This window comes from Pseudoliparis swirei, chromosome 24 (assembly GCF_029220125.1).
Source record: "Pseudoliparis swirei isolate HS2019 ecotype Mariana Trench chromosome 24, NWPU_hadal_v1, whole genome shotgun sequence".
Taxonomy (NCBI): domain Eukaryota; kingdom Metazoa; phylum Chordata; class Actinopteri; order Perciformes; family Liparidae; genus Pseudoliparis; species Pseudoliparis swirei.
The window spans coordinates 24,592,011-24,736,189 of NC_079411.1; the positions used below are offsets into that span (position 1 = coordinate 24,592,011).

The following is a 144,179-nucleotide window of genomic DNA, read 5'->3' on the forward strand; positions in this document are numbered from 1 at the left end:
TAAAAGAGGAAATGCGCAGGTCCAAACTGATTGCGTTACATGATGTACCTTGTTAGTTCGAAAGCTACCCGCCAAAAAGACATCTCACAGAATCCCTAGGTGTCATTAAAAGATGAGAAAGTGAAAGCAAAACTGGCAACTTCCCAATCAGGACAGGACCTCTGAGATGTGACATGAAGCCTCGAGGCCTATCTGCTGTTGGTCAGTGAATACATCCAATGCACTCATCGTATTTCCTCATGAGTTAAATACAAAAACAACACTTATGACGATGGTGGAGATGTTAGAGAACTCCTTTGAAGGAACTTGGCGAGCCGTTTCCCCCAGTTTCTACTCTTGGGCAAAATATGTCACAGGGAAACACAAAGAGAAGATACTAACTTTAAACTTCCCATCTATCTCACACACACGCACTTTCTAAAATATTGGTATTTATTTAATAAATTAAGTGCAGCATAGCTGGTTGAGTTTACATACAGCCGCTTCATTGTGTTAAGTGGTCGGGAGCTCACACAAAGACAGAGAGGAACACACACACACACAGATAGACACACACTTACAAGCAATGCGGAGGGGAGGGGTTCAACAGTGTCAATTCCACACTCCGTTGCTCAGCAAACATTACAAAACTGCCATCAAACATAAATATTCATGCGGATGAAACGGCTAATTACCTGCACAATGAAATGATGTGTGTAGGATAGAGGGAATTAAATGGCTGAGAGAGTAAGAAAAAGTAGAAGAAAACCTTGAGGAAAGGACGGCTCCCCCTTCAAACTTGCCTTCACTTCAACTAAAGGTGTCAGGACTGAGGAAACAGTCCTTTCCTCCGACAGCAGGTTGGGGCTATCCGGCAGCTGTCAACGGGGTGTGATTAACAAGATCAATCCTCGCGCCGCTCCTTCATCCGAGTAAACCCCCTACAATGTTTGATTTACATTTGTTCAGACTTGGGATTTGGACAAGCACGCTCTTCTGCATGACAACTATCTCAGGAGCGGCTTTCAGAGTTTCTGATGCCGACCGCCAGGGACAGAAACGACTACTTGCTTGGGAATATGCTTTGAGTTTCTTCAGCTTTAAATTAGGAAACCGGCAACCCAAATACTTTTTAATTATTATGAAAAATGGAGTAGATATCAGCTGAAAGCGGATTTAAATATGGGAAGAGTATTAATGAGATGTTTGTATCATTGAGGATACGTGGGCGATGAAGGGAATGCAGCTGTTACAGGCAGCGTGAACTTTAAAAGCTAACCGTTAGCAACCAAATCTCGCTGGCTACCAACAGCTGCTGCAGTAACGTTGGCCTCTGAAATCAAAACTTCACTGGAACTTAAATATGATATAAAGTTGCCATTGGTTTGCACATGGCATACATGCTGACCGACATGTCCCGTGAGTACATTTTTAAACTATAACTTACAAAAACGAATACAAATACACTACCGTTCAAAAGTTTGGGGTCACTTAGAAATGTCTTTATTTTTCAAAGAAAAGCACTGTTTTTTCAATAAAGATAACATTAATCAAAAAGACACACTATACATTGTTAATGTGGTAAATGACTATTCTAGGTGGAAACGTCTGGTTTCTAATGAAATATCTCCATAGGTGTATAGAGGCCCATTTCCATCAACTATCACTCCAGTGTTCTAATGGTACATTGTGTTTGCTAATCGCCTTAGAAGACTAATGTCTGATTAGAAAACCCTTGTGCAATTATGTTAGCACAGCTGAAAACAGTTATGCTGGTGATATAAGCTATACAACTGGCCTTCCTTTGAGCTTGAAGTTTGAAGAACAAAATTAATACTTCAAATATTAATCATTATTTCTAACCTTGTCAATGTCTTGACTATATGTTCTATGAAATGTTCAATTCATTTGATAAATAAAAGTGTGAGTTTTCATGGAAGACACGAAATTGTCTGGGTGACCCCAAACTTTTGAACGGTAGTGTATATCAATTTTAGAGTATCGAAAGTTCATTTGCATAGTGTGTGATCCCATGTGGTCCCAGCCCAAAGGTTCCCACACTACCTATCAATACACTGCTGTAGAATCTGTTGGCACCCTGGAGGCTTGTTTATTGATGTGAGTGAACTTAAATGCCTCCTGGCCTATCTGCTATGGTTTCACATGCAGGTGTTTGGGAAGGCTCCAACATCGAAGTCTGCTTGGCTCGCCCTCTTTTCAATTTGTGCAGCTGCCACGCCGGAAGCTTCTACAAACACAACGCTCACCAAAACTATAATGCATGTCACAATGCAGCAGCGCGCTAAGCGCGGTTTATGTTGGTGCTTGTTAGATAGTTGAGCTTAACTGGTGCCTGCTAATACGCAGATGAGGAATTGTGCCTGCTTGAAGGTTAGAGAGGCAGGCTTGGGGCTGGCTGGCTTAAATGAATGAGTAATGTTCTCCCATCCCTCAGCAGCTACTATTGAAGTGCCCTTGGAAGAGGCACTGAACCCCCAATTGCTCCAATTGAGCTGCTCAGTGGCCAAAAATGCAAAACAGTGGCTGCACTGGGTGGTTAGCGAATGGGGTTATGTAAAAGAGTACAAACAGGGTGGGAAATTAGCCACCATGCAAATGCTGGCTCATTCTGCATGAGGCTTGTACCGTCAAGCCACTTTGACGGGTAACTAGCTATCAATTGGAGGTTCTGCCCTATTCTGAAAATCAAGTCAGTGGAAGTAGGTGATTAATACGTCTGAACTGGCAGCCACATTGTCAGCCAGCCAGCCATCATTTAGAAGTCTCAATCTAATTCTAGGTCTATCATTTTAGATTGGTGGAAAAAAGGTTGTTAGATGACCGTCAGATTTAGTCAACACAATATGTGGTGTCCTGCTATTACATGATAATAAAGTTAAGTATTTCTTCGGTTTGGCCTTGCCTGGTTTTATCAGGGTTACATTATATTTTGGATCTAGCACTACTATCTAGCACTACTATCTAGCTCTAAGTTGAGAGCCTCAGATCTAGAGGGTAAAATTCAATCTGACTGAATTTATTATAATGCATATAATTCATGGTGCAGCTATTACTAAAGATCAATAGCACTTAAACGGCTCCATTCATCTTGAAACCCACGCTGCTTTACAAGCAGATAGGTCTTTGGACAAATCCAGACACAAACACTCACATACCACTTGTATACCAACGTCCCAATGTTGTCCTTGTTAGCGCTTTATTTCCTGCGATTGCTCTTCAAAGCACACACACTTATCTGGCCATTTATTGGATTGGATTGCTGTGTGTTACTTACAACCTTTGAAAGCCCAGCTGGCCAGCGAACCTGTCGGCACTCTCTCGCACAGCTTTGCCATTCTTGCTCGGAAACTGCATTGATTTAATTTACTCCCAAATAAATAAATAAAAACTATGGTGCTGTGTGTACGATTGGGAAGGATTTATCCTCACAAGTACGAATAAACATGGCTAAACACACATGTGTGTGTGTGTGTGTGTTTGATATGTAACCACCTGAATACTGTCACTTGATGGTTGAAAGGTGACTCTCGGGGCTTACAGCAAGATTTTTTGCACAATAATGTGAAATACTAATGTATTTAATAAAAAAAGTGATTTGGCAATATCCTTTGCTCTACGCCGTTATCAGCAGCTACGTAAGGAAAGCTCAACCGGCTGCGATGATAACGCGCAGAGGGAGTGTGACTTCATTCTCTGTTCGTATCGACATCGCTCTTTACAAAGCAAACAGTCGCCTGCTGCTACATTAATGCCCTGAATATGGAGTTTGGTCCCTTTAACACAGTATGATCTTTCAGTTCCATGGCTTTGTTGGGCAGTTGCGTTCTGAGTTAATAAACAGAAGTGATTTAACATCCTATTAAACTACGATATATATATATATTTTCACATATTCAACCCGCCAAGGTTTTTTATTGCAGTACACGCACATGAATACCTTTTTAAAGATGACAAAAGGGTCTAGATAAAGCCTCACTTTAAAGTAAAGACCTCAAAGACTTTATTTGAGATACATTTCTCGTAGAAACCTATTGCCGACTGAGGTGACCCACTGGTTATTGAGCCAATGCCCACTGAGAGTCCTTGTATGTAAAGTTCTAAGAACCTTTTGTCTCCACCTTGAAATAATCACAGTTTGGATCTCTAAGAAGGACGACAGGAAAGCAGACCTGCTTGTCGCCATAGAGAACGAAACAGAGATCTTCGAGATTGCAACTTGAAGGTCATAAGATATACGTGGGAGATGACTATATGTTGAACTAAATGCAAAATGTGTACGCTTCACTATGCACTCTCTCTCTCTCTCTCTCTCTCTCACACATCTAAAAATGTTACAATTATAATTTCAATCCCCTGAAGCATGACATCCAAAAAAGACCAGACGGCTCAAAAGTCAACAGCTCTGCAAGTCAAACTCATTGGTGAACTGTTACGGCTCCTTTTGAAAGCAGAATGTCAATTTCCATCTTTGGAAACTGCGACCAGCCAGCTGAGTCAAATTCAATTTGGAGCACTGCTTAAGTGCAGTATTCCGGTCTCTTTCTCAGAAATATGATCACATCACGCTATTTGAAATGTCAAACCTCTGGGGAATGTCATCGATTTGCTGATTTAGCCACAGTATTGGCCGTAGAAAACGGGCTGTGCTCCCAATATGTTCTCTCTACATTACAGTCCCTGATTAGAGTGTTACATTCTTATGGCAGATATGTGGCATTTAATGTTAGTAGTGATGGTGACCTGAACTTCCTGGCTTATTACGGTGTCTCTCAAATACTACAATACATGTTTATTACAAAACCCTGAGCTTTAGACATCCATAGTTTTGAAACTGAAAACATTTTTCCTTTATTTAACTCAAAAGTGACAGTAGGCCTATATATATACGACGGCGCATAAACACAAAAATGCAAAGGCCACAAGATTTAATCTACAAGTGCAATTTGAACGATGAATGGCTGTGGAGGAAATTAATAATTCACATACATTTCCAAACTATTTGTCCAGGGGGAATGGTTGTTAAATGCTCCCCTGGTACACCCGCTTCCAAGGATTTTAGAATGCTCATGTCAATCACACACACACACACACACACACGCACGCACACGCACAGACACATGCACACACGCCTTTATACTGCATACCTTTACCTGAACATTATGTATAGATTAAGGTTCAATCAAAGTTACCCGAGTGTCACAAACCTGTGCGCTCAGAGTAACTACTTGCCTATTGCTGTGCTATCCACGTGAAGGTTGTGTGTGTGTGTGTGTGTGTGTGTGTGTGTGTGTGGGGGGGGGGGGGGGGTAGAGAGAGGTGAGCTGCTGTATGAGCAGCGACCCTGATACACACACACTCAGGAATCCGCACACAGGCACCGAGCCGTCGACGAGAAACGAGCGCGCCCAGATCGAATAATGATGTAGCCCATGTCAGTTAGGAACCGACTTTTAAGAAGACATGTCCGTATCTCTTCCTTTGCTCTCTATCTCTTGTCTTCATTTATTATTATTTTTACCCAAACCCCACATGCGCCCCATATCGAGCGTGCCGCCAACGCAAGTTGTGTGTGTGTGTGTGTGTCGGCTCTCTGCAACAACTCTGTGTGCAGGAAAGGCGTATTGAAATGCATCCCACGCTACGGAGCTCTCTCTCTCTCTCTCTCTCTCTCTCTCTCTCTCTCTCTCTCTCTCTCTCTCTCGCATAGAAAGAGTGTGGTTTGTGCAAGAGACAGACCTGGCGGTGAGAGCATCTCGGATAGTGTTGCAACAATCCAGATCTAAGTACTCTGACTGAGGAAACCCCCCATCCGTGTATTGCACCTCGAGCAGTTCTCCATCCAGCTGCCCACCTAGCATCCCTAAGCCAGACAGTCACCCGGTCACACATTAAGCCCCATTCAGCCACCTGCATAGCGGTATAATCAACCCTTCACCACCAGCTACTCTGCTGCGGATCAATCCAGCGTGCCACCCCAGTGATAACACTCATCCTCCCGGCACTTCGAGCCAGCCCATCTCATCCAGACACCCAACAGGCCACCACCCACCCACCCACCCGGCGGGAGCATCGCATAACTCTCTCCCGTGGAACACAAGTGCGAGCGTCTTACCTTGAGCGCCTCTATATCCAAAGATGTCGACCGGTCCATGATGATGGAGAAGTGAAGGAGCACTGCAAAACAGTCAGGAAAATAGAAGTCACGCTGGCGAGGGAGATGAGAGGGAAAGAGATTTAAAAACAGAGACCAACAAAAAGTTGGATTGCTCTCTGGAGTCCCAAACTCTGCTGCAACATCCCCCGGGTTCTCGTTAAGATGAGCTTATTAATATTCCACCACGGCGACGGGTGTTTTCTGTTTCATTCCTCCCGGTGGGTCGATTGGTAAAATCAGGACTGCATGCCGTGGAAATCCCCCCCACCTCCGGTCCCCGGTTTGTCCGTGCAGGGGATGGAGGGAATAGAAAACAAAGATGTAGAATTAGAACCCAATGAGCTGTGAGTAATGTTTAAAGCTGTGGCTTCTGCGCACTTGACGATCCGGTGTGTCTTTTTAGTTGTTGTTGTTGTTACATCTGTGTTAAAAAAAAAGAAGGTTCCCCCCACTGCAGGAATGAAAGCGGGCTTTAGAGTCCCCTGTCAGTCGGTCAGCGGATGAATGCCGTTATTATATCCCGTTGAATCCCAATAAGTGTGAGTGTGATGGTGTGTCTGCTCGCGCGGTGGTCGGCAACTGGAGAGAAGGAGTCCGGATCAGACAGCTGATGTTCTGCCTTGCCTGGGCGACTTCCATGCGGCAAACCGCCAGAGATATCAGCTCTCACCGAAAGAAAAGGGAAAGCAAGAGAGAGGGAGAGGGAGAGAGAGGAGAGAGAGAGAGAGAGAGAGAGAGAGAGAGAGAGAGATGCCGGAGAGCAGAGATGAGGAGAGCTGCGAGAGCTGCGAGAGTTGAGACGAGAGGAGAGAAGGTTTATGCTGTCTATTATTCCAATGATTGACGCACCGGGACTGTGTGTGTGTGTGTGTGTGTGTGTGTATGTGTCTGTGTGTGTGTTAGAGGGAGAGGGAGATGAGGAGAGGGAAAGGCTCAGTCTAATCAAGTAGATGAATCGAAAATGCTGCTTTGCTCCTGAAGACAAGAAGGAGATTTAAATGCAGAGGCTGTTGCAGAAAGTCTGGGGCTGGTGCCTCTCTCTCTGTGTATGTGTGTGTGTGTGTGTGTGTGTGTGTGTGTGTGTGTGTGTGTGTGTGTGTGTGTGTGTGTGTGTGTGTGTAGGTTTGTGTGTGCAAGCAGAACGTAGACGCACAGAACTGATACACAGTATGACTATATGAATATAAGAGACAAATAATCATATTTTGACTGTAGGTAGACCTGCAAAAAATAGATGAAGAGATGGAGCAGAGAGACACATCCTTAATTCATCCTTTCACTCATCCTTCCATCCTTTCTTTTTTCTTTCTTTCCTTCTGACTTTGTGATTTGCAAATTGCCTTCACCCTTCTCATTACATGGTGTCGCCGCCTGCCGACCACCGGGGCTTTTTATTATCGGTAGAGCACAACTTATGAATGAGGAGAGGAGAGGAGAGGAGAGGAGCGGAGCAGAGAGGCGAGATCAGGGTAGAAGGAGAGAAGGTGTTGTGCCTAAAGGAGAGATGATAAATGAAGGAGTGGATATGCGAGAAAAGAAGGAAAAGAAAAGCGTGACTCGGAGAAAAGAGGAAACAAACGGAGGAGAAGAGAGGAGTGGAGATGGGAGAAGGAGGGAGCGAGGCGATCGGGTGCAATAAGCAAAAGGAGGAAATGAGAGGGAAGGAAAAGAGGAGGTATGGTAAATAAAAAAGAGGAGAGAGAGATATAATGTCCATCTATGTCATTCTCTGTTCGTGACATGTTCTGAAGCTCATGTTTTATCATTTCAGTGTTCAGTCTTCAAGATTTCTGCATTTACTGATAAAACGTCCCCAAAAAATAGAATATTGTACAAACAAATATAGATGTTGTAATACCAACTGACATGTACACATCTGCAGACTTCTTCCACCAGTTGCAATCCAATCGGATACATGTTACTGCCGTCCCCCATGGAGCTTTACATATGATGACGACCGGCAAGGCGAGACCTGTCGGAATAATTCTCTTTCAGCCAAGAGGAAAACATTGTGCCATGCAATATATGTAACGAGAGGGGATGATTATCACTTCCCCCAACCCCATCCCGCTGAGGATGTAAACCACAAGAATTATTATACATTTTATAATAAATAATATAATAATTTATATAACAAGTTATCTTTTATTTCCCCAAACAGTGTATGAGATTAGCAAAATATCATGAATACATGCTTCTCAGATGTGTCGGTGAATGGACTATACGGGACGTCCCGGGATGGATGTGTGGCGGATTGAGACGCACACGGGGGTTGGAGCCACGGTGTTTTGTGTCAACTTTATATTTTTCAATTGGGCAACCTTCAATCATCAGCATCCTCTTCATCTCGGCCCCATGATGTTTTCTGCTGCGACTTCAAAGCCTCTATAGTAACGGTGCAAGATACCAGATTATATGGGCGTTTTCATCCGCCTCTCAACTTCTCAAGTCCTCTCCTCTTTACATTGGGGTGAAGTGCAGTTAGCTTGTGTTCAATTTAATTGACTTTGTACGCACACACACACACACACACACACACACAAGAACACACATAGGCCTGTTGAATAGCACACTAAAGAACACAGAGGAACATTTGTTGGGGGAGTCAGTCGGAGATAACGAACATCATGTTAATGAATGCCTCACTCATTCTCTCTGCTCCTCCCTCTCTGTTTTGTCTCTTCATTTGCTGCTTTTCTTTCTTCACTCTCTCACCCCCCACACACACACACACACCTCGCCACCCCCTCTCTTTCTTTTCTATAAACTTTGTGCTGTCGGGCAATTAATCATTTTCCTGAAGACTCGTTATTTGTTTTTTTCGAAGGGAGCGGCTGACATCCGTTTCAGGCACCCGGTCCTGTGCCAGCTGGATATGACATCACCCATCTCCCCCCTCCTCTCTCTCTCTCTCTCTCTCTCCTTTTGCCTCCGATCCTCCCCCTGCATCTCACCTGCATGTTCAAACAGCATAAACAGGTCTTTTCAATACTGTCAATACATTCATATCATTTACATGGCTTTACATATCTGCTGCTTGCCCACAAAAGCAAATGCACAACATCTCACTCACTTTGGACTTTATTGCCACGACTGTCGATCAAAAAACAGATATCACGATAATAACTATAACTAAATGTCATTAGCCTTTAATAAAATGCACATTTATTTATCACATTTGAAACAGCATTTTACATTTGTTATTTTTCAGGCACATTTGGTTTTCACATTTCACAATTGCTCTCTGTGTCTATGCATCTCTCCTTATTCCTTAATGATGGTATAAGTAATAAGTAATAAGTCTAATTGTACATGCCCCACTGAAGAATCATGATGCAGCTGTGCCGAGGCATCAACTGCCTTCAACAGGCTTCTCTTTCTCTCTCTCTCTCCGTCCCCCCGCTGCCTCTCTCTCTTGTGTGTGAGCAGATAGGAGCTTTATTCTTTTGCTTAAATGCAAAGTGCAGCCATTTGCTTCGGGAGCTGCAGAGAGAGAGAGAGAGAGAGAGAGAGAGAGAGAGAGAGAGAGAGAGAGAGAGAGAGAGAGAGCCTGTGGCAGGGTCACATTAGTTTGTGTTGTCATGCAGCACAACGTTTGACAGTTTGAGTTGCAAGTTACTGTTTGGCATTACGGGTGATAACATAGGGGATGCATGTGAAAATGTAGATGCGGAAGTTAGTGGTGTCTCAGCTTGCGATTTACAGAGGATGAGGGGACATTGAGGGAGGCCCTGGTTTCCACACTAAATTCATGAAGCAAGGACAAATAGTGTGTTGGTATTAGTGTCGTAATCACAGGCCTCCCCACTTTCATAGACGCATAAGCACGACATCTTGATACATCTTATTACATAGCCACATACACTTTATCAAGTTGTGGTCTGATAAAGGATATACAACATGTTTATTTTAGTGTCCATCTTTATTTGGTAGAATAGAAACAGTGTGACCGTCTCTACTATTGGTACCTCTACATGACAGCAGAATTTTGAGAGCAGTTATAGTTTTGAACCGATTAAGTTATTATGTCATTTGATTATTTACAGAAAATGTATCTGCAACAATTCCGAAAGACTTCTCTTTTTAGCATCTTATCTTGAATGTGAATATGTTCTTCTTTTCTCAGTCCTCTAAGATAGTAAAGTTAATATCTATGGGGTTTGGAAAAAACAAGCATTTTCCGTTCAGTAAAAAAATAGTGTTGCAATTTTAAATATTTTCACACAAACCAATTAATGAACCAAGAAAACAGTTAATAAATCACTTAAGATAACAGCCTGAACAGCTGTACTAAAACAAACATTTTTACCAGATGCAAACTATGGTAGATCTTATTAACTTCTGTGATCATTACGTTAAAAAGTTGAGCAACCTCAGTTACATAATCAAGACGATTCCCAGGTAAGTTAGGAACACATCTGGGTTGGTTTCTATGATGAAGTTACTTTCAAGGGGATGAATTGTGGATGAGCAAGACTGTAACACGTACTTATTGGTTCACGTTGCATTAGCTTCAATATTCCAACATGCATTTTAATTTCAGCTGTATATATATACACACACACACACACACATATATATATATATATAATTATTACAGTATTACAAACAAAAAAACAAAAAAGAGGAACGCATATACTCATCACTGCTAAGAAAAGTTTTACAAAAGTAATAGCACTGTTTATTTGTTATTTGAGGGATACACACTTCCTTTCATTCGTCACAAAGTGCTAAGGTGTAATTTAATGGGGAGACATGTCATCCCCAAATGAATTCACATCAACAATGTGTCCCCATCAATTAACTCTCACCACTATCTCAGAACATAATCTGAGAGACAAGTTATGCGAGTGTTCTGAGAGTGAAACACATTCCCAATGGATACATAACAAAATGTAGTAAACCTGAAACATAGCAGCATGAGGATGACACAGATCATTTTGTATGATGATTTTGGATTAACATTGATTTGATTTTTTGTCTGATAGCTAATGTGCTTCACAAAGTCACAATATCCTGCTTAATAAACAAGATCAGTCAACCTTATGTTTAAATTATGACATCATATTTTATGGAGCTGATAAACAAGACATTTAAATTCCATTTAACTGTTGATGTGGTGCCTAATTCTACTCTGTCAGTTATTAATTTAGACCTATTTATACGGTACAATCAGTTGGAACTAATCATCAGTGACAAAGTGATTTTCCATAGGTGTCCATAGCCTATTCTTCTTGTTTTTTTCTTCTTCCTGCAAACATGTAAATTAAAGCTACATGCCCTTTCTCCATATAGGCTACACTGTTGAGATCAGGATGCCCTGTTAATTTTTCTTTTTTAAAAGTTTGGCATACAGTTTATTCAAATTATACAGCCTGTTTGTAAGGGTCTGGGTATAATTACAATGGCTTCAAATGTTTCATAATTGATACTTCCTTTAAAGTTTAAATGAAAAGACTGTCCTCTAGTCTAGATAAAGCAGTGTGCTAGTAAACGTCTCTGTGTATAAAAAACTACAAATCCCAGTAGCTTCCGCTCTTCTCTAGTCGTTGATTGGTCGACTCAGCATCCAATGGCTGGGCGGAGACTTGTCTCTGAGTCAGAGCATCCTTCTGTCATGGCGTCTGTTTGGACTCAATCCCTCATCAAACTGCCGGTCCTGTCTGTTTTCTTCCTCTTGCTGCTATGTCTGCCGCCCGGGGGAGGACAAAAGAAGAAGGAGGTAACGCTCCATACCGCTGAAATAAAAAAATCAGCGACCTTTCTTGTGCTGTTCATTGTCACAAGTGTGTCAAGTGGAATGCGCTGTTGTGTGTTAAACTAGCGAGCATTAGTCCCGATACACAGGAGAGGCGTCATAATTACTACTATTTAGGGCGCAGTGAACGCCTCTCCAAATAACGTAACCGTACATGAATGAAGCACTTGTTTTCTCTTTTTACGTTTTGTGGTGGAATATTGTGTTATTGTGTTATTACGCTTCTTTTCTTTGCTTCCTGCATAATACGACACGCCTATGTATGTTTGGCAAAAGGTTACACGCTCATGTAGATATAGCTCATTTAGCTAGTCGACAGTATTCTGTAAAACGTATATTCGGTCGGGGAGCACTGACGTCACTAAACATCGTCCAAAGCCTTTGCTGGGTGGTTGTCAATAATGGTTTTATTTTGAAATTCGTAACAACAGGAAGTGCTTTACTTCACGGGACCTTAACCCCGTCATGTTACGATGCTGGCGAGCATCTCACGGTAACCTCGAAGATAACGGCGTGCTCGTTGAATTAGGATGCTACAGGAAACAGCCTGTAACCAGTGCTGTTTAGTTTAAGAGGCGTGCATGTTTTTATTTTATTGGCTTTATAGTAGGTGTGTTTCAGCTGCAAGGGAAGCGAAACGGAAGCTCTTGTTGGCTCGATCTGTCATTTGTCACTATGCTGAAAGGGCGGTGTGCTAACGTACTGTGTCTGCTCCCCTGCTGTTCAATTTGTTACATTTAGTATAGCCCAAAATGACAATTTACAAAGTTTAATAAGGCTTTACAATCTGTACACATATGACATCCTCTTTCCTGGGACCTCACACTCTTATTTTTGTAATGTATAGCATATATATGTTTTCCTTATAAAAAAGAATGCACATTGTTATTAATGCATTTGCATTACTTAGATTACAACTACTGTGGAGCACTGGCTTGTATGCAACTCAAAAGACCTTGCAGTGTTTGATAAGAATGCAAAGGACTGTGTGAAGAAATGGGAAACTGTCATATTCACGCTTCAGTGAAACGAAAAGAAGAATGACTTCATTATGCAGATGTTCCATTTTTCATTTGAGGTTTTGTCATTGGCGTTAATATTATTAGCAATAGTATTTCGACTAAATACTTGAGTTCCTACTATTAGCTTTCGTAGACTGAGAGATTAGTTTGTCAAACTATATCATTTATGATCCATAGAGAAACATAAATAAATCTAATACAGGCATTATGATGTACGAAAGAACAAACACAAAATGTCCTTTATGTATGCAAGGAGGGCTTATGATTCATGATTATCGTATTTAGGATTCTTTTTTTTTCACCAAAAAAAACAAATTCACAAAAAAATATGACTATTTGTTTCGGAACAAAATGTGAGAGAAAAGGATTTCAGTAAGTTTTAGTGCCATTCAAGAGCTTTTCGTATATGTTGTTAATCATCTTGTTAATATCAGGAATTGCAATACTTTTTGGCCAGGATCATTTTTAAATGATCAATTCGTCCCACTGAATGTATTTGATTGTCCAATGTTGGAAAAGCAGCAAAAGTTGAGCCTAGCTAACCTTTACTTAAGTTTCTGCCCTCTGCGCTGTGCATGCAGGGCTCCAGTCTGCAGCCACATGGCCCCGTACAGGAAGCTGTGTCGGTGTTCGTGGAAGCGTGTTCGCGGTAGCGTTCAGGAGTCGTTCAGATGAAGTTGTGCGCATCACGCTGCTCTGCTCTTCTGTTCCTCTGGTTATTAAAGTCAGCTTTACAGTTGGATCATCTTGAGACAATAGGCCCGCTCCATGGGTTAATCTTTATAGCCCGCCATGCTGTTATCCTGTGTCCACGGATTCTGCTTTTGTTTATGTGATTTCTTGTGTTTGGTGAGACACATTCAAAGATTCTTCTCTCACTGATTCCTATTTGGGAATCAAATCTTTGCAATTTAGTCACATGTTTTTATGAACCCTAGGTCTTTTAAGCAGGTCACACAGCCGTTGTAAATTCAATTACATTCAGTTTATTTTATATAGCCCAACATCACACATTTGCCTCAAAGGGCTTTACAATGTACTGTTGCACAACGTCACCGCCACCTAGTGCAGATGACTTTGCTTATGAATAGGAAATTGATAGAGCGGGCGAGGTGCGGAGCTGATACATGATGGAAAGGCTTGTTCAAATACATGATAAGTGGACAAATATTTGAGTGAATGTATATAGAATTGAACGTGTCCACAAGAGGAAAAAGAAAGAGGTGACTGAGGGGAAGAACACACTGATGAATAAAAGGACAGATTAACCACTGGAAAAAAGTATTTGAATGAGAGAAGGATTGAATGAATAATTGAGACTGGCATATTTGCCCTCCAGTTCACTGTAAACACCTCGTTTCTTTTCTCGCATTAATGTTGATGGCTTGTGTGAAATATTGTAATGAATGTGTCACAACCGTCGGAGGAAAGCTGTGCACGAATGAGCGGATGTTTCTCACTTGGTGGAAAGAACTCTTAAAGTTCATGTTTAGCTTTCGAGGTGACTGCGTGTGATAATAATGAGACAATTCTAGCCATATTGATGTCTCCACTGTTGTATAAGTGAGCTTTAGATGCAGTAAAGCACAATTCATTCATGAATGTGTTTATTTAATTTAAGAAGGGAATTCACAATAATTCACATGAGCACATGAAACCATGAACATATCACTGTTATGTTAACTACAACACGCTCAGTGCAATTGGTGTATGTGTGGTTATAATGGTTAAATACAATTTGAAACTTGATAAGTATTTGTTGTTAACTCTATATTATACTCTATATATCTATATTTCAGCACAAAAGCACTTGTTTGACCTCCATTCTGTCTCTCGCAGCTTTGAGGGGATGAAACAAATGATCATGTTACATCATGAAACAGACGATCATGTTACATCACGAAACAGACGATCCTGTTACATCATGAAACAAACGATCATGTTACATCACGAAACAGACGATCATGTTACATCACGAAACAAACGATCATGTTACATCACGAAACAAACGATCATGTTACATCACGAAACAGACGATCATGTTACATCACGAAACACGATCATGTTACATCATAAAACAGACGATCATGTTACATCACGAAACACGATCATGTTACATCATAAAACAGACGATCATGTTACATCACGAAACAAACGATCATGTTACATCACGAAACAAACGATCATGTTACATCACGAAACAAACGATCATGTTACATCACGAAACAAACGATCATGTTACATCACGAAACAAACGATCATGTTACATCACGAAACAAACGATCATGTTACATCACGAAACAAACGATCATGTTACATCACGAAACAGACAATCATGTTACATCACGAAACAGACGATCATGTTACATCACAAAACACGATCATGTTACATCATAAAACAGACGATCATGTTACATCACGAAACAGACGATCATGTTACATCACGAAACACGATCATGTTACATCATGAAACAGACGATCATGTTACATCACGAAACAAACGATCATGTTACATCACGAAACAGACGATCATGTTACATCACGAAACACGATCATGTTACATCATAAAACAGACGATCATGTTACATCACGAAACACGATCATGTTACATCATAAAACAGACGATCATGTTACATCACGAAACAGACGATCATGTTACACCACGAAACACGATCATGTTACATCATGAAACAGACGATCATGTTACATCACGAAACAGACGATCATGTTACATCATGAAACAGACGATCATGTTACATCACGAAACAAACGATCATGTTACATCACGAAACAAACGATCATGTTACATCACGAAACAAACGATCATGTTACATCACGAAACAAACGATCATGTTACATCACGAAACAGACGATCATGTTACATCACGAAACAGACGATCATGTTACATCACGAAACAGACGATCATGTTACATCACGAAACAGACGATCATGTTACATCACGAAACAAACGATCATGTTACATCACGAAACAGACGATCATGTTACATCACGAAACAGACGATCATGTTACATCACGAAACAAACGATCATGTTACATCACGAAACAGACGCTCATGTTACATCACGAAACAGATGATCATGTTACATCACAAAACAGACGATCATGTTACATCACGAAACAGACGATCATGTTACATCACAAAACACGATCATGTTACATCATAAAACAGACGATCATGTTACATCACGAAACAGACGATCATGTTACATCACAAAACAGACGATCATGTTACATCACGAAACAAACGATCATGTTACATCACGAAACAGACGATCATGTTACATCACGAAACAGACGATCATGTTACATCATGAAACAAACGATCATGTTACATCATGAAACAGACGATCATGTTACATCATAGACAGCTACAGGAAACAATTCAGGGTTAAGTGTCTTGCTCAAGGACACATCGACTAGGGCGGGGATTGAGCCATCAACCCCCTGATTGAAAGATGAACCTGCTAACCACTGACCGACAGTCGCCCTTTTTTCAGCAATTGGGATTTAACAATTAAAACGTCAATAACTTGAACAATCCCCTTTTTCTTTAGACATCGTTACCGAGGGGACGGTCTGGGGAAAGCAGTGCTTATTTCCAGCAATAACTTGATTCACATTGACAAAATGACTCTGGGGAGCCGTCCAATACAGCCTCTGCTGTTCGGCACCGACCGGCTCAAGGACACCTCTGCATCATCTAATTAGTGACCGAGAGCTTTTCTCAATCACTTACCTCGCTGAACTGTATCCAGCTGTTATTAGTTTGCTCCTCTGCCATCGACATTGCCGCTAACTTTAAAAACATTGACTTGAATATTTAACACACACACACACACGCACACTTTCCAATAAGCCACAGGAGTAATATTGAGGGGTTATAATGTGAGAAATGTTCTCTCCCAGTTGCCTGCCCGGGGCCGTGGCGGAGGGAGATCTTATTTAGCTGGAAATGGACAAAATGGTGAAGCAGCATTTTGCATTCACCTCACCAACTTCCCTCACTGCCCTTCGGCTCGCCCCGGCCACGACAGGCTTTAGCTCTAAAATGTCGGGCTGGGCTGAATCCTCCCAACATTCAAATGTTGTGTGTTTGTTGCATCGATGCTGAAATCGTTAGTCGGTGTTCACATTCATTGTTTGTTTGTCGTCTCATGTCCTCTCCTCGGTTCGCTAGTGACTTACTGGTTGTGGTTACAACGACTCGAGCATGTCCTTATTTCACTGGTGCGCTAAATACATTTCCACTCTCTGCCTTTGCAGTATAGAGTAGAGTAGTAGAGTAAAGAGAGGGTGTGGCGGGGAAGTAGCGTAGAGAGAGCGCAGATTAAACTTTGATATGAAAACAATTATGCATAAGCTTCGGGTTCGGTGTAAATGTAATGTAGGATTTGCTGTTTTTTGGTGTTTTGGGTTTCCTTTTGTTATTAATTTTGGACAGTTTTTACCCGTTACCCCCCCCCCCCCCCCCCCCCGATTTGATTGTATTAGTTTGTCATTGTACTCTAATATTCTACTATTTCTCATCTGCAGCTGTAGGAGTACTGACACACACACACACACACACACACACACATACAACTTTAGTGTCGCTGATCATTTAACAGAGAGGAGCTTAACGTTTTTAGTATTTGTTTTCATTTTTATCTCGACTTATTTTGCGCAGAATTAAAAACGTCTACCGAGGAAGCAGTTAGCCCCCGGTGGCTGATTTGTCAAGGCCTGCATGTGCGTCACAGAAAAAGCCATCCATTTGTTCAGGGGTTAGAGTTGCTTTTCTAAAACCCTTTTTTTATTCATGCAATAAAGAACTGATTTCATAATGTTGTTGGGACTATTACTCATCTAGAGATAAGAGGCGTTTCCTAATTCTTCCGGATTAGACAGTGCAAATGATCCTTCGACAGTCTATTCACAGAACTACAGTTTCTACGTCTATGTACAATAAATCACAGACATGGAAAGCATATATATTTATTTATTTGGAACTCATAGAATCGATCGATAGAATCTCTTCATTTGTGAACACAAGGATCTTTTGCACGGCTCCATAGAGTACCGGCTTTTAATTGTGCAAATACGATAGCAGAAAGTAAAGAAAGGGGTCGATAACGGCATCGCGCTCCGTGTGGACACAGCAGCAGCCTGCACGCGTCTGGCGTGTGCTGCTGCTGCTGCTCCTGCCAGCCTTTTTTTCTCATTTCTAATGGCCAGAATGTTTGATTTAATTTCATTGTAAATGTCATTTATCTTTGTGATAGTGGAAGTTATTCATGCCCTTAGTAGCTTAATGTTTAAAAAGTACATTTTAATGTCCCTTCTTTTTCTAACCAGGTTAGTTGCACAGGTGGGTGGATAGATAAAGGGATAAAGAAAACAAAAAAGTTATATCAAATGTTTAGTTGATTAAGATTGTGACCTGGAGGAAGAAATTAATTAATTAAAATACATAACAAAAAGGAATACAGTGGTGTACCCCTGCCCTTTAACATTCTGCTATATACCCCTCAGGGAGAGGAAAAAACTCGTCATGGAGAGAGTAAGGATATTTATATCCCTTCAATACTCCCTCGTTCATCACCCCAGCTCTGCTAGATATTATATCTAGCTTGTGTGTTTCTGTCTTAAGGCTGACGACAGCACAAAGAAAGAACCAATGTAAGCACTTCCTCTACCTAGGCTCATGGAGTCAGGGGAGGTAAGGATAGGAAGAAAAAAAGTCCAGGGCAGCAGGTCTGAGGCAAGGAGAATTATATATCTAGAGAGTTATACGTCTACTGAGAGATAGAGATTTGAAAGTAGTGGGCTTTCTCCCACACCCAGGGAGCAGTCTAATAATTGGATCGGAATAATAAGCCTACCTCTGCACACAGAGGCGCAATAAACCACTGGGTAGGCCCTTCAGGGCAGAGCCCGAGTCACTTGCTGAGGTTAGACTGGGGCTTACAAAGCTAAAATCTGTGGAAGCATTATTGACTCTCGGTCTAACCTGTTCATTGGAGAAAAAGACCCATAGTTCACAGTTTACGTAGACTTGCCCATGGATTTTATAGCCCAGGCAGGTACTGTATGAGAAAAGATGGCTTTTACCCACTTATTGTCGGCGGTGAACAACCAGGCTGTGTAAATACGCGTCTGTTTTCATGCTGGGAGGGTAATGTGGATCCTAATATTTCCCAAGCTGTGTGGATGCTGTTGTCAGAGAGTTTGGAAGAAGGAAGTGGATTTTTGCGCGTGCGTGCATGTATGTGTGTGTGTGTGTGTTAGTTCCGGTCATCCGTCCATCCGTCGGGCTCCGTCCTTACATTTCTTCGTGCCTCCTGCACTCTCGCCATGACCACTGTCAACCGCTTCTGGGGATTCTTTAGCTTCTTGATTTCTGTCTTTTGCAAAAACGCATCTTTTCCCTTATTTTCCCCGCCTCTCTGCATGCATGGATGCACGCCATGGCTTTTCCCTTATGGAAATATATTGTTCCAGAGAGACTGATGGTGTGTCCAACTCCCTTTCCCCTGTGTGTTGCCAATACAGACCCAACTGCAGCTATAACGTTGGCCTATTTTGCGCAGTGAAATGTTTCAATGTTCTCCCAGTAAATTCCGGGGGTGATTTGTTTGGATCTCGCTCATTAGCCGTGGTCATCTGAATTATTGATGCAGAAGTGTCAGGCCTGCTATCCCAATAAATGATGGCTCGTGTTCCCGAGTCATTTTCCTGTGCTGTTATTCCTCCCTCTCCTCCCTTTTTTCCCTCCCCCCTTTCCAACAACTCGAGAACACATTTTCTGAGTGGCTAAAGGTTCTCCATCTCCCGCGTGCGAGCCACTTTCCACTCCCGCGTCGCCTCCCCGTTCATTTTTTCTCCTTCCTTCAAATACCCTTCTGAATGCGTCCCTTTGACATTTCTATAATCATTCATTCAGTCATCATTTAATACAATACATACTCACTTTTTTAAAGTGCTTTATTTTAACCTGGAAGAGTGTCCTGGCCAAGACAGCAGCAGCAGCACATTACACAACGTTTCAGACAATACAACATGAAACAGTGACAGACAATATAAAAAAGAAAGAAAGATACTTTTTTAGATCACAGCATGAATAAACGCAAAACTAAGACTCAAGTCATCATAACCCAGTTCACACAGGTGCACATACCTACGTCAAAGAAAACATCGACAACCAGATGGACCTTTTTCCAACTCTTAATCTATTTTTTAAAAACACCTAAAGAGACCTTTACAAGTCAGACTACACCAGTCTCTAAAATAATAATAAAAAGCTGCATCTGGTCAACACCATATCTGCGTGTTCCCGGCTCAGGACATCAATGTCAAAGGCATCAGCATCAGCACCACGGCTGAATGTCCGCCTGCATGCACGTTCCCACCGCCCCAAGTCGCCCAAGGGCTCGATCACACCAGACGCGACTCTAAAAAACGCAGCCGCACCAAAAACGCCTCGTCAAAAACCTGCCGGGCAAAACAGCGCGGTGCACCTGTGGAGCGGACCTGCGTGCGCAACTAACCGTTGATTTTGGGTTCAAGATATTTAAAAAAAGAAAGGAAAGAGTACGGCGAATGCCACCATCTATTCCGGCAATTGTGTCTCGATGGCGAGGCTTTCAGTTCCACTTCCGCCCGAACAGGAGTCAGTTTGAGTCGTGTTTAGATTCAGGATTATAAAGCTCCTCGTCATTAAATACCGCTAATATGAGGTTCTCCTCGGGAAAACAGGAAGGAAAGCCCGCCTCCTGCTTGATTCGATTGGCTGCATTGGCCGAGTGTGACGTTGATGAGCGGCGCGCCTCCGCGCCTCGTGTCTAAAGTTGAGAATATTGTAACTTTTAACCGCCCCTGAAAAACGCAAAAAACCCGCGCCGCGCGGCGATAAAAGGCGCGTTTGAAAGTCGCGCCGTACCATAGGGAATCAATGGTTTTGCGGGCGACGCGTTTTTGAGAGGCGCTGCTGCCCCACTCCCCTTGAAAGCCCCACACGGTGACAGACATTGCTGTACAGCTGATACGAGGTGGCATATTATAGCACCGTGTGTGTGTGCGTGTGTTTGTGTGTGTGTCCGAGAGTGTGCGTCTGTCTGGCTCCTGGCTGATAACACGTCTCACTCTTATCCTCCCAGGCAGACCTGTGTCGCTGCGACGGTTCACAGGTCACACGCCAACTTTTGGTACGCGCGCACAAGACGCACTCGCAAACACACACGTATGCACGTCAATACACACGCACGCACGCACTTGCACGCGTGTCTTCGCCGCTGCAAGAAGGTAATATATAACGTGATGAACTGAAGCGGTTTAGCATAAAGCCATCAGTCAGGATAAATGCTGAATGCCATTTCCTGTTAGACCTGGTCTCTTTCTCTTTCCCTCTCGATGTCTCACTTTCCCTCCCACTCTTCTTCTCAACGGCGGTTTTGTTCCTACTGTTTTTACTCTTTCGGTAAGTTGCGTGTTGTCTCTGGAGTGACAGTATAGCCACAATGGACGTTGATATTCGTACACCAGGGACACGCCGCATTTGATTTGGGAAGTGGTCAGCAACTATGCATTCTTTTCTTTTTGCCGAGAAATAGAGTAATCGTGTCCGCCCCCTTCCTCAATTCAGCCACCAAGAGCAGCGTTAAGCCCTCTCATGAATATATGTCAGTTCTTTGAGATTGCGAGTCTGAGCCCTGGATGCATCGACAATGCCTTTGAAAAACAGATCAGAGACAGATCAGTGAGTCCACACTCCAAAGATCGCGGGGACTACAGGGCACATACTTGGCTGCTGTGAGCAGGAAATGATGCAACCTTTGATTATTATCTGTCAGGGTTCGTATGGTCATGGAAAACCTGGAAAAGTCATGGCATTTTAAAATGTTCATTTCCAGGCCTGGAAAATTCATGGAAAAAACTTAAATCATAAAAGATTGGGAAAAGTCATGGAAATGTGTTATCACGTTTTAATTTACGCCGAGTTTGAAATAATTAATGTTTTTTAAAGAAAGACGCTCAAAATTTAAACCGGCGTATACGCCAAATTTTCTAAATTGTTCATGTTTATACCGACATTTCAGTTTGGTCATGGAAATTTGGTTTAAAGTCATGGAAAAGTCCTGGAAATCCATTGGTCAAAATGTGTAAGAACCCTGATCTGTTTTTATTAACAAAGATGCCCCCCCCCCCCCTCCAGATGGAAAAAGTCTGGCCTGATTCCACTGTGAACATAAAGGAGAGTTAGAGAAGGTTGACAGATCATGTCTTTTTAAAGAGGAGCTTGATGTGTCATGGTTGTTGCACTCCTTGTTTCCACTGAGCAACGGGTGGTCAGCCCCCTTTCCCAGCTGTTCAGATTATTGACCAGCCAATTAGTCTGACCGGCCGATCTCCGAGCGCGATATGATTAGTGCCACGAGCGCCCCGGTTCCCTCGCGAGGCCGACACCGCTTTGCAGTTGGCGGCGGCGAGACGGCTGTAGCTCGCCCGCGCTGGAAGGAGGTACATCGCTGTCACCACAGAGGCTGCATTCAGGGCACTTGGACACGGAGTAAAGTTTTAATGCATGCAGCCCTTTTCCAGGCAATAAAACAAGAAAGGTTCTGGACAGCAGCGTTTCTCCAGTGGCTTTATGGCGGCCTCTGAAATGAGCTCTTTAGTCACAATGCAGACGCCAGGTCTGAGAGCGTATAGAACCACGGTTGTGATCCAATGTGCAGTGCAAGTGTTGAGTGGTGAGATGTCCCGTTGTGCTGTGTCTTATCCCCACAATATCCCCACGCAACCTTCCCCCAACATCTGAAAATGTGCAATATCCCCATATAACTGTCCCCTTCCCCCTCTTTCTTTACCTATTTATTAACCTCTGCCCTCTCCTTTTTTATGTTGATAACATGTTCCTGTACTTAATACTGTATAGTCTTTTACCACCCTATGTACAGTGTGTTTTTTGTACAGTGTGTTTTTTTATATTTAAAAAATATCTTTTATTATTATAATTATTATTATTATTATTATTATTACCTTCGCATTGAAAATGCCGGAAGGTTATGTTTTGATCGCCGTGTATTTATTTATTTATTTATTTGTATGCGTGTTATTCGCAAAACTCAAAAAGTATTGAACCGAATCGCATGAAATTTGGTGGGATGATTGTTTATTATCCGGGGACCAGTTGATGAGATTTTGGGATCGATCTGGTCAAATGTCAAAGGTCATGAACAGGTCAAAATCTTTCGCAGAACTCAAAAAGTATTGAACCGAATCGCATGAAATTTGGTGGGATGATTGTTTATTATCCGGGGACCAGTTGATTAGATTTTGGGATCGATCGGGTCAAAGGTCAAAGGTCATGAACAGGTCAAAATCTTTCGCAGAACTCAAAAAGTATAGAACCGAATCGCATGAAATTTGGTGGGATGATTGTTTATTATCCGGGGACCAGTTGATTAGATTTTGGGATCGATCGGGTCAAAGGTCAAGGTCAAAGGTCATGAACAGGTCAAAATGTTCTTGAATCGCATGAAATTTGGTGGGATGATTGGTTATTATCCGGGGACCATTTGATTAGATTTTGGGATCAATTGGGTCAAAGGTCAAGGTCAAGGTCATGGAAATGTCAAACTCTTTTTTTACCATAGCACGATACATTTTTGTCCAATTGGCATGCAATTAATGCCAACATGTTCATAATTCAATGCCCAATCTTGTGATATGCGAAGGTATGCGCTCTACCGAGTGCCCATTCTAGTTATTATAGTGTGTTTGTTTTGTACCTCTGTTGACTCGGAGAGCCCTGCAAAAATATTTCCGATGTGTCTGGACTGCTGGTCTAGGCACAGATGGCAAATACAAAACCTTGAACCTTGAAACCTTATGTTTTCGACAGAAATCCCATCAAAAGACCGGAGACATCGTTCACATGTAGAAGTCTCACATCCTCCTCCACCATGTCCAATTTATTACTCGTGGAAAATATAATATCTGCTTGACTGCTCTACTTTTCCCCCACACTGCACACCGCTCCGAATATTCACCTCAGTAAAATGGTATTTAAGGCAACTACATGAGTAATCGGTGTTTCTTTCGCATTTTTTAATTAGTAATACTTTTGCTCTGTGTGGGAGAGGGGAAACGGCGTGTGAGTCACTGAATTAACATAGCACTTTGCAAAAGACCAAACGCTTCAGACAGGGCCACCATCTGAAATAGAACGAATACAACCGTAAGCACAAGTAAGTTCGATTTACGGATGCGTTTAATTTTCCTAAAAAAAGCTTTAGGGAGAAACAAAAAGAAATGAGAGAGACAGGCGGACAGACTGTGTATTGCAAGCCTGGCATAACATCAGTGAGAGAGCGTTCCTGCGTGAGTGTGTAACAGTGCACTGTGTGTGTGTGTGTGTGTGTGTGTGTACTGTTCACCCCGGGCCACGGTCCTGCTGCATTAAGTGATGAAGGTTAGCAGCAGCAACTTAAGGTGGGATGACCTCCTGAGTTTTGCTAAGGATCTTGACATCTATTTTCCCTTGTTGTATATTTTATGTCCCTGTTCGGACATCAAGTGGGTTGTCTCTTCTTGTTGATCAGCAAACAGTGACGAGATGATGATAGAGAAGAAGTTTCGAGCGACTCAGTACTTGATAAGAATACAAAGTTTATTCTACAATATACAAGTCACAACAGACGCCTATAGAACGACTGGAGACTTTCAGGATCCGAATTGAGAAAGTCCAATGATCTAGCATGTTGTTACGGGTTATATAGACTTATGAGAAAAGAGGAGGCGTTCATCTTATGGGCTGGCAATGGTTTTCGAGCGGGCCTCCTCCTAATGTAAACCATCTGGTCCAACTCTAAAAACCTTGTGGGCCTCTGGGCTCAGATCTATAATATGGCTGTATCTTTAAGAGCTGTAATGCAAAATACACTACACCCTTTAAACTGTTAAACAGCTCTAATCACTGTCCATTGTTGACATCCCTTCTGCCAATGATGCTCTGTTTGTATCAGGAAAAAACAACGTTGAACGTTTACTTTTCATTTAACAGTGTTGTGTGTTGGGTTAAATTTGAAAGTGAGGACATTATGATGATAATTCTGAAATGATGATTCAATGTCAATGTTGGCACTAACATTGTATTATGAAGTGTATCATATATATATATATATTTTTTTTTTTATTTTTTAAATTTTTTTATTTTTTTTATTTTTTATTGTCAAGTATCTAAATGTTCTTGTACTGTATGAAAGTGATCCTGGTGCCTCTTTAGTTGTAGGCAGCTTGGGGTGAATTTGTATTTTAAGGTACTGGTCCATGTGGATAGTGTTTCCATTGCACAATGATTCAGGTATACTTGTTTTCTTTAGTTTCTCTCTATAGAAGAGCATTTTCCTTCAAAACAAAACAAAACAAAACAAAAGCTCAACATCGAGCATGAATTCAGAGTGGCCGTATAAAGTCCACCACCCCGTTAAAAAAGATTTGTAGTGGAAAGCAGACTCATTCCAGCCACTAATACTAATACAAATTGACACATATCTGCACTAATTTTTAAGCTATTTCAATAAAAAAGTCAGAATAGACAGAAAAAGTTTGAGAACCACTAGCCTAATAAGCAAGGGATGACAGAGGAGCGTAAACCATGTTGGCGGTCTGCGAGGAGGTGTGGTGTTCCGTTATCAATAAAAGCTCAGGACCGCTGTCCCGGTCTTCCCGGACACACCGATGTATTAGATCCTTCACAATAAAACCCTCACAACGAACTGACTGGTGCAAAGCTTGTGAAGCCTTCTGAGCAATTATCATATTTTTAGTTGACAAAAAACAAATCTCATTTGAGCTCAGAGTGAGAACTGACTTTGCTACTTGGCAGTTGATGGGGATTATTTTGACAGCGCTAACTGATGAGCCCTGTATCAACCCCTCGGTGCGTGCGTCCGATGACCCCAGTATTGAGGTAATGTTCGCCCAAGTATTACCTCACAATTTATACTTCATTACGGGTCACAGGATGTGTCTTTTGCAACAAACTTTCCTCCTCGTCTCCTCCCGCTGTGCACTCTTGGGGCGCCATATGCTAATTATGCCCTTTAATTGCTCAACAATTTTTTTACACACACATCCTTTCATAGCCCCGAACATCCTTGAAGGAAGTCTTTGAGTATATCTTTCTTTCTAATTTAATGTAAGATAGTTTAAAAAGTATGTGGCGATACATCAAGCTGTGCTGCTTTTTTCTCCCCTTTTTGTCTCCTCTTTTTTTCCTCCTCTTTTCTCTTCATGAAAGCATGAGACCAAGCACAGCTGACCCGCACTATCAACATATGTAAGCGAGCACAATATAAGATTTGGAGTCTTTTGGCCTGAATCTGTTGAACACATAATTCTCTCATGTTTGCAGCACTGAACCTCGGTGCGACCGTGGACATGCATCGCCTTGAGCGACGAGCCTTTTCGCAGTAAAGATAATAAAACACGGAAAGGCTCGATGACATCGTGATGAATCACTCATGTATCGGGGAGATGGACGAGCCCACATATCGGCTCTGTGTGTTTTTTGAATTGGCTCTCTGCTGCACCCGACACAGCTCTAGGGCTCCATTCATGTTATTCTTTTTTTTCTCCCTTTTAAACATTCCCACTGGTTTTCAAGCAAGTACGTCTATTTGTCTTTGAGTCTGAAGTTGGTTTTGATTGTTTTCTTTTACCAAGGGCAGAAATGTTCACCGTTGGAAGCCGTCGGTGCAACTAAAGTGTGATTGTTTAATTTCTGACCAGAATTACAAATGTTCCTGTTTAAAGTCCTCTACCTTACCACACAAAGTCATACTACTTCCTCTTTGTTGAACGACAGTTATCCAATAAATGTGTCTCTACTTTCTCAGCCTTGTGGAGCAGAAACATGGCTAAAGTCTCCTGTAGCTTTTTGCCCGCCTGCTGCCTGGCTCGAGGGTCCCATACATAACCTCCCTGCCATGATGGTCCTGCTCGGTCCCTCAGGGAACTTTAATCACCTTCTTTATTTATTTTTTATAAATCATGTAATGACAGTTTCACCTGATGCTGACTGCTGTAAGCTTTAATGAAATGCAACGGATGTAAGACCTCGAGCAAAACAAATTTACACACAGATTAGTTTTGCCTTGCGTGTCGGCAGATTATCACACGCCTCCTTTATCACACGCTCACGGCTACGAAAGAAAACACTACGGAAAGTCAGGAAACCGTTCCGTGTGTTAGCGCTGTGGGGTCATGACAGGAATGTCACCGTGACGCTCGTCCCGGTTGTTGGTGCCGGGCCGGACGTTGGGTGTGTGACTTAAGGCCCTAGCCACAACAGTTATCAGGACTTCTCCATATTTATGCATTAATAAACGTGTTTGAGATACTTCTAGTCATTCTAGTCCTTAACTAGAACGGGCACTCGGTAGAGCGCATACCTTCGCCGCAGCCACATGTTGGCATTAGTTGCATGCCAATTGGATCAAAAAGAAGATGTTGACCTTTTCATGACCTTGACCTTTGACCTGATCGATCCCAAAATCTAATCAAATGGTCCCCGGATAATAACCAATCATCCCACCAAATTTCCTGCGATTCAAAGAAGATTGTGACCTTTTCATGACCTTGACCTTTGACCCGATCGATCCCAAAATCTAATCGAATGGTCCCCGGATAATAACCAATCATCCCACCAAATCAAATGGTCCCCGGATAATAACCAATCATCCCACCAAATTTCATGCGATTCAAAGAAGATTGTGACCTTTTCATGACCTTGACCTTTGACCCGATCGATCCCAAAATCTAATCGAATGGTCCCCGGATAATAACCAATCATCCCACCAAATTTCATGCGATTCGGTTTAATACTTTTTGAGTTATGCGAATAACACACATACAAATAAATAAATAAATACACAGCGATCAAAACATAACCTTCCGCATTCTCAGAATGCGAAGGTAACGAGAGCACAACAGCGTCATTACCCAGGTGGCACCAGGGGAAACTAGCATCAACTCAGTGTTGACGTGATTCGTTTTGACCAATTTGCAGCCATAATCATGTCTAGTTGTGTACGGTATTAAAGGCGTTACATATTTGCATTACAATGCAGGCATATGCAATTGCAGATTGGAAAAAAGAACTCAGAGCTCTGTCATCATATTTTGTTGTTTTAATATATGTCTCTTTTTTCAATTACTTTCTTCTCCTCCGTCCATCCTCCCATCTCTTGGGTTCATTTTGACTATTTTGACTATACTCTACTCAATTTGACTCCCTATTGTTTTTACAGTGCCACTGGCCCCTTGCCCCGTGTGTCCTTCCCTAGTTTTTATTAGGATGCCTTCATAACAAAATCAAACCGCAGTGATGCCCCGTAACCCGATCGGAGCTCTGTGCTTCCCCTGAGCAATGATGCAAAGATGGGGAAAATAAAAATAAAGGGGAAAAGAGAGAAGAGGTCAAGCAGTGTGAATAAACTATCCGCCTTTAAAATGCCCTTCTACTCTGTGATGATAGAAAGTAGAATAGATTACTTATCCTCACTAGTTTGTTGATGGTTTAAATGACTTGGAATAATGCTCTGCGTGTAGTTAGACCAAGTTATACAGTGTCTGTTAAAAAATATCGTCCCATATGTTTCCCTGGGAAAGGTGAATGAGCAATGCTCTTCCCTTCCTCCACAACAGGCCTCGCAGATGGAAATCAGCAATAAAAGTAAAAAAGAAAATCCACTAGCGAGCAGTAAATTTGGAAGTGTAAAAGAACACAAAAAAAGCTAGTTTGTGGCCTTCATTAAATTGTCTTATGTGATGAATATGTGAATTTAACCTGGCCACCCAGGAACAAACCCTATTGTGTTTTAATAGTTCTCACAGGTTTGACATTAGTCTTATTACTCCTGCTAAATGGGCTTTAAACCGTAAAAAAACAAAACCAGAAGTGAACTTGAAGAAACTTGCAGACACCCTAAACCAGACATCCTTCACCATGATTTGTCAATCAGTTTGTCTGTCAACAAAAACAACCAATGAACGGACCCACCACCACACAGGTGAGACTCATTTAGAAACAGCTCCAGTGATTTTTGACCTCACATCGGATCAGGAACAACTCCCAAATAAATTGTATTCAGATATTTCAAACAATTAGAAATTATTGAGCTTATTTGTTTTGAATGTTGAAAGTGATTCCATTGATCTCTTTCCAGTAAATGCAGGTTTAATAAATTACATTTTTAGAACCGATTGTGAGTTTGCCCACCCCTGCCCTAAACCAACAACGACAAAATACTTAACAGGCACCCTAAAGGAAAGAAAATGACAGAAGATTTGAAATGTCATGTGCCTCGGGGGAGCGTGGGGGCGTGAGAGAAGAACTGAGATCTGTAAGAAGGAGAAAAGAAAGAAAAAAAGAATGTTAAGATATTCTATAAGCGTCACGGCGGGTGACACAACCTCTGGTGCTAATAGGGGAAAGTAAAAAAATAAAAAATCACTCAAGGGTGACGGATGGGAAGACGCGTGGACAAAAGCAGGGGGAAAATGCATTTAGTTGAAATAATTGTTTTTGGGTAGATAAGCTGACAAATCCCCACCCTCAACCCTTCCAACGGTCATGAGATTTCTGGAAACCGCAGATTACGGGGCTGACAAATATGGATCTGGCAATATGAAAGCATGCTGGTCTGATTCAGCTGAGGTGAGATAAAAACAATAGCTGACAGGCAAATTGACTCAAACAGTTTCCCCCCTCTCAAAATATGTGATGGTGTGTTAGTTTACGTCACACCATATTAACTGTTCCCTGCCACCCTTTATTAACAGGATTCCCTCACGACAACCACTTGTTGTGTGTGCGTGTGTGTGTGTGTGTGTGTGGCTTACTGGCAAACAAATGCACTGAGGCAAAAAGCGTGTTTGTCACTTCTTCATCGCTGCGCTCTGTCGTCTTCATGTCCACTCCCTCTTTTGCACTCCTTCAGTCTCTCCACGCAGTCCGTGACTAGAATATATACAAAAGATTTTTACAAAAAAATCCGATTTCAAACAGATTTAAAATGCCCTTTCTAATTGCCTCGAATCCCTGTGTGTGTCCAACAACCCTCCTCCGCTCCTGTAACGCTTGATGTTGTGTTTCGTTTTGCCTTCTAATTTAAGACCAATGACCTCCCGGCCTGTTAGATAAATGAAAACAACACATATTGCAATACGCCGTGATACATATTGCGATGTATTGTATCGTGAGTTGCCAATACACAGCACTAGCGTGCACATGTGCAGGTATTTTTGGTTGAGATCGACACGGAAAGTACCGAGGCATCAAAAGGACAAGAAATGAAATACACGTTTTTCTATATTTCTTTGTGTGCGTGTGGCTGAGAGAGAGAAGAGATATGAGTCGTCGTTCCTTGTTATTCCAAGCCAATTTCCGGTAATCCCCATTTCAATAGAGAATTGGAAGAAGTGAAGGAGCATGATGGCCAAAGCCGAGGCCCAGTCACTCTCAATAGACCTCTGTTTAGAGCGCTCGCAGCAGGGGATTGTGGGTAGAAGAAATGCGCGTGGCTTTTTCATGGGGAAGGTTCACAGATCAAACCTCCGGCTGGGGACATCTTGGCCGACCCCATCTAGTAAGTCCAAGAACATACAGGGCATTAACCACGGCAACCGACTATTTCCTACGGTAAGATTCCGCGGAGTCATGTCTACCTGAGGAGATCACGACGTCTCCTCCTCTTCCTCCTCGCTTTATTGACGTGTCGCCGGGGCCCGCACAGCATGTAGCGCGTGTTCACGCCCCACTGATTAGCTCATGTGCCTTTTTTTTTTTTTAAAGGTGGGCTGGAGTGACCCTCCATAGCAGTGGTCAACCGTTTAGTCGACATGGAGGAGCGTGTGCTTCAGCTCTGCACACGTGACACGTGTTTGGGCTGCGTGTCCGCACAGATGTTTTATATGCGTGATCGTGATTCGTGTCTGCTCCTCCGGTGCAGGGCGGCTTTTAAAAGAACTTAGTCGACTAATTACCCGGTTGAGCGACTCGGCTGATTAACAGGCAAACTAACTAATCACCCGAGTGCCTGCTTAATACACGAACGGATTATTTGAGTGACCGACCGACATCAATTTAGCGATTTACCGTTGAGCTGATTTGCTCACTAAATAAATGAACTGACTGACTGGTTACCCGACCGGCTGGGCTGACGGATGGGTCGACGGCTCTGGCCGAGTGTCCGCTTGATTGAATAACTGGCTGCCCGACGAACCGACCGTCTTCTTTCATGCCCTCGATGACCTCTCGCCGTGTGGTCATCAGTGCATGAGTCGGTGTGTCATCTCCCCCGTCTCCTATTTTCACTCTCCTCGTCGTTTTTTGTAACCCTATCAGCGTCTATTTATTTCCTTCCTCCTCCGAGAGCTTTTTTCTCTTCCACTCCTCAGATCTCATCATCTCCTTCTCTCAGTTTGAGGATGTTCCGCATGCAAGGATGTTTTTTTTCTTTCTTTTTTCCCTTTTTCTCTCTCCGTTCCAGTCTTTTATTCTTTATTTAGCGATGATACGCAGTTCTCGGCTTTCCACTGTGACTTGCGAGAAATGTGGAAAGGACCGGGAGTTGCTGAAAAGACCAATAGGAAAATGAAATGAAGGGAGTAAAGAGAAACGGGAGAGTTGACGTCGTGATTATGGACGGGAAGGGAAAACTGAGATCTGGAGAGAAATTAAGACCGCAGTTCAGTGCCACTGATACAGTCGGCTGCATACCCTATGACCTATAGTTTGTGTGTGTGTGTTTCTTTGGGGGGGGGGGTTATAACATACATCCTCCGTCCTGTGCTTTACGGAATCATGGCTAAGTGGATCGATACCAGATTCTGCGCTCCAGCTCGCTGGCTTCCAGCTGTTCCGAGCGGACCGGGTCACGGAGCTCTCCGGAAAAACAAAGGGTGGAGGAATCTGCTTTTACCTCAACAACGGCTGGTGCAACGACGTAACGGTGATTCTACAGCACTGTTCGCCGGACCTGGAATCTTTTATCATTCACTGCAAACCCTTCTACTCCCCACGTGAGTTCGCTTCATTCATCCTGGCCGGAGTTTACATGCCGCAGGGAAACGTGCACGAGGCACAGCAGACCCTCGCTGAACAGATACGGTGTGTGGAGCGGACCTTCCCGGACTCTTTAGTTATTGTACTCGGGGATTTTAACAAAGGAAACCTCAGCCACGAACTCCCTAAATATAGACAGTTAATTAAATGCCCTACCAGAGAGAAGAGCATTCTGGACCACTGCTACACAACAATCAACGAGATGGCGCGGCTGTGTCCAGACGCCGTCGAGGTAGCTCCGCGGAGATTGTGCGCTCTTTTAGTTTTTGTGTTTATTTTTAATGTTTTCTTTGCCACAAACACATCGGCACTAACAGCATACGACCGCAGCACACTTTTGGACATAAACTTTTGCGCAAAACAAGGGTTTTTGTCCACTTTTTCCATCGATCCAGCGTGGCCGGCCGAGATCGTACGAGCGAACCACAACAACAACAGTGGAGCCGCTACTACGGGGGACGCGAAAACATCGAGGGAAAGGGAGCGGAACTCGGAACAGACAGAGAGCTCAAGCCCACGGTCGACCTCTGCCCAGCATCCTTGTTGCTAACGGCCAGTCTCTGGAAAATAAGATGGATGATGTTAGGGCAAGGATCAGATTCCAACGGGACATGAGGGACTGTAACATCTTTTGTCTGACGGAAACATGGCTGACCCGCTGGTGCCCGATCGAGTCATATGCCCAACCGAGTCCCTCCCTGCTTTCCGTGCAGATCGAACGGAAGTGTCTGGTAAATCTAAGTCTGGAGGGTTTGCTTCATGACTAACAACAAGTGGTGCAACCCCAAGAACATTAAGACTCTTTCACGTTCCTGCTCGCCGAACCTGGAACATCTGACGATCTCATGCCGTCCATTCTACCTTCCCGCGAGTTCAGCTCGGTCATCACCACAGCCGTCTACATTCCACCACAAGCGGACACCGACGTAGCACTATCGGACCTACATGATGTGTTATGTCGGCATCAGAACAAGTATCCCGACGCGCTGTGGTGGTGGCTGGGGACTTTAACAGGGCAAACCTAAAAAGTAATGCCGAACTTTCACCAGCACATTACGTGTGCTACCAGAGGAAAGAACGTTGGACCACTGCTATACGCCATTCAAGAGAGGCTACAAGGCTGTCTCTCTCCTCCGTTCGCAAATCAGACCATGCCGCCATTTTTCTGCTTCCGGAGTACCGCAAAAGATCGCGGGAAGCGGTAGTGACGAGGAACGTAGCGGTGGTCTGACCAATCAGAGGCTGAGCTACAGGACGCTCTGCGTGTCGTCGACTGGGACATGATCCAATCCAGTTCCAGTGACGTCAGCGAGTTCTGGAAGTAGCAATGAGCCTCATAGCAACGCTTAGCGGACACCATCGCCCCACGGTAAAAGTTAGGGTCTTTCCTAACCAAAAGCCGTGGGTTGATAGATCCATCCGTGAAGCTGTGAACGCCCGCATTGCTGCCTATAACTCCGGTCTTGTATCCGCAACATGGACGAGTACAAGGCAGCGGTCTATGGACTGAGGAGGGCGGTGAAGGAAGCCAAGAGGAGGTACCGAGACAGAGTGGAATCACAGATGGAGCAGCGCGACACCAGGCGCCTATGGCAGGGGCTACGGACTATCACAGACTACCAGAGCAGACCCCGCGCAATGGTGAGTGCCGACGCATACCTAGCGGACGACCTGAACTCATTTTATGCACGGTTTGAGGCTAGCAACAACAGCGCTAGCTCGCCGGCTAACAACAACACCGTTAGCGTAGCCGAGGTGAGTTCTACCGCTGGGGATGAACACACACTCTCTGTGACCGAGCACAGTGTGAGGAGGGCTCTGTTGAGGGTGAACACCAGGAAAGCTGCAGGTCCAGATGGCATATCTGGGCGAGTATTGAAGACCTGTGCTAACCAGCTAGCTCCAGTGTTCACCACAATATTCAACCTCTCCCTGGCTGAGTCCGTGGTCCCCGCCTGCTTCAAGAGATCCACTATTGTCCCTGTGCCCAAGAATGCTTCTCCAGCATGTATGAATGACTACCGACCGTGGCCCTCACCTCGGTGGTCATGAAATGCTTTGAGAGGCTGATAAAGGACTACATCTGCGCCTTCCTCCCTTCCTCCATGGACCCGCTGCAGTTTGCTTATCGCCCAAACAGATCCACGGATGATGCTGTCTCCCAGGTACTGCACACCACACTCTCTCATCTGGACAGCCAGAGGGGGCTATGTGAGACTGCTGTTCATTGATTATAGTTCAGCTTTCAACACCATAGTCCCTCCAGACTGGCCGGCAAGCTGATTGAGCTGGGACTGAACACCCCTGTGTGCTTGGATCCTGGACTTCCTGACCGCCAGGCCACAGGTGGTCAGGGTGGGCAGACACACCTCCAAATCCCTCACCCTGAACACAGGATCCCCCAGGGTTGCGTCCTCAGCCCCTACTGTACTCCTGTACACACATGACTGTGTGGCCAGGTTCAGCTCAACACCATCATCAAGTTTGCGGATGACACAGTGGTGGTGGGCCTGATCTCCGACAACGACGAGAAGGCCTACCTGGAGGAAGTTGCTGATCTGTCACTCTGGTGCCAGGACAACAGCCTCATCATGAATGTCACCAAAACTAAGGAGCTGATTGTGGACTTTAGGAGGGTACAACAACAGAGGACGTACTCACCACTGGGGATTAACGGGACTACTGTGGAGAGGGTGAGCGGGTATAAATACCTGGGAGTCCACATCACCGAGGATCTGACATGGTCAACGAACACAGACACTCTGGTGAGAAAGGCAAGGCAGCGCCTCTACCACCTCAGGCAGCTGAGGAAATTTAAAGTTTCCCAGAGGATCCTTCAGTCCTTCTACTCTGGAGCTGTAGAGAGCGTCCTGACAGGAAGCATCACAGCCTGGTTTGGCAACTGCTCCGCTCAGGACAGGAAGGCTCTGCAGAGAGTAGTGCGTTGCCTGAACGCACTATTGAACTACACTCCCACCCTGCAGGACTTGTACACCAGGAGGTGCAGAACCAGAGCCGGCAGGATCATGAAGGATCCTCACCACCCCAACAACAGACTGTTTCAGCTGCTGCGGTCAGGCAGGCGCCTCCGTAGTCACGCTGCAAGAACAGAGAGACTGAGACGGAGTTTCTTTCCTCAGGCCATCAGGACTGTGAACTCCGACCTCACCAGGACCCCCACATAGACCCACACAACTGCCCCTCTTAGGCACACACACACACACACACACACACACACACTTACTGTAAATATTGTGTTGTTTTTTATTGTAAATAGTGTGTACTTGTTGCCCTTGCACATTCCTGCTGAGCATTGCCACTTTCATTTCACTGCACACCCTGTGTGTGTATGTGACAAATAAAACATCTTGAATCTTGAATCTTGAATCAGCAGGGCCTATCACGCCGTCCCTCGAGCTGCACTGGGAAACTCTGACCACGTCATGGTTCATCTGATTCCCTCATACAGGCAGAGACTAAAGCTCTGCAAACCTGTGGTGAGGAAGTTCAAGAAGTGGACCAGTGAGGCTCTGGAGGATCTACGGGCGTGCTTGGACTGTACTGACTGGGATGTCTTCAGGACTGCTACCAACAGCCTGGATGAGTACACAGAGGCTGTAACTTCCTACATCAGCTTCTGTGAGGACAGCTGTATTCCATCCAGCTCCAGGGTGAGTTATAACAACGACAAACCCTGGTTCACAGCGGAGCTCAGGAAGCTAAGACTGCAGAAGGACCAGGCATTCAGGAGTGGGGACAAGGACCTGTACACAGAGTCAAAATACAGGTTTAGCAAGGCGGTGAGAGATGCTAAACGACTGTACTCTGAGAAACTGCAACAGCAGCTCTCAGCAAACGACTCTGCTTCTGTCTGGAGAGGGCTCAGGCAGATCACCAACTACAAGCCCAAATCACCCCACTCCATGAACAATGTGCTTCTGGCAGACGAGCTCAATGAGTTCTACTGCCGCTTTGAAAGACAATGGAGCAGTCCTGAGACAATCCCACAGCCCCATCAACAAGCCACAGACCATCAGCCCACCCTCCCCCAGCCCATCAGGGGCTCACACCTCTGGAGCACCCTCCATCAACTCAGCGACGACCCTCGTCATCCTGGAGAGAGCTGTCAACAGGCTGTTCAAAAAGCAGAACCCCCAAAGCAGCGGGCCCGGACTCCGTCTCCCTCCACCCTGAAGCACTGTGCTGACCAGCTGTCTCCGGTGTTCACCGACATCTTCAACACCTCCCTGGAGACATGCCACGTTCCAGCCTGCTTCAAGGCCTCCACCATCATCCCGTCCCCAAAAACCCAAGATCACAGGACTCTATGACTGCAGGCCCGTCGCCCTCACCTCTGTGGTCATGTAGTCCTTTCAACCCTTGATCCTGTCACACCTCAAGTCCATCACCGACCCACTCCTGGACCCCTGCAGTTCGCCTACAGAGCCAACAGGTCTGCAGACGACACAGTCAACATGGCCCTTCACTACATCCTCCAGCATCTGGACTCCCCAGGAACCTCGCCAGGATCCTGTTTGTGGACTTCAGCTCTGCTTTCAATACAATCATCCGTCCCTGCTGCAGGACAAGCTCTCCCAGCTGCACGTGCCCGACTCCACCTGCAGGTGGATCACAGACTTCCTGACCGACAGGAAGCAGCACGTGAGGCTGGGGAAACACGTCTCAGGCTCCCGGACCACCAGCACAGGTTCCCCAAGGCTGTGTTCTTTCCTCTGCTGTTCTCCCTGTACACCAACAGCTGCACCTCCAGTCACCAGTCCGTCAAGCTCCTAAAGTTCGCGGATGACACCACCCTCATTGGGCTCATCTCTGGTGGGGACGAGACCGCCTACAGGTGGGAGACTGACCACCTGGTGACCTGGTGCAGCCAGAACAACCTGGAGCTCAACGCCTAAAGACAGTGGAGATGGTTGTGGATTTCAGGAGGAATGCAGCCCCACCCGCCCTCTCATCCTGTGTGACTCCCCGACGCTGTGGAGTCCGTCCGCTTCCTGGGCTCCATCATCACCCAGGACCTCAAGTGGGAGCTGAACATCGGCTCCATCACCAAGAAGGCCCAGCAGAGGATGTTCTTCCTGAGGCAGCTGAGGAAATTTAACCTGCCAGGGAGAATGATGGTACAATTCTACACGGCCATCGTTGAGTCCATCATCTGCTCCTCCATCACCGTCTGGCACCCTGCAGCCACAGCCAAAGACAAGTGCAGGCTGCAGAGCATCATCCGCTCGGCCGAGAGGGTTATCGGCTGCAATCTGCCTTCCTCCAGGTCCTGTTCACTTCCAGGTCACTGAAGCGGGCCAGAAAGATTGTCGCTGACCCTCCCACCCTGGACACTCCTGTTCGAGTCCCTCCTCGGGAGGAGGCTGCGTCCATCATGACAAAGACCACCCGCCACACCAAAAGTTTTTCCCGTCGGCAGTCGGGCTCATCAATGGACCCGGGACTGACTGACTGTCACCCCAGGACTACCACCTCTTCTTCCACCTTCCTCTCTCCTCCTTCTTCCCGCTCCTTCCTCTTCCTCCTCCTCCTCTTCCTCCTACTCCTTCTCCTCCTCCTTCTTCTTCCCTCCTCCACACACGTCACTTTAACATGCACTTTAACTTGAGGCCTCCTCCACACACATGCCACTTTATTTGCATGCACTTTAACTTAAACACACGCCACGCGTAACATACACTTTTAACTAAAACACACCACTTGAAGCACACACCCAAACACTTTCACATTACTTGTTGTCTTTCTGTCGTGTTGATTGTTGTTTGTTTGTCATGTCCAAATGTTGCACCTTCCACCAAAAAAAATTCCTCGTTTGTGTAAACATTCCTGGCAATAAAACTGTTTCTGATTCTGAGTAACGAAAAACCAGATGGATAAAGCAGGATATCTGCACACAATTTCTGCTTCTTATTCACACACACACACACCCACACCCTAGATGTGATTCATACTCGTGCCCTCTGTGCTCAGCGGGGTAGAAACTAAATGTGTTTAATGGTCCTAGGCTGTTTGGAGTGCTTATGTGTTGTCCATGTGTGTGTGTGGCTCAAGTCGAGGAGGGAGCCCTAACGGTGATGTGTGGGAGTCACTTGAAGGTCTAGCATAAGGTGTTGAAATAGCTCCGCGCAGGCACCGCTCCTTTGGAGTGTACTTTGTAGTTCACAGGCAACATTTTCTCTTGATACAGGCAATAAGGATCAATGCCAACTCTCAGATAGCGCCCGCTTATTTCAGACCGTCTATTATCGTTGGTGACAGGTCCCTTTATTCCTGTTTCCCTCTCTTCGTTGATGTTTTTTCAACGAAGCTGATTCTTGTCGATTGGGAAATGAAAGGCGGTAAACATGTGAGTTTGAGCAAGTGTTTTTCATGTTGACACCAACTAGTACACATGCTCTATTAAACTCAAATGAAGTTTGAGCACGAGGTAGAGAAATTATGTAGTATACATTACTTTTATCCAAAGCGACTTACAATCATGTTCCATTTATACATCGTAGACACAGCTACAGGGAGACACTCGGGGTTTAGTGCCTTGCTCAAAGAGACTTCAACTAGGGCGGGGATTGAACCGCCAACCCCCTGATTGATAGACCTGCTAACCACTGACCCACAGTCAATGCCAAGAAGTACCCCAAACATTTGAGATAACTAGATACTTTTTAAACAGCAGTGGTATGATTTGTAAATTAATTAAAATGACAGATTGTACTTCAAAACATGCACGACATAATACAAAGTGTTCTCTCTTTATCACGAGTAAGGACGTGCAGCATCACTGCTCCTGTGTTTGGCATCCAGCACTCACAGCTGGACGCACACGGGCAAAAGCTTGAAACATACAATTAAAGGCAAAAACAGGAAAGGTTTACAAGAAGAGCACTTTGAACCTTCTCTGGACGTGCACACCTGTGTGTGTGTGCGTGTGTGTGTGCATCTGTGTGTATCTCTGTGTGTGTGTGTGTGTGTGTGTGTGTGTACTTGTTTTATTCCTTGTGCTCTTTCTCTTAGTGAATCTCATCTCTCATTAAACATGGCTCATTAATGCTGGAGTGTGTATTGCATTGTCTGAAGTGAACATGCATGCAGTACAGCAGAAACACATAACATACTATTCTCTCTCTCTCTCTGTCTATCTCTCTCTCTTCTTTATCTCTTCCAATTTTTCGTTTTTGTTTGTCCTTGTCGCTCTTGTCTTCAGGCAGTGTACTGGACAGATTTAGTCTACAGCTGTGTCTAAAGCCAAGCGTGTGTGTGTGTGTGTGTGTGTGTGAGAGATTAGCAGTAGGAGTGAGACTCCTAACTTATTTAGCTCTTGCCTACTTGAGCCAATACTAGGAAACTACTGGGTGGATATAGTTAGTCTTTTCCAAGATGAACAGCCTTTCTGATCGGCTAGGAAAGCTGCTGAGAGCAGATTCAAAAGTCAATAATATCACAACTAATACCATGAGTAGAAGGGTATTTAACAACCTAAAGCCTGCCATTTACATCGGGCTACAATCCGCTTCCGACTAAAAAAGAAGAAAGAATATTGAACTTTTAATACTATTCCCATTTGCAGTCAGGTAGTTTTTCGGTCTCCGTTTCAGAGATGATGGGCAAAGTCTTTAATGAAAAATGCATGGCGGACCCTCAGCGTAGATGAAACGGGCCTCCCGTGCAGCGCTCTCGCTCGACAGTTTGATCAACAAGTGTTTCATCAGCAGCAGCTCAGTGTTTCTGTCATGGTTACAGGTACTGGAACCCAAAAGCACGACAGACACAGGAATGCAGGAGGAGGCTGTTTACTTAATCTTTCAGGCAAGGTCAAAACCGGGTGGTCAGTCAAACAGGGCAACAAATCCAAAAGGGGCAGGCAAAAATCTCACGTCGGGTGAACAGGCAAACAGGGTCGTAACGGGCAGAACAGAACTAGTACTAGGAATTCTCTGGAAAGTTTGGCGGTGACACGCAAGACAATCTGGCAGAGGACAAGTGGAAGTGAGGGAGCTAAATAGTGAGGGACTAATGAGGGGATGGGCTGCAGGTGAGAAGGGCGTGAGGACCAGGTGAAGGGAATGAGGGACTAACGAGGTGATCAGAGGCAGGTGAGAAGGGCGTGAGGACCAGGTGAAGGGAATGAGGGACTAACGAGGTGATCAGAGGCAGGTGAGAAGGGCGTGAGGACCAGGTGAAGGGAATGAGGGACTAACGAGGTGAGGATGACAGGATCTGGAATGACAGGAGAGTTAATTAAACATGTAAGCAGGATGAATTTAACTAGGAAGGTGGGGAATTCGTGACAGTTTCCTCCAGTTCAGAGCTCAAGTCTGGCAAAGACGAGGCTGGTAGGTGCTAAGCAGTGTCCTGCCGAGAACTACCACTGATACAATCATGCAGCACATTTGAAGACACACACACACACACGGCACCTTATGAATTTCCTCTTCTAAGCGTTCAAGCTTATGAATCTTGCGAAGGCACCAGCTGCTGCGTGCTGCGTTGTTGTTGTTGTTGTTGTTGTTGTTGTAGTTGTCGTACCTTTGGAGCTGTGTTCCGACGCTGACTGTTCTGACCTTTCTGCTAAGCCCGACTGGATTTAATCAGCAGCAGACTCCGACAAAGCACACACACACACACAACCAGGAACACACACACACACACATTCCTATACTGCCAAGTCAGGGCTCCTTTTTCTGTAAATAATAGTGAGGTGTGTTGCATTCCAGATTCTTTGTTTGGGTCCCATTAGGCATAGCAGGCCAGAAGTCAAACCTATTAACATATTGATTTAGTAACTGGCATTCAGCAACACCTTGCCGTGGATCAGTGTTTGACTTTCAAGACGCAGTACGGCTGCCGGCCGGTCACTGGATGTGTTGAATGTCAGAATGTGAGAAACGTCGCCCGTTTTAAACCGAGGTGATATGAGCGGATGGTACAAATGGGTCATTTTATAGGAGAGCACCAGAATGTACATTTCTTTATACAGGCTACTACAGGAGCAGAGGTGGAAGAAGGATTGATATATTTTACCAAAGTAAAATAAGCACTACCAAATGATATTCTCCTTTACAATTGGCATTCATGAGCAATACAATCTAGTTAAGGTACTAACATTATATTATTATAAATGTTACTACTATGTTAGTACTTTAAAGGTGGGACTAAACTGTAACATTACATTTATACGCTAATAAATGGTCATATTAAAATGCATCCTGTTTTATATGATGGTCAGATATATGTAGTGGAGTTAAAAGTGTTATATGTACTTGCAGTTTAGCTTCAAAATGCACTGAGGTGCAGTGCCTGGGTAAATGCACTTCCCCTGTTAAAATGTGAAAGTGTTTGGGATTGTTTTTAACATTTTAAATAATTCAAAGTGTCTTTATTACCTTCGCATTGAAAATGCCGGAAGGTTATGTTTTGATCGCCGTGTATTTATTTATTTATTTATTTGTATGCGTGTTATTCGCAAAACTCAAAAAGTATTGAACCGAATCGCATGACATTTGGTGGGATGATTGTTTATTGTCCGGGGACCAGTTGATGAGATTTTGGGATCGATCGGGTCAAAGGTCAAGGTCAAAGGTCATGAACAGGTCAAATCTTCTTGAATCACATGGAATTTGGTGGACCAGTTGATTAGATTTTGGGATCAATCGGGTCAAAGGTCAAGGTCAAGGTCATGGAAAGGTCAACATCTTTTTTTGACCATAGCACGATACATTTTTATCCAATTGGCATGCAACTAATGCCAAAATGTTCATAATTCAATGCCCAATCTTGTGATATGCGAAGGTATGCGCTCTACCGAGTGCCCGTTCTAGTTTTGAATCTGTTATTGCCTAGCAGAGTTGAACTCCCTGGGATAATGTTTGGATCTGAACATCCTAATGGTATGCCATGTCCCTGCTGACCTTTTCCTTGTGTGTGTATGTGTGTGTGTGTGTGTGTGTGTGTGTGTTCAGAACATGCTGTCAGAGAAGGTTGACCAGATGATGGAGTGGTCCTCTCGGCGTTCGGTCGTCCGCATGAACGGGGACAAATTCCGTCGCTTCGTCAAGGCCCCACCCAGGAACTACTCTGTCATCGTCATGTTCACTGCCCTGCAACCTCAAAGGCAGTGTTCTGTCTGCAGGTATGCACACACACACACACACACACACACCATAATCTGCACGACTCCTACCTTTTCAGCCTCTGTACTCTGTAAAGAGTCTGTGAGCTCACAGATGCACACATCAAATATCCTGGAACTCTGATAATCTGAATGTACCGTCTAATAATAATTAATGTACGCTCTTTCTACATACTAGAATTTACATACTTTATTTCTACAAATAAAGGAATATCATATCATATCATACACATATAGATTTAGACACCTTGGGGAAACACAGAAAACAGCGTCACATAACAAAACCTCTGGGTCCCGTTGCCGTTTGGATCAAAGGGACTTTGATACAGCTTTCTGGATTACCAGAGGAAATGAATACATTCAACAGAACAGGACCTACTTACCTGATTGCGAACTCGGAGCACTTAATGCATCAGGAGATACTTAAGAAATCCCAGTAGCAAGCTTCAATTAGGATTTCTATTTACAAAACCAGACTTGCATCATGTTTGCAGCACAGGTCGGGCACTATCCCAAACTTGGGTTTAAATTAGTATTTTAAAGTGTATATAAACAAACCACTTCATTTCCCTGACAATCCCAGTATTTCAGGACCACGGACAGCTCAACACACAGCACTGGCTGCCTCTGTCCATGGTCCTGAAAGCAACGTTGGACAGTACAGTCGTGAGAACTAGTTCCTGGTTTCCGAAGATCATCCTGTATCACATGCTGTGTTTGCGCTATTACTGCACTGCTTCCTCTCTGATCTAAATGAAACCGAGACTACAGCAGCATGAAGAGCAGTGGATTTATTGGAAACATTGTTGTATGTGAAAATATGCACTTGACTCTACCTCATTACAATATGTGGATTACCCACAGCATGCGGACAGAGGAAACGGATGTTGTTATTTAAAAAAAACTTTTTTCAAGGTTAATGTGAACTGCAGTCATATCTGTCCTGTTTTAAATGTTATGTTACTTGCATGCCTTTTTTTTTTCGATGCATTTTTACTTTGGGTTTCCTTTGTGCATGCATATTTACGCCCTGCTTTATACCTGTGATTGGAAAAATGTTTTCCCACAAATCACTCTCTATTATTATTATTATTATTATTACTTTGTATTATTATTTGGTAAATTCCAGGTTTGAGCTGTTTAATCCTGTTTAAAAAAAATAGACTTCTGTGGAAACCTGGCTTGGCTAATGTTGCCTAATTGATGTGCAGTCTGGTCTGGAGGACTGCTTGATAATGTTTAGTAAGGCTGGAGCTCCTTTTGTCTGCAGTGTAAAGCAGGTAGTTGACCCGTGTCCCCATGACCCCATGACCCGTGTCATAGGTGACGCCAATCAACCTTCTGCATCCTGACCCCTCAAATCAGTCACACTTGTACTTAATCAGCCACTTGATTAGATACGTTATCACTCATGTGAGCTCTCTCTCTCTCTCTCTCTCTCTCTCTGTCTCTTCACCAGCAACAATCGTTCTTGGTTTTACAATAACATACACGACGCACACAAATACGCATGGACGCACACACACACACACACACACACATGTTCCTGGTTTATCTATTTGTTCAGAAGCAATTACTCTCCCCAGCAAAATATTATACTCATGTACTGTATATACAGTTTTAAGATGCAATGATGATTGTCAGTCTATTCTCATTCACCCTTATTACTTTGTTTGATTCCTTCCGTTTTCCTTTCCGTCTGATTCTTCTCCTGTTTTTGTCCATCAGCTAGTTTTTTCTTCCTCTCTCTATTGTGCCAATTTGATGGAAATACATAACGTCTATTGGAATAAATTCAATTACTTGTGGGCACCTGAGGTACAAATTTTATAATTTTTTTCGCAGGACTTTTAATTTTCAGTCACGATGCCCTGGACACATATGGTGAAAGAGACAGTTATTTACTGAACATACAGGATGGGAATTTTTTCTCTGGAAGCGCTGCTGTTGTCTTAAAACGGCTTCAGCCCTCACTTCCTGAGCCTCTCCAGAGACAGCAGTCGACTTCCTCCGCGAGTCTGAAAGTTTCCTCTGGCAGAGATCTGAAGTCAGTCAAGGGCTTCCACCCTGTACCACCACAGCACTGTCTCCATGGCAACGAGTACCCTCTTCCCGATAGGAAGTGTACGATGGAAGCAGCGTATAGGAGTAAGTGTGTCTGTGTATTGAAGTGATTCAGAGTAAAGAGAAGCAGGGAGAAAGTTTTTAATTATCTTGTGTTTGAACAAGATTTCTCTATATATTTTTTTTTCATTTTCTTGCTTTCACTTTTTTAAACGTTTTTCTTTGCGTCCTCAGGCCTCAGGCGGGAGGGCGAGTCAAGAGGTTCTCTCCAGTCCTAAACCTTCTGATTGCACTCTGCATGCATTCAGAGGAGAGTACACACACACCAGTGTGCATGCTGACCGTAATTACAGGTTGTTACGTGTCAGTCAGGCTGACGTCCGCTGCGGTCCTTCCAGTAATCGCTCAGAAACACAGGACACAGACAGATGTGGCAGGAACGTGACGTTCCAACCTGAACCCGATTGAATTTCTGTGAAGTGTACTCGTCATACAACAAGATGTAATACACAGTAATTGTAATCTTCACTCCTTTTATATACCGTACTCTCTCTCTCTCTCTTTCGCCATTTCCCAGGCATTCTCTTATCATCACCACGAGAGCATTTCATCATTAGAAAAAGAGGAAGAGTTTTAACAGATGGCTGTTAGATGGTGGCCCGAGTGTCTGCGTCAAGAGGACTAGCGGGGCAGTGAAAAGACGGCTAAACCCTGAAGTCCATAGACCTCCATCACTCCTCAGCCTTTTCCCTTTTCCGTAGTAGATAGTTATTTTGACTTAGTAAGCCTACAAATGGCCTTTATTGTTCCTGAAAAAGACGTCCGCAGCAGACCAGAAACTCAGAGGGTACCTAACCTTTATCGAAGAATATAAAGAGTATTCTGCTGGATAAAAGACAGAAAACAGGCTTCTCTTTCACAGGGAAGGTGCCATCTCTACGTAGTTCTTTATTTACTAATCTACAGGTTAGTTTCTGTGGGGCCAACATGTTTTGACTTTTGGGACACTTGATCGTTGTTGCTTAGTAACTGCTAACGAGAACACTCGAGTTACTGTAGCTTCATGTAATAGGAGTCTATGCCTTGGCTGCCATTACATCAGTGTGTTTTCTTTGGCAAGTAAAAGGGAGCTCTATTTACTTCTCCTTTTGCTTGTTTAATGATTCAATTTTGAAATATATTTCACCGTGTCTTCTTCACCGTAGGAGAGAAAGTGAATATTCACAGATGGACAGAGACATCTGATGTGATGTGACAGATGAGGATACTTTTAAATGGTTGGTGGTCATGCTGATAAAGACAATATGCTACACAAATGAATATACTAACAACTTTTAACATTACATTGTCATTTAAGGCATTTCCCATCAACACAAACCCAAGTTTGTTTGTTGGGGACCGGTTGGTATTGGGAAAAACACACTTAGAGCAAAAGTTACATTTATTACTGTAATAAATGCAGATTAAGGATACAGGGAAGTGCAGGACATCATGTTAAGCAAATGTGCATGTATTAATAAGAACGTTCAAAGTTACACATCTTAATTAATCGAATCATGTTGAATAAAAAAACACAATCTAGATATTTCTACTTCACTGCTGAAAACATTTATACATGATTGTGTCCTATGCTGAAAGATGCGAATAACTCAATATCTTACATTCTCACTATATATATATATTGATATATAGTGAGAATATATATATATATATATATAGTGAGAATGTAAGATATTGACAACTGTGCTAATGATGAAAGTTTTTTTCATTTCAAGAGTTTTTCCTTTTGTTAAGAAATATCATCATATTGGAAACAATAAATAAATATCAAAATAAAGAATAAGGAAAATACAAACTACAAAATAAATATGTATATATATATATTTACAAAATAACAATATACATTTATTTATTTATTTAATTCAGTTTTTTAAATTTCACTTCAATTCAGTTCATTTGTATAGCCCATTTTCACAAATTACAAATTTGTCTCGGAGTGCTTTACAATCTGTACACATAGACATCCCTGTCCCAAAACCTCACATCGGATCAGGAAAAACTCCCAAATAACCCTTCAGGGGGAAAAAAAGGGAAGAAACCTTCAGGAGAGCAACAGATGGACAGGTGAATAGATGTAATGTGTACAGAAGGAGATATTTAGAGTTAAAACACATTCAATGAATGTGACAGAGTGTATGAATAGTACATAGTAGGCATATTCCACGATGGAGACCTCCACAATCCATCAGGCAGATGGCGGTAGAGAGGAGTGGGTGGAGTCTTTAGTATTTATTTATTTCATATTTTGTATTTTCCTTATACTTTATTTTGCTATATTTATTTATTAAATTATAAATAAATATATACATTATAAATAAATATATACATATTTATTTATTCATTTGATATTTTGTATTCTCCTTATTCTTTATTCTGCTAAATGTATTTATTGTTTCCAATATGATGATATTTCTTAATAAAAGGAAAAACTCCTGAATTTTTTTATTTTCATCATTAGCACAGTTGTCAGAAAGTAAATAAAGAAACAAATATACTCATTGGACAGTTAAAACCATATCTCAGTGACACGTTTGACAACTCCAGCAAATTGGTGTTTCCAGATGAGGGCGAGGGAAGAGAGATGAGCCCCGCTGCACTCACTGCTGGCCGGATGTTCAACTTCATCTCCGCCGAGTTTCTCAAACAGTAGACACTTCAAAGAGACTTAACATTAGCCGCAAAGATAACAATGTGACACCAGCCGCACACAACACTTCCTGACAGACAATTTCCTAACTAATTAAAGCCAGCACAAGAGGCTGTTGACATAAGTCACTATGTCAAAGCAAACTTTAGCGGATGGAGAGAGAGACAAATGGCTCACGTCAGACACATGGGAGAGAGAGAGAGATAGAGAGAGAGATAATAGAAAAAGGAGGCTGCCTCTTGGCATTTTAGTGTTTATTGTGTCATGTAGGAGGACAAGGTGATAGACTGGACTGACCATGGCTGGTAAGAAAATAACATCTTCATTCGGCTGCATTTCAACATAAATGGAGTACAATGACAAAGGAAGAGAGGAATAAAAATGTCTCTTCCAATGTCATGTTCTGCCGCTGTTGGATGAAGGATGTGGTGTCCACTTTCCGTCTCTTACTCCTTTCATCTCTCACGTTTCTTATTTCTGGGGGTCGGCTGTAGTTCATGGGGGAGAGTGGTCATCCCGTAACCACGAGGTACCCGGTTCACTGCAGCCCACTGCTCCTTAATAACTATGGAGGGGTCAGATGCAGAGAAGAATTTCCCCCACGGGGGTCAATAAAAGTTCAAATCTTCTTTCTTTGTTTCTCGTTCCTTCCCTCTCTCTCACAGGCAGGCGAATGAGGAGTACCAGGTCCTGGCAAACTCGTGGCGTTACTCATCTGCGTTTTCCAACAAGCTCTTCTTCACGGTGGTGGACTACGATGAAGGAGCGGATGTTTTCCAACAGGTAACTTCCTTTTTTATCCCTTCCAAATGTCTTTACCGAAACCCACTGCGGGCGGCACCATGTAACCTTTCTTTTTCAGCCTCCATCCCCTTCCTCATCCCTCTTGCTTGCACACAACGCCCCTCTTCATCAGCCAACCCATGGCTTCAATGAAACACATTCACACAGGAGTGTGGAAGCCACTGAATACACACCACTGTCTCTTGTTACTCGTTATTTAAAGTCTGCTGGCTGGTTTTTTTTTTGGTGGTGTTTATGGGACGAAGCTTCAAGGCCGAGGAAAACATATTTGACACCAAAGGCTAATTACTGTCGGTATGGGATTATTTTTATCATTGGATTTACCCGAATGCTGGAAGTAATCTCCTCGCTGCAGGCCGTAGGTAGTAAAACTCCATATGTTGGTGCTCTGGGTGAGAGAACAAAATGAGAACAGAAAACTCACTGTGAAAGGTGGTTTCGCTCAGCCTCCCCCAACCCCCCCCATCAATAGTTCCGCTTATAACAAACGGAAACCCTGATAGAAAATGGCAAAAAGTAGATGCACACGAAACACATACAGAAAGACGCGATGACACCAGACATCTTGCAAAGGCAAACAAACATACAAGGACACACACACACACACACACACAAAGGGCAGGAACAAACAACACCATACATACACTGGGAGAGTATTTATACACACTGTGATATGGACATACCTATATAGAAGGGCAAACAAGGCTAATTAAATGCAAACAACTCACAGTATACACACCACTCGCAAGCAGAGTTACAAAGGGAGCCGCTTTTATTCCACGCACTAAAGAAACGATCCGGCCATTTGTTCTGCTTCTTTAAAACGTTGTCTTTTGATGTTTGTTACAATAAACAACATGTAATGGTTTGAAATAATTGGTTAATTTATTGATATTCTCTTCCAATTTGGTATATAGGTGGGTTAGAAAGTTAGATTTGTACAGGCACCCATACTTGTTTTGTATTTTCACAGCTCATTACATCAGGTAGTTTTATTCTACTTTGACATTAATTAGAACTTATTATTTACTTGTTAATTGTATTGGACTGTAGATGTGGTCCATTGCGATGAACATGATTAATGACTGAATTAAAACCCGTCTACAATAATTATAATACATGAGTATAGCTTTAGTGTTAAATATCCTGAATAAAGCATTTTATTTATTTATTTATTTCACTTTCGATTCAATGGCTTCTGAAGGTGGACACGGGTTCCGCTGACATTGATTGTCTCCAGGAGATTTTGACCGGCAGACAGAGAGGTTGTCGATATTGTGGATACACAATCATGTGTGTTGTGTTCCAGCTGTGAAACCGAAATGGAAACAATGGCCGGGATCTCCCACAAATCGGATGGACAAAGACAAAAATAAGAAGTTTATTTAAAATACTGCTATGTCGTTTTACTGCGGTATAAACGTATTATTCGCTTTATATATATTTTTGTAACTACAATCTTTGTTCTTCAGTTTTTTTCTCGGGTGTGACTTCCAGGATATCAGACATGTTAGATTCAGTGGCTGCTGTCTGCAAGCACTTTTTCTTTAAACCTAAATACAGAACAAGATCTAAAATACAGAGGTAAATTCTCAGTTGTCCTTTTTAATCCTAACTTTATACTCTTAGATCTTTAAGTAGATGTGCTCATTTAGAAATAGCCTTGTTTTGCTTTCTTTACTTTAATCTTGATTTATTTTAAACAACATGAAATCCAGTGAATGCAGCATGGATGCACAATTTCAATATGTATTGATCTTTTTCGTCCTGCTTTTTTCTTTTTCCTTTTTATTTATTTAATTGTTGAATCGTGCCCTCCGACTTTCTTGCTTCTTCTTTAATACTTTTTCTTTAGGCTTTTTGGGTTTGTCCACTCCGGTTCTTGTCATGAGAAAACAAATCGGCTCGTGACGTTTAATTGAAAGTGAATTACATTCCCAGCCGCATTCTCTTTCCTCTTAATAATGGCATGTGTGTTACTGTTAACATGAAAGCATACTTTTAAAATTTGATTTAATGGACATGTATATCTGTATGTTTCCATGTTCTCACATGTATATGCATATGTTTGCATGCGCACACACATGCATCTAATCCATATTTTCATGTTGCACTCTAAGTTGGCGACTCTCTAATGAAGCTCTAGGCTAACAGGGATAAACAACTTGCAACTATCCTTTCTTTTCTGTCTGCTTCATTCCCCCCCAGGTGTCCTGGAGAAAACAGGAGAGTTGTTGTTGGTAGTTTAGAGTTAAATCAAATGGAATCAAGGAGGGAGGAGAGAGGAAGGAAGAACAAGGAGTTATCTTTATTACCTTCGCATTGAAAATGCGGAAGGTTATGTTTTGATCGCCGTGTATTTGTATGCGTGCGTGCGTGCGTGCGTGTTATTCGCATAAGTCAAAAAGTATTAAACCGAATCGCATGAAATTCGGTGGGATGATTGGTTATTATCGGGGGACCATTTGATTAGATTTTGGGATCGATCGGGTCAAAGGTCAAGGTCATGTAAAGGTCAACATCTTCTTTGAATCGCATGACATTCGGCGGGATGATTGGTTATTATCCGGGGACCATTTGATTAGATTTTGGGATCGATCGGGTCAAGGTCATGAAAAGGTCAACATCTTCTTTTTACCATAGCACGGTCAATTTGTATCCAATTGGCATGCAACTAATTCCAACATGTTCATAATTCAATGCCCAATCTTGTGATATGCGAAGGTATGCGCTCTACCGAGTGCCCATTCTAGTTTAGCTGTGTGTCTGAGTAGAAGAGGAACTACAGGGGACACAGTAATGGAATTGTACAGAAGCATATATTTTTTTGCAAATCAAGAATTATCGGAGATGTCCTCGCTATTCAATTATTGGCTGTGATGGCAAACATACCCCCATTTACTGTCACGTATTTGGTTCAGAAACACAAAGAAGCACATCACATGACGGCAAAGCAATAGCCCGATGTAGTTTCTTATGTCTAATGATCTTTGGGTATTATTTTCTTTGTCACCACTCTTATGCCGAGCCTTTTGATATCCAGTGTTTGCAACTAACAACCAGGACCCAATAGTAGGATGTTTTTTACCAACTGAATAACTCTGCATTATAAAACATCCATATAATAATTCATATGCATTTGTGCAATTTGTAGTTGTAGATGCCACTTTGGGCATCACTCACGAACAAAGCTGTGTGTGTTGGTGTCGGCTCTCGGTTTGTAATGCTGTAACACTGCAGAAATGCACACTGTGTCAACATTTATGTCACAGCTGGGATATACTTTTGTTCATTGCGTTGTTAGCTGGCCACGAAATGTTCTCAGAAGTTATAAAAAAATGCAAATATGACTGTTAGGCGGGCAGCAAGGGAATTGCATCATTCCGAGCGTGAAGTCATAAATGCATACTTTCTCGTGTGAAACGGTTGTTTATTGCGCCGGTTGAAATATAAAAAAATACTCTCAATGAAAATGAAATTCTTACATGTAGGCACGACTTACATCGAGAAATAGCGAGCCCAGAAAATATCAGGCATTCTTAACTGAAAGACAAAGAAACCTGAGGATGCTCATCAGTCAAGAGGTGAACCTATGATACGAGCAATCGGTTGATGAAGAGATGATGATGATGATGATAGTGTTGTATCTTTACCTTTTGATGGCATGCTGCTTCGTGTGTTTGACAATTCAGAGATGACATTAACGTGACATGCCCCGCCCTCTTTTTCCTCTTTCTCTCTAGTTGAACATGAACAGCGCTCCAACCTTCATGCATTTCCCGGCGAAGGGAAAGCACAAGAGAGCCGATACGTTTGACTTGCAAAGGATTGGCTTTGCTTCAGAGCAGCTGGCCAAGTGGATTGCCGACCGCACAGATGTGCAGGTACCTCTCACACACACACACACACACACACACACACACACACACACCACAAAGTCACAACCCCAATATAGTTCACGTGTGCATATTGTTTTGAACTATTGTCGATCTCAAAAAGATATTCCTGAAGTTGTTCTCCAAAGAAAAACAAGGTTCAGTATTAAGGTGCGTTCACACCAAAAGCAAAACTATTTTTCGCGTCGCCCAAAACGCGTGAGTTTACTCGCTCGACCGTTCGCCGTGTTCTCGCCATAAGTGTCGAGACGCTCCGCGAGGGGCGGGGCTTGTCTCCGTGTCTCGTCTCCGTAAAGACCGTTATCATTTCTTCATCCACCAGAATAACTAACCACTAGTTCTGCTTTATACTTGTTGTGGACGTCTCACACACTAACGCCCTCGTGTTTGGGTTCATGACATCACCCGGAGGCTCACGCAGCTCGGTCACTTTCACCGATGAAGTTACTGTTACGTCTGAAAGACTTCCGCTTCCAGCGCTACGAGAGCGGAACTCAAGAGCCGATTGGCCCGAGTTGCGAGATGACCGCCTCAAAGTTGAAATATTTCAACTCGGGGCGGAAATTTCGCCGCTGAAAACGCGTCGCCCACATAGCGGAAAAAATATTGCGTCTATCGCAGCCACACGCGTCTGTACGTTGACTTTTCATTGGATTTGGTCATGCGAAAATTGTTTTCGCTTTTGGTGTGAATGCACCTTTAAGCTCTGTGGCTGCCAAATATCCCCGGTAGGTGGCCACAGAGGCATTTTACTCGCCGGACTATTTATGGTTCATTCGCGCCGAGAAGGGGCGTGGCTTATCTCCGTGAAAACAGTTCTGAAAGTTTTGCAAAGCTTTTGGTGTGAACGCAGCATTAGCTGTTGAGCTGTGTGGAGGTGTTTGATCAATATGTATCTATGTATCACTGTATCTGGACATATTCATCTGTATCCATTATCGAGAATGAGAGTGACTTCATTTGTGTGCTTTCTTTTGGGTCTGTTATATTGTTTCATCTTACTGACCAGTCCTAATATAGAAATATGTACATGTGCATTGCTTTTACAAATCATATTATTGATCCTTGACAGTTCTACTGACTGTCACTAATCAGTATGGTCCTGGTAGGGTTGTGTCATCAATGACATCGTTTGATGGACAGCTTTAATACAGCCTTCAAGGTAACTTCACCAGACTTCAAAAAAGCTGCTTTTCAGTGAAGGCGGTGGGGAGCACTTACACAAAGTGCTAGCTTTCAGGGACTTCAATGCGACTTAACCACATGAATTAAGATCAGAACATGAAAGGAAAAGAAAAGACACAACAGATATTAAACAGAATTTTGTCTGATGGAGGAACTGAAATATAATGGGGAAGAGAGGTCAGCGTTTACATGTGGTTTCTATAAGGGGCGGCGACTTTTTTTTCCGATTCTAAAGCGAACATCGATCGCAATGATCTTTTTATCTCAACCTTTGAAATCAAAAAGCAGGATTGGCAAATCTTGTGCGGCTGCAGAAGATTTGCAGCCAATGGAGCTTCTTCTGTTCTGCATAATAAAGCTTTACAGAGATAAAACTCTGAATTACGTACATTGACATACACGTTATCCAAGCTCATTGTATTTTGTTATGTTTTACAATTTAAAAACTTAGAAAATGACTAATTAATTCACACGCCTGTTTTATGTTTTGTACAATCAATTAAAATGAAGGGAAAGGTTGTGCCACTGCATGTTCCTTGTGTTTGGAGGAGATACATCTTTACATGTCTCTCAGTCTTATACGTTCTCATTCACATATACGAAGTCTCAGTATGTGGCTGAGACTTTTTACCAAATCTCCTTTTCTGCCTTGAGGTTTTTGATCAGTAAAGGTGAAACTATTTTTTCGCGCGACCAAATCCCATGAAAAGTCAACGTACAGACGCTTGTGGCTGCGATAGACGCGATATTTTCCCGGGCGGCGCGTTTGGGGCGTTTGGGGCGACGCTATGTGGCCGATGCGTTTTCAGCGGCGCAATTTTCACCCCTAGTTGAAATATTTCAACTTCGAGGCGGTCATCTCGCAACTCGGGCCAATCGGCTCTTGTGTTCCGACGAGACACGGAGATAAGCCCCGCCCCTCGCGGAGCGTCTCGACGCTCATGGCGACAACACGGCGAACGGTCGAGCGAGTAAACTCACGCGTTTTGGGCGACGCGAAAAATAGTTTTGCTTTTGGTGTGAACGCACCTTAACCCTTAGCCAGCAGCAGATGGTACACATTTCCATCGGTGGCATAATGGCTGCTGGTGACACACGTGTGTTCTGCCTATTGGACCGTGTCACCCCTGCATCTGTTCAGAGCAAACGCAGCATGTTGTCAGCTTGGCTTCCACGCACGCCTGGACAATGGTTGTTTAATTAATTCAAAAAAAATATTGCTGAAAAGCATTTTACATTTATTCGACAGTGTTTTACCGTCGATTCTTTTCATTTCCGATTGCCGTAAACACATCCCGGTTGAAGAAAATATGTTTTGGTTTGGACAGTTTCTTTTGAAACCAGGATATTACAGTTATTTAAAAAAAAAGGCTGCTAACCACCCCTTGCCATGTTTTTTATCACCATGTAAATATATTTCGCATTTTTGTTGAGATGTCAGGCCAAAAAAACATGAATGAAGGATGTTTATTGAACAATCTCCACTGCACTGAGGAAATCAAATATAAGTCTACATTTGGACAGTGATATATACAGTAATTGAAGACATGTCAAATGTATATTCTCCTCATCTCTCTCCGTCCTTCCAGATTCGTGTCTTCCGTCCTCCGAATTATTCGGGCACTATTGCTTTGGCTCTGTTGGTGTCACTAGTCGGCGGTCTGTTGTATCTGAGGAGGAACAACTTGGAATTCATATACAACAAGACTGGATGGGCTATGGCTGCAATGGTAGGACGCACAAATACACACACATCACGGGTTTTAGGTTTTAGGTGGGAAAGTTAAATACTGTAATGGTCCACCTTTACAAAGCAGGAACTTACTGTAAGTCAAGTGAAGCTGCTCCATTAATAGAATGATCTGCCCGTTATAACAACACTTATGTCTCAGTCATAATTTCACAAACTCAGTTAAAATTCAGTATGATTTAACAAGTGTCTCATGCTTAATTCACACACTCTCCTGTCTGTCTGTTCTCTCTCCCGCTGTGACAGTGTGTCATTTTTGCGATGACATCCGGTCAGATGTGGAATCACATCAGAGGTCCTCCCTACGCCCACAAAAATCCCCAGAATGGACAAGTGGTACGAGTCACATCCTTCTGTCCATGATTTCGCTCTCATTCCTTCTTTATGTCCTTCAACCTCCCATCTCTCTGTTTTTTTCTGACTACCTTTCTTGTTTCTTCTGTACAATTGGTTTGTGTGTTTTCAGAAGAAGCTATTGAAAGGGTTAATATGAATCTGTTTTCCAGTGTGGAGAGTGAGTCTGTATGAGATGGTAGGAACATCTGTAAGGCTCTTGGTCCCAAGTAAGACACACTGTACCATTACCACCTGCTAATGGTCCACTGCTGTGTGTGCGTGGGTGAGACTGGACATCTGGGAGCAGTCACTGCGTGTTAATAATCATCTTATAGACATCAGTCATCTTGAAACCAAGCAGAGAGAGATAGAGGGGCTGACAAAGTCTCTGTCTGTGGGTCTTTCATTATTTGTCTTCTTCTTCTTGCCTTTCTTTCCGTCTGTCTTTGCTCTGTCTTTCTTTCTGCTGGTCATTTACGTTTGCTCACTCAAGTGTGAAATTAAAATAACAATTCGAGAAAGAGAAAAAACGGAGAAAAAGAGGGAGGAGGGAGAGAAGACGAGCGAGAGGGGGGTCTAGAGGAGAGAGGAATGGGGTGAAGTTTCGCCATAAAGAAACATGATTATGCGTCTCCAATAGTATGTTGTTGGATACGTGACAGACACACACACACACACACACACTCAAACAAACCCTTCCCAGTGAGTGATGCATGGGTCGTAAGGAAAGTCATCTCAGCTCATGCAGAGACTGAAATGGATTAATATTCCATGTAGAAGTCACAAATACACAATAGAGTGAAAGGAACAACAGAAAAAAGCATTACAACCCCTTTTGCCCCTTCTCCCATCCTCTATCCCATACGGCGTTCTTCCTCTCTCTTGTCCTCTCTCTTTGTCAGGCTCTGTTGGCTCTTTGTCATTTTTCAGTCCGTTTGACAACAAATAGGTTACAGCCTCATCCCATGTAGCTCCCAGCCGTCACACCATCTCTCTCCCTCTCCTCCTCTGGTACTTCCCTCCCTCTCTCCTCCTCCTCCTCCTCCTCTCCTCTTTGCCACCTTTTTGCTTCTGATCCACTTTTATTCTGCCAGGGAGAAATATTTAGACGCAAAAATGCTGATGTTGTTGGAGATGGATATTATGAGTACTTAAATCCTAATTGATTTTTAAAAATGCATGCACTTGCATACAAGGTCATCATTTTTTTTTTTTTTACTATTGTCGCATTGTACAAATACACAAAGAATACCAATCACACTCTTCATATTAAATCGGAGAAAGTTTGGCTCTCTCCTTCAATCCGCTCCTCCATTCTCTCCCTTTGTTTGCCTCCTTATATATGCCCCCCCCCCCCTCCACACATACACACACACACTTCTTCCTCTCACTTTCACACCCCTGTCTATCTGTATACCATGTTATAGTCTTCAGAGGAATGAATTGCAGTCAGCTGCTTTCCCACCTCTTCCTCTCTTGTCCTCGGCTTAGTGCGAGCCGAGCAACGAGAGCGCCGTTAAAGCTTTTGACACAGCGAACTGTCGAAACGGCATTTTAGATAAAGAGGGAATTCATTTTCTCTCAACTGTGGGGAGCAATTGCTAAAGGCATTTGATTCAAATGCAAAAGGTGAGCAGATCATAAACGATTTATGACCACGCATGCAGAAAACAAATTATACCAGTTAAGAGTAGAAAAGGATGAGAAGCTGGCCGACAGTTATGAGACGACTAGTCTACCTAGAAAGTGAAGGTTTTAGAGAAAACAGCCAAAGTATAATTCAATTTAGTAAATTATTTAAGGGATTCTGTTGTTTTCCGTGTGAAAGACACGGCATGTTAAAGTCTTAATAAAAAGTGATATTAGGTTATTAGATTAAGTAATATGACATTCCCCAAATCCTATATTGTGGAAAACTGCAATAAAATAACACAATGGATCGTGTGGAGAATCACCTTAGCAACACTATGTAGTACAAGCCTTTTATATAATTCACAACCCTTTTTCTTTCCTTTTTTTCTTTCTTAAAAGATGGTATTTACAGTGACGGAGACTTTTCACCTGAGTAACCTTTCATCACAACATCAGTAGAAGTGCCACTTGTTGATACTGGGGCTGAACTGACTGAACTCTATTACACATCTCGCTTTCGACTGGTTGGATGGAAGAAGATGATCTGCCACTTAAGTGTTGCTCCAAAGTCTTTATAGTAATGCACACCAGATACTTTAGCCGTTTCTATTTGCAGAACAGACAGAAAAGCTTAACCCCTAAAAAAAACGGGGAAATATTATGGTTTCTATGATTACAAGACAGGACATTGTTGGGCGAACAGAGTCTGTACAAACACACTCCTTTCACAATTGTTTATAAGACATAGCCTCCCATATGCTTATTCGGTACACTCGTACAGTCTAATCCAATTCATACATTTCCATAAACGTCAACAAAAACTAAACATTATGAGTAGATGGATGTCGTGGCAAAGCTTCATTAGACTGGACCGGTTTACATAACGGGGCCACTGAGTTAACCTATTAGGAGCGGCAGCCTTATTGATAACCCGAGTGACTTACGTGCGTTATTTAACTCGACCACATTTTTGTTCATCTTCCAGGCAAAATTGCGTTTTTTGTAGCCACTCCACCAAAGTCGCTGCAGAGATAGCCTCTGTAGATGGTCTGCACATGGCCGTCGTCTCCGTCTTTCATCTCCTCCCTCCCTTCACACCTCCGCCCTCCTTCCTTTAAATCCTTATTTACCCTTTTCCGTGAATAGCTTGAACTTGGCAAATGATATTATATAGATACCAGTCTTATCTTTGCTGTTCTACTTCCATCCTCTTTTTGTGTTACTTCCTCTCACCTCCCTCTCTAATCTCACACTCTCCTCCTCTCTCTCTCTCTAACGTTGTAATTCCTTTAAAATGATGAGCGGTCGAGGCCAGGTAGAATATATTGAAAGGATTCGTCAACTGATGAATGGCACAACGAAGCAGATGAAATTGTAGCCAAGAAAATACTGCTCGCTCATTTTTGCTCAGACACTTCCACACACACACACACACACACCAAAACTAGGACAGATACAGCTGTGCTTTAACAAACGTATACACAGTAAGTACATGGCGCATATACAATTAAGCCAAACTCAAACATGACAAACCCACTCAAAATGCTAAAAACAGCCCTGGACACAAAAAAGAAGAACAATTCAAATGTCACACACACACTGAAAAGGGAGGCGGTTTAAAGAGGGAAAGAAAGTAAAAGGTACGGTGTTGTTTTGAGTGTCTCATGGTAAAAGTGCCGTACGAGTATTGCCTTGAACAAGTTATAATAATAAACTGTCTTAGCCTAAAGGGAAGTATATGGTACTTTTGAAAGCAATCATGTTTCTTTGGTTTTTACTATGACAAACCATTCATAATTTCCACACTATTGGCTGATGACATTATCATATTTAGAGCTGATTTTACATGATTGTGCGGCTGTTGGCAGCAGCCCCTCTACTTTATTGCTAATCTTTCATATAAAAAAACAAACAGCTGTCACTTTTATTGTCTCTCTGCAAATATTTGACTTTTGGCTTGCAGAGGGTCCCATTGTGTGGTCGATGTTGGTCAGTGTTTGTGCTGCTTTAGATTCTGCTTCACCTGCACACCTCGGTGTGTGTGTGTGTGTGTGTGTGTGTGTATGGATTTGATTGAGTGAAGGAATGCTTGTGTGTTTATCTGTTTGTTTTTTTGAGAATTTAACCGTGTAGCTATGACCTCTCCCTCTCCCCCAACAAACACACGCAGCATCATGAAATGATTGAAACCATTGTTTTTTTGCAGAAATCTGGAACTAACACTGGTATTTAACCCTTTATTCATACTAGATGTTAAACAAATATGTCCTGGGCTGGTTTTCTAAATAGTCATCTTGGTCACTAATGGGACAACATGTTCACACACTTTATGGCTGTAACATCTGGCCACAGGGACCAAAGCTAAAATTTAGCCTTAGCTAACGTTAACACATTTACCCATGGGTTGATTAATGTGTACGGCCCCTTTACAAATAAATAAATTTAAAACAACTATCTACAAAGCATTACTTCTGTGGTGCAAAGTCCCTGTGGACGGCTTGCCATTCGTCAATAGCGAGAATTCAATCATAGCACCGCAGCAAATGTATTCTAAACTATTTAATGCTTCAAAAACTAAGACTAGTATTTAAAATGCAATTATTTGATACACACGAGGCCGACATGGATTGATGTGATCCATTCTCCTGGTCAACAAAATCCGCTGCAGCCGTCTACCTACACTACCGTTCAAAAGTTTGGGGTCACTTAGAAATGACTTTATTTTTCAAAGAAAAGCACTGTTTTTTCAATAAAGATAACATTAATCAAAAATACACACTATACATTGTTAATGTGGTAAATGACTATTCTAGGTGGAAACGTCTGGTTTCTAATGAAATATCTCCATAGGTGTATAGAGGCCCATTTCCATCAACTATCACTCCAGTGTTCTAATGGTACATTGTGTTTGCTAATCGCCTTAGAAGACTAATATCTGATTAGAAAACCCTTGTGCAATTATGTTAGCACAGCTGAAAACAGTTATGCTGGTGATATAAGCTATACAACTGGCCTTCCTTTGAGCTTGAAGTTTGAAGAACAAAATTAATACTTCAAATATTAATAATTATTTCTAACCTTGTCAATGTCTTGACTATATTTTCTATTCAATTTTCAATTCATTTGATAAATAAAAGTGAGTTTTCATGGAAGACACGAAATTGTCTGGATGACCCCAAACTTTTGAACGTTAAAGTCCAGCAGAGACGGAAGCGCTTTAATTATTTCTGCTGAAAGCAGTGGTCACGATTCAATTACACGCGCGTACTTTTATCAAAACATATCATACAACCTAGTATAGGTTTCACTAAAGGAAATGTGTGGACTTGTGTGATGCACCAGCTTGTATGGGACTGTAGTCACCTGGTGATGCCATGATATACAGCGCTGCTGTTTGCATATTTACGGTAAGATCAAGAGCGAATACACTGCTGTTCCACTTTTCTTTTCTTTTTAAAGAAAGAATGGTTTAAACGTTTTAGTTGACTCAAAGGTAATTAAACTGAACTCTCCATAGACTGTGCAAACATTGAACTGCATAAACAGTGAGTATATAACGAGCTTTTGAAGAATCGCTTGAATCCCTAAAATAGACTACCATCGTTGTTTAACCTGCCCCCCCCCCCCCTTGCAGGAACAGATCGCATCCCATATGATCTCAACTTTGGTTTTTTTGACATTTAATCATTGATGTGTTGCAGCTTATTTCTCGTTTAACTAAGACATATTCTAATTCTAAATATCAAATACTTGCCATGAATTAGGAATTGCCGTTTTGTCCACTTTATAATTAGCCACAACCTCATTGTGTCTTTACGTTTTCCTTGACTCATGACTTCGCTCCATCGTGCATCAATTTGAGTGTCGTGTCGTTTACAGGTCGGACTCAGTCGAGCCGTACCATCCCGCAAACAATCATTCTCTCCCTTGGGTTTCGCTTTCACGCTCTTGCTCTCATTCCGTGGGTTAGGTATTTAGCCGGCACTCTCACCCAGAGTACCTCGCGAGATTCACTTCCTAGATCGACTATCATCGTATATCATACCAACGCGCAGTCATACCTGTCCTTCGTCTAAATGAAGCACGTCTCCACTCACTCTCTCCTCTCCCTTCTTTCTCTTTGTTGGCTTTTCATTCATCTCTCTTCCCGTCTGAGTGCCTCCCGACCTTTACCAAACAAAACGCACACTAAACCCACACGCATACATGACACAGGATGGAACGGGATGAATATAGCCATTTATAAAAGGTCATCTGGCCCCAGCTATGAACAGCAAACACGACCGCAGCTCGGTCAAATCAAGCGCTGCTCATCGCTCATCTACTTTGTGCCGTCAGCGTTGACGTGACTTGCCGGAGATGCCAACGATTACATTTGTATTGGTACTTAACGTTCTTGCCGCTTGTCTTTTCCGTGACTCGTAGTAGCACACTAGGATGTGACACCGTTAAGGAAATCATCGACGGCCACTTGTGAAAGCCTGTTCCCCACCTCATTTAAATACAATCATAAACATGTGAGATGCCCATGGCCTTCCTCCATGTGGATATGTAAATGCGCATTACACGCCTGAGTCTGCGAAGACACCCGATTTGCTTCAAAGTCTGACAAATGGGCTGTTTTACGCAGGTCTTAAATAAACAAGGCGTTTTAATGTCAATGTATTCAAATGAGTGCAGTTCACATCTTTGTTGTATTAGAAAAATGTAATTTAGAGCATACTAATGAAACACTGTATTAAATTATCCTCAGGGGAGGTGTTTAGCAAAAGATCCAGGCATGTTTTAGAGTTCTAACGTTGATATTTAGATTTTTGACTGAGCCAACCTTTTCCCATTTATTTTCTCTCTAGACCCTCTGGAGAAATAATCTCATGACTGAGTTAACATTTTGCATAGACCTTTTCTTTTTAAGTTTATTCAGTGCGTTATATCCAAGGATCTGGTAAATAAAAGGTGGATAGAATACCAATCATTTGAAAATCCACAATAAACATTCTTTTAAGGATATTAATGATTTTCCCCCTGGCATACAGTGCGTTTGCACGGATTTATTTGAAACGTCATTGCTCATTTTAATGGTCGCCCTTACAAGTAGTACGTGGATAAATACATTAGAATGAACTGACTTTGCGTCCTCAACAATTGACCTCAAGGGTAAAATATGTTAGTAAATATAAAGGTAACAGGAGGGTGAAACATTGAATCGGGTCAAATTGAGGGTTAAGCCCATGCCATTTTCCTAAAGTAACATAATAACATTACACAACCTGCCATATCATATGATACTACCATTTCGGGAACATTTACACACACAGAATACATTCAAAAAATATTTTATTATGCACATATGTGATAATTTATGTACAGAAATGATTTGGTCATACATTTTTGTAATTCATAGTCATTCCCAACAGCCATAACAGACACAACAATTCAATGCATCACATGATGTGGTTCAGATACAGCTGCCTGTGATTATACACTTGGCCAGTAGGTGGTTTCGTGAGCACATGAAGCTTCGAGAAATGAACCCTTTCTCGAACCAATCGGCTGAAGTGGTTCGATGCCTCATGAGGCTTCATCTCACCATCACTTGTGGTAATTGATGGCACCTGAAGGGGAAAACGAGGAGGGAAGGGAGAACACACGACACTGAGGCGTAACAACAAAAACAACTACGTGTTTGCACAAATGTAAAGGGAACCCCAAACTCACCGACTGCCCTCAACCTCCCGCCACAAACCTTCACTCTCAACAACCTCACTGTCAGTTTACACACAGCATTGAACAAAAAAACCCCGGTCTTCCTCCTTTTAAACTTGGCCCCACGCTGCTGATTGGCCGCTTGGAGCCCAGGTGCAGGACGACCCGCACAGGTGGAAACCATTCACCTGATTGGCACCGAGAGAGAAAAACAAGGGGCAGAGGAGAATTCTCTTCCCGTGAAAGTTTTTTTTTTAACACGTATTTATAACACCTTGGAACCTTCTTCGTCGATATGTTATGTAGATTCATTAGTCTCAGTCCATTGTAATTCCAATAAATGTAAAACAGATCATGTGTGGCATAATGTCCGACTATATTCAGCAACAAAACACATTTCAAAGACTTTCATGGGCTCATTGACGAGTGACTACGCTGGTCTGTGCAGGTAACCTGTGAGAGAGAGAGCGCGCTACGGAGCGTGCCTGTTGCGCCAGCTTCCATTCATCTGTGTGTTAGTTTAACGAGCTGCGGCTGCTGTTACTTCCAGACCACCGTGATGTCGTACAGCTTTCTAATGAGCACACGGTTCTTTCACAAAGACAAATTCACCCTAAATAGTCTCGTTCAAAAACACGCATGTACTTACTGCTGTTCAGTATACACATGCAAAGCTACGTACACCGAAACACACCCAGTCTCAGCTCTGCACACTAATGAATAGAGCGCCTGCATTCTAATCCATCAGATTAATTGGAAGTGCCTGGCCATGGATTGAGGAATATTTCATACACCCTGGCACTGCTAGTGCTCACAGCCTCTATCTGCAGAGTGTGTGTGTGTGTGTGTGTGTAACATGCAGAAAGCAGTGTATTGAAACAATTGTATGAAGTTATGTTTGTTAAATTTCAATCCTGAAAAAAGATTCTACCCTTTGATTTATTTTTTTGTCACTTACATTTTTTATTCGTTTAGATATAATAACATAAAACAAATACAAAAATCTCAGACAAACATAAAAGAAATTAAATAAAACAGGTCAAAATTATAGGGCAAATATGGATATTGATTTAGTTGTTTTTTATTAATCTGTATATTTTGTAAAGCTTCTTTACAGGATTTAAGTGATCCCCTCACTTTCCTTTTAACCTTCGTCATCTAATCTTGAAAAGAAAAACCAGGTTGCGTAAGTGTAGGCCTTTTTAAAGTGGCACAGCTGTACAAAGTACTTATTTTTCCATTGCTCTTTATTTACGTTCTTTTCCTGTACATTTATTAAATGAATTTATTGTTCAAAGACAACCTTGCAAATTGAATCTTAGATGAAATCATGGATAAACCCATGCTACTCTTTTTTACTTTTTTTAAATAAGGTACAGAAGGGGCACTTATGTGTCACACTGTGACCGTTGTGTGTCTTTATGATAGTGACAGTAGAGAGAGAGACCAGCACTGTGGGGGAGAGATTAACTAAATGAAACGTAACAGTCCCTCCAGCAGGAAATAGAAGCAGAGATGTTGCTGTTGACTTTGCCTACCTCTATGAAGTCTAACGGTTGGATTTCTAGCACAGTCGTTGTGTTTAAGTGTACTGGATGTGGCTCACTATACCGTATAGACTGGCTGCCAAGTGAATAGAAGTTAAGATAAAGGTATAGGAAGGGCTCTCATTTTAGATGATTGCTGTTCTGGAATGTAAAGGAGGACATTTGATATATTCTTTAACAGACGAAGCAATCTTAATGCACAACTAATACTCGCCATTGTGTATACACACACTGGTATGTGTGTGTTGTGAAGGAATGTTTCTTTGCTTGCGTTTTGAGTTTTTCCACATTCATTTAAGGTCTTTTTTGATACATCTACTGACCCGATCCTTGTTTTTAGCAGATTTTAATCTAAATTCCTCATTACACGATTTATATTTATGATGTGAATCACAAGATATTAGAATGTTTGACCTACTTCTATATTTATGCTATTCAGTGTCATCTGAAGGTTAATTAATGTCTCCACATGGATGATTTATCTTTCAATTGGTGGATAAATAATTCCTGTTTTTTTATGGCTGTGTAAACAACATATTTTTTCAATGAGGTATTCATTGGGCATCGTATCACAATATGACTGTTACTGGCAAATCTGGTGTTGTGAAGCAGCTCAGAACAAATCTTGCAGCTCTGTTTTATGCAACTGGTAGTGGTGCAAGGTTAACCCAAAGACAATACCTTTTGGTTTTTAGATATATTTAAGAATAATTTGAATAGTTTTGATCCAATCATATATTACATGTAGCTCTCCAGACAAAACTTGATTGCAATGATGTTGTTGCTGCATCACACACAGTTGCATTTGCATTTTGCATTTTCCACAGCAAAGGGGAAGTGATTACTACACATTCAAAACCAGAGTGGCTCCAGAACACTTCCTTGAGGTATGCCATGAACTAAACTAGCCTTTCTTTGATCTAAGCATGAATAATCCTCTCCATTATCTTGCTGTGCTCAGGAAGAATACTAATAGGTCTACTATTAGGCCCACTGAAAGATACATTATTATCCCTCGTCCACAGTACAGGATACACCCTGCATAGCAAATGTCTATTAAATATGTGACATACAAGACCCAAATGTATCCTGCAGCGATGTTTAGCACCTTGCTTTCAAGATTGTTTCTGGTTGCACTGCCATATTCAGGAAGAGTCTTCAGTAATATTTCAACATCTCTAGCCTTCACTTGAAACAAAGCTAAAACCTTTACAATCCATTATTTCATTATCAGAGTCTACCTCAGATTGTTTACCTGATTGATGCATTCAAATAGTTTTTCGCAACACGTGCAGTTGCACTTGCTCTGTCACGTCGTGATGAGGAATGCAATAAGTAATCTCTCACCAACTTCAGAAAAGTGCACTGCAACCCAAACAGACTCTAATCATGGTAATACAGGAGCCTTGGTGTGTCAGTCCATAATGAAAGCATCTCATCGATAACGATTCGAAACGGCCCTTTAATGCAGAGCAACAGTTTTGTGTTAAGGACAAAAGGATTTGTTTCAGCCTTGAGCCTTTGTCGTCTTTATGTCTGCTTTCAAGTGCAAACGTTCTTCATTTATCTCCACTGAAGCAAGAATAAGCCGTCCACCCTTTACTCCTCCTCCTTTGTCATCTTCTATTCATCTTTCCATCCTTATTCCAGTCTGATAGGAAAAGGAATGAACACTGGGGCAGTCGAGTGGAAAAACAGTGCCGTAAACCTAGACGCTAATAATCTGCTGGGATTCAACAATGTGAAACACACCGAAAGACTTCCTCTCCTCTCGCTCTCCTCTTTGTCTCATTTCCACAAGACGTCCACTTTGTCTTCCTTTGTCCGTCTCTCTGCTTTCCCCCCCATCACACACAAATGGATGCCACTCGAAATGGGCCTCTGACATCTTATCAGGGAAGCTGGCATGCGCAGGGTTTGAGCTTTAACCGTTGTGTGGGAGACCTTCTTCAAAGGTTAGGATGATGGGTACCGACTGGAACAGAGATCTATACCAACTGACACCTCGACGGTTCGTGTCAGACCGGTTGGCTTGTTGGATTATATTTTCATACAAATACATTGTCACAGTCAAGTATTCATGGTTAATGTTAAGATTTAGGAGGAATAAATTGAAACTGTAACCGAATACTAATACCAATTTGAATCCTATCCAAGTTTCAACTCTCAAAAGAAGTATGGACTGACTCAAATGAACTCCCTTTGCAAAAAGCCATTAACCTTAAGGTGATAATGATATTCAGACTGGTAGTGACAAACAACCTTGAATATTTATACATGTGAATACTTGCCGCTTATCTCAAAACTGTAACCACTCCATAATTATGACTGACTACGACGATACAAGAAGACAACCACGCTGTTTTTTAAAATCTAGCAAATCCTTTCATCACTAATGTTAATGCACTTACATCAAGTTTATCTTGATCAGACTTAATAATAATGGTTGCTCACCACTCTCCTCCTTTCTTCCTCCACTTTTGCTCCTTTGGCGTCTGCCCTCAGCTTTTGTTACTCTCCACCCACACTCTTGAGAATTGGCAACCAATCAAAAATGACAAAAGAAAACATGTGACTGAGGCATTACTGACTCCCTTTGCATGTTAAATGCGATTCTCCATATGAATAGAAATCTCTATGAGATATGTTTTTACGTAAAAAGGGCAATATTTTAAGCCAGGTTAATAATTCAATACAAGTGTGTCTCTTGGCATAGTAGCATATGTCACTCTTTCTGTAATTTAATGTTCAAGCAAGAGGTTTTTCCATTTCCTTTTTATTGGACACCCTCTGAATCCCTTCTCTCTCCTCTCTGTTTCTAACTTTCCTGTTCGATGTTGCCTACTGCGCATTACTGTTCGTCACCATTCGTAATACAACTCTCTTATTTCCAGAACTGGATTCTTCTCTATTTCTTTCATTCATAAATCTCTCCGAGCGTGTAACCTAGTGTGAACGTTTTCCAACTGAAATGAACAATGTTAATCCAAAAAACGTCTGCCTCTCTCTCTCTTTCTCTCGTCCACAGAGTTATATTCACGGCAGCAGTCAGGCTCAGTTTGTGGCCGAGTCTCACATCATCCTTCTTCTGAGTATCCTTTCTCCGCCACGGTTTGTGTTTGGAATGTTTCCGAGCGTTGACGGAAATCGAAACAAGGTGCGGCAAAATGCTAATCACCCAGAGCAATTTAACCATCTGTGACGTGTCCAACAGCTCATCTTGGCTACACATCCCTTTAATTCTCCATTCGCTGGCACACACCACATTGGAAGCCACCTTATGCGTCTAAGAATATGCATCATGTGTCATCATCCATCTCCGTAGGGAGGCTGCACTGAACAGACAGACAATACAAAGGCCAGGGATTGCAGTCTTTTAACTTAACGCGTTTGAACGTGCTTTTTGGCAAAATAGATGATTGTGTTTGTCTTCTTCTCTGCCTGCTTGTGTAACCCCTGTGAGATGTCTCCTGGTCAATGAATCTCCCTGGAGCTGGGCAGGCTGGTAGCAACTGTTTATTCTCTGCATTCACACAAAGGGACAGAGGACGTTGTCAGCTTCTGTGGGCAACGGCGCGTGCTCCGCTCTAGAGAGACGGAGCCACGTTCGTGTTAGCTAGGTTAGCTACTATTAAACATTAATGACTGGCGACGAAACATATAAAGCAAATACATAACCTAATGAAAACATGACGAATACAATCTAAGACAATTACTAAACAAACAAATAAAGCCAGCTCACTTTTCATTCACTATTCATATCTATTACCCCGATATAGCCCACAGACACATTCAGACCGACGTTACCTCTTGGGGAGTCCCGAGTCACTCTGGGGATCCCCCACAATCCCTTGCGTCTTGTTATGAAATGCAAGTGCACCTGAACCACAGCAGGTGGCGTAAACTCCATTTTAGCTGGATTTAATGCAGACCAGATTGACTATGTTACATACACCCCTCTTAAATTCTGCTAAATTGGGGCACATTAAATGAGAAAAACACAAAAGATACTATTTACAAAAAACAATTTACAGTTGTTTAGCCACAAGAGCAAAACCAGTTCAAGTCAGTTCAAAACTTTTCAATTAGAAATAAGTCAGCAAAGGATTGGCCAATCCCCTTACCACCAGAGACCCAAAAGATGCCGTGTACACCTCTCATTTTGTAAACATTGCTCTATGACAGACAACTGTAAGATACCTCAGTTCAGTTTGAAACTTCTCAAGCTAGCCTGAATTTTACCCAGAAAACATATTCCTCACAAAAGAAAATAAAGAATCAACTGATGACTCGGAGTCATCTACAATCTGTTCGTTCATTTCACAAATGAGCCGAACTGGGGGTTTTACATTTCTACCTGCCCTAGTGCAAAGTGGAGGCGGCTGTGCACAAACTACTTGGTCCTGTGTGAGTGCACCTAGCTGTGTGTCATTTGCCTGTTTAGGGGAGATCTGTAGAGCTTCCTCTGCTGAAGGCTGGGAGGGTGCATCCTGGGACACCACACTGTCAGCAAGGGGCTCAGGGGAAGGCAACTGTGCAGCTTGTACTGACGAATCCGAGGTATTCAAAACCTCATCCATAGCATGTGGGACGACAGTCACTTCAGTCTCTGAAGGTGGAGTACTCACAGCAACAACAGAAGAACAATCGGTTTGGCTGGCAGTGGCGTCCCTAGCACTTGCATCATCCATTTGTCGGAGCCAGTCGATCGTCTTTGTCATCCTGTCCTGTACGTCATCAGGAACCACTGGTTCACACTGTTCACTGCCAGCTACTGAAGAGCAGCTTGACTCCAAGACGTCATCACCTCCCATAGGGAGAAAACTCACAGGTAGTAGGAGGTTTCTATGAACAACCTTTTCTTTGGATGTCACAGGATCTCTGATGCTGTACACATTGATTCCAGGCCTCACGGATGTCACTTCATAGACTGTGGATTCCCATTTGTCTGCAATTTTCCTCTTGCCTCTCTCACCGCGATTTGCAAGCAAGACTCTGTCACCAACAGTGAGGGGTGACCCTTTTGCTTTGCGGTTGTAGTTCTTTGCCTGCCGAGTCTGTTCTGTCCGACTGTTCAGCCGGGCAATGCGTGCAGCTTCAGACAGGTCACGTTTCAAGCGAGAGACAAACTCATGGTGGTCAACTACAGCACCATTTGGGAGGGCATGCTGGAACATAACATCAACAGGCAGACGCGGAATCCTCCCAAACATCAGGAAGAAAGGCGCAAAACCTGTCGTCTCGTGTTCAGTGCAGTTGTAGCAGAACGTCAGCGTCTCAAGCATTTGTGGCCACCTGTTTCAAGTTTCAAGTTTCAAGTTTTTATTGTCACATCCCCTTTTATACAAGTATAATCGGTTCGTGAAATTCTTATGTGCAAAACACCCGACAGCAGTAGCAGACTAAAAAAAGAATAAGAATGAGAATAAACTATACAATATCCACACAAAAAAAAGAAGAAAGTATTAACAATATATATATAAAACAATGTAATAGAATATACATCATGGCAATATATATATATAAAACAATGTAATAAAATATACACTTTTTTTGAGACTATATATATATATATGTATATACATACAATATATATATACAATATATATATATATAAACAATGTAATAAAATATACACCATGGCCATAGATATTCACAGAATATGTTCTGGTGTGTAGTGTTAATGAGGGTCTCAGTCCTTGTTCAGCAGCCTGATGGCCTGACTGAAGAAGCTGTCCCTCAGTCTGTTTGTGCGGCACTTGATACTGCGGTATCGCCTGCCTGACGGTAGAAGGTGAACAGTTTGTGGCGGGTGGTTATTGTCTTTCATCATCCGTTTGGCCCTGGCCACGCACCGCTTGGTGTATATGTCCAGGATGGAGGAAAGCTCACCTCCAACGATGTACTGTGCCGACCGCACCACCCTCTGTAGTGCCCTACGCCCAGGGCGGTGCAGTTCCCGTACCAGACGGTGATGCAACCTGTCAGAACACTCTCGATGGTACTGGTGTAGAATGTTCTGAGGATGCGGGGCCATGTTGAATTTCCTCAGTCGCCTAAGGAAATACAGGCGTTGTTGGGCCCTTTTCACCACGTGAGTGGTGTGCGTGGTCCATGTGAGGTCCTCGGAGATGTGCACGCCGAGGAACTTGAAGCTGCTGATCCTCTCTACTGCAACTCCGTCTATGGAGATGGGGGTGTGCTCTCCTCTCCGCTTCCTGTAGTCCACGATCAGCTCCTTGGTCTTCTTGACGTTGAGGACGAGGCTGTTCTCCTGGCACCACTGTACCAGTGATCCAACCTCCTCCCTATAGGCTGTCTCGTCGTCGCCGGTGATCAGCCCCAACACTGTTGTGTCGTCAGCAAACTTGATGATGACGTTGGAGCTGTGCATGGCCGTGCAGTCGTGGGTGTACAGGGAGGAGAGGGCTCAACACGCATCCCTGAGGGGCTCCCGTGTTGAGGGTCAGCGGCTCTGAGGTGGTACCGCCCATCCTCACCACCTGGCGGCGGCCCGACAGGAAGTCCAGTATCCAGCTGCACATGGTAGAGTGCAGGCCTAGACCTCTGAGCTTGGTGTCGAGCTTGGCGGGAACAATAGTGTTGAACGCTGAGCTGTAGTCCACAACCAGCATTCGCACACAACAGTTCCTCCTCCAGGTGGGAAAGGGCGGTGTGAAGTGCCATGGCAATTGCGTCGTCGGTGGATCTGTTTTGACGATATGCAAATTGCCATGGGTCCAGCGTGGCAGGCAACATGGAACAAATGAAGTCCTTGACCAACCTCTCAAGCATTTACTGACAATCGAGGTGAGGGCTACGGGTCTCCAGTCATTCAGGCAGGTTACCTTGGGGTGTTTGGGGACAGGCACAATGGTGGACATCTTGAAGCTCTCAGGAACAACAGCCTGGGACAGGGAGAGGTTGAAGATGTCTGCCGAGCCTCCTGCCAACTGGTCTGCACATGCTCTGAGGCGCGCCCGGGATGTGGTCGGGACCTGCCGCCTTCCGGATGTCCACCCGCTTGAAGGCTCTGCGCACGTCAGCCTCTGAGATGATCAGCAGGCTGGTCTCCTCAGGCGGCGCTGCCTTCGGCGGGCTGCCGTTCACGTCGAACCGAGCAAAGAATGTATTTAGCTCGCCTGGGAGGGAGGTAGAGGAGTTCTCTTCACCGCTGGTTTTCCCTCTGAAGTCCGTGATTGTCTGTAGCCCCTTCCACACACCTCTCACGTCATGGCTCTTGAGCTTTTCCTCCACCTTGTTCCTGAACTCCCGCTTGGCAGAGCCGATGGTCTTACGGAGGTCGTAGCGGGCTCTTTTGTATTCCGCCATATTCCCGGAGTCAAAGGCGGTGTTACGCGCGGAGTGCAGCGAACATCGCCATTTATCCACGGTTTCTGGTTGGGATAAATCCGAACCGACTTGGTAGGAACAACGTCATCTATGCATTTCTTGATGAACCCGTGACTGAGGACGCGTACTCACTGGCGTTGTTGTCCGACGCGACCCTGAACATATCCCAGTCAGCACGCTCAAAACAGTCCTGTAGCATAGACTCCGATTGGTCCGACCAGCGTTGCACTTCCTTCACAGCGATTGGTTGCTGCTTAAGCCTCTGCCTGTAGGCGGGAGTAGTTGGATGGAGCGGTGGTCCGATTTGCGAACGGTGGGCAGAGGAGGGCTTTGTATCCATCCTGGAAGGGAGTGTAGCAGTGGTCGAGAATCCGCTCCCCTCGTGTTGCTTTTTATGTGTTGGTAGAACTGGGAGAACTTTCTTCAGGTTCGCTTTGTTGAAGTCCCCGCCACAATGAAAGCAGCCTCGGGTGTGCCGACTCCTGCTCGCTGATCGCCCGTAGAGTTCCTTCAGCGCTATGTCCGTGTTAGCTTGAGGCGGAATGTACACAGCAGTTACGGTGACTGCTGTAAACTCCATGTAGCCAGAATGGTCGACACATGAGCATTAGGTACTCCAGGTCCGGGGAACAGAACGACTTGAGAGTATGTACATGACTTTGGTTGCACCAAGATCTGTTTATCATGAGACATACCCCCTCCACGATCTTTACCAGAGAGAGTCTTTGTTCTGTCCGCGGTGGACGGAAAATCCTGCCGGCTCGATGGCTGAGTCGGTAACCTCCTCCGACATCCATGTCTCCGTAAGGCAGATGATGCAGTTGTCCTTAGTTTCCGGTGGAATTGAATACGAGCCTGTAGCTCGCATAGCTTATTGTCCAAAGACTGTACATTTGCCAGTAAAATGGTGGGTAGTGGGGGTCGATTGGCTCGACGTCTCAGCCTAACCAGCACGCCAGCTCGCTTCCCCCTCCGTCGGCGACGTTTGCGTGAGATCGCGCCTAAAATGGACGGAGATAGTTCCGCTACTGTTCCTGGCGGGACGTCCGAGTAAGAGTTGAAAAACTCTGGTAGGCGGCGAGCAACTGCCGATCCAATCTCCAGAAGTGTGCATCTGTCGTACGTTAACTGGCTGCTAACGTTTTGTGCAAAAATAGTCGCAATAAGAAGAATAAATAACAAAAAACTACTACAAAATCCGGGAGCTCGCAACACAGCCGCCATCACGTACGGCGCCATATCACATGGACTGGGGCGGTAAAGCTCTTATCATGTTACCAAGAGTCCTGTTGTATCGCTCGACAACTCCATTCCCCATTGGATGGTATGGAGTGGTATGTGACTTTTGAATGCCAGCCATCTCCAGGAGCTCTTTGATGAGATGACTCTCAAAGTTGGCTCCTTGATCCGAATGGATACGTTTAGGGAAACCATATATGCAGAAAAAGTCATTCCATAGACGACGGGCAACCTGCTTCGCTGACTGGTTTTTACATGGGAATGCGTGTGCCATTTTGGAAAAGTGATCTGTGACGACTAAAACATCAACACTCTTGTCTGTCTGCTCAGCAGTCCAAAAGTCAATACACACTAGTTCCATTGGTTCAGAGGTGCAAATGCTCTCAAGAGGAGCACGTGCATTAGGCTCTGGTGTCTTTCCAACCACACAGCGGAAGCAGTTTCTCACGTGATCAGTGATATCACGTTCCATCCCTATCCAAAAGAACCTCTGCCTGGCGAGAGAAAGTGTGCGTGCTTGCCCTTGATGACCAGATGCGTCGTGGAGGCCATGGAGGACTTGGGCCTTCAGAGAGTCTGGAACAACAACCTGGTGAATTGTCATGTTCATTTGTCGGTCTTTCTTCACCTTGTACAAGACGCCATCCTTTATGGAGAGCTTCGGCCATTGTCTCAGCAGTCTCATCACCGCACGAGACTCACCAGCACGCTCACGTCTGGAGGGCCTCCTGCGACGCTGGACGTAAAAGAAAGCTCTGCTTAAGACATCATCCTGCTCTTGCAGATTAACCAGTTCACTTTTTGGTATTGAATCAATTTGGTTGACATCCGCAAGCTGGAGACTCGCCGGTCCTGTGCCTCTCACTTGACTGACACCTCCGGAGTCGTGTGCATCCAACACAGCCGAGACATCTTGTGAAGACAGGGATCCCTGAGGAGGAGATGGAGTGACAGTAGCTCCCTCCTCGGACTGATCCACAACCAATTGGCAGTTAACAGTACATCTGAATGCATCTTGTACTGTCCTATCCACCATTCCATTTACATGGTTGAGTAAGAAGGCATACGGTTCAGTTACCAGACGATGGCCTATGCATGACTGGACAAATGGCTCCCGACTCAGTGCATCGGCAACCACATTCTTTGGGCCAGGGACATAGTTTAGGTCAAAACTGTATGCTGCAAGCTTTGAAACCCATCTTTGTTCACATGCATCTAGCCTAGGCTTAGTCAAGATGTATGTCAATGGATTGTTATCTGTCCAGACTGAGAAGCATCGCCTTTTAGCCAATGGCTAAATTTGTCACAGACTGCCCATTTAAGAGCGAGAAATTCCAGCCGATGTGCTGGATAATTCAGCTGGGAGTGTGACAGTGTCTTGCTGGCAAACGCCACCGGTCTGGCAATCTTTCCATCAGGAGGCAACTGTGAGAGTACAGCTCCGAGACCATCAAAAGACGCGTCTATAGCGAGGATGAATGGTGCATCAAAATCTGGATGGGCCAATGTGACACTCTGCACAAGCTCATGTTTCAAAGATCTGAAAGCTTCCTTGCACTCATCAGTCCAGTCGGTCGTGGAAAGTTTAACATGGCCTTTTTTGAATTTTGGTTTATGGCCCCTTCCTCTTTTGTTTGGTGTGGCAGGCTCAGCCACAAGGTTGAATAGTGGCCTGGCTTTAGCTGAACATCCCTCAATAAAATGATGGTAGTAGAGAACCATTCCCAAGAAAGATCTGATTTTCTTAGCACACGGTGTTTTTCCATCAGAATCCATCAGGTCAGCTTCCTGCACATCATTTATGGCCTGCACTTTACTTGGATCAGTTTGAACACCATCTCCACATATGATGTGTCCCAGAAACTTGACAGATCTACGAAGAAAGTGACACTTCTTAGGCGAGAGCTTCAAGTTGTTCGCAGCAAGGCGGGAGAACACCATCTGCAGACGCTCAAGGGAAACCTGTTCTGATGCAGCAAAAACCATAAGGTCATCCAGATAACACAACAGGCTTGTGAAATTCTGATCGCCAAAGATGGACATCATCATTCGCATGAAAGTGGCAGGGCTGTTTGTCAGGCCCTGGGGCATCCTGTTGTACTCATGGAGACCAAACGGGGAGGAAAACGCTGTGTATTTCTTGTCGTCCTCGTGCATTCTGACATTGTAGAACCCTGATGTGAGGTCCATTGTTGAGAAGAACACATTGCCACCAAGTGCAGCAAGGGAGTCTGTCTGATGAGGCAATGGATGTGCGTCTTTCACTGTTCTTGCATTCAACCACCTGAAGTCATTGCAGATGCGAAGATCCCCAGTCCGCTTGACAACCAGGACGAGGGGAGATGAATACTCACTCTGAGATTTCCGAATTATCCCTAATTCCTCCATCTCATTCAGAGTTGTACGAAGCTTGTCATAATGGCACGGTGAGACCCGTCTGTATGGAAATCTGAAGGGTTTGTCATCCACTAAGCGGATTCTGTGGACAAAATCCGCCGCCTCACCACAGTCCATTTTATGTCTTGAAAATGTTGACTCATACTGCTCAATGAGTTGCAGAAGCTTATCCTTCCACTCAAGGGAAACTTCACAAGATGAGAGGTCCACATCCTGCAGGCCCATGTCACTAAGGATGCGCGATATCTCCTCTTCCGATCTTGGTGCAGGTGGTGATCCCTGTGTGTATTGCGCACTGGATTGAATACGCTCTGGTTCAGGTAAGTCCTGCACAGAAAGACAGGGGGAAACATCTGCGACCTTTGCATTTCTTCTAATGGTGAGGGGCTTCTCAGTAGGATTTACAATTTTAACTGGAACCCAGCCGTCTCCCCACAAAGAAGTAACAACTCTCCCCACCAAAATGTGCGCAGGTCTGGCTTTGGACTGAGTGGGTTCGATGAGGATTGTACTCCCCACTGCAGAGATGTCAGATGCAGGCAGTTTAGCCCACACTAAATGCTCAGACATCGGCTGTAAAGTGACACATCTTTTGAGTTTGGCCGTACCGATCCTGTTTGGCATTGCATCGCCTTTCCATTCATCCGAGTGGGACAGCAGGGATGCTAAATGAGACAACTCATCATTTGGAGCACTGTTTGCTGGAGACGTGATCTTTTGGCCACTAACAGTCTGTTTTAACTGTGGAATGAGCCACTTGATGGCGTTGCTGCCCAGAATCATCTCATCAGTTTGTCCTGGCACAACTAGAACAGGAATGATCACCTTATAGCCATAAACTGATGCAGTGAGGTCATACATGGCAGAAGGTGTGACAAGGTGACCCCCACAACCAACAATGACAAAGTCCTCAGCTGATTTCTTTTCAATGTTGGACTGTGAAAGTTTTGTGGCAGACGTCTCACTTATAGTGCATGCCATAGATCCACTGTCTACTAATGCTCTGAGGACATGTCCCCCATCAGTAGTCACATCCGTGTAGAATAGACTGTCAGTCTTTGAGAGTCTCTGCAAGCCTTGCACAATCAGTGTTTTTTGTGACGGCACTATGCTGCTGTAGGTGTGACACAATGATTCATAATCATCAATGTCTGTAAAATCCAAAGTGGGAGGCTTACTCTCTTGATCTGCACTGTCCTCCCCTGCGCACAGATCATTCAGTTTCCCTGCTGAGCGTAGGCAGAAGGACATCTTCCCTCTGGACAGTCGCGTCTTGGATGGCCAGGGGAGTGACACAGGAAGCAGAGCCTGTTCTCTCGACAGTGAGTGAAGGCAGTGTGAGAGACGTCTTTACATATGGAACATGGCATGTCGTTTAATCCCTCAACTCTTGGAAGCCTGTTGTTGGAATGCGGCTTTCTGTTGGCTTGGACATGACCTGGGCCCTGGAGCAACACTTTTTCTAGCATTCCAATTAACCTCTCCAGAGTAGAGCTCTCCTGACTTGCAGCAATTTTCTGTTCGGGAACGTCTGAAGCTAAATTAGCATTAGCACTAACCTCCACTTTATTCATGTCGATTCTGCTACTCCCCACTGTAAAAGACCTGAATCCCTTCTCCAGATGGTATTCATCCAACACTTCCTGAACTTCACGAGCTGACCATTTATCCATTGTCTTGGACCTAAAGGTAAGAGCTAGATCTTTACTGGGGCAGTGTCTGATAAACATACGTGTGATTTCAGCACTGGGGTTGTCAAACCTTTTACCTTGCTCTTCAAGACAACTTGCAGCAACATCAGCAGCTCGGTTCAGTCTGAGCCAATACTCATATGGATCCTCCTGTTCTTTTGGCATGGTCGAATAAAAGTCAGCTAAAGGCAAAGTGGAACAATGGCTTGCACTGAAATGTCTACGCAGGAGTCCATAGATGGCCTGTGGGTTATGCTGGACATCAACTTCACTGTTCCTTGTTCCAAATCTCACGACGTCCTTTGCTCTGCCTCTCAGGTGGATGAGAATTTCCTCAGCGTGGTTCTCGAGCTGAATGCCACTCTTTCTGATGTAGTTTCTCATTGTTTCCTCCCATTCGTCAAAAGCCAGCGTATCTGAACTCTCCCCTCGGAATACAGGTGGGTCCTTCACTCTCTGAGTTACCAGCTGGACTTGGGAGAGATCCAGTGTGCGGCTGCAGTCTTTCTTTGGGCATGTTTCTTCATGAGTTGTAGGGACAGAAGCTGGAGGGTTTGATGTGTTTAGGCGTAACATAATGCTATCAGCGATCTGCTGCCCTATCTGCTGCACAATAGTGCTCATTTGGTCAGCTAGTCTGACCTCATCAGGGGGAGTGTCTGGAACTGATGTACTAGCGCACTGTGGTGGATCTAACACAACTATTGGCTGACTGAGGTGTCACTACTTCCCCACTTCTGAAAGGACTGTGAACCAAATCCACACCAAAAGCTGTTTTATCCCCCACCTGGTGGTCACCTAGTGAAAATGGAACAGGTGTAACATGCAGTCCCCTACCCCTTCCAAAACTGATAGGAGTCATTTCAGTGGTACCAAATGTGTTATGATTCATATTTGATAGCAAAATACACACTCAAGACACTTTCACATACAGTCTCAAGGGAATATGACTGTTCGCTAAATAAACCTGAATGTCAGATACGCAGAAGAAGGAATCACAGCTCCAGATCGATGCAGTGGTGAGAAGACATCTGCCCGGTCCGGCGTAGTCATGGACGAGTCACGGCACCAATGTAACCCCTGTGAGATGTCTCCTGGTCAATGAATCTCCCTGGAGCTGGGCAGGCTGGTAGCAACTGTTTATTCTCTGCATTCACACAAAGGGACAGAGGACGTTGTCAGTTCCTGTGGGCAACGGCGCGTGCTCCGCTCTCTTGGGGAGTCCCGAGTCACTCTTGTTACCCATTTAAATACAGTCACATTAAATAATATACAAAACAGTGAACTAAAGAAACAGTGATCGTATAGTGGATTGACACTGTCTTTCTTAACTAATTAATTATTCATATTTACAACAATTCAATAACAAAGTAATAATAACAACTCACTCATTAATAACACACTCATTAACAACACACTGTAACATACCTGCATTCACACAAAGGGACAGAGGACGTTGTCAGCTTCTGTGGGCAACGGCGCGTGCTCCGCTCTAGAGAGACGGAGCCACGTTCGTGTTAGCTAGGTTAGCTACTATTAAACATTAATGACTGGCGACGAAACATATAAAGCAAATACATAACCTAATGAAAACATGACGAATACAATCTAAGACAATTACTAAACAAACAAATAAAGCCAGCTCACTTTTCATTCACTATTCATATCTATTACCCCGATATAGCCCACAGACACATTCAGACCGACGTTACCTCTTGGGGAGTCCCGAGTCACTCTGGGGATCCCCCACAATCCCTTGCGTCTTGTTATGAAATGCAAGTGCACCTGAACCACAGCAGGTGGCGTAAACTCCATTTTAGCTGGATTTAATGCAGACCAGATTGACTATGTTACACTTGTGTGTCTGTGTGTTCTTGCAGTGGTGTGTGTATAGGTGTGGGTAATGACACTGTGCATTCCTCTCCGGTGTGTTTGTCCCCGTGGGAAATACCACGTCCAAGGTCCCACCTGCTGCAGAGCAATATTTGTTTGTCCACACGAACACAGTTTATTTATTTTTTATTTTTTCTGCCTCTCTGATTACATCTCAATGAAACACACATTCACACCTGCTGTAAGGATAACAGGCCTCGCCTTGTTGTCTGTGCGGGTGATGTAAACACATTTTACGACTGTCACAGATGCAGTTTCCCCATGGATGAAACCTTGTATTTGCATACACAGGAATACACACACACACTCACACACACACACAGGAACCACATGAAGTTTTATATCTATACCATTTGAGGAAATATAAAAAAGATAAATGTGTTTATCTCAGTCAGAAATGTAGACTTACTTTTGCGACCAAACAATCTCCCCACATTTGCATGATCAGATGTAAGTTTCACAATAATCAGATGAGACAGGATCAAGGAACACTTTGGCTGAACTGTCTTCCATGGTCAAATCCCAGCTAGACACAGAGGTGGGGATTCTTTCTCAGAAAAATTCCTTTTTTCCTATCAGCCTCTTTGCGTATAGTTAATTTACCGTTTTGAAGTGTCTTCACAATGGAAGCTGCTCTCTGCGACTCGTAGGTATTCAAACTCCAACAAAGTTAACATCACATGATATGTTTCTGAGGATAAACATTGTCTGAATAATGTGAAAATGTCACACATCAAAAAATATTATGTATCGAATTGATGATGTCATCGGCAATGTAACCTGACAAACCTCTCAATACCAGTCTGAAATTAGACTGGTTTTAGTTCGTACCCCAAGCCACCAGAGAGAGAAACCTGTACAAGGTCCATGTATCAGCGAAAGAACATCCAAGTGTCGAAGCACTTCAACACTTTAGAATATTTTGTTTTGGTCATGTAAGCCAGTCCGATCCAACATATTCTAGTTTGACTTTTAAAATCGATCGGCTTCACAGGAGAACACATATTGTATTCTAATGATATGCATGTGGATGTAGTGGGAATGTTTCCCAGAGGGTTCACGGTTCACCCACGACAGATCAAATAAATGCAGATTGCAGAACTACAACTCAGTGCAGTTGCGCGGTCTTATTCTATACACTGACAATATCCATTTTTGTAATTATAAATTCACACTGGCAAGTCTACTACAAACCTACGCCGCCTGCGTTTCGCTGTGTCTCCGCATGTGGCAGCCTTTGTTCGTGCTCCCCTTCTGGTTTTCCTCAGTCAAGTTGATTGCTATGCAACACGCGCTGGAGAAGGGAATCTGTAATTATAAGCCACCTGAGGCTGGGCTTCACACTGATTTCACAACAGCGTTGGAGTGTTGAACAGAACACTGGTTGCTTCTGTGAAGAAAAGAGACGTTCACAACAGTGACCAAACTTTGTATCATTAAAGGTGTATGTCACACTTTCAAAAGATGATATAACGTAAACTATAGCTAAATACTACAAGTTCATTTGTGCGATGACCGTAAGATGCACACAATGTCCCAATGGTCTTTGCAGACTTTCCACCTCAGCAGTGTCCAAGCTGTCTGCGTAGAAGGGGCGGAAATCTTCAAAAACGTGGAGAAAACATTAGAAGTCCTGGCCGAGGGAATATCATCTCCACCTTTCCATGTTTTATCTGCAACAGTCACAGCAGATTGGTAATTGCTATTGAAATGCATCAGAGCATCATTTCCCACAGAAACAAGTTTCCTTCAAATGAGTTCCCTGTGCCATGTTTGCAGAGTTGACATCACCACACTTTGGCTTTAAAAAAAAAAGAAAGAAGTGAAATTGGAAAACCATGATGTTTTTCTTCTCATCGATTTATTTCAATAGTGAAATAATAAGAGTATTTTTTGATTTTTTTTTTGTGTTGTAGTAGCATATTGAGGGGTTAGGGTTAACCACCAACTATGGCCTTCAATATTTTCAGTTTAATGAACTCTTTTCTGACGATCTCAACAAAACATGAGGGTTGTTAGCATCAATTGAAGAGTTGTTATTGTCGCTCTATTGTACTGGATGGCTCTGTATTGGGGTTCACCTTATTGTGTCCAACCCTTTTATGTGAACTCATACAGCGACTGAAGTTCTGGATAATATATTTGAGTACCAGCAGACGTGCATATGTGTGACCAGACCTCCTTCCTGGGTCAGTGTGTTCTTCCAGCTTCTCCCACTCCTTTATGCAAGTGTGTTGTTTCCTTGACAACCTTCTTCCCAGATGCTGCAATCACCATGGGGATGGTGCTACTAAATGAGGCTGCCACCTCCAAGGGTGATGTTGGCAAGAGGAGAAGTGAGTAGTACTTATTTCAAGCTTGAGTAAAGCAATTCTCAGCAGGGTGTGTGTGTGTCTGTGTGTGGCAGTGCCACCTTGTAACAAACAGGTTGGTGAGTTATTCTTGCAACACCCAATCAGCGCCCATATTTCAAGAGGGAGCACTGGAGTTTGAGAGGTTAACATTCTCGGAGAAGAAACACACGCCGTCCAAAGCAATCATTCATTTTTTATGTCTTGTTATTAAAACTGAGAAAAACTAGGGCAGTCGATCGATTGACCGACGTTAACGTGATCAATCAGGTTTAATTGCTTTGGTTCTCCTTCAGACTGAAGCTTGTAATGGACAATAGAATGTAAAATCATGGAAATAGTGTAGCGTCAACTCAAAAGAAATGTATTTAAACTAAAATACTATTGTTTGACAGCATTGTTTTAACTTTGAGCACACAATCCAGTCAACTCCAAAGAAATGTATTTAAATTAATATTCTATTGTTTGATAGCATCGTTTTAACTTTGAGCACACAATCCAGTCAACTCAAAAGGCATTTTTTTCTTATTTGCACTCAATAATACAAACCAAGCCTGAGTTAGAGTGCCAATGGAATTTTCAAAACCATCAAGGCCAAGACAAATAGACATCAGCTTAGAATGCAACATGTCTTTCATCAACTGATACAAATGATGATTTACTTTTTTTTTTAAGTCGTATACCTGCCTGATGTAGCGTGCTTTGAAGTGAAAAGGAAACGTCCCCGCGTAAGACTGCAAGACCTTATTCATCTTCAGCCAGTTTGGTTTGGTGTCATTACATCACATTTTGCTGACGCTTTTATCAAAAGCCACTTACAATCATGTTACATTCGTACGGTCAACCGGGGCAGGGATTGAACCGCCAACCCCCAGATTGAGAGACTAACCACTGAGCCACAGTCGGCTGTAACAGTAAATGAAACACAGCTTCCTTAAATGGGTTCTTTTGTTGTGTTACATGTTAAACATTTCAAATTAATCTAAAAAAAGAAAAAGCACAATGCGACATGATGAAAAGTTTACATTTTTAATGAGTTTCACAAATATTATTCAGCCGTAAATGTGTTAACGTAGTAAAAATCTCCTTTTTGTCGAAGGCAAAGTGCAGATAAGAGGCCGTCATCTGACTGTATTAACCTCACAGAAATTATGTTTCCTCTCTCAGTAACTTATCTGCGAGTGCTGAGAGGATTTGCCATCTTTGAAATTGGATTTACACTCTGCAACTTTATAATCAGTTATTTATTTGCGAGGCTCAGTGGAAAATGGCATTCCATTATTTGGCTCCCCAAACCACTCCAGGCTGCACTGAATAGGACACCCCTTCAGCTTTGTGCTCGGTAGCATGTGTTTGGTTGGAATACGTGCCATATTTCTTGAGGCTGCTGTGATTTACACCGTGATTTCGGAACAGTCGGCGCACCGGAAGACACATTTAAGTGCATTACAAGATGCAGTTTCTTTTTGTGACACGAACATGGTCAGAAATCAAGCTTCGCGTTCTCTTTTCAACTGATGCGCACAAATACCAACAACCTTAAGTGCCGGTGAATAAGCAGGAAATGCAACTCTGTACAGTCGTTCCAATAGTTACGTGTCACGTAAACAGCAGGTACAAAGTGTGCCGTCGCAATAATCATGACTACTTTTTACTAGAGAAATAGTCCATGTGAAATCTCTTCTCAGTAAGGTCTGTTGCAGTTACGAGGGGAATTGAATCTGAAAAGATAAATTTTCTGGAGATGTTTTTTTCAAATGTAATTATGAAATGCAAAAACAATGCCACTCATCCCCATTGTAGTTGAGGGACAGCAGTAGCTCCAGAGATACATCAACTCTGTAAATGAACCATCTTGACAGGAGCTTCATGTGTGTGTGAAAGTGTATTTGCCCATAAGTAATCTGATTCATTTAGTTAGAACAAATAATGCAGTCACTAATTAGTCACAGTTTGGAAGTCACGGAGACTCCGGCACTTTTAGCTCAGAACATCTGAAATGAAGGAGTCTTCTTCTTATTGAAGTAAATATATTCTGAAACATTTGCCAATGCTGCCCTTCAGCGTGACAACATAAATTGTGTAACTGATACTATAAATGACCTTATAAGGACAGAAAATATTAATCCCCAAAAAGGTAAAGAAGTAAGGAACACTACTCATCATCTCAACAGGACCACCAGGTAGAGGCAGCAGATCAGCTGGTACCAGAGCAGGTGGACGATGTCATCGATGTGGCTGATACAGCCCCGCCTGGATTTCCACTTTACCAGCAGTAAAATGCACTTTTGTAAAAGTATCATTAAACGCGTTAAAATCCCAAAAGGGCTGTAGCAGCTCGATTAACATATGCATATTCATTTATGCTCCTCCCTATCTTTGTTTGTCATTAAATGATGATGTTGCTAATTCATTTTCTCTGCCCGTTTTCTATTTTTTTTTCCTTTTTCATTTAAGTACTTTTAGAACTTTTGAATTAATGTGGGTTTTTTTCTCGCTCTGGGCAATTTATGATAATGATAACAATAATTATACATTTGATTTGTAAAGTGCCAGAAGACAACAAACAAAATGGTAAAACGCGAGGCATGAAAAAAAAAAAAAGAAGCACAGAATACTGCAGGCACAGGCAGGTGATATTAAAAACATGTTTTAAAAAGTTGCATTTCTCAGCTCCACCAGCGGAGCGTTCCAGTCAGGGGCCGCTGTGCGTATGCGCGTATGGGATTAATATCAACTGTTAATCCCATCAGGCTCGTGTCTGGATACCGTGTGTGTGCGTTGCGTAACAGGTTTCTTTCCGTCAGCATTGCTTGGCGCTGCGGTACAATGTGATCAGGACGATGGCTTTGCTTCAGTTTGTTTAAAGCAGCAGGAAAGTAAAATGGAAATGACTCAAACAACGACGTTAAATGAACGAAGCTGATACAATAAAATAAAAAAATACAAGGTTGAACGGGAAAAAAAGAGAGCAACATTCCCTCACACGTTGTGTACGTTGAGTGTCAGAGTTTCAAGCATAAAGCCGCTGACTCAGCGGCGTATCTCGCGAGTCGGGGCTGAGAATGTGTTAATGAAGGAGCGGTGACGAGTGAAAAGGAATTCCAAATGTCTGAATCGACCGATTGATGGACAGGTGGTTTCCCTGAGGGTTGATCTTGCAACTCAGTTTCTCATTTGAAATAGACGGTGGTCACTTAACCACACTGACGGCATTCTTGTTTCCAACCGTTTTCCTTAATTGCCCAAGCGTATATTTTGCATAATCTCTAGATTATGAGAAGGGGAGTTCGGTATTAGAGAGTCCTGTTCTGATAATTACCTCAGACACAGAGACGCTGTTACACGTGCGTTTGATTTTAATTAGAGTGGCTGTGATTAAAAAGAAACTCCAGAAGCCGTTCAATGCCTCTGTGAGGCTACAAACACATGTAAACACACACACACACACACACACAATTATAATCTGAAGATTATACATTTTTTGTTCCACTTTACCCACGAGTTGTCCTTGAGATGGCAAAGCGTTGGCAATTAAAATGATAATGATTTGAGAACTACCTCAAGACTTGTTTCTCACTATCAGGCCAAACAAGAACACTTTCATACCTCTACACACACACACACACACATGCAGAACCGCCGCCTGTGTGAAGCTGATATATCAAGTGTACATCAAAGATGACTCATTTATCAATGATCTGTCCGCGCCATCATTTCCAACAGGTCTCTCTTTCCTCCCCGAATCAAATTATTCTCCATCTCATTTCCCCCTCTTGCCGTTTCCTTCCCGTCTCGTTTATCCTGTCAAATTTTTTTCTATTTTTTGGGTTTATATTGTATCAGCTACTTTCATGTAACCTCTTTAAAGTCATTTCCACCTGCTGCTTTAAATAAACTGAGGAAAGACATCATGCCGATCACATTGTACCGCAGCGCGAGCATACTGACGCTGAAGGAAAGAACGCCGTTACGTAACGCACACACCGGTATCCAGACATGAGCCTGCATGGAACAAAGAGTTGATTTTAATCCCACACGACGCACATACGGACACACACATTAAATAAGTGCATTATGAAGCGGCATGGCGAATAGTCGCCTGTCAGTAATAGAGGATTAGTCTTGAATTGCAGTGTAATCACTGAACGTGGGTGTTAAATCCCTGGCGTACAGCCTCCATGCTGCTGACGGCAGCGACAGGAAGTTATCTGCCGCTTCCTCGAGCATCAGTGTTGGAAATCACAGCGCAGACCGGGGGGGGGGGCTTCTCAGCGAGGGAGTTTCTGGACTAGAAAATGGAGTTACAAAATCACTACATGTGCGATATCAGTGGATGTGGGGGGAGAGGGGGGCGGTTAGACGGAAGGAAGGTGGAAGTGAATAGGAGTGAAATATCAAGGAGGGGGAGGACGGAATAGGAAGGAGAAATTGTAGAGTCAGCACAAAGTGAGACGGATCTGTGAAGGAAGAAAATAAAGAAGAGGCCACAGCTCGACATGTTCCATATCTGTCTGGTGCAAAGTTAGTACCACATGTCAAGAAAACAGAAAATTGGGATGTCAAGAGAACTGATACTTTGGGACTGAAGTCGACGTAAAGAAAATTGGAAAGTGCTCGTGGAACATCAAAACCGAAACGCTAAATAATTCCGCTTGGCTAAACAACGAAGTTTACAGGTAACAGCGGAGATGCATCGAGGTTACGATGCGTTCAAGCTCTGTTCAGTAAAAATGAGTATTGGGTGAAGGTGAATTATAATGTTGCCATGATGTGTTCAAATGTAATCTTATACAACGTTATTCTAGGTGAGACCAGTATGCAAACGGTTTTGAAGGAGTGTATATTGATTATTGAAGCTATGGGATTTATTGTAATTTTCCTTTTTGCCGTCCTATTGAGTTGAGAATCGTGGAATTTTACTGGTATTTCTTATTGACTCCTGAATTCCTGGCTGCGTGACGCAAAGTTAAAGGAGTCCAAATTAAAAGTATCTTCTCATGTAGGTCTTAATTTAGGTGATGAGTGTTAATTCAATGCTCACGCTAATTTCTTCGTTTGTTTTCTATAATCGAGCTAAAGTGTGATAATTAGTCTCCGCCGCCTGTAGCACGTGTATGCCTCACCTCAACGTGCAGCGTGTGTGATACCAGGAAAGAAACCGGTTTCAAAGAACTTAAGTCCATAAAACATTCATCTACAAGTCCTGGTTCACATATAATTGGGTAGCGTGGACATTAATATTCCAAACATAAGAGACATCTGACTTTTTCCATTGCGCTTTGGCATGAAATTATGAAATAATTGTAGGTGGTTGTACCCAGAGGCGGAGTCAGCTAATGATTGCTAACCGAAGAATGAACTGAAGAACCATTTAGCATCCTAATATCTATTTATATTTGTCCTCCTAATGAGGTAGGCTTAACTTAATACGTTTATTGGCTCCCCCATACCGGAGTAAGGTACATTTCTTCCCGCCATGCCAATGTATCATCATTTGAATTGAGCCAAGTCCTCCAGTCAAAAGACGGATTACCACCTTCGTCACTGAGGGAAATCATTCAGCTTAAAGATTTCACCGGGGTCATAAATCACTTTCATTAGCATCCTTAGTGCGCGCATGTGTGTGTGTCTGAGTGTCATTATCCACGGAAGCATACGAAGATACCTCTCAGTCATAACTGATGAGCTCTGGGAAATAGATCCCACTCAACCTAATGAAGATACACCGACGCTCTGTCGCTCGTATGTAGATGTGGCAACTCGGGGGGACACGAGGCCGTCGGGGCGCTCCCCGGAGACGCACTCTCAATGTCACACACACACACACAGGTTTGCATTACAATACTTGTCAGGACATTTTCTTGAATTAGTCATCGGCATAACCTTTATTTAACCCCAGATCTCACCTCTCAACATTTTTTATTCAAAGTAATTTTAAAAAATGACACGTATTTTTTTAACAATTCGTCATCTTGGCTGATGCCCTTCGATCCTCACGAGAATAGAAGGAGAAGAAAGGGCACACACACACGCTGATTGCTGAGTGGTCCTCCTGCGTATTTGAGTGTGTGTGTGTGTGTGTGTGTGTGTGTGCGTGTGTCATAGCAAACGCTGCCCCTCCCTAAAACAAACAAATACAAGCAGCACAGTACAGCCACTCAGGCTTGTATGTGTGTGTGTGTGTGTGTGTGTGTGTGTGTGTGTGTGTGTGTGTTGTGTGTGTGTGTGTGTTTGTGCAATAATTGTAAATGTATGATGTGTATTTAAAGTGAAAGAAAGAAAGTAGAACAGTAATGTTGGAACTGACACTGAGCAGGGACAGCAAACGTAGTCTTGCACATCCAAAACGGATCACAGGACCACACACACACACACACACACACACACACACAGCGAGAACAAGCACATTTCTCATTATTTAGTCTCCAGGAGAGGTCCTCATCCTAATCCCTGATTAACAATATCAGTCGGTGGTGACAGTTTAATTTCACACGGTCCCTCTCAAGGATTAGCCGCTACATGAGAGTGTGTGTGCACACACTCATGCACCCACACACACACACAGACACCCACAATTCCCCTGCAGATTAAAGATCATGCTTATGTATATTTCACTTTCGAATGGCCACTGAGGAAATAAGACGATAATTGTTGCAAACACAATTTTTCTGCAGCACAGCAGGGTTGATGATTAGAAAAAGGCAGAAGCGCATAGATATAGTGTATTGTTTAAATAAAGTAAATATTAAAATGTTTGCCATGATTTAGAGCCTCAGGTATCAGCATTATATAAAATGTCAAATACACATTTTCTCATCACTTGGCTGTGTGTGTGTGTGTGTGTGTGTGTTTCTCCTTCCAGTCATCTGCCTGGTTGGCCTTGGCCTGGTGGTGTTTTTCTTCAGCTTCCTGCTCTCCATTTTCAGGTCCAAGTACCATGGATACCCCTACAGGTAACTATAGCAACTGTACAGTAGCAGCACAAGTTTCATCCAACTTACTCAACAGTTATTCAAGCAGAATATACAACGAGTCTTAAAATCACTGACGTTGACATCAAATCGCTTAAAGGTTATTGCATACGCCGTGAAAAAATATATATATATCCTGTCCAAAAAACCCCGGATCCATCCATTCCCATTAGTCCATTGATCCCGAGACAGATGTTCGATTGGAAACACTCGCCTCAGAATGCACGAGCCACGGTGCCTTTTTCTTCTCTCTGAAGACCAATCCGCCAGCGGAAAAACCTCCCACAGGGATTTGCAGTCTGATTCAGTCGCAGGGCCCTGAATGCAGCATCCAGTGCATCCAGCGCACACCTTTTCCTCTGAAATGGTGGAACTGTTCCGGGTGTTGTCTGTGTGTCATCCTCTCGTGAATGTGTCGGGACGCTGGAGCCCTTCAGCTTAGCGAGGCAGAACGGCAGCAATTTGGTCCCACTTTGAGCTAAAAGGTCGCCACTACATAAAACAAGATTTAATGCGTGACAGAAAACACTTCACGAGTCCTCAGAGTCGGGCTCCCATTCCTGTTGCGGCTCGACACAGGAACACGTGCGGCTGCAAGAGAAAGCTGGGAGGGATCGGTGTTGTTGGGGGGCACTCTTCTACAGGTGTGTGTGTGTGTGTGGGGGGGGGGGGGGGCAGGTCATTTGTTGTCATGGGGGATTTGACCAAATTTGACGTCCGCTGATGGTTATCGGGCAACTTCGATTGTCAGGTGTAGTTGTGGTCTGATCGGTTTTGTGTGATTACCTTCGCATTGAAAATGCGGAAGGTTATGTTTTGATCGCCGTGTATTTATTTATTTATTTATTTATTTGTATGCGTGTTATTCGCAAAACTCAAAAAGTATTGAACCGAATCGCATGAAATTTGGTGGGATGATTGGTTATTATCCGAGGACCATTTGATTAGATTTTGGGATCAATCGGGTCAAGGTCAAGGTCATGGAAAGGTCAACATCTTTTTTTTACCATAGCAACATACATTTTTGTCCAATTGGCATGCAACTAATGCCAACATTTTCATAATTCAATGCCCAATCTTGTGATATGCGAAGGTATGCGCTCTACCGAGTGCCCATTCTAGTTATTAATTTTTTTGTCGCAGGTACATATTTGACATAGTTTCCCGAAAAGAGGCCTTATTAATCAACTCCGCTCTAGGGAAGCCGTGTAGAGCTGTAACGTTGGGAACGGCTCTTGAAGTGAGAACTGTTTGTGTTTTCTTAAAGACTACAAAGCAGAGCAGTGTAGTGTGTGTTGTTGTGTATACAACATAGACACTTTTTATTTATCTGTTTTTGAGGTTTTGAGCCATTTTTCCAGTTTAAAACAGCGGTAACTACCAGAAAAAAATCAGCAACAGCCAAAGGTTTTTACTTATTTCTTGTCGCCTATGCTAAAAATGTTTTGTTGCGCAACACAAACCCCCAAAAAACAAACTTTGTTTTCATCTCTTCTTTTCTTCTCTCCTTATTCTCTCCCCTGTTCCACCCCTGTCCTCTTCTTTACTCACCTTAATCCTTCTCTGCCTCTCAGCTTCCTTATTAAGTGACAGAAAGGACCGAAGAGGAGGCCAGCGGGTGGCGGAGAGGCGATAGGTTAGAAGAAGAGGAGTCGACAAGATACTTGAAGAGGAGGAGGAGGCGGCGTCGATATTCAGTCTGGAGTGCACGGTGGAGTTTCTGTTCTTTGTGTGTCGTGTTGTGTTTTTTATTGACTCCTATCATAAGCTCTGCTAGTTGGATAGAAAATAAATTATTCCTTCTTACACTGGAAAATGAAAGTGTTTGGCGTGTCTCTGTATCTCTGTCCTTTTTCTATTGAATATTCTGTGTGGCTAGATATACTTGTGACTGTGCTGTGCTGTTTTTAATTAATGTAATGTATTGTATTTATAAAAACTGTGTTGCAGGTGAAGGGAGAAGTCAAGTGTGTGTTCACAGGAAGTGAAGTAGCAGGTTAGGAAGATGAATACGTGGTAAAACTTGAACACTAATTCACGAGTTAGTAAAAAAGCTTATTAACTAGCTATGACATCTCTATTCATTATATCCTCCCACGTGCTCATCTCCAGCTGGGTGAATCCTGCTGCAGCGTTGGAGCTCAGTCAGACTCTGTTTCACGGTGCGACCACTTTTGAAGGCTAAAATATGAATGACTCAAACAATGAACAGTGTGCAGATTTATACACGTGGAATAAATCCAATCAAGTTTTATTTTGTATTTATTATCTAAAAAAGATATTTTTAGGTGTCTCTAAAAGCATTTGTATGAGGTTATTCAAGGACTGGTCCAAAATAGTGGGGAATAGCCACAATTGACCAATAGGAGACTTAAGATGTGAGTGTGAACGTGTTGCTGTATACAGGACTGTCTCAGAAAATTAGAATATTGTGATGAAGTTCTTTATTTTCTGTAATGCAATTAAAAAAACAAAAATGTCATGCATTCTGGATTCATTACAAATCAACTGAAATATTGCAAGCCTTTTATTCTTTTAATATTGCTGATTATGGCTTACAGCTTAAGAAAACTCAAATATCCTATCTCTAAATATTAGAATATCATGAAAAAGTATACTAGTAGGGTATTAAACAAATCACTTGAATTGTCTAATTAACTCGAAACACCTGCAAGGGTTTCCTGAGCCTTGACAAACACTCAGCTGTTATAAATCTTTTTTTTTACTTGGTCTGAGGAAATATTAAAATTTTATGAGATAGGATTTTAGAGTTTTCTTAAGCTGTAAACCATAATCAGCAATATTTAAAAAAATAAAAGGCTTGCAATATTTCAGTTGATTTGTAATGAATCCAGAATGCATGACATTTTTGTTTTTTTAATTGCATTACAGAAAATAAAGAACTTTATCACAATATTCTAATTTTCTGAGACAGTCCTGTATTGAATGAACATTCACTTCTCCGCAAACTTCTTCCTCACGGATCTAAAATTAGAAATGCGAAATAGTCGTACACGAAGTGAGTGTTGTAACTTCTCTTGCTGGACGTGAGAAGCAAAAGGTCATTGAGAGAATACATACATTTCTAATTCTTTCACTTGTGGACTGCCCACTAAAACACTGAGTGGGCGGGAGCACTGAAACCATTTATGTAACTCATCGATGCGTGGGCAGAGGGATGGTGCCGCGCTGCTTTTGACAAATGTAATAAAAATATTCCCTCTTAGACTTCCCATTCCTGTCTATTTTTGTGTCAAACTGTTGGAAGACTGAACTGTGTGTTATCTTACCAAAACACCAGCTGTTTGAGGAGCTGTAGACTTTAAACCGACTTGGCCGTCGGATTGAAATTGCACAGCAAGTTGTTCCTCCTTTTCCTCCCTTTGTGTGATCCATCAGAGCAACCCGTCTGAGCGGACTGAACATCATCCAGAAGGCTATTGTCTTGCACTGTGTCATCATCTAGCACTACATGCAGCCAATGGAAGTGGCTCAAAGATTGCAAAGAACTCCTTCCTGTTTCCTGTTGATAGTTACTATGATAATTATAGTAGTTATAAATGTAATTAAAAACGTATTTATATGGAAGATGTATGTGGTAGTATATATAAATATATTTTGTTTTTTATTTTGTTTGTTGTTTTCTTTTTTCTTTCTTTATTTTATATTAATTTTCTGATTTATTTTGATTTCAATTCAGGATAGGAATTTATAAGCATTTTCTGCTTCTACCTATACCTTTTCAGTCTTTCTCTTTTGTATATTATATAGGATAATATTGTATTTGATTTGATTGACTGAATAAAATACACAAACAATAAGAATGACTCAGCGAAATAATGAGATTAATTGTAACACCTGTTTGTTTATGCTGGTATATAACATACTTCTTCAAGTGAGCAGAACAATAATAATAATAATAATTCGGACTTCTATAGCGCTTTTCTGAATACCCAAAGACGCTTTACAGGGAACAAGAGACAGACAGAACAAACAAAAAGCGTATTGATTGACCCGGTTAAGGGCCGAGATGTGTCTCCATTGTCAGCGCTTCCCATCTCTTTCCCCTGAACTGTTGACCTTCGTGGTGTGGAGGAAATGAGCAGAACAAATGTCACCTTCAGGGGGGATACGTATTGGAGAATTAAGCAAAATCAATGTGTGTATTTAAGGGCAGCTGGAGTACAAAGGGCATAACGACATGAATAATTATCTCTCCACTGCTTCAGAAAGTGACACAAAAATCTGCCATAGCTCTTGTAAAAATGTGTGTATGTTCCTTTAAGGATGGAAATACACTGCTTGTCACTCCTATTGTGCAAATCTTTTACACTTCTTAGTCTGAATTGCTCTCCAGTTATATTAATCCGGCTCGATTAAAAGACGACTGGTATTTTTTCTTTCCTTCTCCCTCTTCACGGCTTTATTCAGGCGTTTTAGATCAACACCAATCCTCGGCTGCTCTTTGATCTTCTTCCCTCGTCGGGGGCAGTGACGTCGTTGATCTCGTGGGAACGGCACACCGCTGCAACATGTCCGAGCTTCTTCCACTTGTGGCATTCTTCTTTAGCATGTACTCTGCCACGTCTGGAACGTGTGTGTCCCTTGTTGTTGACGCTGTGTTTCGCTCCGGTCCCTGTTGTCTTGCCGGTTTCTCTGTTTTTCATTATTATTGCGAGCATATACTAATATGCCGATTGTACTGAAGGGAAACCTCTTCCCTTTGCTCCAAACTGAGCTCCATGAAGGTGGCGTGACTTATGTGTGTGGAGATTTAGACCCGAGAGAGACCACACTCCCTTTTTAGACTTCCTCTGGAAAACTCCAGTGACAAAAATCAGATTTGGGAGATGTAGTGCTGCATAACGTGCGCAAGAGCAGATTCATACATTTAAGATGATTTTTTATCAAATTAATAATTTAGTGCACAATGCAAAGGCCTTACCTGCCCCCCTGTTTGAGTACAGGGGCTGGTCCAAAATGAAATCAGCTGGGTTAAATACAAATAAATATGCTTTTCAGAACAACAGAAGAATTCATTGACGAGAGAAAGAACCTTTCACAAATACATGAGCACTGTGTGTCTCGTTGCTTTTGTTCTCTTGTAACGGCTCAGAATTATTTACGTGTTTCCATCTAAAGAAAAAGCCATCAAAGGACCGTCATGGCCTTTTGGATGGCGACAGCAGGGGGGGGGGGTGAGGGGGAGTCACGGTGGACATATTACACAGATAACAATTCAAAGACGGATGAAACTTTCCCAGCAGCCTCTTGGTCATTTCTGATATCCTGTCTCAGGAGCTTCTGGTTTACAGTCTGACTCACGCATAACCGACGAACGCTTCTCTCACCCTCTGTCTTTTTGGTTTTTCCTTTGAAACCATGTGCTCCCCACTCAGGTCGGAATCTTGAACTTATTACCTTCGCATTGAAAATGCCGGAAGGTTATGTTTTGATCGCCGTGTATTTATTTATTTATTTGTATGCGTGTTATTCGCAAAACTCAAAAAGTATTGAACCGAATCGCATGAAATTTGGTGGGATGATTGTTTATTATCCGGGGACCAGTTGATTAGATTTTGGGATCGATCGGGTCAAAGGTCAAGGTCAAAGGTCATGAACAGGTCAAAATCTTTCGCAGAACTCAAAAAGTATTGAACCGAATCGCAAGAAATTTGGTGGGATGATTGTTTATTATCCGGGGACCAGTTGATTAGATTTTGGGATCGATCGGGTCAAAGGTCAAGGTCAAAGGTCATGAACAGGTAAAATCTTCTTGAATCACATGGAATTTGGTGGGATGATTGGTTATTATCCGGGGACCATTTGATTAGATTTTAGGATCAATCGGGTCAAAGGTCAAGGTCATGGAAAGGTCAAAATCTTTTTTTTACCATAGCACGATACATTTTTGTCCAATTGGCATGCAACTAATGCCAAAATGTTCATAATTCAATGCCCAATCTTGTGATATGCGAAGGTACCGAGTGCCCGTTCTAGTTCTCACTGTAACGGGCGGCGTGCGTCGGTGTGTGCGTTTGGGCATTGAGCGACCTTTACAAGCGCCCCAACCCGTCACTTGTTTGCAGCGCTGTCATTCGTGAACTGTTGGAACCTTTGAAATGTTTCTTGCTCTCTTAATTGTATCGAACTTTTCAATTTACATTCAGCTTCTCCAACTTGATATAGTACAGTTAATCTTGAACAGTGCGGGGTCCGATGCTGCCGTCTCACCTGACCTCTGTGACGTCCTGCTGTGACCCCCGACGAACCTCCAAGAGACTCTTCTGCCGTCTGTGTGTTGAGGGCGTGATGCCGACTCACTGTGGACCACACCTCCCCCCAAACATCCTCATCACAGCGACAGCAATTATCGTTAGTCTGCTGCTTCAGTTGTTGCTGTTTTGTTGCATCAGTGTCTGGATTTGCGTGCGCACACGTGGGCTCGCACATGCATGTGTACGTGTGTGTGTGTGTGTGTTCATGGTTTAGTGTGCACATGTGTCCACGACTACATGCATGTATTTTTGTTCTTTTCTTATTGGTTGTGTGTGTGTTCAGAGGAAACAGTCTAAAAGACTATAAGAGAATGAGACCTCATGGTCACATCTCATGTGGCCCTCTTGAACAGCCGTTTCTCAATTTAAAAGGGTGATTAGTCTCTCTCCATCCTTTTCTCTCCTCCGATGACGCCTGATAGCAGATCTAGTCTCAACATATGTGGATTCTGTCTACAGTGGCACAAAGTGAAAGAAAATGTCACGAAGTGTCCTGGAAGGTGTCCTTCTAGAGGAAAATTCACGATGCAGTGCCGTAAGGCTGCCCAACGCATGCAGTTGATGCCACTTATATATCGTATTTGCCGCTGTGTGGAGGACAATGTTGTTGTTGTAATACTTGTACTCGTGATTAAATCAAAGTTATGTATAATTTAGTGCTGTGAAAAATAACGCGTTAACTCAGTTAATTCAATTACAGGTTTAACTAGTTGTTTTTTTTAACGCATTTAACGCATGCGCAGAATGAGCTTCCAATCCGTCTGTTGTTGGTCGTCGGGACGAAAAAAAAGTCACTTGCAAAATGAGCTTCCAATACACCACTTCAATCTGAACTCTGTCCGCTCTCATGCAGACGGTCTGTTCATCGGTAATGATCCTTCCGCAGGTTCACCTCCGGAAACCTTGTGACGACTTTTACTTCCTGTAGATCAGGGTCTCAACACGTCGATCGCGACCTGCCAGTCGATCGCGGCGTAGTGTCGGTAGATCGCATGACATTAAAAAGATTGGCCCGCCCCCTGACATGTTCTCTATAGCACGTCTTTGTTCTTTTATTAAACTAAACGTCTGTTGTTGATCGTATCTCCACAGCAGCATGTCATTTCTGTCTCTTCGCGTTGCGTTAACACTTATCGATCTCCGTCTCGCGCCACAGAGCTCCGTGCGCGCGCATCAGGACCGAGCAAAAAAAAGTCACTTGTCAATCTGTCCACCTTTAGATTGTATCATGGTGGAGTTAATGGTTGACAAACAAGAGAAAAATGCTCTGTTTAACCCTCCTGTTACCTTTACATTTACTAACATATTTTACCCTCGGGTTCAATTTGACCCCAGTAATTAAAACCTCCAGAAAATTATTAGAATTAATATTGCTTCCCAAGTTTAAGTGTGAGGTACTTTGTTTGTTTGTTGACTACCTAAATAGCCCTTTAAATAAATAAAAAAGTTGATATTTCTGATATGTTTGACACAGTGAAAAACAGCCTGGGGTCAAATTGACCCCAAAGAACACCGACATTAAACATTGAATGGGGTCAAATGGACCCGAAAGGTAACAGGATGGTTAAACATTCTGTTTAGGATGAAGATGTATTAATGTTCCATATGGAAGAAAACTGCTAAATAACTGCTGAGTTGCAGCACCATTGTATAGAAGAATGTATAAATGTATATATCCGTCTTTTGTCATAAATCTCTATGTTCTCACAAAATATACCGAGAATATCGGTAATATGTGATTAATCATGATTAATCCACAAAAACCTGTGATTAATCCGATTAAAAATTTTAATCGTTTCACAGCCCTAGTATAATTCAGTCCTTCATTTTTGGGATTCAGTTGTTCCAAAGTCCTCATATACCATCAACAAATGAACCACCGTGTTCCTGATAAAGCGCGTGGGGCTTTGAGCTAACGAATGTGTCGCGTAGAGCATCGGGTCGTCGGCGTGTTTGGAAACTCATTTACTTTTATATGAACCAATCTCTGCAACATCTTCTCGGGGCCCGCCGATACCCTCTACAACCTCCGACAATAATCATGCCACTGATGAGAAAAGGTACTTCAGGAAACTCATTGCACAAAGGATAATTTAGGAAACTATTTCCCCGATTCCAACGGCCGCCGCCGCCGCTGCCACCATCTCCACCATCAGCCCGTGGATAAGCCGCTGTGCGCCCTGAAAGGTAATAACTACGATTTACAGCAATCGCAGCATGACTAGGTGGGGGGGGGGGGGGGGGGGCTGTTAAGGGAACACAAAGGGCGTAAATAAATGATACATGTACTGATAATACTGGATAATATTATGGCGTGACAGCCTGAGAAGTGCAAGATTCAGAAGTATACCATCTTCCACGTATGATATCACCAGCCAGGGGAACTCATTTTGAGGAGAGATTCAGCTCTGATTTATTTTTCTGATGAAAAATACATACTCACAAACAGTGAGGAAAAAAGTCGTTGGAAAGAATCTGCATCTACGCATGTGGGTGTGAACAAAAAAAAGCCAAGGGGAGATGCAAAGTTTTCTACTTTCGGAAACTTTCGTGATCTTTTTTTTGTGCAAAACTTCTGTACGTTGCGTTGAAATATATTCAAACTTGCAACTTCACAAAAAGTCCGACCAACTCATGTTTCACTTTCATCAGGCAACAGGGACATCTATGTATTTAGTATAATCCACTGTGCAATAAGGCAAGGTCACAAGAATGATGTTTGTCTTTGTTGTTTGAAACAATCTTCAAACACTGAGCCGTGAAGATGTCCTCAGAACATACATTTGTAATATTTGGTTTATGAATTGCTGTTTAATTCTATGATGAAATAAAATATGTTGATGCCAGTTCTATGTGCAGATTGTAATTATTGTAAACTATAATTTCAGTGAGTCTGTTAAAAAAATGTTAGTATTAAATTGTCCGGTGTGCTCTCGTAGAAAATGACATTCTTAATTGTGCCAATATGATGGAAAAAACATAAAGTCTATTGGAAATAATTAAATTACTCGTGGGAGCCTGAGGTATAAATTGTATTAGTTTTTTCGAAGGACTTTTCATTTTCAAACTGACAATTGTTACTATGACGACGCCCTAACCCTACTGTGTATGGACACATGGTTTAAAGAGAAAGTTATTTACAGAACTATTCATTCTCCAGAGACAGCAGTCGACTTCCTCCGCGAGTCTGGAAGTTTCCTCTGGCAGAGATCTGAAGAGCTGCTGTCAGTCAAGGGCTTCCACCCTGTACCACCACAGCACTGTCTCCATGGCAACGAGTACCCTCTTCCCTATAGGAAGTGTATGATGGAAGCAGCGTATAGGAGTAAGTGTGTGAGTGTATTGAAGTGATTCAGAGTAAAGAGACGCAGGGAGAAAGTCAGAGGATAAACCAAAACACCATTTGCATTTTCTTCTCATGTTGGCTAAACATAACTTTTTCAGCTTTTAATTATCTTGTGTTCAAACAGGATTTCTCTATATAGGTTTTTTTTCTTTTTCTTGCTTTCACTTTTTTAAACGTTTTTCTTTGCGGCCTCAGGCGGGAGGGCGAGTCAAGAGGTTCTCTCCAGTCCTAAACCTTCTGATTGCACTCTGCATGCATTCAGAGGAGAGTACACACACACCAGTGTGCATGCTGACCGTAATTACAGGTTGTTACGTGTCAGTCAGGCTGGCGTCCGCTGCGGTCCTTCCAGTAATCGCTCAGAAACACAGGACACACACAGATGTGGCAGGAATGTGAGGTTCCAACCTGAACCATTTGTTATACTCTCTCTCTCTCTCTCTCTCTCTCTCTCCTACATCTCTTTTCCTTCCCTTTGAGCATTCAGAAGGAAGACAACAATCAAAAGTCTCCACCAGCTCCAAATTAACGCGATAAGTGCGTCTAATTAATAAGTTGATTCAAGGAAATCAAACTGACCCCGCCCTCTGTCTCTCATCGGGGTTGACGCCTCCTCCACCACCGCAAACAAAGGCTTTCTCCATCACTTCAGAGGGAGCAATTAGTTGAGTCAGGGGCCATCCTCCGAGGGAGCAACAAGCTCATTTCCTCTCACAAACAAACTGTCATAAGAGGCGTTTTCATACGCCGACCGGAGGGCTCAGAGAACATCATCAACGACTTTAAAGAGAAGTGCTTTTTTTCAGCTGCGCCGGGTGCTGAGGAGAGAGCCCTTCAAAGGGTATCCTTCAAAGGGCTTTTTAATTATTACAAGGAGACTCTCAGTCTCTGTTGTCACCTCTCTCTCTCTCTTTCTACATATATAAATATATATGTTCCTGTTTCTCCTTCAGCAACAAGCTGCCACATTTAGATTAATTCTGGTGAAAAAGCAATAACCCTCAAAATTAGTTTTTAATGATATCAACACGTTGCCTCTCTTGTCACCAGCCACCACCTCCTTCTCCCACACCTGCCAGCCGCCCTAGCCAAGTGGAAGAGATATAGTGACACGGAGAGAGCAACACACACACACACACACACACACACACACACACACACACACACACACACACACACACACACACACACACACACACACACACACACACACACACACACACACACACACACACACACACACACACACACACACACACACACACACACACACACAGAGGTCTCACTCTGCCACAACTAGCCACATGCAATAATAACTGGATATAGTCATATTAATTATCTTCAATTTTACCGATATGTCATAAAGGTTGCCCACAAAATGTTGTTTTATGCATGAAAAACAATTACATATCGACATTAAACATCAAAGGAATCACACTGGATGATTTAGGAATGCGTATTTTATGTCTAATCAAAGTTTCACATCATAATTAGTTATTGTAGCAGCTCTCGCGCCGCTACCCGTGGGTTTCCCCCAAAAGCACCAAGAATCAGCCATGACCAAATGACCAGCTTTTATGAGGGCGGCCTCGGCTGCTGACTGATTGCCAATCACCAGCAGCCGAGGCCAAATTGGAGACAGCTGCCACAGTTATACATTCACGAGATTATTTTGACACATCAGAAAAGTATTATGATGTTCGTACTTCAGGTCCTGTAACTGCAAACCAACATTTATACATTACTTTCCTGCATACAGTGTTTCCAATATGGAAATAAACTTTCAGAGACACTTGCTTTATAAGACATATAGAGTCAATTAGTTTAGTTTGTAATCAGTTATTATAAGTAAGTTATAAGAGCTGAACTCCAATGAACTTCAAACTGTATGGGATATTATACATTTGAATGAAGTTGTTCTGAAACTGTGATCGTCATTGAAAAATGATACTGTCGCAATCAAATTCAGCCAGTGCAAACCCCGGCTGGGGGTCCCAGTGGGCTGGTTGCCAGTGGGTCCCTCCCAGTAGGCTGATTGCCAGTGGCAGCACGAGGTCTCAACAAGTGGGAAAAGGTTACAAATCCATAAAGGTAGTCCCCCCCCCCCCCCCCCCCTCCCGATGTTAAATTGCACAACTTTACAGCCTAGTACTGGTCTCTATGGCTAATGTCCATGTTCATAACAACTGTAGGGGGGATTTATATATGACCCACCACTTTAAATTATATAAAGACTTTAAATTATCCAAAATTAAGGACATGGCTGCTATGAGTGACAGGTGGGGGCCATTACGGCCGATAGCTATAATTTGAATCACTAAACTTAACCTTGGCCAAACATTCAATTCAATTCAGTTTATTTGTATAGCCCAATTTCACAAATTACAAATTTGTCTCGGAGTGCTTTACAATCTGTACACATAGACATCCCTGCCCCAAAACCTCACATCGGACCAGGAAAAACTCCCAAATAACCCTTCAGGGGGAAAAAGGGAAGAAACCTTCAGGAGAGCAACAGAGGATGGACAGAACAATAGATGTCATGTGACCAGAAGGACAGATTTAGAGTTTAAATACATTCAATGAATATGACAGAGTGTATGAATAGTTCATAGTCGGCATATTCCACGATGGAGACCTCCACGATCCATCAGGCAGATGGCGGTGGGGAGGAGGAGTCGTGCAGATTCGGACATTACATGGCTTGCTGTGCGGTTCTTCATTCAGCGGGCTTCCTGCTGGCCCATGTGCGGGTGCTGGACGATTAACCCGATGACCTCCGTGCCGGCATCAGTTTCCAACGAGAGATGTTAGTATAGATCTACGGGTCTAACTTGTAACGCAGGCAACAGAAAGTTTGCTGATGCGGGGGGCACTCCGGGTGGTCCGGGATCCATCGGAATAACTGAATGTGGAAGTATATGAAGAGAAACCCATTTCAAAATGTGCTATTCAGAAACAGTTTTTAATGCAATTATTAAAAGAAACATATTATTGTGACATTTTTAGACATTTTCAGTCTCGCCATATATTTATCTCACGTTTCTGACAACAAACAATGTCTCCCTTTAGTCCTTCTAAGGTATTCCCCAGGTCTTTTCCTCATTTACTAGCAAACCTCTCTGAAATCTCTCGGAGCCGTGCTGCGAACGGATCGGGCCCCGTCTACATCCGGGATATGGTCAAACCGTACACCCCGGCACGTTCACTCCGCTCGGCATCAACCAATCGACTTGTGGCTCCATCACTTCGAGGTAATCACTCGACAAGATGAAGACTGTCTGACAGCAGAAAGTCTCTACATCTTCCATCGGAAACTATAAACACATCTTTACAGACTATGCCTTGAATCAAAACAGATTAGAAAATCAGTGGCACATGAATGGCACTTACTTATAGTATTACTTATGGTATTTTTGTAGTTTGGCTTTCTTGAAAAAGCATTACTTTCTTGATTTTTGTCATTATGAGTTTGTACTCATGGTTAAATGCACTTTTTGTAAGCTGCTTTGTATAAAAATATCAGCGAAATGACATGTGATGTAATGTCATGGGTGGGTGGTGCTGAGGCGGGCCAAATGAAGCCTAGTTGCTGAATCACGGCCACCTAGCTCCAAACTTCCAAACTAACTAAAGCTAACACACACGTGTGGGGACTTAGGAGGACATTGTCGTGACATAATTAATTCTCTCCTGAACAACTACAATACTTGCTTTACCATAAACCGTACGATGACTTTCACTTAACCCCACCCAAGAGCACATGGTCTTACAAATTGTGAGGACATAAGTGATAACAGATACATTGTGGTAAAGTCTTCCTTTTGTGGACAAAAATGGTTTTAAAAAATGGGACAACATGTACATCCCAATAACATAAATCATTACTGCTTTGGGTTAAAGGTTGGGTAAGGGTTTGGATTAGGCAGGTTGTGTTTATGGTCATGGGTATGTCTCCACGAAATGAATGTAAGTGAATGTAATGTATGGAAAAGTCATGAAAACTCAAGTGTGTGTGTGTGTGTGTGTGTGTGTGTTTGCTACTTTAAAGCTGATTGCATTTACAGCCCACCGTGTTATCAGCGCTCTATAGTAACAAACAATCTCACCACGGGAGCTGTCACTCAAATAAATTACCATCATCGCAGAAAAGAACTTTGTTATAGTCTAGTGCTGATTTGTGTTTGTGTGTGGGCGAAAAGACGGATGAGAACAAACACGTCAAGTCCCATCGATGATCAAATGACGGACCAGGCCGAGAAGCCTGAACTGTAGAAAGTTAGAAAAAACTACGGAATGAGAATGACACACGAAAAGCAGAGAAAAAGCTAGAAAACCATAGAGATACCGTCTCATACTCTGCATTAGTGATCATCCACACACACACAGTTAACAAACATACACGGGTTATCTCAAACTGAATACATAAATTCAATATAAAAAGAAAACCACACTGTTGATATGATAATCTTGATACACGCCCACAAATACAAAAACACATATACACGAAGGAACGTGTACGAAAGCCACACAGTGCACACATTTCACACACAGGAGTATGCAGACTCATTACAGAGTGAATACTGCCTCATCGTCCGGCTTTATATCATTCTCATGAGTTCAAATATCAGTTCAGTGAACAGAATGGTAATGGAGGTTGTAGCAAGGAGGTGAATGTCAGATGAGTGGGAAGAGAGAGAGGAGAGAGTGAGGGAAAGGAGGGGGAGAAGAAGGCCCCCGCTGGTGATTCAACACCTGTTGGCAGACATATTCCTGGACAAGGGTGGCTGAGAGGGGCCTGTTGCGTTGCTAAACATAGCCGACCAATCGGATGTCTTCGCAAAAAACACATATTCAATGCAGACGTGTGTGCTTTTTCTTTTTTAGGAACTGATATCTCACAAGTGATTCTGTGTTGATAAAATGTCAGGTTGTATCCGGTTAGGCAACGTCTGTCTGTCGTCTGTCTGTCATATCTGCCACACAGAAAGGAATGACGTGTAGTCAAAGGGTCGCTTTATGCAGTTTTAAAATGAGTCGGTCAAAATAATTTCGAAGTGAAACGCAATCATGCTCGTCGTATCGGCTCAAGGGCGAAAGCAATCCAATTTAACGTGTCCAATTTGACTTTGTATTTAAGACATGTCTTAACATAAATAAGTTATCTCGGATCAAATGTTTAGAGTGGTGGTAAATCCATTACTCTTCATTCATCTTCATCTCTTCATGGGGGGACTGTATAATGTATAGGCTCTCTGAACAGACTCCTAGAGGAGGGGTCCAGGGGTCTCCTCAAAAGAAGACTCAAGCAGCAGACTGCAGCTGCCACCGACAGACAGACTCCGACTGGTCACCAATGCAATTAACTCAATATTTGACTTCCTTTTACAGAATACATATCTACATTAATGAAATATATTTACATTCCACTCTGTTCAGTTTGATGCCAAAGCTCACGCTGCTCCCCCGCCACCTCTCAGCCACGGCAATAACTGAACTTCTATTTCTCTGCGTTTTTTTTCCTCTAACCTTCTAATTTTTTCCATTCCTTTCTCAAACGTTCCCTTTTTCTTCCTTTTGGCCTTCGTCACCTCTCAGCCAGCCCTATGACCTCTCATCGCGGTCTCTCCTTGTTAATATTCTGAGTATCCCGTCAGGTTGGACCTCGGGGGCAAGCCTCTGAAAAGATCTCATTTTGACAGGGAGGCACCAATAATTCCCTCATAGAGTTGTAAAGTAGGTCCGGTAATAAAACTCTCGTCTAGACTCTCACCACATGCATGCACTGCATAGAGTGCAAGTAAACATGTTTACAAAAGCATACTCCATGTGCACAGAGGGGTGAGTTTGGGGGACGGGGGGCACTGAGCAGTTTGTACATGATTGCAAGGGCGGGAACAATCAATTAGGACGTGTGTGTGTGTGTGTGTGTGTGTGTGTGTGTCTGTCAGTCTGTGTCTCCGATGAAAGGAAGCGTGTGTGGTTGGATGGAGGCGTTGGGGGATGTTCCAGGAAATCACCGGCGTGGGCATGGTAATCACTGACAGCTCCTAATTATCAGGCTGTGGTGTTGCCAGGTTACTGAGCCTAACATGTATATCGCAGTGACGTGCCGTGAGGTTCATGGTTGGTGAGGCACTGACTCCTTTAGTGTCAAATTTACAAATATATAAACGCAAAAGGGTAGCTTATTCAATTGGCTACTGGTTATTTCATGTCTCATCAGCATTCTTCACACAACACACACGCGCACGGTACATATTACAGATGTGTAAAGGTAAGAAAAAGTTTGAAGCAAACCTTTTAGCTCCGGCGTTGGTCTACCTGTGTTAATCACGTCCACTTTTGACTGAAAATCCAGTTTTGAGACATTTTTAAGCTTAGATATATAATCCTCTTCCAAACAAACGGACTTGACTCGCCTGGCGCCTCAGCGTAGAAGAAGCAGCAACAAGTACCCGTTGGCTCACTAGCGCCCCCTGCAGGGCGGCAGAGTATTATCACCTCACCCTGCGCCTTTTCACTGCGGTTTTGTTTCCCATCAGCAAAACTAAATATGTCACTTACAAACATCAAACTGTAATGGTTAAAGACCTTAGCCAGACTGTGGATTATCAGGGCAAATAAATATATCTGCAAACATTATATTGGCGACATGCAGAGATACGGCAACCCGCACGGGCCAATTGCATGTCTCAACCCAGCTTGTGATGGATTGCGCAATCAGAGGTGAGGCTCGACTCGTCGCCTCAACTCTCGTTTCATCCTGTATTTGAACAGGAAATAGGCAACTTCAGCGATTTTGACTATAAAATGTTCGAAATTAGTGATACATAAAGATCGGTGGACAAATACTAATATAAATTTGATGTTATCATTATTTTTTTTTATTATTATTTTTTTACTTTTTTTATGATGACCCTCACCTGCCTCCCCTGACTGCACATCCCTGGTATATAGGCTTCATAATTCCCAAGCTAGAGTCCAAGGGATTTAATTAGTCATCTATATACAATCATATATGAGATACAAACAGATCACACTCCCAAAGCGCCAGTTTAGTCAGCGCTGCTCGGCGTCGGCACCGACACACAGAGGCACCCTTGAGCAAGGCAACAGGCCTAGAACTGACTCCGTATTTCACGCTCAGTGCAAATAGCAACGGTAGCGACGCTCATTGTGTAAATAGCCACATTGGCTATTCCGCCCGGGGCCAAATATTATTGCTGACTTCTCAAATCTGGGTGCAAATATCATCTGCCTAATAATTCAGAAACTTTTTGACATTATCATTTGATCCAATTTTGTATCTAGAAAAATCTAATAATGCAGCTGTTACTGTACAGATAGTGATGAACAGATAACAAATCCCATTAAATTAGTCCAACACATTTTCCATGCTCCTATGATGTTGAGAAATGGAGCGTGGGTCAGTTACGGCTACTCGTTGACAAAGAAAACAAAAAAGAGGAAACATAAAAGTCTCCGTCGAAGAGGATATTCCCATCATGTCTGCAGCGTATTGGTCGGAGATATAGTGAGATGAGAGAACTGTGTGTGTGTGTGTGTGTGTTTGTGTGGGCGTTAAGATGGGCATCACTGTAGGCCATAAAGGCCTGCGCCGTTTATTTAAAGAGCCACTAAAAATGTTGAAGCCGTGATAATGGCTGCAGGGCCGAGGGATGACATTTTGACAAACATAGCTTATTATAGAAATGGTTTTATCAATGTGTTTATAGTGCCGCGCACGCGTCTGGTCATGTGTGTGTGTGTGTGTGGATGTGTATGAAGGGCGGTGTAGATGTGAAAATGTATGTGCTGAACTGTGACGGAGTACCTCTGCTTGTGTGTGTGTGTGTGTGAGAGTGTGTGTATCTTGCCACTAGCCCATTGAATTGCTAGAACTGGGAGAGTGAGAAAGACAATAACCACTAAATGTGCTTTTTTCCCTCATTTATTTTCTGAAGTGGGAAGATGGAGGGGGAGGACATGGAGTGAATAATCTAACGGCTAAAAACTAAAGATAAAACGAGGTAGGGTTGGAGGAATAGAGGAGGCGGGACGGCCAATTGAGTCATAATAACTTTTATACATCTTGTTTTTCTTTCTGTCTGCAACTTTTCCACACTTGGGTTATTTAAACTATAGGAGGCATTGATTGTTCAGACACACACACACACACACACACACACACACACACACACACACACACACACACACTTGCAGGCAGTCACGTTCACACACAAACACTGCATGAATCTTGTAATAACTGCTCTGGCATCGTAAATACGGAGCCATTGCTGCCAGCTCTGTTAGCAAGAGTGTCATATAATTTTAATGTCTTCCCTATTGTGTGTGTTTATAGGAGGTAAGGTAGCATTAGTATTGTTATTGCCACATTATTGAAGCATCGTTACCAATTATCACAGTGCCATGTCAGGGCGTTGCCGTGTTTGTGTATGTGTGTGTGTGTGTAGGTGTGTTTCTGTGTGTGTTTCTGTGATCCATACACATGAATTAGTCTCCCATCTCGATGGAATAGCTGATCATTCATTTGTGTTGTGACGTTCATGATTTCCCCTGTTGAGCTGTCACATGATGTCAGACAGTCACAGCTGTTTGGGCTCCTAATGCTGACAGTGTGCTTTTTTAAAGTTGGGGCTTTTGTGGGTCATTAATCCGTCTACATCTCTGTCTGTGTTCATTGTTCTACCTGTCAGTATCGCTCATCCACCTGCATTCTCTCCCTGTGCGTCCTTATTAAAAGATGCGTCATCCTCAGTGGGCGTGTTCCCTCAGGATCACCGGTGGTGGCAGACGGATCCATTACGGCATTTAAGAAAGTTCAGTAAAGTTAGAAAGATATTCACGGATTCGGACTTCCCGGCTCAATAGCTCTCTCACGACACGGAGTTAAAACACAAACAACACCTCTCTGTGATCGTAGTGATGTCGACAACAAGCTACAACCTTGATTTTACCAAAAAAAGCCGGTCTCCGAGATCGATGAATAACGTTGGTCTCAATGTGCGATCAGCTGTGAGACCTAAGCCCAGGGACCGTCTGCAAAAAGCAATCCAGGAAAAACATATTCCAAAAATATTCAATATATCCACTGAAAGATTGTGAAGGCTGACAGAACTTATACCATACGTCAAATGGCCACCCTGTAATGTACTACAGCTGTTATTTTGAAAAAAACTCATCTTAAATAATTATTATGAATTATATTTAATATTTTATGGAAAAAATCTTCAATAGCTTCACTGTTATCAAGTGTACACATCAATGGGCTCCACATGAGTGGACTACACCTCTTACTTTGGAGAAAAAAGATTTCGAAAAATTATTATGAATATTTTTTCAGATTTTATGGAAAAAAATCTTCAATAGCTTCATTGTTATCAAGTGTAGAGTGAAATCATTCTATATCAATATCAATGGGCTCCACATGAGTGGACTACACCTCTTACTTTGTAGAAAAAAGATTTTGAAAAATTATTATGAATATATTTTCAGATTTTATGGAAAAAATCTTCAATAGCTTCTTTGTTATCAAGTGTAGAGTGAAATCATTCTATATCAACATCAATGGGCTCCACATGAGTGGACTACACCTCTCATTTTGAAGAAAAAAGATTTTGAATAATTTTTACGTCCGAATCTGTGAATATCTCTCTAAGTTTACTGAACTATTTAAGAAACGGCCACTTAACCCTTGTGTTGCCTTAGGGTCATTTTGACCCGAATCAATATTACACCCTCCCCCCGCCTTTGGGTCATTTTGACCCGATTCAATGTTTCACCCTCCTGTTACCTTTATATTTACTAACATATTTTACCCTTTGGGTTCAATTTGACGCCAGCAATTAAAACCTCCAGAAAATTATTAGAATTAATATTGTTTTCCAAGTTTAAGTGTGAGGCACTTTATGTTTGTTTGTTGACTACCGAAAGAACACCGACATTAAACATTGAATGGGGTCAAATTAATCCTAAGGCGGGGGGAGGGTGTAATATTGATTCGGGTCAAAATGACCCTAAGGCAACACAAGGGTTAACAGAGTCTGGAGATCAGAATAAGCTGAACATATCTGCACAGACGCCGTCCTCAATGCCAGAATGCATCGCTGGCAGAGGTCAGCAGAGAGTGGAGAGACTTGTTCAGTGAACAGGTGTCACGAGAACACAAGGTCGGGACCCAAGAGCACAGCACGGGAGACAGAATCAGGTAATAGAATTCATTTAGAGACCCGACTCGGAAGTGTGGATCCCGAGGTCCGACACAGAGGCAAAGCAGATCACGATGCGAGTCCCGTGGCTCGACGTCGGAGGCAGGCTGAACAAACAGAAAGAGAGTTAGTGAACAGCGGAGAACTTGGCCAAGCGGCAGCGGAGACGACCGGGGCAGAGGACGCAACAGAATAACAACACTGACTGCAGCACTGGGGGTGATATGGAGCTGGTGAGGAGTCAAACAGGCAGAGGTCATGCACCGCTGGGGGGTATGGCCATGGGCAGCGTCTGGAGGTAGGACCAAGAACACACACACACACACACACACAGGGCAAAAACAAAACAAACAGGGGGATGACAGACAGTGAGGAGAGGAGACTTGGGGCAACAGAGGTAAACACACAATGAGGAAGACAGGGATGCTGACAACAGGTGGCCCGTAAATATGCAGCTTTATGCAACAATGATGCTCTCAAGGGCATCTCAAAGCACAGAACTCATTCAGTATTTAGGGAAAGGGTAGACAGTAGAGTTCTGGATGACCCAACTCTCAACTAGACAGTGTACAGTGTGTTCATGCTTTAGCTGAGTGAGTGAGGAGTTGGTATGACGGTATCGATCCGTCGTATCTGATGCGATGAATATTTTCTTGGCACACAACAGGTGCATTTGGAATGTAGATTATTCGATATTGTGTCATGTAACAAAAATTGGTATCACGTTAATTTGATCAGAATCAGAACCTTTTATTGCCAAGTGTGTTTTGTGTCATGACGGGTGGCCCAACAGCAATAAACAATCAACAACAATCAACACATTGAAACACATCTATGAAACACAATACACTGGTATTATTTCTTATCCTCCTTTTTATTGTATCCTCGACCTTTTCGAAGCTCTGCTCTTTTCAATATAATTGCACAACAAATTGCATGGATATAATCTTGTCTATAAAGAAAAATTAAATGTGGCAGCTTGACCGCCCACTAGATCAGGTAGTGTTGTTTGTCTAGCGTGTGAAATAAAGCTCTTCGACAGGACGTAGAATGTGGCAACAGAGACATCAACACAGGAGGAACCAGACTGAACGCAGCAAGTGGTCAGAGACGGGAATCCTTTGAAAAGCTTGAATGGGAAAAACAACTTCCTAAATTACACTACCGTTCAAAAGTTTGGGGTCACTTAGAAATGTATTTTTTTTTCAAAGAAAAGCACTGTTTTTTCAATAAAGATAACATGAATCAAAAATACACACTATACATTGTTAATGTGGTAAATGACTATTCTAGGTGGAAACGTCTGGTTTCTAATGAAATATCTCCATAGGTGTATAGAGGCCCATTTCCATCAACTATCACTCCAGTGTTCTAATGGTACATTGTGTTTGCTAATCGCCTTAGAAGACTAATGTCTGATTAGAAAACCCTTGTGCAATTATGCTAGCACAGCTGAAAACAGTTATGCTGGTGATATAAGCTATAACTGTAGAACAAAATTAATACTTCAAATATGTATCATTATTTCTAACCTTGTCAATGTCTTGACTATATGTTCTATGAAATGTTCAATTCATTTGATACATAAAAGTGTGAGTTTTCATGGAAGACACAAAACTGTCTGGGTGACTCCAAACTTTTGAACGGTAGTGTATATGTTTACTTTGTTGAGCGAGTTGATATTTTGATTGGAGTGACCCAATTGGATTATCCATCTGGGTACGATGAATATAGGCTCATTTCATGCATGTTATACACACGTGTGTAGTGCCCGTTGGTGGCATGCCCATTCAGAAATACTCTAGAACTTGGCTCCCATAGCAGAGGGCTGTTGATGTTTATTAATATTGGTATACCAAACAAGTCATTTGATAGAAGTGGACTTTTCAGACATGGCACCTTGTCAAGTGTTCATCGAGTAAACAGTTTGACCTGACAGTGACCTTAGAGAAAGGCCGGTCACCAAACAAATGAGCAAACCTTCTCTCGGTGCGATGGTTATCCAGTCTGAGGGCAGTAAGGGGAATACTTTCTAGTTGTAGGCGGATCAACATCATTATCCTTCAGCCCTGCTGCAAAAACAAAAAGAACGAACAAAAATAACTAAAAAATAAGACTTACAACCCGAATAAAACACATTTGAAATATTAAATCTGCTACTGAATAATGAAAGAATATATTTTATTTGGAGAAAAAACCCATAACTGAATCAAAATTATATTTAAACCAACACAACTTTTCATACGCATATTTTTATTTAGAATACATTGTTGAATTGTTCAATGTCCAAGACCAAAACGTACATTTTCAGGTTCAAATCTTTTTTTCAAACTAACAAAACTATTGGCCTAGATTTGGCTCCAGAAGGCCACATTACATATTATATTGGTTCTAGCGGCTAATACATGACTAGTAGATCAAAAGGTACATTTTTCACAATTGTGTTGGAAAAGGATGGATTATCCAGAGCTGAAGCTTCACAAATTTGAGCAAAGGTGCACAACATAATGATATTTAAATCACATTCATTTCAACTGTGGTTCTGTATGCATCTCTCCCCATCTCTCTTTCCTCTCTCGTCCTCTCTGTTGTACACATATATACAAGCACATGTAGCCGTCACACACACACACACACACACACACACACACTCACACTACGGAAGTAGGATTAGCTGTCAATTATTCTTTTCCCACAAGATTATTAGAAATGCATTTCCATTCCCCTGCAGACCACTTCCTGTCACACTGTCCACAACCGTAGCAGGATTTGAATCTAGTGCACTTCACGTAGCTCTTTTTGATGTGTTTTTGACATCTGTTTGTTTTTAGGGTCTCACCTCAACACACTTGTGGCTCTCTAGGGGTCTTTGACAAATGCTACAGGTAAAACCTCCCCAGTGCAGCCGGAGCAAAGCTTTACATTTGTCACTGCTGGAGGCACAAATGTTGTGGTTTGAATTGCAACTAGATGCTGTAAGTCACTTGAAGGCAGAAATAATGTGTTTTTTAATGTAATAACAAAACAAAATAAATCCCATCTGCCTTTCACACTGACACACACATACACACTCACACACACACACAAAATAAAAACTAAATTACACTTTGGCATTTGGACTGTATAATATCCATTTTCCTCATTGATGACACAAATGTATTTGCTGGTGTATTTTCAAAAGGAAGTCACAGAAATGCTACATTTGAGTGTACATTTAATTAAAAGATAGTTGGGAAGTGCAAGGTAAGACGTTCAATTCAATAGAGTGGAATTATGCTCTTGTTTATTACCTGATAATGGTGATAATGGGATTAACTCTGCAGATGTTCTTCATTTGTTCCACGCTCTCTTTTCACTCAAACACTTTTCAACTCCCCTCCAAATCACAAATACCCTGTTGAAGGGATTTAGCCCGGGTTGTTCTGCAGCTGTTGATAATTACAGACAATCCATAGTAAGAATGTATTTAATTCGAGAAAACAAGGTTGTGTGATAATTTATTGAGCCAATTACAATCTAACAGAAGAACCATTGGGTTGTTTCAGGATTTAATTCTGCTAAATAGTATCTTATAATAGCTTATGGACGACAGTAAAGCTATAAAAGCTTTTAATAAGTGTGTGTGGGCTGAGGTGATTTCTTACCACACTGGTTGCAATGCCGGTCAGTTAGCAGCTGGATCAGGTTTTAGTAGCCAGACCTATCTCCATACGAGGTTTTAGCACTGTGCCGGTGGGCCGGCTGAACCCATCGTAATCCCACACTAAGTGGAAACAAACGCTCTGGGCTATACTTGTATTTCATATCCGTCTTGGGCGGTGCGAAGCCTGGGATGTAGCCACTGTGCCTGTGCAAAATACTTACAGAAGGAGGCGAACCTTGGGATTAAAATATCTCAATCGCCTTTAACAAAAGTATTCATAATGTTTACAAAAGTTTGTCAAATCTATGAAATGTCTTTTACTCATAAAAAAGGCTAGAGGTGCAGCCTGCCTATATTTGGACTCATTAAAACAATGGAATTGTTAAATGTGGTTCTTGCAGAAAAAAGCAACACAAAAAACACTCAAGGCTTGACGACGCTGTTGCGTGTTATTTTGTGAACGCACATCGTGAAAGTGGCTTCCACGATGACATTTGGGGGTGTTGAAAAGATTTCCCACTTGTCCATGAGAAGGGGACATTGTAAACATCTGGATTTAGACACTGAGCCCAATTGAACCACAGGGATTGAATGAGGACATGAATTCATCTTGATTTCTATGAATGTATATTTTTATGATATATATGTATTTATTTAGCCTTTTCTAGTTAAAATGTTTCAATTAATTTGATTAGATTTGGTGTTTGTATTAAATATGAGAATTTATTCTGTGTTGTTGCAAGTCTACCTGTGGTCCAGCTGTTGGACCTGAAGCAAGGTGGATTTGAGAACCCATTCTTCGCGTATGATAGGCATATATGACTGTTTTTAGTGGTCATCATCTGCTCTGACTTCTCATCATGAAGTTGACGTTAGTGATTTTCTGTATGATGTCCCAACAACCAGTGGATGGCACTGCAATCAGCCTCAGTTGTACTTTGTGTTTAGAGATTCATTATGAAAAGGTTAGCATCCGTACCTAAAATGGTTAGCACCATAAACATGACCTGCTTAAGATCAGTATATTTGCATTATCCAACAGACTTACATAACTGGAATCAAGGCTGTAGACTCCAATCTGGTTGGACAAGAGCTATCCTTGACATTCACTGCACCATGTAAACTAACAATATTCAACTTGTATCGGACACTTTAAATTGATGTTCAATTGAACTGCAACTACAAAATGTTTTTAGATATATTTTGGACTTTAGCACGAAACTCATGTCAATTACCATATTGAAAATATCAAAACAGACACACGAGATCCCCATCTGAAGGACATACACGACTCTATGAACATTGAATGTGTGGCCAGTGTAGCTGGAAGTGGATTAATTTGCCAAAATCATTTTTATCTGAATATAAATAATGTATATACAGTGGGGAAAACGTTTGCCCTCTGTCATTGCCAACAAAGGGTATATAACAAAGTATTGAGATGAACTTTTGTTATTGACCAAATACTTATTTTACCAATAAATTCTTTAAAATTCAGACAATGTGATTTTCTCATTTTGTCTCTCATAGATGAGGTCTACCTATGATGACAATTACAGGCCTCTCTCATCTTTTTAAGTGGGAGAACTTGAACAATTGGTGGCTGACTAAATACTTTTTTCCCCCACTGTATATATTGGTGACTGGCACATGTATTGGTTTGGCTGAATGCGCCATGAGCATTAACTGAACCTGTTCACCCTAATCTCAGACAAGGCGAGGCGTCGATGTTTTGATTTCGTATCAAATAGCAGCAAGGTAGAAAGAGAGAGAGAGAGAGAGAGAGGTGTCTGTTTTGCTTCTTGGGTGAGTGCAGTTCCCCTTTTGTTTCCTGTGCAAAGCCTGGTGGATTGGAAACACATTTTCAGCCAAAGACACTGCACCTCATCCCTGAAGGCTCACACACAAGCACCCCCCACCACACACACACACACGCACACATACACACACACACAAAGACACAGCTAAAAAACAATTTTGCTTGACTCTCTCCTCACACACACTAAAACAGCCAAAGGCCAGTGGTAAACAGCCATTTGCATTGGCTCGCCGTCCTGATAATCAAACTCCAATCAAGGGCTTATAGGATCGTTAAGGCTCGTTAGGGCTCGTTAAGCACTGATTTATACACTGTATGGATGGATCCAACCCACCGCCTTATATTCATGGGGACATTAGGAGATGGTCATTGGCATTTGTATTGATATATCCCCTCTTACATCCTCGAACCAGTTCATTTGGTTCGTATATATGTGTGTGTGTTCCTGTATTCTTCACCAACAGTTGTGTGTGGAAAAGTAATCACGATCGTATTCCTGTAATTTGCTAATTACCATAATCACCCGTGACACCGTGAAATACACACACACACACACCTACAAATACACTCGTTGAAAGACACACACCATACCATGTGGATTCTTCCATTGAGATGAATCGAATGTGAACTTTAGTGAATTGCCTAAAGATCAGGAGACCAGGAGGTACCTTCCTCAGAAGCAACAGGCCTAGCTTTAAAAAAAACTACACGTGAAAATAACGAAAAAACTACAGTTATAATTATTTCTCTAATTACTGTGCTTTTATAAAACTCCTTTCGTGGCTACTTGCAAATAACTCTACTTTCTTTCAACATGAAACCAGCACTGAGATAACAAAACTGAATTGCCATTTATAGGTTGAAAAACAGCACTGTGGAGTTATTAGTGGGACCTGAACAACATTCCAACTGTTTTTGTGAACTTTGTCAAAATCCATATTGGCTAGAGTACCGAGCGACCTAAACTTAATGCTAACTGATGTGTATCACATTGAGGCCTGGCCAGTGCACTCAGGGGTGCTCTCATGGCCTTTTAAGTGTAATGACCGGAACTGAGCATAACTGAATGTGTATAAACCTCTTATTTATCAGTGGAGTTTATCGGGCGATCCTAATGGGTGTCTTCTAAAGACATGCTAAATGAGGTGGTCGTTCTTAAAATGCGGTGATTAAATGGTATTCGCATCTTCAATTAAATGCAAAGTGAGGGAGAATTTGTTGTATTCGTTTGCTGTGTTTGTTTCTCTCCCATTAGTTCTTCAGCAAGAAGTTTCTCAGAGTAATGAGGTTGTGGAAGCAGGTGATAGAGAGTGCAAAATACACTCAAGTGAGAGGGGAACTCTCTCTTGAGTTGACCACCTGCAATCTCCAATAGCAACAAACAAACCAAAAGCAATCGTCACATAATTTTGGAGTGGGCGTCACAAAGGTCATGGGGGTCATAAATCGTACCCAGCTGCCCGAGGAGTATATAACCTTTTAATTCATCAAGAAAAAGAAAAACGCCAAGCTCTTACCCAGCAAAAAGGGGATAAGTGCGATGTATGTCTGAGAGAATGTGGAAACCCACGGAGAAGAACAGCCTTTTTCCTCCAAAGCGTCATGATGAGAGACTTAACAGGATTGCGTTGATTTTAAGCCACTCTTCTGCGAGGTGCAATCACAGCAAGGAGCCACAAACACGTTACTTCTTTTTTTGCTCCTTTTAATGGAGTTTTAAAGGGTAAGCAGGTAAATCAAAGAGTACAAAAATGTTGGTAAGAAAAAAATAAATTATAATCATGCATTTGGGGGGGAAAAATAGCATGCTTAATTATTGTTCTCACTACTGTTTCTGTCTATCTCCCAAACATGATACACACGAATAGAGCAACAGAGACATGGACGTTCAATAAGAAATCACAGACTGTATTGAGCTGTAAAAGCTCTCCGGCTGTGCCGTCTCTGTCTCCATCTCTGCCTCTTCCAGTCAATCCGTTGCTGTATTTCTTCACGCTAAGGGTTAGACAAAGAGGACACGACCAATTCACAACGGAGACATTTGTATTACTACTTTTGCAGGGCAATAGCTGTAAGCAGTTTAAATGCAATATTGTCTAAAATCCCATGCAGTGCCAGAGGTAGGCCATCCTGGCCACTTATTTCCACAGCCCTGAAGAATGCATAGAGAGTTGAGATATGACGCTGTTTTTTAATGGCAGCGATATGAGTTTTTAAAAGTCCCAGGGCCAGTATTGAGTATTGAAGTAAGTGATGCCCATTATTTTTGACTTATATTCTGTCAAAAATAATTTTGTCCATTCCATGTATTGTTATTTTCATAGATTGGGAGCAATTCAGTTGGCTCTCATAATGTCAATGGCGAGCTGGTGGCACACAGCTCACGGTGCTGACAGTACTAACGAGCACACTACGGCACCGTGGTAAGCTGAGTGGGAACGACATGACTTCACTATATCTTTACATAATAGTTGTTGTAGTTGTTCGCTGTTATTGTAATGTTTATTGTTTACGTTTTTGGTTTTAGAACAAAGAATGTTTCCAGTGTCGATCTCCCTGTGCAATTTTATTCCTCTAAAACAGCATTAAGACCATTGAGACACTGAAGTACATGGATATATACATGGCTATCTATAAAAGGATAGTTGAAAGGGAGGTTGTAGTGCTTTGTGGTGCCAAAGGACTTCAAAGCCTGAGCTTGTTCTATTGCTTCTCTTCTGATGTGTACAGGGTCGTGGCTCTCTATAGGTGCAATAATAATGAGGTTTTGAGGTCAAGTTTGGACTGCACCAACACATGAAGTGGCTAATAGTAGAAGTCCTTGTAGGTATCAAGCAGCACTAAAATTGCAGAAGTACAGCGCATGAACAGGTTGTTTGTTATGACTACAAGTGATGTACCATATGACCATTTTGTCAGTGACATAAACAGTCCACATGAAAAAATCAAAGAGTTGAAGTTCATCTAAAAACAATGATTAGTATTATATTGTGCAGCCAAACAGCTTCTAACTGTTGTGTGTGCTTGCTTTACTATGTTGTTCATCATCTAGAAACCCTTCAGAACCGAGGTGGACAGCTATCAACAGAAAGAAAAAAGTCCAATATTCATACTTGCAATCGGTAATGACCACATTTTAACCCGTGATTGATTGATTCGATTTGCATTTACAAATCCTACTGCCTAGTCTTGCTCTCATGCAGTAAACACGTGAAAGGAAAGACGCCTATTGCTGAGAGGCTGCGCTTCACAGTGATTGTCATTAATTTGCTCCTGATTGAACAACAACAGTTTCTCCGGTGACTGCATAATAAGACTGCTGTCAAAATATTAATTCCAATGTAACACGAGACTCAAAACTATTTCTAAAAGAAGAAAGGCACCACGGGCAATTTTGTTTATTTGACAAGTCAATAAAGTCTAGTTTATTTCAGTTTAGGTATTTTACCTGTCAGCGGTGGTATGAGTGTCACCATGAGAACATAGACGTCAATACCAGAGTGGTTCTTTTAGAAAGCTTCTTTCTTCAAGCATATCATGACTAACACCACTTTAATGTGCAAATATGATCTGCTCTAGTTTCACACCTCCACTAAACCTGTCTTAGGATATGTATTTAGTCCTAAGTCTGTAAACACGAGTATTCCATGGCTGTACGTCTCCTCAACTACAAAGCCTTGATTGGTGATGCACCATCAAGGAGCTTGTAGTACCATATTGCCCCACTAGAGAGCTGCGCTCAGTAAATGCGGGGCTACTTGTAGTTCCTAGAGTCTTAAAAAGTAGAATGGGAGCCAGAGCCTTTAGTTATCAAGCTCCTCTTTTATGGAACCAGCTTCCACCTTCAGTCCGGGAGGCAGACACAGTCACCTCGTTTAAGAGTAGACTTAAGACCTTCCTCTTCGACAGAGCTTATAGTTAGGGCTGAATCAGGTTTGCCCTGGTCCAGCCCCTTGATATGCTGCTATATGCTTATAGGCTGCTGGGGGGAGTTTTAGAATACAATGAGCACCTCTCTCCTCTTCTCTCTCTCCTTATAGACGAATTGACATCTCTCCATCTCACATTACTAACTCTGCTTCCTCTCTGGAGTCTTTGTGACTTCACGTCTCATAGGGTCCATTGGACCTGGCTGGGTCTGACGCCTCCTGCCCTGTGGGCCGGCCTCATGCCATTTTTCCTGATCCGATGTGAGGTCCTGGGACAGGGATGTCTTATGTGTACAGATTGTAAAGCCCTCTGTGGCAAATTTGTAATTTGTGATATCTGGCTGTATAAACAAACCTGAATTGAATTGAATATGTCATGTGTAAGTGCCTTCTAGAACTGGTCCATGAGGTAGTAGCAAATGGACTGAACACACCTCTCCCTGTATGACACTCTGAGATATGCATGATCAAAGAAAGTCACGTCATAGCTAAACATGTCCCCTTATCCATCAAACCATACTCTCGTCTCTCAGAACCCAACAATACATTCTGATGTGGTCATATTAAGAGACCTTCCCATCTATGAGTCAGTAAATATGGACAAATATGTCTTGCATATCAGGATAGCTCGCAATATAACGGCATCCTTGTAAAAACGAGAATGATTGAATCAGCTGACAAAATACATTTTCTCTAAAACCCAGCCTTCTTCATGTTAAGAAAAATGCAAAAACACAAATGACATTAGATGTGTCCTTTAAAGAAGCTGTGTCGTGGGCAACATGCATCACTCATCTCATGTCTGAGTGAATTACTTTTGCAGATGTTGCAAACGCTGGAGTAAACCCATCACCTGTGTCACTGCTGCTCAGTAGTGATACTTATATTCATAGTGACTTCCGGAATTGTATTATTTAGGAACAGCCACTCACTGTTAGAAAATTAAGCAAAAAAGGCACAGACTTTTTCATCAAGTACAATCAAGGCCAACCTCACCACCACCAAGTTGAGCTATGAAAAGCGTCGACGCCGGGAAGATGAACACAGTGTATTAAAAAAAAGTATTACATGAATGTTTCAGATTTTACAAAAGTATTTTACTCATCTGCCTGATGGCTGAAATAAATCAGGTCAGTCACATGTGTTTAGTATCTCTGTGACATGGAGGAGATCCTCTATCATAAATAAATAACCGCATTTAGTTCCAAGCTCCAATTTCACTGCCTCTTTGTCCTTTTCTGTGATACAAATGTCTGGGATGAATCCATCTAGGATGCCCCAGCTGTCCTGTGTGACTGAGTGTGGATCCCTAAATAACACAGTTAGTAATGTGATTGCTGCTAATGACTGCGGGAAACATGGCCAGGCAGAGGACACTCCTTGTCCCCAGCTGTAACCCGGAGAGGTTGGAAAAAGGCTGAAAAGATGAATTACACGTTCTTAAGATATTTATTGTTCACCTCAGACGGCTTTTATTCTCTCCTCCCACGCACTTTCATCCGTGACCTGAAAAAAAACTATTAAATCAGGAGCTATAACATGCCAATACTTAAGATCATACTGCAGACATGATCTCTGTGACTTATCATCACCAAAGTATCAGCCACGGACCAGGCATGGGATTTGAAGGCAGACAATAAGCATGGTTGTCTTTCTTCCAGAAGGATTTGTCATCATTCATCGGTTTGACAGCCTTAGTATCACATCCCTGGAACACCAATTTGTATGCGCGTGTCTGTGAAACAGCCACACAGCCAATCTCAGTTTTGGCATCACTCATACCGTAAGACTGGACAGCAAACAGGATGATGCAACACGTTGTGAAAGGCACCGAAAGGCCAGTGTTTGTGCCTTCATGTTCAGGTGTGTGTCAAAGATGAATTCCCGGCCTCTGAAGCACAGCGCTCACCTGACACTGTCTGACGCTGTCAACCGTCTTTCTGTGGTATGTTGAGATGAAGTAGTCAATAATTTATTTTAGGGGGAATTTTTAATGAAAAATTCTGAAGACGCAATGAGATATAATTTACATAATTAATCAAATTAAATGATTTGGTGTAATGTTCGCTTCGCTCATGGTGACAAACCCACAGACAGATTCCTAAACCCTATATGCTCTACGAACTCTTTTGATCTAACCCCGTATCTCTTTTTAGCTCATCGGCGTTACCACAACTACACTGTTTTGGTTCACTTTCAATGCTTACAGTAAGGTGGCTGCATTCACCAAAAAGTCTCTGATAAAGTAGTAATAGCTAGAAACATATACTGGAGCATTTAGCCCCTAAAGAAACAAATATTCTCCTCAGAAGTTGGAGAAGACCAACACAGTAAAAAAAAGAGTCAAACATGGATTTAAATTTTAAATGGTCATAAATAAGTCTAAATAAATGTTTGTTCTGCTGTATTTGTGAACTTTATAAAGTAAAATATGTGAATACTTGGAATGTAAGTGGTTAGAATGCAAACTTGGGATTTACTTATGTCAACATTTGTTGAACTACTCATGAAGCTGAAGTTGTGTGGTTTGTGTTAGTTGTTTAAAGTCATGAAAGCTAATTCGCCCAGCGGACCCGACGGGTTCACAATCAGAGGTTTAGCCGAGCTCTCTGGCCTGCAGACATATTTAAAAGTCATGAATAAGTTGGTCTTCATCCCATCCATCAATTCCATTATCCAAACCGCGTATCCTATTTAGGGGAGCGGGGGCGCTGGAGCCAATCCCAGCTGACATTGGGGGAAGGCAGGGTTCACCCTGGATATATCGCCAGTCTATCACAGGGCATATAAGCATTCATGCTCACATTCAGACCCACGGGCAATTTAGAGTCCAATTAACCCGAGCTGCATGTCTTTGGACTGTGGGAGGAAGCCGGAGAACCCAGTGGGAACCCACACTGCCACGGGGAGAACATGCAAACTCCATACAGAAGGACCGCCCGGGATCGGGGATCAAACCCGGGCCCCTCTTCCCATGAGCTGACAGTGCGAGACACTTTTTCTCCACCCATCGACGCTAAATCCAATGTCTCCAGAGCAGCTCTTCCTCTGGAAGAGAAAGAAGACCTAGTGCAGCATAAGAGCACACACACATCCTTTCCCCCGGTGTGGCAGGTTGGAGTCAGCACTAAATCTCAAATCAAAGTCGTCGCTCTGAAACACCCCCAGCAATGTGTCTGCTGTAACCAGAGAGAGAAAAATGGGGATGTGACATTGTTGCCACTGGGGATGTGACGCAGGGTTTGATATGTCCCTGAAGGAGAATGGACAAGTGGTGGGATGCAGCAGGCATGAAAACAGGGCAAAGCAGGTGTCTGGTTGGTGATACGTGAAGAGAACTGATGCCGTGACTGGATGTTACCCGATGTGTGCGTATTAAAGTGAGCATCACACCCAGAAGCTCTAATACAGCAGTTCAGTAAAAGACTGCACACACACACTGATGTACATGACTCACACACTGGTACATATACACATATTTGCCCATAAGCCCCACCGTGATATATTAAATCTGGAGAAAACACTGTTGATTCCATGTTTCATCTGGAGGACTGATACATTATGATGAAACCTTAACAGATATGGGCCTGACACACGAGATAAATATCTGCACATCCAATACACTGACACACTAATGCATGAACATGTGGGAATGCACACCCACTAATGAACACTTGGAAAGCACAGTAGAAGTCTGAGCCGAAGCTGAAAGCCTCTGTTTAAAGTCATATATCAAATAAAGATGGCTTTATCGTGAAACCATGCAAATATAAATATACACTACCGTTCAAAAGTTTGGGATAGCTTAGAAATGACTTTATTTTATAAAGAAAAGCACTGTTTTTTCAATAAAGATAACATTAAATTAATCAGAAATACACTCTCTACTTTGTTAATGTGGTAAATGACTATTCTAGGTGGAAACGTCTGGTTTCTAATGAAATATCTCCAGAGGTGTATAGAGGCCCTTTTACAGCAACTATCACTCCAGTGTTCTAATGGTACATTGTGTTTGCTAATCGCCTTAGAAGACTAATGGATAATTAGAAAACCCGTGCAATTATGTTAGCACAGCTGAAAACAGTTATGCTGGTGATATAAGCTATACAACTGGCCTTCCTTTGAGCTTGAAGTTTGTAGAACAAAATGAATACTTCAAATATTAATCATTATTTCTAACCTTGTCAATGTCTTGACTATATTCTATATTCATTTGCTAAATAAAAGTGTGATTTTTCATGGAAGACACAAAATTGTCTGGGTGATCCCAAACTTTTGAACGGTAGTGTATATATATATGTCTCTGCATTAAAGCACAAACAAGCGTACCACACACATGAAAACCATGCTGCATACCCATTGCAATCAATCACAATGTTGTGGCATGCCACTCTCCAAAACAATATTACACCGTCACATGGTCTTGAATGGAACCGTCTGATTGGTTAACCTTGGGCCAAAGCATTATTTGCATTACCACAAAGTCATTCGGAGCCAAGATTGCTATATCGAAGCGTATGAGTGAGAAATGATTAACGGGAGGTGACATGGCTGACATTTGTTGAAGTCAACATAAAGTAGAGGATGCACTGGCCATGGTAGCAGAGAATGATATGACAATAGGAGAGAAATCACCTGGAGGCCATTTCAGATGTTACATTTGGAGAAATTGCCCATTGTGTGTGAATGATGGAGCCATTTGGATAACGATTAGCAGAGTGCAGGCCTCCCTACAGGCTGGGCAGGGTGGCTCTGTATTTGAAGGTGCCAACCATCAACCCAAGGACCCCCACGTATCAGCCAACATCCACCCTCTTTAAGCAATGCCAGATCGGTGTCACAGATGGGAGGTGTAACATCAAGTTATTGTAAACTGGCAAAGCAGGTTGGAGTGTCACAAGCTCCATGCTTTTTATAAGAATCGTTCACCTCCCAGCAGACATTGACAAGCCAAAGACTGGAAACAGCCCGCTAATGAAAGAGGCGAAAGGAAGCTGGCGCACATTGTGCCAAGCAACAGATGTCAGCTGGCAGACCAGCACAACATTGGTTATAAAACAGCCGTGAGGAATCTGGGGCTCGTCGTGCCCTGACAGGAATGTGGTAAGCAGCCAGGGTTCTTGCAGAAATTCCCCTTCCCTCAGCAGAAACTCTGGACTACCCGAGGCATAGGAGTAATTACACCAGGTATTGGAGCATTTTTTGTGAAATTGTGTATCCAAGGTTTCCCTTTGTTGTGTTAAAACGGTAACTTGTATTGTTGAACGCAGATGGAATGAGCTTTTTGGCATCTTTCAGCAACTTCCTTGTTTTGCTTCAGTCTCAATGCTCGCGTCAATGTCGTTACAAGATATTGATGGCATCGGTATAGAGACGAAACGCTCAGATACATCTACTCTTTAGAAAAGAGGCAAACTGCATTGAGCAGCTAAAGAGACAGAAATGTAAAACAGCTCGAGAAAAACTAAACAAGGAGTGAATATTAGAATCTGATTTGCCGTGTGACCTCAAAACACAACTGTAAATAAATGTGAATGTCACCCTGTCCCTGGAGGATATCGGCAACAGTTTGCCAACACATTCGCTGCTCGACCTTTATGAGGTCATTGATAATTGTTTCATTTACAGTTTATTCCGTTTCCCCTAAGTGGCCACAATTATAAATATTCTTGTGCAAATCATGTTCTTATACCCCAAAATCCAAATTCACTGTTTGGTGAGGAGGTGGCCGTGTTTTGCTGAGTTATTCTCGAATCTCGGCTGACTGCAAATGGCTAGATGAACAGGCTGAAGGCCGCAATAATAATAACATCTGATTGAGCCCTTGATTAATGATGTGACAGTTAATCCTATTTCCCGAAGAAAAAGTATTGTTGTGTGATCTAATTTGTGTTCAACCAGCTGTTAATGTACTATTCCATCTCTTAATGCTAATTATGTGTACTTTTAGGTATGTTTGTGCATTCCTTGTATATAGACTGTGGCATCTTGTGACAAGGCAATACATTGTTAGCCTCAGGCCATTTCAACGTTTGTTTGCCTCTGGGGGAAGAGACAATTGATCACATGGTGTCATCGGCATCTTGGCACTGTGTGTTTCAGACATGTTTACCTTCCCCCGGGTAGACAGAGCAGAACCCTAGCAGACCCATATGGCCTGGCATATGGCTCACACCCCGCCCTAACCCTTCACTTGCAACACACACACACACTAACATGCCGAAGAAAATGTAATGCAGCCACGCGAGACACCGTGGCATGATGCAAACAGGTGGACCGAACAACCCGCAATTTCAAAATGTGCGATTAATTAGTTAATTTTTTTTAATCGATTGACAGCCCTAATAATTACCGAGTAGATAATTTGCATTCAAATCCGCACACACACACAAACACATACGCTGCATGTGACCTGCCCATGTATCACGCAGGTATTTTTTATTCATCATTGCATCAAAGCCTTGCTTTTTGCATAATGTATTTTTCATATTTCAGTAATAAGTGTTGACTGTTTTCCGTCCTCCATCCTCCTGTGGGGTCTTTTTCGCGCTGCCTGCAGATCTTCCCATGAGGTTCAGATTCCTTTGGTTAGCAGTCAATTCTGCCATATCCAACTATGCAAGGATTTGTTGATGTTCTGTGAAACTCATTGGAAAATAATCCCAAAAGACTGGTGTGGTCGATGCTGTCAGTCTTTTTCTATACAGTAATTTAATAAAGTCTCACATTTTAAGGAGCCATATTTCATTGATGGTGTGGCAATACACTTCATATTACAAACAAATTAGTTTGTGTTGGCCTTATTTGTACACCTTTGAAAAGGCAAAGCTTTCAAGGTACAATACAAGCCAAACAGTTCAAAACTGTATTTTCTTTGCATACTGTAAAGTAAAATTGCCTTTAGTATAAATCAGACTTTAAAAAAAATAAGTTGTTAGAGTTCTTAACACCATCTGTTGTAGTTTAAAAGGTTCTTACAGTGATTTTTATGATTTATAAAAGTTACTTCAGCTCAGCTTGAGCTATACGCTTCCTAGATTACAACCATTATTTCCTCAGTGGTAAACTTCATCGACAGCTTTTTTACATGCAACTCACTTCATTTGAAAATGAAAATCAATTTAATTTAACTGCGCAAGTCTCTAGGGGCTATTCCTGGACTACACATCTAAGTACACTGAAAGACCACAATATGTAAATTACATCAAATTGAGGCTTCAGGGCTCTGTGGATTAAGTCGAGCGCGTCGTCCAAATCAAATTGCAGATTGCAGTTCACTTTTGCTACTGAATGCTGGATATACCAAGTTAAAAACACACACACTACGTTACAAACTGTTGGCTGGGGTGTCGTTAGGCTCAGCTGTGGAGGTGTGTGGGGGAGTGGCTCAGGGAACAGGTGCTGGGAAGAGGCCTAATTGGCATCAGCTGCAGGGGATCAGTTAATTAGTGTCTCTGCCTTACATGAGGTGGGATAGGGCTGGAGGCACGAGGGTGGAGAGCAGAGGCACAGTCTGCAGTCGAATAAAAGATATGATCAAATATCATCCTTGCGTGCTCATCCTTTGGTGCTTGGGGGGAGAAACCGACATGTGACAGCCACAAACCTGTGCTGGAGGGAGCACTTCCAGGGTTAAAGTGATTGACCTGCTCCAAAGGGGCGTGTCCTACGTTTACCATACGGTACACAATGCCCAGTGAATGAATGGTTTACTTTAAGTACTACTGATGTACAGGGTGGCAAGAATGGCCCAGGAAAAAAATATATATTCGATGCGGCCTGAACTATGTGCATGCATGTTGAATGTACCATACGTAGTCCTCCAAGAATGATGAAAAAAATTGACAACATGAAAAAGTTCCATTAGTCCCACGGAGAGAGGGAGTGGGATGGTGAGAAGTAGTGAAGAAAGGAAAAGAATGTCAACTGTCATCATTTGATATTAGAGTTGTGTGTTACTTTAGATGAAGTGCATTCGTCTTGTGACAATGATTGTGGAAAAAATTATGAATTTCAGCGTGTGTTTGGTTGAAAGAAGAGAAGAGGCGGAATGTGAATTGCCAAGAGTCAAATTGGCTTCTGTCAGTGAGTTACAGACTGGAGAGCTCGTGCTCTTTGCTAACCAAAGAACAAAACTACCAAGAAAATACCAGTGGTGTCAATTTATCATTGTTTTTTTGAAATAACATTTTGCTTTAACCTGAACATATGCAGACGAGGTCATCCAAACTCACTAAACTCAAATGATAAATGTTGTCATCAAAGGTATTTCATCTGACTTCTCAAAGAAGCACATACCAATGCTGGGACATTGGCCTATGCCTTGGTGGACAGAGGATGAGGACGCCTGCAAAGGAGGCAGGGGACGAGTTAATGTGCATATATACTTTTGTAACGTCATGAGAGGTTGGGATGGGGCGGTGCAATCAAAATAGAAGCTCTTCTTTAATGCGTAGTCTTTTTACTACTCTCTGTGTAGGTGTCCGTACAGTCTGCTTGCCCAGCTCCTTCCCGCATGTGTTCTCCCCTCTGCCCTTTTCAAACCCTCCAGTCCTGCCTCAATTAGCATGGATTAAGCAACTATAGCTTGGTTAGTGCTGAGGCATTCTGGGAGGTGTAGTCTGGGCCAAGGCGACCATTTAGTGATGTGGTCGCCGATCCTGTGTGGGGACGTAGCAGCCCTCCACTACCTGGACCCTTGTGATGCCACACTTTGTTAAACCTTTTCTTGTGGATAGACCTCTCAACCATTTTTTGGCAAAAGAGCTCAATCCATTCAGCTGAATTATTAATTAATTAATGAAGGGTCTGTTCAATCCATACTTAACACTTGTGTTGCCTTCGGGTCATTTTGACCCGATTAAATATTACACCCTCCCCCCGCCTTTGGGTCATTTTGACCCGATTCAATGTTTCACCCTCCTGTTACCTTTATATTTACTAACATATTTTACCCTTTGGGTTCAATTTGACGCCAGCAATTAAAACCTCCAGAAAATTATTAGAATTAATATTGTTTTCCAAGTTTAAGTGTGAGGCACTTTATGTTTGTTTGTTGACTACCGAAAGAACACCGACATTAAACATTGAATGGGGTCAAATTAACCCAAGGGCGAGGGAGGGTGTATATTGATTCAACAAAATGACCAAGAGAAAAGTTAAAGACATTTAAGAGTTTCACCATCACAGTTAAAAAGATTAATTAGCAACCCAACAAGAATCCGGAGTCTTTGATAAGCAAGACGGTTTCACACAAAACAAGGCTATAAAAGAAAACAGAGAGCGAGTACCTCTCTTTACTCTGGGGACATTGTTTTTCTCCACTTACTGCAGGCTAAAAAGAAGAATTGTGTTAAAATTGTCATTCATATTTTTAAAGTCTGTTGTATTCAGTGTGACCCGTTGTAATCTGTTTCGTCTGTGTTAATTTGATATGTAGCATTACATAATTCAGTACTTGAGTTAATGTTTCCTTGGTTTAACATACTACATTTGGGGATTTCTTGTTATACGTTTTCAACAGATGCCTGCCTGCCAATCAGATGTTGTGTATAAAAGTATCCTGTATTTTATCAATGTTACAGCACCATCTGTGTTGCAATCAAAACCTTCAAACTGCTATTATAGTCAGCACTTAATGGATTGTAATGACCTGCTGTGAGATTACAATCAATTATTGGATTATCAGACCCTATAGACTGATATTGTCATTTTTACACCTAATAGTTTTAATACATAAAATAAACAACCTAGACCAGCAGTGTGATGAACAGCAATGTGGACGAGTTCAGTCGGCTCATTACGGAGTTGAGGACCTTGAAAAGGCCTTTCATCGAGATGGGCTGGGGAAACAAAAGTGCCTTGGCAGGTCTGTGTTGAGACTCTCCCGAGGAAGAAGCTTATCACCCTTCTTAGAGCCAGGCTGTCTAAGAAGATGAGAAAGAGAGAGGGGAAAAAACTAGGGCTTTAATGAAATGTGACTGCCTTGAAAATTAAGTTTCTTTCACTGAACAGATGGAAGCAAACCAGAGCAGGTGTGCATGCACTCTTTATGATTGTGAATATGATGCAGAATGGATTTAAAATTCCACCAACAAGAGGTGGGAGAATTACTAATTCATGCTTTGACTACTGCAGGAGGAAAACATCCCATACAGGCTTGTTACTCCAGCTGTATCGCCAGTTGTTTGTACCGCACGTTGTATTTCCATATTACACAGGCCTCATGGGGCTCCGCATAAGAATTCATACCTGCCCTACTCACTTTACATATAATGTGGTGAATAAATGCACACACAAAGTGCAATTTTTTACGGAGGCACTCATCCGTAACACTTTAAATGAGGTGGGCTATCACTTGTGTAACATCTACTCTTATGCAGTATAGATGAAAAGCAGATTGGGAACTCTGATAGCCGCTTCAGGAGCCACACAATGAATGAATGTAAGAGGTGCCATAAGCTGTGCAGTGCGTTTTGATTTATTATGAACAGATTGTGTTTTATTATTGCCTCCCTCAGTATCACTGACACTGCCCTCTCGTGGTTCAAATCATACCTTTCCGATCACCATTATTACTGCTGCCGACAAAAACTGCCTGAGGGATGTACAATCCTGAAGGGAAGCTAAACAGGAAAAAACTGGAAAATACATTTCACGTTATGAAGGACCGTGTTACGACCACGCCCTGAGGGACAATGTTATGAAGAACCACGCCCTAAATTACTGTTATAAAGGACCACGTTATGAACAACGACACCCTGAAGGACGACACCCTGAGGGACTATGTTATGAAGGACCACGCCCTAAATGACTGTTATAAAGGACCACACCCTGAGGGACCACGTTACGATCACGTTACAACCACACCGTGAATGACCATGTTAGGACCACGAACTGAATGACCACGTTATGAATGACGACACCCTGAGGGACCAGGTTTCGACCACGTTACGACCACACCCTTAACCTCTTGACCCCCACCCGGTTTTTTAGGTTTCTGCTCGAAATGAAACTAAAAAGGGTGTAGCTCTGCAACCACACAAGCTATTTGAATAATGTTGGTGTTATAATAAAGGGAACACATGTGAGCTTTTGTTCAGATGTGTAAATATTAGCATATATGTTACTGGTTAAGAGTAAATAAAGATGAATCTTCTATTTTCATAGAAGTTTCAGGTTCGATTAGAAAAAAAGCACTATTAGGATGAATATATCCTTTATGGATGCAGAGCAAAGGCCTAAAATCACCCAGATAATAATACAACTTGTGAACAGACTCGCTGCAAAGTTTGACTCAGAAAAAATAAAGCAGAACAATAGTTGGAGACTTTGTAGTAAAGAGAATTTAGGCGAGGTCTCTAAAATTTGCATTTGGGCACATTGGAGCACCATCTGTGCCATTTGACTTTTCTCATGTACCAAACCATTTATTTCACTTTCACTTTTACTTGTGGTGATCAATACATGCAAATACATCATTATGTGGCTTTAAAACAGTAAATCAAAGATTTAAAAAACGATCAAACAAAGTGGTGCTGTGCGTAAAGCCGGTTTTTTGATCTGTCACAGCGCAGCAGTTGCGCGCGCAGATATCTCCTCCGGGGAAGGGCGGATTTTAAAGAACGACACGTCATTGGAATACTTAGAGCCAATAGAATCGATTGGAACCAAGAAAGACAAGATTGACAGCACTGGGAGCCAATAGGAGACAGAAAGGCGTCGCCATATTTGAAATGTGAAATCCGATTCGCTGAAATTGAACTTCCTGACAGCTGACTATGACACTTCCCCAAAAGTCCGCCTGGTTTTTAAAGGGACATACACACACACTAAAGCCATGCCAGATGGAATGCAGGGGAGAGAAACGTTTTTTCTTCTTCTCAAGAACAAAAGTATGCAGAATTTGCTGAATGTAAAGCTATGAAGCGATTAATATTTCTGTGTTCTTTGGCTTATATCTCCGTGATACTTTGGTGCAGAAGGATTCTGTCAAGATATTTAGAATCTGTGTGAAGTCCTCTTGCTTTCGAACATCTCTTCTTTTATGATTGCACAAAGCTACATGTCTCTAGCTACGGAAACGTTCTGAATGGGCCGACACGTGACAAAATTATGATTATGATATTTTTATTTCAGTTGGTGTTTGAGTTGTGTTTAAATGGCTCACTGATTCTTGTAGCCCCAGTTGTCTTCTTTAATTTGATGTACAACATCAATATATTTGCTCATCTTTATTATAATATTATAGACAGTTTAGAACACAATATCAAATATGCACCACAGGTGGTGCAATGGGGCTTAAGTGGTTTTAAGGACTGTTATAAAGGACCACGCCCTGAAGGACCACGTTACGACCACGCCCTGAAGGACTATGTTATATAGGACCACGTTACGACCAGGCCCTGAAGGACTATGTTATATAGGACCACGCCCTGAATGACCACATTACGGCCACGCCCTGAAGGACTATGTTATATAGGACCACGCCCTGAAGGACCACGTTAGGACCACGCCCTGAAGGACTATGTTATATAGGACCACGCCCTGAAGGACCACGTTACGACCACACCCTGAAGGACTATGTTATATAGGACCACACCCTGAAGGACCACGTTACGACCACACCCTTAAGGACTATGTTATAAAGGACCACGCCCTGAAGGACCACGTTACGACCACGCCCTGAAGGACTGTTATATAGGACCATGCCCTGAAGGACCACGTTACGACCACGCCCTGAAGGACTATGTTATATAGGACCACACCCTGAAGGACCACGTTACGACCACACCCTTAAGGACTGTTATAAAGGACCACGCCCTGAAGGACCACGTTAGGACCACACCCTGAAGGACTATGTTATATAGGACCACGCCCTGAAGGACCATGTTACGACCACACCCTGAAGGACTGTTTTATAGGACCACGCCCTGACCACACCCTGAAGGACTATGTTATAAAGGACCACGTTATGACCACACCCTGAAGGACTATGTTATATAGGACCACGCCCTGAAGGACCACGTTACGACCACACCCTGAAGGACTATGTTATATAGGACCACACCCTGAAGGACCACGTTACGACCACACCCTTAAGGACTATGTTATAAAGGACCACGTTACGACCACACCCTGAAGGACTGTTATATAGGACCACGCCCTGAAGGACCATGTTAGGACCACGCCCTGAAGGACCACGTTACGACCACACCCTGAAGGACTATGTTATATAGGACCACACCCTGAAGGACCACGTTACGACCACACCCTTAAGGACTATGTTATAAAGGACCACATTATGACCACACCCTTAAGGACTATGTTATAAAGCACCACGCCCTGAAGGACCACGTTACGACCACGCCCTGAAAGATTATGTTATGAATGACCACGCCTTGAAGGACCACGTTACGACCACGCCCTACAGGACTATGTTATGAAGGACCACGTTATGAACGACCATGCCATGAAGGACCACGTTACGACCACGCCCTGAAGGACTATGTTATGAAGGACCACGCCCTGCAGGACTATGTTATGAAGGACCACGTTATGAACGACCATGCCATGAAGGACCACGCCCTGAAGGACAATGTTACGGACACGCCCTGAAGGACCACGTTATGACCAACCACGGCCTTAACCACCACATTATGAACGTCCACGCCCTTGAGAAATAATAATTTGCAGGTCTCTTGGATTCCGTCGGCACCTATCTCCGACGAGCACACGGTTTGACCTAAAATGGTGTATGAAAAGTGAAAATGGTAGAATTTGTGGCAAAATAAAAATATTTATTCTGAAGTATCTCTCCACTCTGGCGATGACATAATGTGCTCTGAGCTGCGCAATACACATGCATTATAAAGTCAGAACATTTATGAAAGAAGCATAACACATAAATGGTTCAAAAATGGTTAATCGAGTGATAGTTGAAGTCATTCAAAACATCCACCAAAATCCTCAAAAAATTACAACACATTCCAAACGTCTACTCACACACTCCCGCACCAGAGATCACATCTCCCCAGTGCTTAAAAACGTCCACTGACTTCCCATTCAGCAAATAATCCCGACCTCACTGACCTTAGTTGAAATATCGTATCTTGTTTGAGTGTTGTGAAGTCCTAAAGCCATAGTGTGAGTGAATTATAAAAGAATGTTTTGAAGTTGAATAACTTCATAACTGGAAAGTGCCAAATTACACGTTTCTCAAAATGGGATCTCCATCCTTACCGCATGTCAGTCAACACCTTTCAACCAGTGTACATTAAAAACTTTTGAAAAGTTATTGCGAGTCTAACATAATTTCAGAGCCGTAAATGCATAAGAGATTTGCAAAATTGATATCAATTTGATGAATAATTGACAGAGAAAATGTAATGCATATGAATTAAATAGATCGAAGACCAAAGACCATTCAAGGCTAAATCACTGATTTTATCCTGCATAGGAAGACACATTTATTCAACGGCCTATTTTATGCAGATTGCATTGAAATTGGTATGACAATTTCTAAAGAATTTGTTTCACAGTTAATGGCACTTAAATGCCGTTGGTCTTGTTTCTTAATTTGTAATTCCAGAAATGTAAGAGTTATTCTTTTAAATACAACAAAACATTATAATGGGGCGCTCAGTTAAGCTCAATGACAGGTATTTTGTAAATTCTCAAATGTTCCTCTTATCGCAGTTTTAATTTTTGCAATTCGTATAAGTAGGCTCTCAGGTGATAATGCACATTAAACTTAGCAGGAACAGAAGAAAACAGATCAAAAATAATGAGGGAGGGGAGAAAAAAATGTCATAACAGTGCAACATTGGCAGAGAGCGGAATGCAGTATTTCGTGTGTGTGCGTGCGCAAGAGCTTCTTCTCTAAGGTAGTTTTACTTTATTAGTATAACGTTGTTCCTTTGATTGAAAAACAACCAGAAAAACAAAAGCAATGCGTTTATTAATTAATTTGTATTAAATCTTTGAAATTGTGGCACTCGAAGTATAAAAATAAAGCAACATCATCCACATGAGAAGGTTGAAAACAGTGGATGACGCATGTTGAACCAGATTGACTTATTTGTCTCGTGACTTCCATACTTAAGTAACTTCTGGAGTAATTTAAAAGTACTAAGTATTTCATCTTTTATTAAACATCACTAATTCAATTCGATTGTTTATTTTGTATAGCCCCAAATCAGTTTGCCTCAGAGGGCTTTACCATCTGTACACATACAACACTCCTGACCTATGACCTCACATCAGACCAGAAAAAAAACTCCTAAAGGTGCGTTCACACCAAAAGCGACGCGATTTATTCGCGCGACCGAATCCCATGAAGTCAACGTACAGACGCGTGTGGCTGAGATAGACGCAACATTTTTCCGGGCGGAGCGTTTGGGGCGACGCAGTGTGAGCGGCGCAATTGTCGCCGCTAGTTGAAATATTTCAACTTGTAGGCGATCATTTCGCAACTCGGGCCAATCAGCTCTTGAGTTGATCCGCGCGTCATCGCTGTCCCGCCGCTGTTGAATCAGAACAAGACGGACAATAATGTTATGAACACAATAACATATATTATATATTATAATGTGATGAACACAATAACAGCGTTTAGATGTTCCGCTCTTGTAGAGCTGGAAGTCTTTCAGACGTAACAGTAACTTCATCGGTGAAAGTGACCGAGCTGTGTGAGCCTACGGGTGATGTCATATATATATATATTATATTAGGGCTGTCAGCGTTAACGCGTTAATCTATGCGATTAATTTGGCCGCGATTAACGCACTAAAATATTTTAAGGCAATTAACGCAACTTTGTTTACTTCCGGTGTTCGTTGAAGTTTTTGCACACTGTTTCCGTTTTAAAAACAATTATTTCTCCGCGAAAATAGGAAGCAGAAATAAGTTTAAACTCTTGGATGAATCAGTCGGGTTTCCTCCTGCGCCTCCTTCCTCCCGTCTGCTCCTCCGATCCACAGACAGAGGGGCGACGTGTCGGGTGACGCGGAAAGTACTCGTCACACTACACCGTGATTTGTCAATCCGTTTGTCTGTCAACATTTAGCGAAAAAAACAACCAATGAACACTCAGTAAATCACAAAGGACCTCCCCACCACACAGGTGAGGCTCATTAGCAACCTGTCAGTCAGAGAACACGGCACGAGGACAACTGTGCCTCATTATATAGAGCTGAGATTGTTCTGGAATGTTTGATGTATGACACATGGGGATGTGTCATATGCAATAAACCTTTAAAAGGTAAATTTAAATTTTTTTGTAAATGGAGAAAATGCCCCCAGCCTCTAGAGGGTTAACATGACATATTTGAATGTCAGTTATTTTAAACTAACTGACATTGGTAATTACCAAGGCCACTTATTCTGCTGTTGTTCAATGTTAAAGATGAGAGGACCAGTGGGCTCTCAAATGCATTTTTTTTTTTTACTAATCTGGATGTTTCACTGAAGAAACAATTTATCATACACAATATTAAATACCTCGCTGGCACTTTATATGTAGAAGCCTGGGTGGGGATGTTGATTTGGAGGAGGTGAGACAGGTATGGAGGGGCGAGGTTGTGGATGGCCTTGAATGCATGGAGCAGGATCTTAAAGTCAATGCGGTGTTTGATGGGAAGCCAGTGGAGTTGTTGTAGAACAGGGGTGATGTGACAGATCAAAGGGGTTTTGGTGATGATGCGGGCAGCAGCGTTCTGGACCAGTTGGAGCTTATGGAGGAGTTTCTGGGGGAGACCAAAGAGGAGGGAATTGCAATAATCCAAGCGGGAGGTGACAAGAGAGTGGACCAGGATTGCGGCGCTGTTGGGTGTGAGTGAAGGGCGGAGGCGGTTGATATTTCAGAGGTGGAAGTAGGCAGACCGGATGGTGGTGTTGATGTGAGTGTTGAATGACAGTGTGTTGTCGAGGACGACACCCAGACTCTTCGCCTGAGGGGAGGGGGAGACCGAGGAGTTGTCTATTGTAAGGGTGAAACTGGGATGCTTGGTGAGAGTGGACTTGGAGCCAATGAGGACAACCTCGGTTTTATTGCTGTTCAATTTGAGGAAGTTTGAGGTGAACCAGTCTTTGATTTCCTGTAAACAGGCACAGAGGGAGGGGGGCGGGAACGTGGAAGAGGGTTTGGAGGAAACATAGAGTTGGGTGTCGTCCGCGTAACAGTGGAATTGAATGTTATGTTTGCGGAAAATGAGTCCAAGTGGGAGGAGGTAGATGATAAACAGGATAGGACCAAGGACAGAGCCCTGGGGAACACCGGAGGAGAGGGGGGAGGGATGTGATGTGAATGATTTTAACTGAATGAACTGAGTACGGCCAGAGAGATACGAGTGAAACCATGAAAGGGGTGTGTCTGAAATTCCAATGGAGGCTAGTCGATCAAGGAGGATGGAGTGGGAGATGGTGTCGAAGGCGGCGCTCAGATCGAGGAGGATGAGGATTGATAATAGTCCAGAGTCCACTGCCATGAGGAGGTCATTTGAGATCTTGATGAGGGGTTTCTGTGCTGTGACGGGGGCGAAAACCGGACTGGAACTGTTCATAGAGGTTATTGTTGGAGAGGTGAGTCTGAATCTGAGATGCCACTGTTTTTTCTCGGATTTTAGAGAGAAATGGTAGGTTGGAAATGGGACGGAGGTTATTGAAAATGTTGGGGTCTAAACCAGGTTTCTTGAGTATTGGAGTAACAGCAGCAGATTTGAGAGGTGATGGGACAGAACCAGAGGTGAGGGAGGAGTGGATGATGGCTGTTATGAGGGGTAGCAGAGAGGGGAGGGAGGTTATGACCAGGGAGGATGGGAGGGGGTCGAGTTGGCAGGTGGATGGCTTGGAAGTCTGGATGAGTTTTGATAAAACGATGGCAGAGGGGAGTTGGAAGCAGGATAGAGGTACAGAGAGGGGGGGGAATAAAAGTAGAAGGACAACAGGACGTATGAGGGGTCAGTTGCTGATGGATGGCAGCTATTTTAGTGTTGAAAAATGACATTAGGGAGTTAGTGTTTAGTGGAGTAGAAGTGAGGGGGAAGGGAATCAGGGGGGCGGAATGAATTATTGACTACAGAGAAAAGGGTCCTGGTGTTCCCAGCACCAGCAGTGATTTTGTTTGGAAAGTATTGTGATTTGGCTGAGGAGAGGGCATCTTTGTATAGGAGGATGTGGGCATGGTGCATCCGTTTATGAATAGTGAGTCCGGTTTTGGTGGAAAGCCTCTCCAACTGACGTCCTTTGGCTTTCAACTGGAAGGAGGTGAGGGGAGAACCAGGGGGCAGAGTGGGGGAACGAGACAGTCTGGGTTATGAGGGGAGCAAGTGAGTTCAGCAGAGTATGGAGACTATCATTGTAAAGATTAAACAGATGGTCCAAGGTGTGTGAGGGGGTGATGATGGGGAAACTGTCAATGCCTGTTGTGAGGTCAGCTAGATTAATGTTTGAGATGTTGCGAAAGGATATGACACGTAACTGTTTGAATTTGGATAATGTTAAACTTAAATTAAATTAAATAAGCATGTGGTCGGAGATAGGGAGATCGACAGCAGAGCAGTTGAGGGGAGTGAGACCAGAGCAACAGACCAAGTCCAAAATGTGACCTTTAGAGTGGGTGGGGAAGTGAATATGTTGTAGGAGACCAAAACTGTCCAAGCAAAAAGTGAAGTCCTTAGTAAGGGGATGATTAGTGTTGTCCATGTGAATATTCAGATCGCCCAACAGAATTATGTTGGGAGACAGTGAACAGATGTGTGTGAGAAGTGTGGTGAATTCATTGATGAAGTCCTTGTTTGGTTTGGGTGGGCGGTAAATGTTGACTGAAACGGTTGGAGTCGGACCATTCAGTTGTAGAGCCACAGATTTGAATGTCTGGGATACTGGCAATGATACTGATGAGACCTTCCAAGTCTCGCGGTGAAGTATCGCGAGACCTCCTCCTCTTCCGGTGAGACGGGGGTGTGCGGTGTAAACAAACCCAGGTGGAACAGACTCGTTCAGCTGAGAGAAGTCGTCAGGGGTTTGCCACGTCTCAGTCAGGCAGAGAAAGTCCAACTTGTGGTCGAGGAGGTCTTGGAGTAGTTGTCCCTTGCCTGAGAGGGAACGGATGTTGAACAATCCAAAGTTGACGTCGGCGTGTTGGTTGGTAAAGCTAACGTTAGCCGACCTGGCTAGGCTGGCTAACGTGCTGTGGTCCACCTTCCTGCGGGTGTTTCTCGGAGGGTGACGGCGGGTGGAGGACCAGAAGGAGTTAATGGCAGTGGAGTTATCGATGCGGTGGTATCGTCCCGCTCCGCGGTGAATGTACCTCCGGCGGGGGTGGCGAGCGGTGTCCGGGAAGTGGTATAGTATAGGCGGAGGAGCAGATCGGTGGAATCTGAATTGGAGGAGCTCCGCGCTCAAGTAGTGGATCAGGGGTGAGACTGGGAGTATTACGAAGGACAGGACAGTCCACAGGAGCACAAAGCTCACAGCAAGCTTGTTGATCCACGGACAGATGTTCACCGAGCAGCGTAGCTGTCAGCGTTCGGGTAGGTAGGACGACAAACTCGCTGTAAGCACAATTCTAACTAAACTAAACGGCTTGACAGTAAGCCCAGGATACAGACTAGTAGTACCACGTTCGCCAGGAGTAGGTGGTCTGCTGCAAACTGTGCAAAAAATCGTAGAATACTTAAAAAACATAAAACAACCGGAGAGCAGCGGCAGCTAGATGCGCCAGCGTTCACTCCCGGAAGAGCTGTCTTTGATACAAGTGTCAACCATTCTCATTCTTCAAGGTGAGGCCTGGCCCAAAATAACAAACAAAACAATCTGTGCAAGTCACCTAACTTCCCTAGACCACAAAAGGAACAAAGAATGTACAGGTGTCTTATCTATCTCCCTAGCAGAAAACAGGAGAAAACGGTTAAACAAAAGGGATCCTCATCCCAACTGACACGTTAAATAACCCCACAACCCACGAAATTGTGCTGCGCTGCGTGGCCCGGTTGGAAGCTGGAGAGGAAGGGCCGGCAACACAGGTTCCCTCCTAAATATCTGTCCAATTGCCTGAAAAAAAAAGAAAAGCACAACACGTAACACACAGCACCCGCCTCAGGCAGGGAGGTGAACAACACTACAAATCCCCTTGACACTCTGGGTCATAACACTGTACTTGGATAAACTTCGGATCAGGCTGGTATGGTTCACTCCCCATGTCCAGGAAACTGCTACACTCACTTCATGACAGTCACTGTCGCTCAAACTGACTGTTCCCTAAAGAGCAAAGAAAACTTAACCTAGTCTGCACATGCATGTTTTAACATAATAATAATTCACATTAAGAAGGTAGACAATGATTACACTGTCAGACATGATAATACACGCCAACACAGAATCAATTTAAGTTCTGATAGTCCAGCTGCTGGAGAGAACAGGAGAGAAGAAGTGTCAGTAGCCAGACTTAGAATTGGACACAGCAGTCTACACAGCAGTTTACACTTGATGGGGAAACACCCTACTGGCCTATGTGACCACTGCCAGGCACCAGAAAGTGTGCATCATGTAATCACCTCATGTCATAGATACAGCACAGAAAGGGTGGACATGCTGGGAGACATGAAGGGGCAAGGGATGGAAGGAAGAGAACGCTGGAATATTCTGGAGTGGGGATCGAGGGAGCTGGGAAGAAGGTGTTTGAGCAGTTTTTGAAGAGAAACAGATCTGATGGGGAAAGTGTAGGAGATGGCAGCCGAAAGGGGATATTCGTGAAACAGAAAGGATGCAAGCTGCCGGTAAAATAACAGAAGAAGACTAAAGGTGCGTTCACACCAAAAGCGAAACTATTTTTTCGCGCGACCGAATCCCATGAAAAGTCAACGTACAGACACGTGTGGCTGCGATATTTTCCCGGGCGGCGAGTTTGGGGCGACGCGATGTGGCCGACGCGTTTGCAGCGCTGCAATTTTCGCCCGAGTTGAAATATTTCAACTTTGAGGCGGTCATCTCGCAACTCGGGCCAATCGGCTCTTGTGTTCCGACGAGACATGGAGATAAGCCCCGCCCCTCTTTGTCACTCTTTCAGACGTAACAGTAACTTCATCGGTGAAAGTGACCGAGCTGAGTGAGCCTACGGGTGATGTCATCAACCCAAACACGAGGGCGTTAGTGTGTGAGACGTCCACAACAAATATAAAGCAGAACTAGTGGTTAGTTATTCTGGTGGATGAAGGAGATGATAACGGTCTTTACGGCGACGAGACACGGAGATAAGCTCCGCCCCTCGCGGAGCGTCTCGACGCTTATGGCCTGAACACGGTGAATGGTCGAGCGAGTAAACTCGCGCGTTTTGGGCGACGCGAAAAATAGTTTTGCTTTTTCTATGAACGCACCTTGAGAAAGCTCGTAGTTGGGAACCAGAAGATGTCAGTAAAGCAACAAAAAGGATGCAAGCTGTCAAACTCCACAGGAGAAAAAGAAGGGAGAGCAGACTGAACAGGAGACAACAAGGATCGTTGGACCCTCAGCAGAGGAGCCGCATCGGCCAGGAGGTAACCGAGCACACTCTCCTCTCTCCTCTGCCCACACAGAAGAAAGGAACCGTCTCACACCAGGCGTGAGACCGAAGGCCAAAGACCCCGACCAGAAGGAATCATTTATTTACTTTGTACACCCATCCCCCCTTTTCCCGCTCCGTTGTATTAAAGGTCACTTCACGTTACTCTACCACTGTCTCTGAATCTCCTGAATTTGTTCTGAATCTTGCCTCCAAGTCCCCCGGGTTGTCATTGGGTGATGTCAGCAAAGCGAAAAGAACTTGGAGGTGGAGGCTGAACAAGTCAGGTCAATCCGAGGGAAAAACCTTGGAATGATCTGAGTGACTCAGTGACCTTAAGTATGAGACTGGGCTCCTTTAACAACGATTGGTCTAAACAGTTATTTGTTTTGCAAAACAATATAGAGCAGACCATAACTCATACTCATTCTGATAATGACGAAATGACCGATTGTGCATTTTTGAAATACCTCTCATCCAATAAATGTCACAAGCATTGAATGACCAACACAACGTGTTCCTGAGCTCTCGAATGAGTTGTGAGCAATACATAACTAGCAGCACAATCTACCAATTTATTACATTGTGACATTGTTATTATGCCAATGTTTAAAACATGTTTGAATAATTGAGTTGCGGCAAACCAAAAAACAGCCATACCCTAAAATCAATAGATGCTGGGGAATTGCTGCTTTCCATGTTGTACCATGCCCTTCTCTACAGGGGAAAAGCTATTTGCTGCTCCGTTACATCACTTTACAAATATTAATCAGCATTCCCTCCCTCGGAGGCTTTGTGAAAATAGCTTTGTGTGTAGGTGTAGGTGGGTGCACAAGGGCATTTGCACTGCATATGCACTGGTGTGAGTGTTGCTTTTCAAAAGGGATGCTCTGCAGCCCCATAATCATCACTCAACCTCCCAGCGATTTGAGCACAGAGTGGCAGAGTCATCTCAAAGACAGTTAGAGAGAGAGTGAGCCTGTGCTCAGGTCTGCACATTATATGTAATGTCTGCTTCTGTGTGCTATCGTCTCTCTGTTCCTGTGTGTGAGCTGCTGGAATGGGTGTTTCGGCCATGAAGGGAACAAGAGCCAGCAAATCGGTACAGGCGTTGTAATTTCTTATCATCTATCTTGGAGAAAATTGTCGCAACAGACCGACATCTCCATAAACTCTCGCTCCAACGTCTGAGTTATATAACATGCTCCGACCCTTCTGTGAAAACCAATAATTCCACGTGCTATTTCACTCAAGCTACACCGTATAATAGACTCATGCCATTTCTTCAACCCACTGAATAATGCATGTGCTATTTGCTCAACCAATCAGGGCCGTCCTATTGCTAATCCTAATAATGGCCTAAAAAATCGTCAATAATTATTTTTTAAAGAGAAAAGAAATTCCGTTCTGCTTGGTTTGTCGCCATGCTTGCTCTCCTGGCTCTCGTCTCAAACTGTGCACGGCAGATTTAGCTGAACATTACCTCCCTTCAGGATAAACATCGGGAGGTTGGCTGGTTACCGAGTGTTTCTGCTTCATGACAGAGCACCGTGTTTCATTGACACACGCAGAAATACTCCCAAGTCGTCCTCTTCCAATACACACATCAAAACAGTACTTGATAAGTTATCTGAATCCTGGCAGTCGTTGCGTTTTTCTTAATAACATAATATAGCCAGCTGGGACTTGCCTTCATTCCTTCAGAGTTACAATAGTCAGCTCAGCATATTCCTCTTTCCACGGCAAATGGACTTTTGGGCTCCCTGGACTGTGTTAGCCGAGAGATTGTCCACACTGAAGGGAAATAATTTACTATCTCATAATTCTCCAAATATGTTTATGTCCAGAACAGCTAACTGTGCAAAAAACCTCAGCTCACAGGTACCAGTGTAATATGTGTTCCATAATCTTGGTGCTGATGCTACGACTTTATGGTCCAATGTGGCCCCATCCTGCATCAATTTTAATCTTTATTTGGTGGCCCATTCCAAGTGTATAACTTATTTATCATTTTTAACAACCACTTGCTGGCTCTCCCTCCATTACCTCACAGTATACAAATGACGGACGGACTTGCTATTCCTCTTAGCAATCTGTTTGGCCACATGATGCAGATCCAACATTTCTGTTAACAAATTTAAGCAAATAGAATTTCATAACATCTGTCACGAAGGAATTAGGGTGGACCCAAATGCACGACTCAGGAGACAGATAATTCAAATAAAGTTTCTTTACTAAAAGCGTCGTCAAGATCGGAAACAGACGGAATAATCAAACTATGGAACGCTCGCGGGCTTGGTCGGAAAAACACAAGACGATCTGGCAGAGGACAAGTGGAAGTGAGGGAGCTAAATAGTGAGGGACTAATGAGGGGATGGGCTGCAGGTGAGAAGGGTGTGAGGACCAGGTGACGGTAATGAGGGACTAACGAGGTGATCAGAGGCAGGTGAGGGGAGTTGGACTGACGAGATGGGAAGCAGGATCTGGAATGACATGATAGTTCGTGACAGGATGAAAACAACTAATACAAAAAGGAAGGTGTGGAGCTAAACTGTTACAACATCAACAGTTTGGGGGAAATTTTGGGATTTTTGGGTCATTGTTGGGCACCATAACAAAATCAGAGATGTCTTTTTAATTAATCTTTCACTCGTAATTCTGCGCATATATGAGCCATTCCCTGTTAATAGAGCAGCCTGGCTGAAAAGTCAAATGTGTGCCTCTGCCATGAATGCATAAATGGTAAACAGGGAGTTCTCAATTATAAACACTATGTCCTCTACAGCCGTTATGTGTGTGTGTCAGTGTGTATGTGAGTCTCCATAATGTGCGAGCAGGACAGTGAATGCCTCCCTGCTGAGCAAGCACCCTTGTCATTTAGCCAAGTGGATGGGATCTTGAATGCAGGCAGGTGTCTGTGTATGAGTGAGTGGCGTCCCTACATCTCTGTGATGACTGTCACCACGGACAGCTTGACTGGCAGCGGCTGCACCACACACATATGGATTCAGGCACTGTATTAGAGTAGAGCATGTGTGACGGGAGAGAAGAGTGAAAAAAAACAGCTGACCATCTCACTTTAACGTGAATTTTTGTCATCGGATCACCATCGAGTCATCGTGAAGTATGATATTGTAGTCCGATACAAACGTTGTGTTTCATCAGATGTATAAAGCCGGATTTCTACTCGCAGAGTTAACCACAGATGGATGTAGACGCACCCTGAATCACCTTGTTAAGCGCCACCGGACAGAAAAGAAGAAGAAGAAGAAGGACAGTTTCACACATTGGCTGTGTCATATTGACAAGGTCCTGCAATAATGCTGGAGCAGTTGTCCTTTCGAGACCATTACAGGCAGATGCGGCTCGCAGTAGCACCGGTATTATTGTAATTCATCACACATATGTGAACCCCCACCAGCAGGGATTTCGGTCTAGTGCCGTTTGCATGTAATTTAATCAAGGGAGACACAGTGGACGGTAATGCATAACCGCCCCGGCAGTGCTATTACTATCAAATCGTAGGCTGCAGATTTATCAACATATCTGCCCCGCTGTCTTCATACAATATAAAACACGGTGGATAACATCCACTTTAAGAATCACCTCTAATCCTTGATGAGATTCGTGCAGATGGATTTTGTACTTAAATCACATCCGTGCAAGTTATTTTTGATATATTTATCTACTGGTTGGAGAGTGATTGATTAGAATAATGTCTTTGCGTTTCGAGCACTATTCCATTATCGCTGCGCATTTGCTGTGCGTGTTAAGTTTGGTGTTGTTGATGATATCTCGCCTATTCCCAGCACATCGTCTAAGAGCCAGTTATCAACAACACATCTCTTTGCTCTGCCTCATTTGTATGAAGCAGAGCAAAGAGGCCTCTCCTCCTAAACTGTACGCCATGCGCTCTACGCCGGACACCTAGATACCACACGGAAGCCAATTTCAAGGTCAGATACATGCCAGACTGCTACATGAGCTTGCAGACACGCAAAATACGGTTACAGATGAGTAGATGTACATAATCGATATATTTAATCCCTGGTTAACCAAACTGAGGTTTTTCTGCAGGGTGCCATGCCTCACTCTCATTCACGGGGAAAGGCAGCTGGAGTATAGCAGAAGTAAACGATCTGTATCAGCCATCTGAGACGACTGGCTTTCTGATTTTGCTTTGAGGTTGTGTTGGACAAAGTCGCAGGGGGACAAAAATAACATCTGAGTTCTTTGGCTTCCCAGCATGAACCAATACCTTGGCTGAATGTCCGGCAATGTCCGGCCATTACTTGTGAAGAACGAGCGAACCAACTCGTCTCAAAGAGAACAAAAGCATCTCACGGAAAGCAATCACTGAGATAGATTTTTGCTTCAGTTGGAGACAGAGACAGACACAGAAAAAGAGAGGGGGAGGGGGCACATGTCCACAATGTTGGAGCCACTCAGCAGTCATTAACTCACAACACAGCCACGCTGAAAGCAAAGCACATCTGTCCGCGCACTCACACTCACAGTGCATCCTGCTAACATAGAGCTGGGATGCTTGCTGGTCCCAACATCTATGTAATTGTGTAATTACACTTTGGTTTTCTTAATTAAAGCCTTATTTTCCAAGTACTTGAGTACCTCCCTAATTAAGCACTAATTAACCCTGGGTTACTATATTAGAGCCTTAACGACTATGAATCGCAACTCAAATTAGATGATGATGAATGTATGTGAATGTCACACACAATCTAAATTGGCTTGACGACTTATTTTTTTGATTTAAAAGCACACTCCATCCAGAGGAGGGGAGATAATTGAACAGAGGGGTTCCAGGAAAAGAATACAACGCCTGTGAATGATGAACTATGCTAAGGAGTCACACATGCTGAGTTACATGTATTCATAATTTACACAGGGCCTCTCTTTCTCACTCGACCAGGTGTGATGAATGCACAAACTAATTAAGTCAACAAGGAGAAAGCTGAGGGGAGAAGAAGGAACAAGGCGTGGGTAAATGAGCGTGCCTTACAAATGAGCGTGTTTGAGTGAGTGTGCTTTTTGCGTGTGCTCAAGTGTTATTTATGACTTACTGTTCTCATGTGGCTTTAATGGACGGGTGCATCGTCATGTGCTTGAGAAATGTAGTTTGAAGATTGCACTTTTCTCTCCCGGACCAAACTCCCTCCAGGTCCCTCAATCCCACACAGCCAAATGTGGCTCAGAGAAAACAGCCAGCTCTAATGTTATTATAATGGAATGAGCATTTACTAGTGAGAGCCTGTGACGTAAAAAATGGCTTCTAGTGGTGTTCAGCAATGCACCTCAACCTAAGGTTCTCCAAGGAGTTGATCCAGACTGAAAGTTTGGCAAAAAAGTGTACCTGTTAGAAATGTGCACACCAAAAAGACCCAAATCATTTGCCTCTGGCTGTATGTTAAATGTACTGTGACGTTTTGATGTGACGTGCTCTGCTGCTCATCAGCTTGCAAAACCCCTGCCTATTTCCTTTTTTATCAGGTCCACTTCATAAAGTCAGCTCCAATCTCCATTTCATGCGTTCTTTAACAAGGCATATTGTTTTGAATTCCTTTCGAGCGACTGGAAAGTATTTTTTTATTCAGGCGCTCCCAATGTCAACTACATTTCTAGTCTATAATTATTTG

General features: G+C 42.8%; 1 protein-coding gene across 2 annotated transcripts; it reads left to right on the top strand.

Moving 5' to 3' along the window:
- The first annotated feature begins 11,791 nt into the window (after positions 1-11,791).
- On the top strand, positions 11,792-90,973 carry tusc3 (tumor suppressor candidate 3). Of its 2 annotated transcripts, none has more exons than XM_056409263.1 (10): positions 11,792-11,876; positions 42,046-42,215; positions 47,652-47,769; positions 51,534-51,674; positions 54,461-54,601; positions 54,868-54,957; positions 66,871-66,934; positions 80,677-80,751; positions 87,632-87,722; positions 89,315-90,973. In XM_056409263.1, exons 2-10 carry the CDS (start codon positions 42,049-42,051, stop codon positions 89,328-89,330), a joined length of 903 nt encoding a protein of 300 aa, XP_056265238.1. In that variant the 5' UTR covers positions 11,792-11,876; positions 42,046-42,048; the 3' UTR covers positions 89,331-90,973. The 2 variants fall into 2 exon arrangements, with proteins under 2 accessions (XP_056265238.1, XP_056265239.1); XM_056409264.1 differs by lacking the exon at positions 11,792-11,876 and adding an exon at positions 21,179-21,237.
- The last annotated feature ends 53,206 nt before the right edge of the window (positions 90,974-144,179 follow it).

What these genes read in the sequence shown, in the direction of transcription:
- tusc3 (XM_056409263.1), top strand. Translation starts at nt 42,049, where the DNA reads ATGCTGTCAGAGAAGGTTGACCAGATGATGGAGTGGTCCTCTCGGCGT. An exon ending in ATCCCCAGAATGGACAAGTG is followed by an intron (nt 54,958 to 66,870) that starts GTACGAGTCACA and finishes TCTCGTCCACAG; the next exon opens with AGTTATATTCACGGCAGCAG. An exon ending in TCACATCATCCTTCTTCTGA is followed by an intron (nt 66,935 to 80,676) that starts GTATCCTTTCTC and finishes CCTTCTTCCCAG; the next exon opens with ATGCTGCAATCACCATGGGG.